General features: G+C 40.4%; 13 protein-coding genes and 1 long non-coding RNA gene across 22 annotated transcripts; 8 read left to right on the top strand and 6 right to left on the bottom strand.

Annotated features, from left to right (window-relative positions):
• The first annotated feature begins 7,516 nt into the window (after positions 1 to 7,516).
• Positions 7,517 to 8,813, top strand: LOC135943218 (probable maleylacetoacetate isomerase 2). The gene is made up of 5 exons (XM_065489676.1): positions 7,517 to 7,732; positions 7,790 to 7,938; positions 8,125 to 8,329; positions 8,385 to 8,487; positions 8,544 to 8,813. Exons 1-5 carry the CDS (start codon positions 7,519 to 7,521, stop codon positions 8,665 to 8,667), a joined length of 795 nt encoding a protein of 264 aa, XP_065345748.1. The 5' UTR covers positions 7,517 to 7,518; the 3' UTR covers positions 8,668 to 8,813.
• An 88-nt stretch (positions 8,814 to 8,901) lies between these two features.
• LOC135943220 (probable maleylacetoacetate isomerase 2) lies at positions 8,902 to 9,818 on the top strand. The gene is made up of 5 exons (XM_065489678.1): positions 8,902 to 8,994; positions 9,046 to 9,197; positions 9,254 to 9,461; positions 9,514 to 9,616; positions 9,670 to 9,818. Exons 1-5 carry the CDS (start codon positions 8,919 to 8,921, stop codon positions 9,794 to 9,796), a joined length of 666 nt encoding a protein of 221 aa, XP_065345750.1. The 5' UTR covers positions 8,902 to 8,918; the 3' UTR covers positions 9,797 to 9,818.
• Positions 9,819 to 9,992: 174 nt separating this feature from the next.
• LOC135943219 (probable maleylacetoacetate isomerase 2) lies at positions 9,993 to 11,245 on the top strand. The gene is made up of 5 exons (XM_065489677.1): positions 9,993 to 10,134; positions 10,191 to 10,342; positions 10,397 to 10,601; positions 10,665 to 10,767; positions 10,830 to 11,245. Exons 1-5 carry the CDS (start codon positions 10,071 to 10,073, stop codon positions 10,975 to 10,977), a joined length of 672 nt encoding a protein of 223 aa, XP_065345749.1. The 5' UTR covers positions 9,993 to 10,070; the 3' UTR covers positions 10,978 to 11,245.
• Positions 11,246 to 11,677: 432 nt separating this feature from the next.
• On the top strand, positions 11,678 to 20,536 carry Sf3b1 (splicing factor 3b subunit 1). Of its 2 annotated transcripts, XM_065489670.1 has the most exons (15): positions 11,678 to 11,816; positions 11,982 to 12,220; positions 13,842 to 13,986; positions 15,344 to 15,423; positions 15,485 to 15,640; positions 15,700 to 15,974; positions 16,099 to 17,027; positions 17,148 to 17,329; positions 17,819 to 18,247; positions 18,303 to 18,497; positions 18,553 to 18,756; positions 18,815 to 18,976; positions 19,039 to 19,494; positions 19,824 to 20,033; positions 20,087 to 20,536. In XM_065489670.1, the coding sequence occupies exons 1-15, from the start codon at positions 11,789 to 11,791 to the stop codon at positions 20,243 to 20,245; spliced, it is 3,849 nt and encodes a 1,282-aa protein (XP_065345742.1). In that variant the 5' UTR covers positions 11,678 to 11,788; the 3' UTR covers positions 20,246 to 20,536. The 2 variants fall into 2 exon arrangements, with proteins under 2 accessions (XP_065345742.1, XP_065345743.1); XM_065489671.1 differs by lacking the exons at positions 11,678 to 11,816; positions 11,982 to 12,220; positions 13,842 to 13,986 and adding an exon at positions 14,020 to 14,962.
• Positions 20,520 to 22,435, bottom strand: LOC135943215 (corepressor interacting with RBPJ 1). The gene is made up of 5 exons (XM_065489672.1): positions 22,243 to 22,435; positions 22,048 to 22,142; positions 21,838 to 21,987; positions 21,435 to 21,779; positions 20,520 to 20,991 (listed from the first exon to the last, which is right to left on the bottom strand). The coding sequence occupies exons 1-5, from the start codon at positions 22,312 to 22,314 to the stop codon at positions 20,610 to 20,612; spliced, it is 1,044 nt and encodes a 347-aa protein (XP_065345744.1). The 5' UTR covers positions 22,315 to 22,435; the 3' UTR covers positions 20,520 to 20,609.
• A 947-nt stretch (positions 22,436 to 23,382) lies between these two features.
• On the bottom strand, positions 23,383 to 24,283 carry LOC135943223 (uncharacterized). Its single transcript, XR_010575173.1, has 2 exons — positions 24,139 to 24,283; positions 23,383 to 24,083 (listed from the first exon to the last, which is right to left on the bottom strand). It is a non-coding gene; the product is annotated as an uncharacterized LOC135943223 (long non-coding RNA).
• A 3,685-nt stretch (positions 24,284 to 27,968) lies between these two features.
• Positions 27,969 to 31,502, top strand: LOC135943221 (uncharacterized). Of its 3 annotated transcripts, none has more exons than XM_065489679.1 (6): positions 27,969 to 28,128; positions 29,144 to 29,226; positions 29,736 to 29,931; positions 29,990 to 30,111; positions 30,896 to 31,022; positions 31,082 to 31,502. In XM_065489679.1, the coding sequence occupies exons 2-6, from the start codon at positions 29,152 to 29,154 to the stop codon at positions 31,222 to 31,224; spliced, it is 663 nt and encodes a 220-aa protein (XP_065345751.1). In that variant the 5' UTR covers positions 27,969 to 28,128; positions 29,144 to 29,151; the 3' UTR covers positions 31,225 to 31,502. The 3 variants fall into 3 exon arrangements, with proteins under 3 accessions (XP_065345751.1, XP_065345752.1, XP_065345753.1); XM_065489680.1 differs by having other exon boundaries at positions 27,975 to 28,133; XM_065489681.1 differs by having other exon boundaries at positions 27,975 to 28,127; positions 29,140 to 29,226.
• Positions 30,025 to 35,218, bottom strand: LOC135943216 (arginine-hydroxylase NDUFAF5, mitochondrial). Its single transcript, XM_065489673.1, has 2 exons — positions 34,755 to 35,218; positions 30,025 to 34,271 (listed from the first exon to the last, which is right to left on the bottom strand). The coding sequence occupies exons 1-2, from the start codon at positions 35,085 to 35,087 to the stop codon at positions 33,621 to 33,623; spliced, it is 984 nt and encodes a 327-aa protein (XP_065345745.1). The 5' UTR covers positions 35,088 to 35,218; the 3' UTR covers positions 30,025 to 33,620.
• A 21-nt stretch (positions 35,219 to 35,239) lies between these two features.
• On the top strand, positions 35,240 to 39,952 carry Gmer (GDP-L-fucose synthase-like protein). Its single transcript, XM_065489674.1, has 7 exons — positions 35,240 to 35,377; positions 35,439 to 35,620; positions 35,788 to 35,902; positions 35,982 to 36,110; positions 38,799 to 38,989; positions 39,367 to 39,518; positions 39,574 to 39,952. Exons 2-7 carry the CDS (start codon positions 35,490 to 35,492, stop codon positions 39,807 to 39,809), a joined length of 954 nt encoding a protein of 317 aa, XP_065345746.1. The 5' UTR covers positions 35,240 to 35,377; positions 35,439 to 35,489; the 3' UTR covers positions 39,810 to 39,952.
• Positions 39,953 to 40,075: 123 nt separating this feature from the next.
• LOC135943222 (rab-like protein 2A) lies at positions 40,076 to 44,537 on the top strand. The gene is made up of 3 exons (XM_065489682.1): positions 40,076 to 41,166; positions 43,032 to 43,220; positions 44,232 to 44,537. The coding sequence occupies exons 1-3, from the start codon at positions 40,834 to 40,836 to the stop codon at positions 44,322 to 44,324; spliced, it is 615 nt and encodes a 204-aa protein (XP_065345754.1). The 5' UTR covers positions 40,076 to 40,833; the 3' UTR covers positions 44,325 to 44,537.
• A 7,123-nt stretch (positions 44,538 to 51,660) lies between these two features.
• On the bottom strand, positions 51,661 to 73,451 carry LOC135941912 (terminal nucleotidyltransferase 5C). 2 transcript variants are annotated; one of them, XM_065487706.1, is made up of 4 exons: positions 73,290 to 73,451; positions 55,851 to 56,246; positions 54,621 to 54,848; positions 51,661 to 53,095 (listed from the first exon to the last, which is right to left on the bottom strand). In XM_065487706.1, the coding sequence occupies exons 1-4, from the start codon at positions 73,356 to 73,358 to the stop codon at positions 52,589 to 52,591; spliced, it is 1,200 nt and encodes a 399-aa protein (XP_065343778.1). In that variant the 5' UTR covers positions 73,359 to 73,451; the 3' UTR covers positions 51,661 to 52,588. The 2 variants fall into 2 exon arrangements, with proteins under 2 accessions (XP_065343778.1, XP_065343779.1); XM_065487707.1 differs by lacking the exon at positions 73,290 to 73,451 and adding an exon at positions 62,271 to 62,432.
• Positions 65,362 to 66,959, top strand: LOC135941913 (uncharacterized). Its single transcript, XM_065487708.1, has 3 exons — positions 65,362 to 65,726; positions 66,018 to 66,269; positions 66,616 to 66,959. The coding sequence occupies exons 1-3, from the start codon at positions 65,574 to 65,576 to the stop codon at positions 66,844 to 66,846; spliced, it is 636 nt and encodes a 211-aa protein (XP_065343780.1). The 5' UTR covers positions 65,362 to 65,573; the 3' UTR covers positions 66,847 to 66,959.
• Positions 73,452 to 83,187: 9,736 nt separating the features above from the next.
• On the bottom strand, positions 83,188 to 92,636 carry bou (boudin). Of its 2 annotated transcripts, XM_065491055.1 has the most exons (4): positions 92,365 to 92,636; positions 85,857 to 86,122; positions 85,677 to 85,784; positions 83,188 to 84,312 (listed from the first exon to the last, which is right to left on the bottom strand). In XM_065491055.1, exons 1-4 carry the CDS (start codon positions 92,426 to 92,428, stop codon positions 84,145 to 84,147), a joined length of 606 nt encoding a protein of 201 aa, XP_065347127.1. In that variant the 5' UTR covers positions 92,429 to 92,636; the 3' UTR covers positions 83,188 to 84,144. The 2 variants fall into 2 exon arrangements, with proteins under 2 accessions (XP_065347127.1, XP_065347128.1); XM_065491056.1 differs by lacking the exon at positions 85,677 to 85,784 and having other exon boundaries at positions 85,958 to 86,122; positions 92,365 to 92,602.
• A 1,412-nt stretch (positions 92,637 to 94,048) lies between these two features.
• On the bottom strand, positions 94,049 to 109,680 carry how (protein held out wings). Of its 4 annotated transcripts, none has more exons than XM_065491051.1 (9): positions 109,521 to 109,680; positions 105,844 to 105,977; positions 102,371 to 102,487; positions 100,273 to 100,413; positions 100,050 to 100,146; positions 99,548 to 99,616; positions 98,273 to 98,599; positions 97,112 to 97,228; positions 94,049 to 95,451 (listed from the first exon to the last, which is right to left on the bottom strand). In XM_065491051.1, the coding sequence occupies exons 1-8, from the start codon at positions 109,633 to 109,635 to the stop codon at positions 97,149 to 97,151; spliced, it is 1,080 nt and encodes a 359-aa protein (XP_065347123.1). In that variant the 5' UTR covers positions 109,636 to 109,680; the 3' UTR covers positions 94,049 to 95,451; positions 97,112 to 97,148. The 4 variants fall into 4 exon arrangements, with proteins under 4 accessions (XP_065347123.1, XP_065347122.1, XP_065347125.1 ...); XM_065491050.1 differs by having other exon boundaries at positions 100,050 to 100,149; XM_065491053.1 differs by lacking the exon at positions 99,548 to 99,616.
• Between the last annotated feature and the right edge of the window lie 16,265 nt (positions 109,681 to 125,945).

Genomic DNA, 125,945 nt, shown 5'->3' on the forward strand with positions numbered 1-125,945 from the left:
TCTAAAATAGAGCATTTTACTGGTACTATAGTTTCGTCTCCGTATAGTGCTGGGAGAAATTTTCTTGACCTAGTTTTTCTTTTATTTATTTTGTCCAGCTGTGAAAGCATGACAAATTTTGGCTGGTCGACTACAAAGATTAGACCTGCTCTTTGATTTATTTCGCACCCTTTGTGCATGCGTTTGCATTCCGCATAAGAATAACCCACGCATCACATATTACGGCCTTTAATCCGTGTCATTTTGACACAAGTTAGCTACACTTTTTTACCAGTCTTTTCAGGTCTGCGTGAGTTATTTTTAGGCTTCTTCCTCGAACTGCATTGAAAAATATCCATTGAGAAAAAAATGTTCTTTCTTGAAAAAGAAAAGTGGCGGCAGTTCATCATACCATTCATGGGGTTTGTCTTTATTCTCACTAACCGCTGCTCAGACAAGAATAGTGTCACGCACCCGCATAATTTTTAAGGAGCTCACAGTCTGGCGGGGTAGTAGACGCAGACAATTGATTCAAATATCCGAGGGTTTAATATAGTGCATTCTTCCGGAGCAAATTTTCTCCCTGGGAGTCCCGCTCCCGAAAAAATGTTTCCTGTTACCGGAATTTCCTGGTGCCCTTACCAAATATTTTTCCCGGGAATTCCCGCTCCCGAATCTTATTTCCCGATTTTTCCCGCTCCCGAATCTTATTTCCCGATTTTTCCCGCTCCCGATTTCCCGCCAAAAATTTAAAAATCGAAAGTAGACACCATGTGCGTTGATAACTTAAATCTTAGCTCGCATATTTACAAATACAAACTTACTAGGCTCTTTTATTTTTCTGTGTTAAAGTTGAAAATTATACTTTGGAATGATTTAAAAATTTACTGAGGCAATTTTTACTGGGCCACGTTAAATACTACGTTGCAAATAAAATTCAATTTTTGTAAAAATGCAGAGATTACTCAAACAAAACCTAAAAAATGCATTTTATATTGATCAAGAACTACTCTTTCGACTCTTTTCAGTTGCGAGAATCATCACACGTCAATGAAAGAAAATTCTGTAACATTTTTAGTAATATTGGATGACAGAAAAGAAATATTACAGCTTGTACTCCACAAATTGAAATTAGGACAGTTAATAAAGTTATCAAACCGTGAAAAATATCTAATATACAAAACATTCCTAACAATTTTTTTAATCATTCTATGAAAATTATAAGCTAGTTGTGAAATATGAATTTTGACTAGGTTACCGGGAATTCTCGCTCCCGGCAAAACTTTTCCGCTCCCGTCCCGACCGTGGTTCCCTTCTAAAAATTTGGCTCCTGGCGCCGGGAATTCCCGGGAGATTCCGGGAGTCCTGAGACATTCCCGTCCCGGCGAACGCACTAGTTTGTTTAATACTTGGACTCCACTTAAAATGAAAGTTAAGTATGCAATTAATGATTTGATTAATACTTTTCCGCATTTTTCTGGTCAATAATTGTTATTGTTTGAAATTATTTTCATTATTCGGCTATAGAAGAACGAACTGCCAACGATTTTGAAAGACTGCAACGCATCAAAATTTCCATCCCTTTGCAAGCAATTTTTGTGGTGCAATTTTTAAAGTGTTTGTGAATGTGATTTTAATCATTAACTATTCAACGGCACGTGACAACGTCGAATCAACTTTTTGTTTCGCGCGTTTCTGCAGATCCTGCTTGTCAATTTTTGCCTTTGTTCATGTGATTTAATCATTGTCTTTAATTGAACGTTATGTTATGAGTCATGAACAATAAACAACAATATATAAGTTACAAATTCAAGTTAAAAATCTAATAAATTTTATTATGAAACAAATACATACAGTTTCAAAAACATCTAATTTAAAAATGATATTTTATAAATAAGCGGGACCTGGTGAGCTCATAGACCACGGATGTGCTGAGCAGAGGCTACAAAAAACAAATATTTTTTTTACATTGACAAATATTTAATTTACGGGGTACGTGCTAAAGAAAAAATCTCGGCAAAATTGGAAAGCTGATGAAAATTTCAATTTAAAATATATCGTGGGAAAATTTTTATCTCAACAATTTCCCGTTTTAAAAATTGACACGTATTTACAAGCAACCCGCCAAAAATTGAAATGCCAACGTTAAGCTTCATTTTATGAAAACTCTCTTAGTCTGCTCTTAGAGAAAATACTCTGCTGCAATTAGCTTCTATGTTTCTGCACGTATTTTTCAGAGCATATTTATCTTTGAATATTATATTTAAAAAAAATCACAATCTTTCGCAAAAGTGCGAAAATTGAACATCGTTTAATTCATCTTGCCGGACATATTAACGGACAGATATCTAAAATGTAAAGGATTTATGTCAAGGGATGTAAGGCTACTTTTCAAGAAATACCAACCGTTTTAAATTGCTAAAAATATTGACTTCAAAATTTACGGAGATGCGGATCCAGGGAACCAATTTCACATTTTCATGTTTCCAAGATAATTTGTTTTTGCAACATTTAATCTTTCAGTATAATTAAACCATTCTAAAATCATACAAGCATGCAATTTTGGTATTTCGTAGCTTTCATTTTTTATTTTTACATTTTATATCCCTCTGTCCCCCCTGTCCGAGGACCGAGAAGGGCGTGCACTTTGCTAGCACGAATGCTGAAACCTGAGTCGCAATAACACCGCGAACGGCCGAAATTAAATTGTGTCCAAGTTCCTAGTTTCCCGAATATTTTAAATTGTATGTGATGTCAAATGTTGTGTAGATTTAATGAAGTATAGGCTGTATAGTGTGAGTGTTTACAGTAGTGGTAAATTTTACTAATATTTTACTCACGAGTTTCAGCGGGTCGTTCGCTATAACACTACAAATGCCTTATTTCTTCTAATGGGATTTTCTTGACTTTAAATTTTTGTAAAATATTATGACTTGAAATAAAAACGAATTGAATTGAACGGCGCGAACGGATAACATTCATAGTAGTTTAAAAGACAAAAAATATATTGAAGAGAAGCGATAAAAATGGAAGACTAGCGTGTGTGTTTCTTTCCCCTATTTAATTACGTGCCCATTTTCTCGTTCCAAAAATCACGCAATCTGCGAAACGTACCTACCCCCCAAGCTGCATGTAGCGGCGAAGGAAGCATTACATTAGCGGCAAATATTCCGCCACGCATGGCGCGAGCAGCGAGCGAAAAGTCGGCAGATGCTTTACGAACGCGGCAGCGGCAGCTGTCCTTTCAGACCGGCCGGCAATAAAAGTGTAACTGCGTTAATTAGCGGGGGTGCTGAGAAATAAATTTTATTTTCGTTTGTTTGTCCGACCAACTGGACAGCAAATTGAGCCGTCCGCCGCTTTATCTTGCGTCTCAACAATGCCTTTGTGCCGACTGACTATGAGAGAAGTAGCCGCATGCGTGCGCCAAACGCAGTAAAAATAACCGTGCGAGTGATACAGTACAAGAAAAGGTGAACAATAATAGTTCTATTGATGCTATTAGCGCCTACACACAAAGTCACACCCGCTGAGCGTGGATAATAAATTTGGTGTCATTTATTTCTACCGATTACTTACTAAGTTGTTTCCAGCCCATAAAATATTTTGTTAACTGCGCTGGTGAAAAACTAAAACTGTTTAACTCCAGCTGCATGCTCTGATTTTTCGTTGAGTTGATATAATATATAGTGTCACCAGTCACCACTATGGAAGGTTTCGCATGATCGTGAGAAAATTAGCATTATAGCTCTTTTTATATGACTGCTTCATGTAGTCAAGATAAAAAATAAGAGAATTGTTGACATCGTATGAGAATAAGCAGAAAGAAATTTAACGAAATATTTTTTAGACTATCGAACCATCTAGTAAGCACGAATCATGCCAATCGCATAGGCTGCGTTTTAACAAAAGAATATAATGATGTTCATTCAGTTTTATAAAGCACGTCATTTACCGATATAACATTATTCTATACATTAATTCGTATTTTATAATTAAACATTTGAATTTGTATTTACCCTAAATTATTTTCTCAATAAAGGATTTTATATTTAAAAAATGTTGAAAGGAAGTAGAATACAGATGTCAATTTGGACAAAATTGTCTTCACGCTTTTGCCTTTCATTTGTATTACAAACGCAAACGTTACAACATGCACAGCAGTTTAGGTCAGCCTAATAAAGATAATAAAAAGTGGTTTACACTTCCTCCCCTAACAATTTGTAGACAGATAGTGCAAGATTGGAATTGTATAAGGGGATGTAGACATCTATGCGACTTTATACAACATGCTTTGAGTTTTCCCGACTTTGCTTTTTTCAGTTGCATTTTTCCGGCTAACGTTGTAATTCTGCTTTACGTCCGTTGCCCTATTCTTGAGAAATTGAGTTACATAAGTTTAAAAAAAAAGAATTTTCGCCGCCTTAGGAAATAATTAAGGTGCATTCATTGTGGTGCACCAAGAAAGTCGAGCGAAAACTTTCATCAGCAAAAGATATATATATATATTACGTTACAATGTAAAAAAGAATGTCTACATTACAAAATATATCCATTTTGATAGAACGAAAATTACATATACCATGTTCGTAAGGAGTTGCGCCGTTTCCGGCTCCCAAAAGTACAAAATTAGTTTTTTCGTTCGCTGATGCAAGTCAAGATCTCATTCCATCAATTCAAAACGCATTCCTATATCTATCACAATTTAAATTTTAACAAAACGGATGTTTTAGATTCAAAAATCTCTAAGATCAAGGCCACTAATTATTTTGCCTATCTCAAAATCCGGCTTGAATTTACAAACATACTTCATCGTTTTTCAAGGCAATAAAATGTGCAAATTAAGTGGTAATTAACGATGCTCGAGTTGAAGGAACCTGAATTTGCATGTCTAAATTGCAGACGAGAGCGATACATTTCCATTTCGAACGGCCCGGCGCGCATAAACCTTGCCTTGCGTGTATTTGCCACTGATTTCAGAGCAGATTTTGTCAATTTCGCAGAAGCAGTTCCCAGCCTACCGACAGCCGCGCAAGTTTGTGTAATTCTCAAGACAGAAAAAAACGCTATTATTCCGACTTTGCCTTGCAAAAGAGAGACCGGCGTTTATGAAAAAGAGCCGGCGCATGAAGCAAAAAAAAGCGTTTCCGTTTCGCGTGCAAATAATTTAGGCAGCTCCCAAACGTTGCAGACGAAAATTTGAATTGAAAATAAAAAAAAAACATATCGGTTTTGTCACAGAGATAGCAGCGCAATCGCACGATGCGAACTATAATTGATAGTTTTCCAACTTTTTCTCCTTCTGTGCAGTGTTTCTCTCACGCCTCTAATTGTAATCGTTTTACAACCAGCACAATTACCCGCCGCCCTATGTAAAAGTCCGCGCAATCCGCATTACATGGGGCATGTACTTGATCGCTCCAGAGAGTCAAGAGCGAGTAAGTGCGAGAGAGAGAGAGAGAGAGAGAGAGAGAGAGAGAGAGAGAGAGAGAGAGCAAATAGTTATGTATTCGGCGGCCGGCCGAGGGAGATAAAATAAAATTTAAGAGGCCCGTTTGCCGGGCTGTAATTGCGGCGCGGATTTGAACTCAGCTCTGGGGGCCCATTATTTATGCGGGCCCAGCCCGGGGGACCCATTGGCTCGAGTGTTGCGCCCCTGTCATCGCACGCTAATTAATTGCCAGGCATTTGTCAGCCCCTCGCCCCCTGAGCTGACAACTCTTCTCCAACAAAAGCCGTGCCCCTTTTCCCCGTCTCCGCTTTAAATCGGCAACCGAGGGATGAAAGCGTTAAATACTCTTGCAAAGCACATCAAGATCGTCCGCAACTTCTACTTCGTAGTAATTTAATTGCATGAAGGAGCATTGCATATCAAAATGCTAATCGGCGCGTATTTTACAGCGCAACTTTCACCAAAAGAACAAATGATAATAATCAGAAGGTTTTATTTTTTCATTTTCCAGAACATAATTTTGCAATCATAATCAAATGCTTTTTTAAAAAATATTTCAATTATTGTTTTCGATTTATATAAATCAGAAAACCAGGAAAGCCATCTGAAATTAAATTAAATGCATTTTCTCTCTTTTGACGCAACCACACTAATGAATTCGTGGACTTAAAATACAATTTACTTACTAGAATTAGCGTAAATTTGTCTGTGTGTAATAAAATTAATGAAAAGTGCACTTACGCGCATGGAATAGCCAACACCAAGCCGAGCGTTGTTCCTTGAAAATGGCCTCTTGTTCATCATCATGGCGCGTACTTTTCGGCAAAAACTGCTGGAATACAATTATTGTTACAGTAGGCGCAGTTGAAGCTGCAATTATTTTGCTGGCGAACGCCGTAAGCGCCGACTAATTACCATCTCCGCTGGCCTTGCCATTACACGTAATTATGCTATATTTTTATATATACACGTATTTTTGATTTGCCGTTTGCTGTCTTGACGTAAGTTCGCTTCCAAAAAACCTATTCCAGCTTTAACATCTTTTATTACCCGGAATCCGGTAAGTTGGAGGTGGAGAGCGAAGTAAATATTTTTTAAATAAGGCAATGAGTGTTTTCTCATCATGCCACGTGCTAATTCGATAGAGGAGGTAAGGAAGTCTGTTTTACTCCTGATTACTTCTCTTTTATTTGCGAGAGAGCTATAAATCAACAAATTAGATTCATGTTTTGCATAATTTGACGCGGATTATATTTATTTTCTAAATATTTATCTCTAATTGAAACGGCTTAAAATTGTTGATCATCTGCTACATAGTGTCAACGTTAACAAAATGGTTGGCAAAAATTCGAGTATTGACAAGCGTGAGATTGTTTATCTGGTTTTTCTCTTTGATGAGTCTTTTCATAGAAGTGCGCCTGCCACTTTCCATAATATATATAATTCTACAAAAATAACTATTTAATCATATTACGATTTCAGACTTATATACTGTGTCAAATTTTAATCTGATCTATTTCACACACCAATTATTTTTCTTATCACGCACACGTCATTAAAATATATCATTAAGAGAAACATCTAGCTATTTTTTCCTTTTTGTATCGTCACTCCATGCAATGAATCATTTTTTAGTATTTTACACTTAATTGATTGGCAAACTAGCGAAGAATATATAAGGCAAATTTTATTAATCCAATTACCACATTAAATGGGTGAATAAAATAAAATTGATTTACTGCTTCTTGCCGCTCCAGTAATTATAACGCGACTTGGGTGGCAACCATAAATATTAATTAATCATGAGCAGCGATGGCACACAATTTTAGAATTTGCGTGTGTTTCTCGCGTAGGTCGGAGCGGAAACGCACGTCAAATTAATACATACTACACGACTGTGATATTTTGCTGAAAATTTTTAAAATAGACAATCCGCTCAACACTAATGTCGTGCTGGTTGCCTATCTTGTTCAACCAAAAGCGGCTTTACCCTTGCAATCTCGCTTCAGCTCGACAAAGCCAGACTGCCACTGCCAGAGACATCTAGAGATCAATTTTGTAAACTACCAGCGAGCGACAGCATAAACATGTCTCTGTGTGTGTCCTTGGGAGGATCGTCAGGAGCACCAGTCAGGTCACTTTGCCGGCTTGTGACGCAGTTCAGACACCTTTCAAAGGCGCAGCCTGAAAGTCGATTTCAGCCTCTTCTTTGTACTAGAAGAAACATGTCGAGCGTTCAAGTCACTAAGCCAGTCCTTTACTCGTACTGGAGGAGCTCGTGTTCGTGGAGGGTTCGCATTGGTAAAAATGAAAAAAATTTCAAATTAATACAATTTGCAAATAATCTCTTAATGTCAGCGTTGAACCTGAAAGAGATCGATTATGACATCAAGGCTGTCAGTTTAATAAAAAATGGAGGCGAGCAGCACACGGCAGAATTTCGTGAGATGAACCCCATGTCACAATTGCCGGCTTTTGTTGTTGATGGAAACACCTATACAGAATCTGTAAGAAATTAATCCATAATTTTACTAAGCACATATCGGATATTATTCAGGAAATAAAAATGTTTAAAAAAAACAATTAAAAAAAAGGAATGTCAAATTTCATTAAAAAAAATACTTTTCTAACTTTTTTTTAACTATAACCTTTTTATTTTTAGTTGAAATTTTTCATGATATATATTTTTCCAGCTTGCAATTTTAGAATACTTGGAAGCAACGCATCCTGACATTCCCCTACTGCCAGGAGACGTGCACAAGAGGACAAAGGTTCGTGAGCTTTGCCAAATGATAGCTTCTGGAATCCAGCCTTTGCAAAATCTAGCCGTTCTCATCCATGTAGGCGACGAGAAGAAAAAAGAGTGGGCTTGCCATTGGATCACTCGAGGATTTAATGGTAGGTTTTTTTTAATAATTCTTCAAATTTGTTTAAAAAAGATAATTGAATTCAGCTCTTGAGAAAACGCTTGAGACCACTGCTGGCAAATATTGCGTGGGGGATGAAATCACCATGGCAGACTGCTGTCTCGTGCCTCAACTCTACAATGCTCGCAGGTCTGTGATTACTTCTTTGAAATTAGCAACCCTTACTGATTTGGGATTTAATTTAGATTCCAATTGGACTTACAACCTTATCCAAACATCGTGCGCATTGATCAAGAGTTGGAGAACCATCCTGCGTTTAAAGCCGCTCACCCCAACAGCCAGCCTGACTGCCCCCCTGAAGCCAAGTGAATGACAGAGTGGTGAGAAAGGAAAATCAAATTATTTTTTATACAAGACAAGTGGTTGGGGTGGGTTGAGGTGGTGTGATAAAGTCTAATTTGTGATTATCAAAACTCATTTTTACTGTGCCAAAATAAAGTATAAGTTAATTTTAATCCGGGTTTTAATCAATATCCGAAATATTATGTAAAATTTATCGCGCCAGTAGGGCCATCTATAGAGTTAACTCACGTATCAAATTTAATCTGAATAAATCAGTAATGGCTGATCAAAACACAGAGTGTTTAGTTCTATACTCCAACTGGAGGAGCTCATCTGCGTGGAGAGTCAGAATTGGTATTTAACTTAAAATTAAACTTCAAATTTTTGTACAAATTTTAAACGCAGTGCTGAATGTGAAGAATATCCTTCATGATTTGAAAACCATCAGAATTGCTATTGATGATGGGGAACAGCTCTCAGCTTCATTCCTATCAGTTAATCCCATGGGACGAGTTCCTGCTTTGGAAATTGGATGCAATGATGTCATTATTGAGTCTGTAGGAGCCATCAATTGTGTATCTTCATCTACCTTTAACCCTTTTATTTACGTTAGCCTGCAATTATGGAATATTTGAATGAGAGATATCCGCTGCCACCTTTGCTTCCTGTAGACCTGATTGAAAGGGCGAAGGTCAGGTCAATATGCCAAATAATTATTAGCGACATTCAGCCTTTGCAAAACTCAACGTCAGTGCTAAGCAAAATCGAAGAAGAAAAAAGACAGGATTGGGCTAGGTTTTGGATAAACAAAGGATTTACAGGTTGGAAAGTAATTAATATTTTATTTCTTTCTAAAATTCACTTTTTTAACAGCTCTAGAAGTAGTTTTGCGGAAGTTTTCAGGGAGGTATTGTGTAGGGAACACTGTTACCCTTGCGGACTGCTGTCTTGCGCCTCAAGTGTTCAATGCAAAGAGGTGAGGAAACTCATCAAATTTAATTTCTTTTAAATGTACCACAATCATCATAGTTTCCACGTGGATCTGGGGCCTTTTCCTAAAATTCGTCAAATATCTCTTGAGCTGGAAAAAATCCCTGCATTCCAAAGAGCTCATCCATACCTTCAGCCTGATTGTCCCGAGGACTTAAAAGTATAAATTTGTCGAAACAAATAAACGACAATTCTGTTTGTAATATCACGTTATCTTGTTTTACTGATGAAGCATGCAAATCATATGCAAACTGGTTCGCGGTCAAGTGAGGCAGGTTGCATAAATAAGATATTACAGTATTGAGGGGCCATCTGCAGATCAAATTTCAAACTTTCTCAATAGATTCTGACCTTGGTTAAAGGTCAAACAAACAGGGCGTGAATTTTTTTGTCGCTGTGTGGCAGCTTTCTGACTAAATTAATATAAAATAAACAAAAAAATGTCCTCCAAGCCTCTGCTTTATTCAAACTGGAGAAGCTCTGCAACTTGGAGAGTTCGCACAGGTATTCAGAAGTCAATGAAATCATAAATATGATTATTTTCTGATCACTAAACACAGTGCTAAACCTGAAGGGCATCGAGTATGACCTGAAGCCGATTGACCTTTTCAAAAATGACATTCCTGAAAACTTGACTGAGGAATATCGAGCTATCAATCCGATGCAGTTTGTGCCTGCTCTTGTCATTGACGGGCATACGCTGATTGAGTCTGTGAGTGAACAAAAATTGGAATTGCCAGGCTTATAATAAAATTTCCCTTTTTAGCTGGCTATAATCGAGTATCTGGATGAGAAGTTTCCTCAGACTCCTTTGTTACCGAAAGATTTGTTTGCAAAGAGCCGCGTCAGGTCGATCTGCAGTTTGATAGCAGCCGGCATTCAGCCTCTCCAAAATATTGGCGTTCTGAAGCAAGTTGGGAGCGAGAGAAAGGTCGAGTGGGCCAGGCAGTGGATCAGCAAAGGCTTCAAAGGTGTGCCTGCCCTGATGATAATTTAAAAGTCTAGGATTTAATATACAATTTTATATAATTTAGCTGTTGAAAAATTGCTGGAATCAACATCTGGCAAATATTGCGTTGGAGACGAAATCACCATAGCTGACTGTTGCCTCCTTCCTCAAGTTTTCAACGCTAGAGGGTATAATTAAAAAATTTATCAAAATTTGTTAAATCCGTTAAATCAATATAATCTATTGACAGGTATGAAATCGATTTGAGCGTGTACCCAAATATCTCCAGAATCGAGAATGAATTGAAAAATCACCCAGCCTTTCTGGCAGCTCACCCGCACAACCAGCCTGATTGTCCATTGAAAGAAAATGAAAAGGGCAAGCCATTTTCGATTTAGGCTAAATAACCTTATGTGAAAGATAATCATCGATTAGGAGTTGATTGGAAAAGTAAAAAATTATGGTTAATTTTTAATTTTTTCAGATTGTGTTAAATAGAAAACAAATACATATACATTTTCACAAATATTACAGCATATATATGATCAGTTTTAAATTGTCGTTTTTAATAATGATATTTTTGCAAAAATGCAAATTTGTGTTTGCTTCTAATAAATAGCAAACAATGCTATATTTTTAAATGAGGCAACTATTTCAAGAAATAAATTTGATTTGTATAATTGAAATAATAACCGTCAATTTTCCGTCTGGTCAGACAAAAACAACAATGATAAAGTAATAACTATTATATTTCTTATTATTAAAATTATGAATTATGATATATTAGGTAGCCAATTTTATCTACAATGGAAATTTCAATTTATTTTAACAAATTACTTATTTCAATTTACTGGCACTGGCTGCACAATCTTTGAAAAATTATCATCAAGAGATTTTATTTCCTGCATGAACACAACTTAAAGATCTGATACATACACAATCATTAACATTAACATCATAAAACAAAAATATTGTATATTTGTGACTTGTGGTCATTTTATTTTAATTTTTATTATTTTAATTTATTTGTTATGTATCTCACGTATTGTTTGATATTTTTTGATAAAATTTAAAGGTTAAAAACATGAATAACACAAATTAAATTGCGTATCTTCAGGGGCCGCAAGGAAATTTCGCGCCATTGAAATTGGCATCCCTGCTGTATGGTTGGTATCAGCTGTGACTGTTTTGTGATTTAGTTGTTCCAAGATGGACGCTGTACCTCGAACTCATGAAGGTGAGTTTTATTTCCAAATTCGCTGATACTACAAGTTTTCTTCGCCTTTGTCATATTGGAATTCGCGTAGTAGTAATTGCTTTACAAATCTGACATAAAAAATTGTACAGATATCTTGAAATAACGAGTGAAAACAGCGACCTAAATTCGGTGTTTTGTTGGCAGACATCGAGGCCCAGATCAGAGAAATCCAGGCCCGGAAGAAGACTGCACCGGAGCCAGAACCGACTGAAGAGGCAGACAAAGTTGGTTTAGGACAGACTGGAGTTTTCGACAGGGACATTTATGGAGGGGGAAAATTTGAAGGCTACGAGACTTCCATTGCAGCCGACGATGATGCTGAGGAAGAGGAAGGCGGCGCTGACCTGCCAGCCCCTAAGAGGTCCACATACACAGCCCCAAAGGTTGTTATTTATTGTTATGATACTTTTTGAACTCCCCTTCAATTTATCTATGAGGAACAAACTGTCATCTTCATCGGTGTCCAATATAGTAATAATTTAAAAATTATTGTTGGTATAATCAATCATGATTAGATATACATACAGACACAAATATTAGCTGTTCGCACACATTTTGTATAGTGTAATTATGCAAAAAGTGAATGACACGCTAAGGTTCAAATGATTTTAGATTGAAGACATTGGAATCTACTCTAACTTATAATCTGACCCCAAAAGCAGTTTTTCTGCAAGTTTGTTATCTATATAATACTATAATATTCTAAAGGGTTGTAATGATAGATATGTATGTCAAACAATTTCTCATTTTTTGGAGGTATGCCCTTTTGCAGTGTAGGTGGCACTTTTATTTCCACATAGCCTAATGTTATTAAATTAGCGTGGACATCAGTAAAATTTTAATTTGCTCAGGTTTCCTTTCAGTATGAACTCGCATCCCTGTCATTAAATTCCATCATAACTTTGGGCGGAAGAGATCTGAGAGCACCAAACAAAAGTTTGGATTAAAATCATAGATATGATTGTTTTCTCTTGGCTTGGCAACAGCAACGAAATAAATAAAAGATTGTCAATTCTTTTTAACATGGCAAGACGCGTTTAATAAATATGCATGGGATGGCAGCAAAACATTTACATATAAGATTTTAATTTTTTATTTGGTCTGCACTTAACGTTTAGCATTTTGAAACATTTTGCCAGCGGTCATATCTACATATTCAGCTCCTACGGGTCGCAGCGTAGCTTTTCTATCTAACGAATCATATAAACCAGTATCAGGGTAGTGAGACGTGCTTGGCTGAGGTGGATGCTCTTCTCTGCGCGTGACTAAATCGATTTCTTTCATCTCTGGCTCTGCGGGAACCTTTTTACTTTGCACCATGATTTTCTTGTATTTTGCGAGTGCCCAGGTCATGAGAAAAATTATTTGGACCATGTTGACTGCGAAGATAAGCCACAGCAAGTAGCTGTCGCTGCTTGAGCAGTTGCACACCAGGATCTTTTGATTTTCTTGTGGACTTGTTGTAACTTTACCTGGAAAATTCATAATTTCATATTTATATTTCTCTAGATTCAATGCTTCATAATTCAAGCAATATTGAATTGAATTTTTTGTTCTAATTTTGTATTGACATTTGAGTATATTGGACATGAAATTTTCATCACGCTAAAATCGTTTTATATCTTTGTATTTGCTGAGCATTTACACAAAACAAATATATAACATTACAACTATCGTCCATTTTCACATTTTTAAAATTAGCAAAGGCGATGTTTTAAAAATCTATTGATGATACTTACTTCCGTGCGGTCCAAAATGTTGCGCATTTATTTGCACAAAAAGACAAGAGAGGATTATCGGAATCTTACAGTTGACTGGCCCCATGTTTTCTCACAACTAACAGTTCAACAGGAAATCTTGTTGGTTTACATCATTTAAGCTTCCTGTCTTGTCTTAGGACTTTCCCCTTTAACCACAGAAAATGACATGCACTGAATTTCCCAGCCTAAATTTGTAATGCTTGCTCTTTAGCATAGTTGACAATTTGCTTAATTTGAATTGCAGGCTCTCCTCAATGAAGGGACGGACAAAGATTATGATCCGTTCGCCGACCGACGTCGTCCCACGATCGCCGACAGGGAGGACGAATACAGGCAGAAGAGGCGCAAGTTGATGATCTCTCCTGAGCGAGCTGACCCTTTTGCAGAAGGTAGCCACTTTGTTTGCCGAAACTTGTTTAACTTTTAGCTGGAATGGGACGGGCCCAGAGGGGACTGACAGTTGAGTGATTGGGGCATACACCTTCCATTGTGCCAAGTTTTCTAGACACATTTTGGTTAAGCAACCAGGTATGGCAAAAGAACGGACAAAAGGACTAAGTATCCAAATCCAATGTTCAGTACTACATGAAAAACATGAAAAACGGCAAAATTACCAAAAATTGCTCCAGAATATAACCGATATTTGCTATGATTTTCGTAACAAACAACGTTGAAAAATAGCACATTTTTCCTAAGCCTTTAAGCTCAAGATATTTTATCTAAATTAATTTTTTAAAGTCAAACTTAATTTTCAATGGTCCTTTTATGTCAGGAAATGGAATAAAATTTTGGCCAACGTGGATAGATTTGTTTCCGTCCAATCTTTTGACCAAACCTTTTGGTAATTTGTCAGAAAAATTACGTTAAATATCTATTGTTTGGTAAGAACCGGACGAAGAAAAAAACCTTAAAGACAATTATCGCGTGAACCCTGTTTTGCAAACTTAAACAATCAATTGCACTGAAATATTACATTTTCCCCCTAAACAACTGACTGAATTTGAGCATCACTTGATTCTATCGTCTTTTGTAGGTTAATGCAATTTTTGACAGCAAGAAAGTCTTGGCTTGATGAACAATGAGACTAAAGAACCCAAGAATTAAATTTCAAAGCACAATTTGGTTGGTGTGTGTGGTTTGGAGGAGTGAGTGGAACAGATTCAGCCGAATACTAATGTCGTGTGCCTTTTTGAGGAGCTGCGTCGGAGGCGCGAAGGGCCTGAGGGTGGCCGGGGCACGGCGGCCCCCTCTCTTGAATGCGAGAGTGAATGTGCTGTTGTTGAGACACTGTCACTAATGCCCGTAGATAATTTCAGGTGTCTGATTATCAGTCTGGCCGGCTGAGCGCCCCTTGGGCTGCCGCACGTACGTATTCACTCCGAGCAGGGTTCTCCCAGGTTTTGCATCTAATTAGTGGATTTTTTCCAGAAAATTCATAGGACTTGCCATTTGAAAAAAACCCCACGAGAGTTTCAGGTCTTTTCTTGTAGCAGGGCTCTTCAATTTCTGTACACCCTTTTTTCTAATTTAACTAAATTGGGTCCCAGTTTAGTGGTGAATATTATGTGTAACAATGCTCATGCCTGGAAACTCACTCATTGGTTTTTTTCAACATAAACCTGGGCTAGATCCCTCTCCCTGGACTCAACGCCACCTCTGACTTTAAAAGCAAACTCATGAGTTTCTTTGCGCCTATCAAAGAAACTTTTCCGTGGAGCAATAATCTCATTAGGTTTTTGATTTCAGGTGGCAAAACCCCTGATGTCGGCTCAAGAACGTTCACTGAAATTATGCGAGAGCAGATGCTCCGTGGAGAAGAGTCTGAGGTAAGAATCAGTCGTGAAATTGCTAAGGCGGAATGTTCATTACTATGTTTATGATGTGCAGGTCCGTAAAAAGATTGCTGAGAAGGCAAAAGATGGGACTCTGAATGGAGACAAACCGAAAAAACGCGGCCGCTGGGATCAGACAGCTGAAACAGAGCCTGCAAAGAAAAAGGGAACAAGCACCACGCCTGGTCGCAGCTGGGAAGAAGATTCATCTGTAAATTGAATTAATTTATCGCGAGATTTGTTTGTTTCTATGAATTATTCATATTTCAGACCACCCCAGCTCACACAAGATGGGACGAAACCCCTGGACACGTTGGACAAACGCCAGGCGCCACCCCAGGACAGTCAACTCGCATGTGGGACGCGACCCCAGGCCACGTCACCCCTGGGCACGACAAGGTAGCTACGTCTGCGAGGAGAAATCGTTGGGATGAAACCCCTAAAACAGAGAGGGAAACTCCTGGTCACTCTGGCTGGTCTGAGACCCCCAGAATGGACAGAGTCGCGCCTGAAGACACTCCCTCTGCTTCCAAGAGACGCAGCAGGTAATTTAATTAAAGCACGGACCTCTCAAATTTAAATTATTAGATTAACTCTTTATTTTCTAAACTTAAATCAAGTTGAATAAAAAGCAACTCTTGTAACTTCTCTCAAACTTGATTCTTTCAGGTGGGATGAAACTCCCCTGGTTGCCCAGACCCCGCAAACTCCCTCGATGACCCCATCAATGACTCCCACCGCAACACCTGTGGGTACAAAGGCAATGGGTCTGGCCACCCCCACCCCAGGCCACCTGGTCACCATGACGCCAGAGCAACTGCAGGCCTTCCGCTGGGAAAGGGAGATCGACGAGAGGAACAGGCCACTCGCAGACGACGAGCTGGACTCGATGTTCCCTCCTGGTTATAAGGTTCTGCCGCCGCCAGCAGGCTACATCCCGATTCGCACTCCAGCACGTAAACTGACGGCCACCCCGACTCCGGTGGCCGCCCAAGGCACGCCTGCCGGTTTCTTCATGCAGAAGGAGGAGATCGGCCCCAGCAAGTACATGGAGAACCAGCCCAAGGATCTGCCATTCTTGAAGCCAGAAGACGCACAGTACTTTGACAAGTTGCTGCAGGACGTGGATGAAGACAGCTTGCCGTTGGAGGAGCAGAAGGAAATTAAGATCATGCGGCTGCTGCTCAAAATAAAGAACGGCACTCCGCCCATGAGGAAATCGGCCCTCAGGCAGATCACCGACAAGGCCAGGGAGTTTGGTGCAGGCCCGCTCTTCAACCAGATCCTGCCGCTGCTCATGTCCCCCACGCTGGAGGACCAGGAGCGGCATCTGCTTGTCAAGGTCATCGATCGCGTCCTTTATAAGCTGGACGACCTGGTGCGTCCCTACGTGCACAAGATTCTGGTCGTCATCGAGCCCTTGCTGATCGACGAGGACTACTACGCGCGCGTCGAAGGCAGAGAAATCATCTCTAACCTGGCAAAGGCTGCAGGCTTGGCTACCATGATCAGTACCATGAGGCCTGACATTGACAACATAGACGAGTATGTGCGAAACACCACCGCCAGGGCGTTTGCGGTCGTCGCTTCAGCGCTTGGTAAACACTCAGACTAGTTTATATTACAGCCAAATTTCATTTTGTTGAACAGTTGAAGTGAATATTTTCAGTGATTGAACTCGCTGATTATGTTACACGCGAAATGTGCTTTGTTAACAGGTATACCATCGCTGCTGCCTTTCCTCAAGGCTGTGTGCAGGAGCAAGAAGTCTTGGCAAGCTAGGCACACTGGTATCAAAATTGTCCAGCAGATTGCTATACTTATGGGCTGCGCAATTTTGCCTCATCTGAGGTCTCTCGTGGAAATCATTGAACATGGTCTTGTTGATGAACAACAAAAGGTTAGTTACTTGTTGCGTAGTTATTATTTATTCTTAATTAGTCTGTTTCATATGTTTTATTTTTGGTCAGCATTTGCACAGTAAAAAATAGCATTTCGTTTGATCAAAGAAGCTTTCGTTGGAAATTCAATTGGATTCGCGTTCTCAAGCGACATTAATTTAGTGTCCAGTTAGATTTTTATGATTGGGTTCTATCCTGAGCGTCTGATTTTCGCTTCAAGAATTTTTATGGTCATTCAGTCATCCTCCATTTGGAATGCGTTGAGCAGCACTCTATGATTTCGGGATTTTGTGTCAGCCTCCTTGGTGAATCCTTGATAGGGAGTATTGATAAACAGATAATAGCGGTTAAAAACAACAAGGATTATTTAGGGAGGTAGGGAAAAAACATAAATTGGTGAAATTTAGATTCATAGTTTTTCTCCAGATTTTTTTAATATATAATGTTATATTAAGTTCTAACATAGTTAACATTTTAATAAATCTCAGGTCAGGACCATCACCGCGTTGGCCATTGCAGCTTTGGCTGAAGCTGCAACTCCTTACGGCATTGAAAGCTTTGATTCTGTGCTCAAGCCCTTGTGGAAGGGTATAAGGACACACAGAGGCAAGGGTTTGGCCGCCTTCCTGAAGGCCATCGGCTATCTTATTCCCTTGATGGATGCTGAATACGCCAACTACTACACAAGGGAAGTGATGTTGATCCTGATCCGAGAGTTCCAGTCTCCCGACGAAGAAATGAAGAAAATCGTGCTGAAGGTGGTGAAGCAGTGTTGCGCCACCGACGGTGTGGAGGCCGCCTACATCAAGGAGGAGATCTTACCTCACTACTTCAAGCACTTCTGGAACCACCGAATGGCCCTGGATAGGAGGAACTACCGGCAGCTTGTGGACACGACTGTTGAAATGGCAAACAAGGTGAGTTCTTGTCCCCGCAAACTACTTTTTCGCATATTAAACCAATTTTTGGTAGGTTGGAGCAGCTGAAATGATTGGTCGTGTGGTTGACGACTTAAAAGATGAAAATGAGCAGTACCGTAAAATGGTGGTGGAAACCATCGAGAAAATCATCTCCAACTTAGGAGCCGCAGATGTGGACTCGAGACTCGAGGAGTTGCTCATTGACGGAGTGCTCTACGCTTTCCAGGAACAGACATCTGAGGATGCTGTAAGTCAATTGCGTTGTATTTTAGTTAATTGGCTCACGGGGAATGTTATTTTAGGTGATGTTGAATGGCTTTGGCACGATTGTCAACCAACTAGGCAAGCGGGTGAAGCCATATTTGCCACAAATTTGCGGTACCATTCTTTGGCGCTTGAACAACAAATCAGCCAAAGTGCGTCAGCAAGCTGCTGATCTTATTTCGAGGATTGCTGTCGTCATGAAGACCTGTTTAGAAGAAAAATTGATGGGTCATCTTGGCGTGGTAAGTTGACTTAAAATTCTTAAAAAAAGTTATGTTGATTAACTCTTAATCATCCCAGGTTTTGTATGAGTACTTGGGTGAAGAATACCCTGAGGTTTTGGGCTCGATTCTTGCTGCTTTGAAAGCGATCGTGAACGTCATTGGTATGACTAAAATGACACCACCGATCAAGGATCTGCTTCCTCGATTGACTCCAATTTTGAAGAACAGGCACGAAAAGGTGTGTAACAAAACATAAATTATGCTTGTTTTTTTATTAAATTCACTCATCTTGTAATTTAGGTGCAAGAAAATTGTATTGACTTGGTTGGGCGAATTGCCGATCGTGGTCCTGAATATGTTTCCGCCAGAGAATGGATGCGCATTTGCTTTGAGCTGCTTGAGCTGTTGAAAGCGCACAAAAAAGCCATCCGCCGCGCCACCGTCAACACCTTTGGCTACATTGCCAAGGCCATTGGTCCGCATGACGTGCTTGCCACTCTGCTGAACAACCTGAAGGTGCAGGAGCGTCAGAACCGTGTCTGCACAACAGTCGCGATCGCTATTGTGGCTGAGACCTGTTCGCCATTCACTGTGCTGCCAGCGCTGATGAACGAGTACCGAGTTCCAGAACTCAACGTCCAGAATGGCGTGCTGAAGTCGCTGTCCTTCTTGTTCGAGTACATTGGTGAAATGGGCAAGGACTACATCTACGCCGTGACCCCTCTTCTTGAAGATGCTCTTATGGACAGAGATTTGGTACATTAATTTTTTTTAACTGGCAAAAATTTGATAGTGAAATGTGGCAGAGTTAAAGCACTGAATTCAGCTTTTCTACAAAATATTGCTGATAAGCTCTGAGCCCTGCAAGCTTGCTGCATAGTGCATAGTACCGAAGTACATGATTTTTTATGCAATTGAATCACTTTTAAGTGACTCAAACTTTTACGACAGTCTAATATTTTGTACAGTCTCTCTTTTTAAGAAATAATTTGTTTCAATTTTACAAAGACACAGAATTCCTTTCTTATTTTTTTAGCTGGCGTGTTTTGTGCGGGTGTATTAATGTTGGGTCTTATTTTATGCAGGTTCATCGGCAAACTGCTTGCGCGGCAATCAAGCACGTCGCCCTGGGTGTTTATGGATTTGGCTGCGAAGACGCACTCATTCATTTGCTTAACTATGTGTGGCCCAATATTTTTGAAACGTCACCACATTTGGTACAAGCCTTCATGGATGCTGTTGAAGGAATGCGAGTGTCGCTTGGTCCCATCAAGATCTTGCAGTACACTTTGCAGGTAAGAATTTGAGTCCCTAAATTGTGGTGTGTTTTTCAATGTAATAATTTCAGGGACTGTTCCATCCTGCAAGGAAAGTCCGGGATGTGTACTGGAAGATCTACAACTCGCTCTACATTGGTGGACAAGATGCTCTTGTGGCTGGATACTCTCGGATTGCAAACGACCCAAAAAATCAGTACCAGCGCTATGAGCTAGATTATGTTCTCTAAGCCCTAGATTTTTTTTAACACCGCACTATTGTGGGTTTCATTTCACTAGATCAGAGCAGAGGTGTCTGTAACAGTTGATCAATTTGGCTGAATTAAACTAGATAGCTGTCAGTTGAAAGGGCCCAATGTTAAGACCTATTCATGCCCTTCAGTTCATCAATGCCTACGACCATGTGTTTAAGTTTGTTCATTGGCCAGCGAGACCTGAACACCATGCTTCTCTTTGTTTCAATCATCTGCATTTAAGCTTGGTTTTTGAATTATAATAAAGGAATAAAATTTTAAATCCAATCACTAGTTTAATTTTTTTATACACCTTAGCACTTTAAAATTATATTTATATGCACATTCATAGAGATATAATTCACTTCCTTCTCTTGCGGTCACGACGCTCATCTTCAGAACTGCAGCTGCGGCTCCTGTTCCTGAATCTCTTCATCTCGTAGCTCGACTCTCCACCACGCCTTTCGTCACGTCGTTCCCTATCACGCCTCCTGGGACTCCGCTCTTGTTCTTTAGGCTGGCGGTCCCTTCGTGGAGGACTGTGCCCCCTCTTCTGACTCCGGTCCTCCCTCCGTGGGCTCAACTTGCGTTCCTCTTCTCTGTGCCTCCTTTTGGGACTGTGGTCATCTCGGTCCCTCTTCCTCTTCTCGTCGCTCCGTCCCCTCTTTGGACTCTCTTCCTCTTCGCTCATTTTCTTTGATTTCTTCTTTTTCTTTTCCTTTCTCTCTAGCTTTTCCAGCTTCCTGTAATTCATACATTTTTTAAAATATGAAGTCAAGGGAAAGGTATGGTTTCTCAAGACGATATTTCAATTCAAAACAATCAGCCAAATGTTTTTTACTCGATGCAAGTTTAAAGTGTACACAGCGTGCTTTAAAAAAACAAAAGAAATTGAGCAAAAAATTACCCAAATTTTCAATGATCAGAATCATCCACTCTTAATTGTAATTGAAAAAATTAATTTGATTTTTACGTTAGTTTTAAGTGATGTCATTTAATATTATTCGGGCCCTTGTTCATTGTGATATAATTCTTCTTCATGGGAGAGAAGAATTATATCTTATCTATTGCAATTCTTCTTATCTATTGCAATAGCAGGCACCTCAAGCCATTTTTTATTTTACGAAAAATTTATTATATAATGAAAAAATATACGAAATAAAATGTTTCCTTCATTCAAACTTACTTAAGGAGCTTCTGTTTCTGCTTTTTTGTGAGGCTCTTGAAGAATTTAGCTTCTTCGTTTTCATCTTCATCCTCCGAATCAATTATATTTTCCGCTCTAACTGGCAAGTGAGTTTGTGCGGTGAGCGCGGCCCGTTTCATGGCCAAACCGTCGTCCCTCATGGCGGCCACCAGCCTGAGGGCGTCGCTCTCCTCCTTGTCGTCTGACCTATCCATCGCCTGGGCAAACAACGGACACTCTCTATCCGTGTTGATGTGACCCCATTTGTGGCACTTGATGCAGCGCACGTTGCGCACCTGAATGCCGAAAGGTTGGTCTTGGATTTCGGAGTTTCCTTTGCAATAGCTGTGAGAGTGAAATTTTTTAGAATCTAAATAAAAAACATTTCAGGTTAATGGCATACTCTTCTCGGGGCGCGTTGTATTTCCTTTGCCACTCGAATTTGTACTCAGGTTCGTCATCTTCCTTTTCACGTTCCTTTTTCGCACCTGGCGGCGGCTCGTACAAGAAGTTGACGCTCAGCTTATCTTTGCTTTCGACACTTAGCAACGCTCTATGATATGAAATTAGAATTGTTAATTAATTACGTCTAGATTTTGGGAATGAATCATACTTGTTGTTGTACAAATCCTGCTCCTTTTCGTACTGTTGTCGGAGCTCATCCTGCTTCTTCCTGTAGGCCTCTGCCTTCTGTTCGGCCATCCATACCTGCAAAAATGGATTAGATTGATTTCAAAAGCAGATCTCGTAATTGAATTGGCTGTGTTTTGAGTACATATTATGTCATGATAAGAACATCAAAACCTACCCGCTTCAGGTTGTCTCTGGAGGCAGGGTGGAAGAATTTCTTGCACATGTAATTATTGAACCCTTTCCCCATGATGCCCGATAAATTAACAGGCTAATATCGGAAAATGGAAACAAGATAATGAAATGAGAACTGGATTTCTGGCTTTGCACAGCTCAATTGGATTTCAGCTCGTGATGTCAACAAAAACATAAGGATCAAGGTCTTTAATCGGTTGTCGGTTATTTTTTTGCATTTTACCGAGGATTTCATACCGGTTTTCTGTCCTGTGGAAACAATAATCGGCAACGTACCGGTAATTGAATTTTTATATTAGCATCAACTTGGCGCCAAACATAAAACATTATGCATCATTGTGACGTGACTTTGAAAGAATTAAAGTTTGTAAGAACGAGAAAGAGAACCGAGAACTTTTCACTCATTCTCATTTCTCTTTGTCTGTTGTCGTCTCTTCTCTCTCGTCGTCATTTACTTTACTCATTTGTCAGACTCACTTACTCACACCCACACCCACATCTCAACATCACCATTACTCCTCATCTCATTCTGACAAACCTCATAATACATAATATATACCTACAGGGTAAGAGCTAAAGAGCCACTCACGATCGATCAGAGCTTAAGAGCGTCTTTTGCCCAGTGCAGGTCTCGCGTCAGTTCCTAAGCGTCTCAGATATACCTCAAAATTACCTTCTCAATTGTTCTTATTAGCAAATTTATGTTAGTGATTGTATACATATTTATGATACCGCCGCTGTCTAGCAAAGCCTGCTTTTTTCAACTTCTTTCTATTCTCAATTTTTAAAGTATTAGCTACATAATTATACGAATAGCTATATAGTCAATTATATTATTTTTCTGTTCTAGGTTAAGCTTCAGCCACTGCTGACCGATCTTACCGCCTTCTTTAAATCATCTCCTAATTCGGTCTCGCCTTTAACCCTCACACAATTAAAACGATGGGCTGCAGGATGCAGAATGGAGCACAAATTGGAGGCTCATCTTTGTTCAACCTGAAGCCGAAATTTGATTCGAGACCGACCAACAATGAAACTTTGCAAGGGTTGAAGTCCATCTCTAGGGGGAACCGTTTGCCCAGCAATCACCTTTCCCAACTGCCCTATGAGCAATTTAGATTCCTAGAATATTGCTGAATGTTCCTAGAACATTTTGGTTAAATTTATTTTTAATATTCAGTGAATAATATTTGACACGCTTTTTATCTTCGGTAATTATTTATGGAACATTTAAAGGTAATATTTATTTTTAATACTGAGCAATGTTTGGAAAATGTTATTTTAAGATTTCACCAATATTTCCGAGGTCATTTTAATAATATTTTGCGAATATTTTTTATGCTCTTTATATTGGGGCAATATTTTAAAATAATATTCGATGAATGTTTTTGCATAATGAGAGTGTATTTTCATAGTAATTTTCATAATTAAAAAGATATGCACATTATTTGTCTCGCCATTTTGGAGAGCAAACTAAACATTAATCAAGTTTAAATAACATTATAATACATATTATGGAAAAGTCACAGTTTTCGCCGCCGAGTTACAGTTTTCGCCACGCCTACTTTAACATGGAATTCTCATAAAAAATGGCGAGATTTGTAACCCGGCAGAAAATGTAACTTTTCCATATCTACAATTAAAAATTAATTAACGAAAACCGACGCGAATGGAATTCTTGCAGCGCTGATAAATTGCTGTCTTCTTTCAATCATTCTCCGCATCCACCAATTCAAGCGAATCTTCGACTAAAAATTAAACGATAAGCCACTTGCCACAAGTTTCCAATATTTCCGAGAATTCACCGGACGCCGGACCCAATGCCTAAAGAATTATTATTGCTAAACTCTGCGGTAAACTAAAAGTTGCCAGAACTTACGATTTACGATGAACGCGCGCTTCAGGCAGTAACGTACGTCACTCTCAATAACTAAAAAACTTGCCTTCAATTCGCAGTCAGATCTACTCACACCCTTTTTCGCCATGATTTTTTTAAATTCAAACAATCGAGTCGATCAACAACAATCGAGTCGATCAACAACAATCGAGTCGATCGATTCGAATGTTGATTGACTCGATTGTTTGAATTTAAAAAAATCATGGCGTCGATCGAAAACAATCGAGTCGATCGAAAACAATCGAGTCGATCGACAACAATCGACAACGCACCAAAAGTTTGAAAAGAATATAAAAATATCATTGTTGGCGTTCGCATTGTTTATTATTTTATTTTTAAGTTTTACCAATATTCAGAAATAGTATTATAAATATTGGCAATAGAAATATTAAACAAACATTGCCAAATATTTTTTTATATTATTGGCAATAGAAATAATAAACAAACATTTTTAAATATTTGTTAAATATTTCGTTTTTAATATTTAAAAAACATATTTCTTAATATTGTCATAGGACTGTAGTAATATTACAACAATATTACTAAAAATAATATCTTTAAATAACATTTGGAAAATGTTTTTAAATATTACCAAAAAAGAGCAATATTTAAAAAATTTTCATTGCTCATAGGGTGATGTATTACGCCACCGCTGAGGACTTAACTGAGAATGTCGGCTTCCACAATGACCTTTTCGACATTTGGCTCAACGCTCTGCCCACTGAGTGGCGTTCCATTCTTGATGATGAGAGGATGAACTGGTCCTACGACATGAAGAAGGTCGCCCAGAAGGCTGATGTGCTGCAGAAGTATGATGAGATGCAAGCAGCCAAGCGCAGCAGCGAAAACGATTCGATTCTGGAGAGACTTGGAAGAATGGAAAACTTACTTCGTGAGATGAAAGAAATGCTGGACAGCATGAATGCTGATATGAAAGGAAGCAAAGCTGTCAAGCAGCAACGCGGACGAAGCAAATCAAGACGCAGGCGTTCATCCTCAAGATGTAGAGGCTCTCCCTTTTTGTGTTACTATCATGACATGTGGGGCAAAGATGCAAGAAAGTGCATTCCTGGCTGCGTGTACTACTAATCAACCTTCAAATATTGCTCTGGCTCTGTTCATCCACCTACTCAACAAGGTATATTATATAGCGTCCTATTTCCATCTGATTGATGATTTGTTCCTGTTTGATGACTCAATAAATGTTGCTAATTTTTTCCTTAACTTAAAAAGTTCAAACTATTTGTAAAGATTTAAATTGTAAAATATAGCGAAAAATAAAATTTGTTTTACATAATTAAAATCACATATATTTCGATATTAAATTTCACACCTAACACGGTGCCAGGGTCTGGCAAAAGTGCGGAAAATTTTCAATTAGACCACTCGAATATTTACTCATGTTTGTCATCTTCCTTTTTCGCACTCTCGTTCCAGAAATGGTTCCAGATTCGTGTAAAAACGATAACACAACAGAAAGGCTCGTAATTTTATTTAGTGGTAAAATAATCCCATTTAGTGATTCTGTAGTTAACTTCAAATTAATTAAATAGCGATAATTGTATAGCAAGTAAGAAAGTTCAAGTAATTTATCTTTGATGAGACAGTTATGATTTCCACAAGGCCGGACTGACTGTGCTGGCACTCAAGGAATCTGAACAATTTGAAGAATACAAAATATGCGATGAATTTTGTCACATATTTTAAACTGTAGAGAAAAAGTTCCTCTCACAATCAGCCGTTGTCAGACACTGCACAATCATCTTAGCCCATGATAATATAATGTGTTCTGGAATAAAATTCACACTTGTATATAGTGGACTCAATTATCCTTCATCTCAGTCTACAACATAAGTATTTGCATAAATAAATCTCATTTCATGATGAATTAATTAAGAGCTGCGAACTTTGTTGAGCCGAATAAATATCTTTGCTATGAAGAAAATGTCTGGAGTTTTCAATATTCTAATTTTAATTTATGATTTCATTTGCTTTGACAGCATCTTAACAGTATATTAGTTTGAAGAGAAGGAGTCCCAGCATTAAATTTTTTAAACATATTTCACATTTTTTCAGAAAGCCGTTGCAGCGGTAAAGGGGACAATATTTTTGATAATGAAACTTAATATTCTATCATGTGAACAGTGCCGGACTGGAGCAAAAATTATACCAGGCGTTATAAAATTGCGGCTGCGGGGGCGTCCGACCCTTTAGGTTAAATGGAAGGAGAGCGCACCAGGGAACAGCCCGATACGCCCTTATGGCCAGTCTTCACAATTAAAGCTTTCGGAGTATTCCATACACGGTGGTGATCAAAACTTAAACATTTAAAATCACTCAAGTCAAATCCGCTGAAAAATCTGACCATAATACAAAAGGAATTGGTGGTTGGTGGTTAAATCTGATACAGAGGACGAATTTAAGTCGAAGAAGCCAAGGGAGCAGTCACCGGTTGAATTGTAACGACAAGACTTGCATTGCTCCTCCCAAGCTGTCCATGCATAATTTACTGGAATAAATAGGTATACGAGAGAACTTCCAAAAGCGGCGGTAAAGCTAAACGCGGCGAATGTTGACACAATCGGCGCGATCGGTATTAAGCATTTCACAAAAGTCGCGCAGGTAAGACGTGTTAAGGGAGAGGAAACGATCATTTGAATTTACTCTTTCAGCAATTTAAACGTTACCAAAAATCAAAATAAGTGAGTGGGGCATCGAAATGCCGGAACCAACGATTAACCAAAGTGAGCAGAATGTTCTCATAACCCAGTCCGATATATGGCTGAGCCCCTAATCTCGATCTAAGGATTGGGAATTACTGATTCATAACAAATTATCATAGTTTTGCGATAGAAATTAACAGCGGTCTAATAATATCGTGATGGAGCAATTGTAAGCACGGTGCCTGACTGTATAATTTTGTATAATATATTATATAATATGGTTGGTGTTGGTGGAGGCGCAGCAAAATGCAGTCGCCGCATTTTAAAAGTGGATGCAGCTATCGACACTGAATTTGGCCGTTTCGGCCACACAAAGCCGTTTTCTTTTGTCTGTGCCCTTTCTGGCAGCATGCACAGCTCTGCCCCAAAAATTGTAAGTTTAAATTTTTATGCCTGTTTTTTTGTTATTTGTTATAACAGTTTGCTCCTAATATTGTCACAAGAACAAACGATACAAGTACAAGCCCGTTTTTAAGTATTATCGCAGAAAATACAGAACATTACCGCCTGAAGTAAATATTGTTTCAAACGTAATTCATAAAATACAATATGGCTATTTGCAATTTCAAATGACAAATAAATGTAAAAACAAATTGGATCAGCGCAGAAATATAATGCCAAGTATTAAATCTTATCTTAAATTTGCCCTAATAAAAATAGTGTGAGAAAATTTTGGAATTCCAATTTTACCTACATCAAGAATTTATGGAATAAAGATAAGACATCGTGTAACATAATATAATTTTAAGATGTAATCAGAAAAATGTGTGATATCCTGATTGATTTGAAATTGATTTTTCCTTTTCAATCCATTGCAATATTCTTACAAATTTCGTTTATTGACTGTAACTTGAAAAATGGTAAGAGACTTTAACTATTGCAAATTTAAAATTGATGTTTCTCTACAGCAATGAGCCTAAATTTTCTCTTCTGGCAACGTTTGATTAAAATATTTAACATTGCTGTCGGCGTGAATGAAAACGGTTTGTGAAAAATATTACCTGAAAAAAATGCACCTGGCGCCAGCCTGGCTAAAAATTATTCGCGAGTTGAGGGGAAACGTCTGGCACGAGCGGGGTTTTTTGTTTCCACTCCGCTCACTCCACTCGCAGCACTCACACACAGAACGCTGAAGTTGTTAGGCGAGCTCACACTTTCGCGTATACGTGACCTTAGCTGTCAAGCGGTTGTATTCCTCCTCGACCGGCGAGAGGATCCTCTGACTGAAGAAGACACAACAACTCTTCAGGTACGGTATGTCCGATATTAGCATTTTTTTTTTAAATTCAAGCGTTTCCAAACGAAAATTCAAGTCAACAGTCTACAATTCGAAAAGTTAATCAGATCAGTCGCCCACAATCAAAGGAAAGGTCTTTGCACGCTAGCAGGATAATCATTTAACGGAGCACCGTTGTGTTAATTAATTTTTTCCAACTCCCGAGCCCCTGCTGACGAGGAATACTCATTTAATTTCCAGCAGTCGTCCGCGATATGCGTTTATTCACTTTTCCCAGAAAGAGCGATTGAGCAAAATCCAGTGCCCAAAAGCGGCGATCGCCTGGAGGTAGCGAAACGTAGACACGCCTCGGTCGGCTCATTTCGATGCTGCGAACAGTCACAATTAATACCAACGGACGGCGGTGCGCGCGTTTATTATGTTGTAGGAAAATTTGCACGCTCCGTGCACACCTTGCTTACAACCGGACGGATATTGGCGAAAGGGAATGCTAATGAATACCGATTCGCCGGAACTGGGTGCCTCCCTTTTCATTCAAATTGGCAAAAGATGCTCTGTTCCTGCTTCGAATTTTAAGCGGGCCTTTAATAAAGACGTGTTGGACGACACAAGTAATTGATTTGTCGCGTTGAAAATTCAGCATCGCGGGGGAAAACAAGAAATTCAAGAAGTTGGTTTTTGCTCTTGTGGGTTTCATGTTTGACATATGAAACTATCGCGTCAACCGCAGATTTGTGAGGGCAGATGGGTTCTGGCCGCGACTTGAACAACGAGCAGAATGAAGGATTGCAGTTGAAGCTCTCGCTTCCTTTCCATTCCTCGTTCGTTCCATACTCAAATTAAAAAGTTTTAGTCATTAATAATGATCAGTACGGGATTTATGATACTGGTTTAAAATTTACTTTTAAGGAAAGGTATCAGAGAATTTTAAACAGTTTTTTTTTATCAAAAATAGGATAAGTTTAAAAAAACACTCGATGAATAATTAGGTGATCTCTTCTTATTTTATTTATTTTTTTCATTGCAGCTGAAAACATGGTTTGCCTGCTGCCAAGACTGTGTGGAGTTAGGACCCACAAATGGGCTTTCATTATTTGCATCATCGATCTGGTAAGTTCAAAGTTAATCTTAATTATCTTATTACGTGATCAGCGTAAATAAATTTCTAACGCTATATCTTAAGAATTAGATACTTTAAAACTCATAAAATTCCGTAATAAAATATCAAATGATTTGAAATTTTTATCAATTTCACGAGCAGTCCTATTCCGATTCTGTATTGAGTTTTTCTCTTCAACACAAAATAATTTTAAAGAAAGGAGATTCTCAATGCTTTAACAATCTCTATACGGTACAATCTACGACGACGTCGACTCAATTATTTTGTTTCGTTCGTTTATGCAGTTTCATTTGTTGCCTTTGTTCATGATTCTTTTAAATTTTCAGTAATAATATATACATCTTATTGACTCTAATATTTTGTATCGTGAACAATAAACAACCATAGTATACTAAAGGTAACCTCCTAAAACAAAGTGAATTTAGACAAGTTTCCTAAATTAAATGGAAAAGCAATGAACCACTGATATTGATAGAAATTAATGATCTTTGTGTTACAGGCATTGCACATTTTATTGTTGACGATATGCGTCAAGTATATCGCTGCATTCGCGGAAGAGATGAAAAATAGTGAGGAAACAGTCTCTTTGAAGAGTAGCGGAGAACAGCAGCAGTCAAGTGAAAACGATTACGGAGACACAATCAGGTCAAATGGAACCTTGGAAAACTTGAGCGAGCGAGTGGTCGAGTTGTTAGGTTTGTCTGACGATTAACTTTCTTGAAATGCTCTTATATCGGTTTTGATTATTTCCAGAGTCATTGGGCGAATCTTGGGATTTGGGGGAGAAGTTTTTGTTTTATTTGGCGATCGTCGGAGCTGTGTATGAACTGTTTTGCATCCCATCGATTCTTTGTCTCGCCGCCGGACTTTGCTGTGTAAGTTTGAATTTAAATTTTCTGCAAGTTTTCAATAATTTTGTTGAAACCCCTTGATAAATACTATTTTGAAAATGATTTAAAACTATTTCAATTGTTCTTAACATATTGTAACTTCGAAATATTTTATTTCAATAGGTAAACGGGGTAAAATTTAAATATTCAAAGTACGATATTTTTTGTAGATTTTTAACAGTATTCTTCATTTCGCCTTTAGCATGTCACATTTAATTTATAACGCTGTGTTGGATTTATTGCCTATTGATGAAATTGACATGAAATTGTAAGGGGCAAAATAGCCCTGCAGACACCATAATAAAGATTATTTATTTGAAACTAAATTATTCTCACACGTACAGAAGAGTAATTTTTGTAATTTTGAGTGTGCTTAAGTAGTTTTAACACTTTAATTAAAATTCAGAATCAAAATAGAACGGCTTAGAATCAAGTCTGCTATGTTTGTTTAAAAATTTTCACGTCATATGTATATTGGAAAAATTTAAATTAATAACAATTTCAGCTATGGAAAAAAAGTGAAATGCTTGTGGTAAAATGTCTACAAAAATATCCTACCTTATGAAATTCAAATTTATTGCCATTTAGTCCCTCTCGAGCTAAAATAAATCTTTAGACTTTACCATAGGAAATTTCCTGTTTTTTAGAATAATTTCTTATGAATTTCTCTGAACAGCCAAAACTATTTCAGCTTATCACCTAAAACTTTGTTCCCCTGCAAGGAGAAATCCTTTTCAATAATATTTCTTTCAACAAATTAAAATTTCAGAGAACTGCGTATATGAGTGTGCCGTGGCTGGTGAAAACTGTGGTGGAGATCGGCGTGGTTATATTCCTGATTGTTTACGTTCAGGCGGAGGAGCCGATCGTCCTCGCCATACTGCTCGCCTATCTCGGTAAACTGAGTTTCCGCATTAACCGCGCTCGACACTACAAGTGACAATGGCTATTTTAGGACACGAGTTGCTGGGAGCCTTTTTGGTGCTCAGTGGCGTCAGCACCATGAATGGCTCTATGGACATGACAGAAGACATGAACGGGGAGCCTGCTGAGACTGAGTTGAAACTTCTAAGTGGAAGCCGCCACGAGCCAGTTTGAACCAAAACGCCGCAGAGACGCGACAAGTCATTCGCAATCGAAAATAATATACACGCGCATCTTCGTCAACAATCACGAATACTGCATCAAAGACTGTTTCGGAAAGTGTTCTGTGTCATTAATTTTAATTTAGAAAAATGTGCTGTCCTGATTGATGATGGAGTATATTTTTAATTAATTATTTGTTTTTGCGCGTATTGAGAAAAAATTAAAAAGAAATGTAGTAATTAAGTGTTACTCAGTTAATAAATCAATGGATTGATAGAATAAGATTATAATATTGATTGATTTCATTCGCTTAATCGAAAAAAAATACTTAAAAATTAAACTGATATTTAAACAAATCCCAGGATTGGACTGGAAAATTTTCTAATTGGTTGCACGGTCAAGAAGTTGAAATTTTAAATAAATTGTTCAGACTTTAGAGACAGCAAAAACATACAATCAAATGTAGCACTTTTCACAATTTAACTAAAATTTAATCTTCTTGACCATACAAGCAAATAGGAAAATTTATAGTTCCAACATTGGAATTTTACTCAATTTATTTATCATTCTTAATCGGCCCAGGCATTATTTCTTAACCTCCTACGCGATCGGGTACAATGGGTACATTTAGTTTCAATTTTGAATACACAAACACATTAAAAAACTAAGAAAGCGATTTGATTATCTGCAAGGAAATAAATTTTCTGTTTGATATGTATATCATTTGTAAAAAAAAACAATTTATCCAAAACTAAAAAAAATCCCTGCAGCTCATCGTCAGAAGTCCCCAGCGACGTAGTGCTATTTTTGACATTGGTCCCTTAGAGCAGCCAACCACATTGTCAATTAGAAATGGTGTGATTGGATTAAGGGACGGGGGCATCTGATCCTACTCTGTTGGCACCTCTTTCAAAACATTTCCCAGTGGTCCCACAACCCTGTTTCAGCTCATCTTTGCTGTGTTTACACTACCGTATACTACAAAGATAATTGATCGATCCAACATCAACATGGAAAAACCTAGACTGTGTGCTATTCTTGCTGCGTGTTTCGAAATTGTAAGTGGAGCAAGACCCTATATTTTATTTAATTGATTTGAGGCATTTAATCAATAATTTCAGTCCCTCCACCTCTGTCTTGCAACGAGAGATGTGGTTCAAAATTGCAGCAGCTTCTCTGCAAAATTTAATGAAAGCTTGGCTGATGGTCAAACCGAAAACTATACAGGTAAAAAAACTAGTTAATTCATTTTGGTAAAAAGAATAGACTTTTATTTTAGAATTGCTGACGGTCTTCTGGCAGCCCAGTAAAATTTTGTTTATGAATGAGCAGTCTTATGCAAGCATTCTCTGCGATTCGATTTCGATTCTGACCATGATAGCTCTCATCTGTGCATTGACAACCGTGAGTCGACTGCTTATATAGATTTTTTTTTTTAAATCTGCTTTAAAATTTAGGAATGTAAATGTCTAGCGTGGCCGTGGTGTTTTAAATCTTTTGCTGAGATCTCTGTGGGAATTTACTTTGCGGTCGCATTGTTCTCAACTTTTTTTAGTGCTCCTGGCGTCACCTACACCATGTTCATACTTGCAGGTAATTTTTAATTTGATGCGTGGCTTAATATTAAATTTGTATTAGTTTACAAAATCTTCATTATCTGCGCAATACTGGCTGGACTGATTCAAATTAAGAGGGGTAGAAGGAGGCAAACCAAGACACAAGATAATGAAGAAACATTAATATTGTAATTTTCAGAAGATATTAAACAGCTCACGAAGGAACTCTTTGGAATCAACGTTTCGTTTTTGGCAAAACCGATGAACTCGTGTAGTCTGATGGGAACCACGCACAGTGGTGGAAATTTGTCGATTTAACGATTTTCGCAATTTATAGGGATTTTAAAAATGGAACATGTACAATGTTAAAATTTATGGAAAAGTACAGGTCGAAAAAAAATTTCAGATTTCATTCTCAGCAACAGATTTTGTAGCTATGTGACCTGGCAATGAACTCATTGTCAGAAAGTTTGAAATCGTTTCAAATTTCCCAACAAGTCTTTTAACCTTCGGAGCTCCTTAACTTGCAAACTCTTTCGAATCAAATGTTTACCACTGGGATGTCTCTAAACTTGTTGGATACTACACAACTTCAGCAGTTTCGCCAAAAACTAAAACGTCGTATCCTTGCAGTTTCTTTGTCATTGTTACCAAAAATTCTCACAATTTGATAGTTTTGAAATTATGCAACCCTCTTGTTGCTTAAGCCGAGCAAAATGCCTACCTAAAAAAGAGGCAGGGGCGAGTACGCTTTTTATCATGTTTTAATTTCATAGGGTAAAAATTTCCTTGAAAATTGCGTAATTTGTAATAATCTAGATCATTTTATTTAAACAATTCACTGTCACTAAATCACTCTGTCCGGTCTTTCTTATGAATTTCTTTCACTATTTCGTCCAACCTGTAGAGGTCTTTGATGGACACCTCTCCAGAGCCGCGCTCCAAAGGTTTCGGCTGGCTGGGGTCGGGTTTCCAGCCCAAAAAGTAAATTACCTGGAAGGTGGCAGGTACACCTTTCTCATCACCGTACAATTCCTTGTAAATCGAAGCGGCCGCCAGGATGTTGTCCCTCGGCAAGTGGGCAACCCTGTTGATGGCCGCGTTGTTTTCTGCCATGCCCTGCAGGTCAATCATCAGCTCGATCATTGAAGGGTAGCCGATCTTGATCTCGTCTGTGTCCACGGTCTGCATGACGAAGCCGGCCCTGGTGAGGAGGGAGCCGACGTCGCGCACGTGCGCCATGGGGGAAACGTGCGGAGCGATGCCACCAGACCTCTCCAGGCTGGCCAGCTGAAGCGAGCAGCGCAGCTCGAACAGGGTGTCGCCACCGAAGAGACAGCCCAGGAAGGCACCGTCTGGCTTCAGGCACTTCATCACCCTCTCGAAGGTGCCGGGCAGGTCGTTCACCCAGTGTAGCGACAGGGAGCTGACCACTAGGTCCACGTCTTGGAACGGCAGCGGGCCTTCCTCGTCAATTACCAAACGCTCTACTTCAACGCCATCCTTTAAGACAAGAAAGATATAAATTAAAAAAACGGGTTCCCCAAAATAAATAGGGAAAAATATAGTAAATCAATTTTGAAGCATTTAATACGCAGAAAATTTTTTAAATGATTTTTAAATGACAAATGTTCATAAAAATTAGAATATTTTAATTGGGCTATTTTATTGGTTATTAATTAGCTGAGGGAGCATTAATTGCTCACAATGAAACACAGATTTAAGCGATGCAAAAGTCGCTCTAAAATTAAAACATCTAAAATTGATTTAATATTAAATAAATTTTATTTCCTGCACGAAATTATAAAAATGGAACATATATTGAACAAGACTTTATAAATAAGTATTTTCCCCCACTAACACTTATTTAAAACCAAATTTAAATCAATAAATGTTCTAACCAAGTCAGATTATTTTTTAATCTATCTTGTACTTCCTATAATTATGTAATAATAAACTGACGAAAAAAAGAAAAATTTTCCTCACCTCTGGGCCTTTGGCCTGCTTCAAAATTGACGGACTCATCTCGCACATGGTGAGTTTGGCGACGTTGTCCGCCGAAATGTGCTGGGACACGTAGCCCCGTCCGCAGCCCAGGTCGACGACGTGCTTGAACTGCCTCTTAATGTCGAAGACACGATCGGCTAGCCGGTAGCCGACCTCGTCTTTGACGTAGTCGAAGACTTCGACTTCAGGGTTGTTTGCGGCCCTCTCACGTTGCCGCAGCTTTGCAGAGCGGTCGAAAATGGTCATCGACGACATGACCCGCGACCCTGTCAGACGCAGGAGCGGCCACCGTGCGGCGGCCACCACGGCCATGATTATTAGTAAAATTCTAGCAAATTTACGGGCTTCTTGACCATGCCTGTGTTGGATTTTGTTTTGGTAATTTCAGCTGAATGGAAAAAAGCGCCTCCAGTAGGACTGTCTGAAACTAGAAAAGGGGGCGTGCCGTGCAGTCCCGGACTCAATTGGCCGTATCGTAAATAAAAAGGAGCCGTGCCGTATGATAAGGCTGTCGACAAAGCCGGCTGAGTGAGTTTGACGTGGACTGTAAGTTGGCAGTGAATGTGAACGAGGGGCGCGAATCGAACTAACGACGAGAGAGGGTAATTTATTTATTGGATTATAACACCACCGTTCTAAAGCATGGACATGTCCACCTTTCAGGCCCGCGTTTGGAGAAAATTCAAGAGCCGACAGACGAACGGTTCATTTAACATGGCCCAAAAAAGGGTGATGGTTACTGGAGGGTCCGGCCTCGTCGGACAGGCCATCCGGACGGTGGTTGAGGCGGATGCCAAGCCGGACGAGTCGTGGATTTTCCTCAGCAGCAAGGATGGGGATCTTAGGTGGATATTTTTTACAATATAAATTAAATTTGTTTAAATTGTTCTCTTTTTAATTTTATCAAGTTTAAAACTTGACAGAGAAAATTTTCTTTTGAATTATGATACAGCTCTTTAATTTACATGGTGCTTATTATTATTAAAGGAGATTATACTTAATAACTTTCCAGCGATGCTCAGCAAACGGAAGCGATTTTTGAAAAATACAAGCCTACTCATGTCATTCACCTCGCAGCGATGGTTGGCGGACTTTTTCACAACATGGCACACAACCTAGATTTTCTGGTAATTATCACAATCTGACGGCGTATGTCAGCGCTTGCTTGCGTTTTATTTAGCAAATAATAACTGTATGTGTTTGCAGCGAGTAAACTTGCAAATAAACGACAACGTTCTTCACAACAGCTACAAATTTAAAGTGCACAAGGTCGTGTCTTGCCTTTCGACCTGCATTTTCCCTGACAAGACTCCCTACCCAATCGATGAGACAATGGTAGCAAATCATTTTTAATTAAAAAATTAATAATAATAATAATACTTGAAACAGAGAATTGCAGCTTTGGGGAGCAGAATACGTAGGTTCAACGAATCTTCGAAGAGAAGGAGAGAAGAGAAGATGTTTAGGGAAAATAGAAAGCAGTTTTTCAGGAAACTAGAGGGGCAAAAGCAGGTGGAAGGAGAAATGCCATCGAAGGAAAGTTTGCAGGAATTCTGGGCAGGAATTTGGTCGGATCCAAAAGAGCATGATGAAGGTTCTTCGTGGATAGGAGATGTGAAGGGGAAATGTGAAGATTTGACACAGATGGAGAAGGTCGTTATTGGAGTAGATGATGTGTCAAGAGTAATCAAGAAATCTCACAACTGGAAGGCGCCTGGGCATGACGGTGTGCAGAATTTTTGGTGGAAGAAATTTCCTGCAACTCACAGAATTCTTCAGAGTAGATTTTCAGATTTCATTGATGACCCTGACAGCATTCCTCAATTTCTGACTCTAGGCAACACTTTCATGCTTTACAAGAGTGGGGAGTCCAATCAGGCGAAAAACTATAGGCCCATAACATGTCTTCCAACTTTGTACAAGTTCTTCACTTCTATTATTGCAGCGAAAATAGAAGCTCATGTTAGTGCTCTCAACATTGTTGCTCCAGAGCAAAATGGTTGTAGGAAAGGGTCCCGAGGTTGCAAGGAGCTTTTGGTGGTAGACTCTGCAGTTGCTTCCCAGGTCAAAAAAGACAAAAAAGACTTTTCAACTTGTTGGATAGATTACAAAAAGGCTTTCGATTCTGTTCCTCATTCTTGGCTTGTTGAGGTTCTTCGACTATATAAGGTAGATGGCGCTGTTATTACCCTTTTACAGACTTGTATGCAGAGTTGGAGAACGCAACTGATTGTAGGAAGAGGACCAAATGCTACAAGAACTGATGAGATCCAGATTCGACGAGGAATTTTTCAGGGGGATAGTCTTAGCCCTCTTTGGTTTATATTAGCGATGAATCCTCTGAGCATGCTGATCAACGATCTGAAGTGCGGTTATAAAATGTCTGAAGTGCCAGCAGGTCTAATATCTCACCAGTTATATTTAGATGATTTGAAGCTCTACGCAGGCAACAAAAGGCAGCTGAAGAAAATGTTGGAAGTGGTAGAAAAGTTTAGTGACACGATCAAAATGGAATTTGGTTTAGAGAAGTGCGCTGCTGTTCATGTTAAGAAAGGGAAAGTGGTTGAAGGAGCAGAAGTTTTAGAGTTGCTGAATGGAGAGGTCATTGATTCTTTGGAAGAAGGGGGTAGCTACAAGTATTTGGGTATGCAGCAGCTTTTGCAGATCAATAGCAGTGATGTCAGAAAGTTGGTGGAGAAGAGGGTATTGGCTAGAGTTCGAAAGGTCTGCAAGACATATTTGTCAGGGAGGAGCAAGATCGCAGCGATTAATTCATGGGTGATTCCAGTTGCTGTGTACAGTTTTGGAGTCTTGAAATGGTCAAAGTCTTCATTGCAGGCATTAGATAGGAAGATTCGAGTCACCTTAACCAAGTTTAGGCTTCATCATCCACGAAGTTCAATCCAGCGATTGTACATCCCGAGGAAAGAAGGAGGACGAGGTCTTCTATGTTTAGAGGTCATGTGTGCTAGGCAATGTGAACAGTTGAGGCACTATTTTGTGCAAAACAGGTCAGAGTTTGTCGAAGTGATTCAAGAAAAGAACTTGGCATTTGGTGCGCTTGATCTCGTCTCGGTGGATCCCGTTGAGTTTCCCCTGATGAGTTTGGAAGACAGGAAGCAGGAATGGCGAGGAAAGGAGTTGCATGGTCGTTTTCTTCGGGTGCTGGAATCTCAGAATGTAGACAAGGAATGGTCAACTGAGTGGCTTAGAACTTCGGGTATTTTTGGTGAGACTGAAGGTTTTATTCTTAGCATTCAAGATGAGGTGATTAGCACTCGAGGTTACCAGAGGCATGTCATGCGCCAGGATGTCTCTGATAGGTGTCGATTATGTAGGGTACAGAACGAATCGATTCAACATGTTTGCGGAGGATGCAGTGTCCTGGCTCCCAGGGAGTATCTTGAGCGGCATAACAATGTCGCGAAGGTGGTGCATCAAGCGCTCGCTAAAAGCCTCAAATTACAGGAGGAAGAGCAGCCCTATTACAGATGCAAGCCACCGCAGGTCATGGAAGCTGGAGGAGTGCGTCTTCTTTGGGACTCGGAGATGGTGACTGACCGAGCAGTCGAGGCCAACAGACCGGACATCGTCGTCATTGACCAACGGAAGAAAGAAGGCCTGATCATCGACATCGCCGTGCCTTTGGATGCCAATGTGGAGAGAACCGTCGTCGAAAAAAAGAGAAAGTATCAGCCGCTTGCAGTGGAGTTGAAGGAAATCTACAACCTGGGGAAAATCAACGTGGTTCCTGTTGTCATTTCTACAAATGGAGTTGTGCTCAAAGACTGGAAGAAGCTGATGGAGACATTGCCGCTGACAACAAACCACCTCAAGCTGATGCAGAAAGCTGCAGTACTTGGAACTGCCAACATCGTCAGGAAGACTCTCGCACTTTAATTTCCACACTGTTTGTTTGCTCGCCATTTCCCGGCTTGGCCTCTTCTTGTAGGCCCGCCGGGTTATGTGTATCACTGTTGAACCAGAATAAATCCAAGATAATAATGATTTTGGTGCATGCAGGTGCACAATGGGCCTCCTCACCCGTCAAACTTTGGCTACAGCCACGCTAAGCGCTTAATTGACGTCCAAAATCACGCTTACAATCAACAGTACGGCTGTATGTTCACCTCTGTCGTCCCCTGCAACGTTTTCGGGCCGCATGACAACTTCAGGCAAGGAGAGGCGCACGTTTTGCCTGCTTTGTTGGCAAGGTTGGTACAACAACAGTATTTTTTCAGAACATTTTGCCAAAGGTCGGAATTTTCCCAAATATTATAAGTTATCTAGGAAATCACACGTGCTGAAATGAAACGTCTTTTTGAAGAGTTTTAATTTTTATCAGAAAATGTTATAAAATCTTGCTTAATTTGGCAATTTCAATTTTTTTGTGTTAAACGAGAAGTGCGGTAGGAGTCAATTTCTTACACGGCGCTATTTCCTGAGATATGTTTGAGGAAACTATTTTCCAGAATTGCAAATTAATCAGCTGTTTGAATTTTCTAAGATTTTTCATAAGATAAAAAGCATACAAAATTTTGCTAACCTGTATTAACATAAATTATTCAAATCCCTTTGTGTTACGCGCCAGAATCCACAAAGCTGCAACGGAAGGCCAGCCCGCTGTGACCGTTTTGGGCACTGGAAAACCTCTTCGTCAGTTTATTTATTCTCTGGATTTGGCCAAACTAATGGTTTGGGCGTTGTGGAATTACGATTCAGTCGAGCCAATCATCCTCTCAGGTATGTCACATTAAATATAATCTTTGAATCAAATCTAATCTGAAGTATTAAACAGTTGACGAGAAAGATGAAGTGTCCATCGGAGAGGTGGCCCATGTGCTGGCCAAAGCGTGCGGCTACCAGGGCCGGCTTGAGTTTGACACTTCGCAGGCGGACGGCCAGTTTAAAAAGACGGCTAGCAACGCCAAACTGCGCTCCCTGCTGCCAGATTTTCAGTTTACGCCACTCGAGCAGGCGATAAAGGAGACGGCTCATTGGTACTCGCACAACTGGATGAGTGCCAGAAGGTAACGCGTGCACGTGTTTTCATCTTGAGCTGTTGGGTCTAGTTAAATAATTCGTGACATGGCTTAAATGGAATTTGTGTTATTTTAAATTGTTTATGAAATGTGTTCACCTTCGTGTGTGTGAAATAAAGCGTGAAATTATTTTAAGTGCAGCGCCTCATTTAACTAACTATACAACACAAACGTTACCTAAGAAAAAGGGAATCTTTCAAAACAGGTCAGAAATTATTCTATAATAATTTTTCTAAGCATTGCAATCCGAGGCACCAGAAAAATAATTAAAGAAACATGCACGCAAGTATTTTATTAAATTTAAAATTAGCCCTGCATGGAAATAAATTCTGGGTAGTCAGCTGTTGTGCAACTTGACGGCAGCCAGCACCAACTTACTGCACGCTTGTAAGCCACGGCGCGAGCCAGGAGCTGGAAGACATACTGCTTAAATTCCCCGGTATCTAAACCTTTTATGACGAATTCCTATATTTTCAGTAAAAAGAGTTGCAAATGAAGATAAATAAGTTTGAATTAACTCTGATATTTTGAAACAATTTTAAATGCAGTATATAGCAGCGGATGAAAATTTTAATTTAGTAAATTTTAAAATCATGATGAATGTATGTACAAACACCGTTTTTATGCTGGCATAGTTTGAAACAAATGATTTGGTTAATTTTTAATTAATTTTATTTCAGATATTATATCAATTTGTGTTAGACATATGTGCGTTTTCACCAGTCCCATCGATGCACCCTTTTGCAAGACCATCATGCCCTTTCATTTGTCAAGAGTTTAACCTTTTTTATATTTAATTAACTGCTAAAATTTCATTAAAACCAAAATACTCTTTCTCTCTTTCGGTCAATAGAACTTTGGTCTAGAACACCGTCAATAAAAGTGGAGCGGCTGGCAATAAACCCGACTAAAACAACTCCCCAGTCAACAAATGAGTAATAAAATATTCGGGTGTTTATTCAAATGCGCGGGTGGTGCCACCTGGGTGGTGGAATGCGCGACCGGGGGCGGCAAAAATGGACAGCTACAGCGCAGAGGAGGCCAACCTTTCGTACCTGGGACCGGACGAGGGGGTGGCAGGGGCGGAAATGGCCGTCAAGGTCATCTGCCTTGGGGACAGCGCGGTGGGCAAGTCCAAGTGCGTCGAGCGCTTCCTCATGGACGCGTTCCAGCCGCGCCAGCTGTCGACGTACGCGCTGACGCTGTACGAGCACCACACGGTGGTGCGCGGCACGCAAGTGCGCGTCGACTTTTGGGACACGGCCGGACAGGAGCAGTTCAACAACCTGCATCCGTCGTACTTTCACGCGGCCCACGCCTGCATCCTGCTCTTCGACGCCACCAGAAAGGTGAATGATCGCATTCGGCACCAAACACTCTGATCTTGTCTGCGGCCCCGCCACAAATCAGGTTTTCTCGCACACTTGAGTCGTGGACTCGCGTATTATGTAATATCGTCTGTCGAGGAGCACGCTGTTTTTTGCACACGATATTGTTTAAAAACTGATAATCCAGGTTCATGTTATTGTGTTACTTTTCAGGTCAGCAGGACAACTTTTTTTTATTTTCAATCAGATAGAATTACAAAATGAAATATTATACACACGTACACATTTTTAATATAATGGAAGTTTGTAAACCATCTCAACTGTTTAGTGGTCAAGGAAAATTGGGATTTTCTAGGTAAATATTAAATTTAGTTTTTATAGATTTTACAATAATTGCTACTCCCAAAGGAAAACAAATAAAGCATGGGTGGCTCACAGGGAATTAATTTTAAAGAAAAAATGTTACATGATTTGCAATAAATTCCCTTAAAACACTATTTTTTTGTTCCTTAATTTTTATTTCCTATTAGAAGAGCCATTCTATACAATCTATCTTTCATTTAGAAAGCACTTTATCCAAAAAAATTCTAGATTTTATTCAACCTATAATAAAAAATGAAAAATAATATTTAAAAAGTGGGCAAATGCCTTCTGCGCTGCCTAAAATGGTACAAACCAACAACACTCAGTCAGCTTTGGTCTGATCAAGAAATATAAATTAATATACCTATCAAAAACTATCAATATATTGATTTAAAACTGACCTAAAATTAATATATAAAACGATTATCAAGTTAAATCCCATTAGGACCTCCTTAACTCGCTAATGTTTCTAACATTATTGAAAACCAAAACCCCTGCATTCAAAAGATTCCTTGTAACAGATTTCACAAGAATTAAGTTTTAGCCCCTTTCCCAAACGATTACCGGAAATTTTTCCAATTCTTTTTTTTTTTAATTCCCTGCTAAGCAATTTTAGGATAAGAGTCTTTTAGTTTTAATTTTCCTCTGGTCTGCTCTATAATTTCTGTTTTTTTGCAATGCATAAATTTTCATGAATCCTCGATACTTTTAATTTCTTAAGGCAAATAAAAATCTAAAGCAGTCTGATATAACTTTTAAATCGGTTTATTTATGATACATAAAGTAATAAAGTGGTCATCATTCATTTAAATCAGTCTTTACGCTTAAAGGAAGCAAGAAAAAACATTGTCGCCGTTCCATTCAATAAAAATATTTCCCTAAAGGCATTTTCACTGCTGCCCGAAGATGGGTTAATGCGGTTAAGTTGTTACTTCAAGAGCTGCTCTTCTCCAAGTGTGACAATGAGGTATGCAATCCGCTCGACATGCACGTTGTGCGTGTTGTCGGACGTCACTTGCTGAGCTTTATACGTTGTGTGTCCCATAGCTGGCTGCATGGCTGTCAAGTTTAGTCGTTTGCCACTCACATTATGCGTCACGTGACTCAAGAGTGCTGCTGTTAAATTGCGTAATAGCATAGCATTAGCAACGAGTGCTTGCTCGCGTATTCGACTTTTTAACCAGATCTGACTCGCAAATTAATACTCAAAACCGTTATCTCTATGGAGGAAAATTTTGTCTTTAGTTGAGTGTTGTGCGAAGATAATACGCGGCGAGCTCTATTGTTTGATTAGGAAAAAATAATGACCCTCTTGGCGTTATCGATTTCACGCTATGCGCGCCGTGCGCTGCAGGAAATGAAGTTTTTGCTGATATTTACGAGTCTTTGACCTTTGCTTGTAATTAAAAGAAATGCAATGCGATGCAAAAATACATGATAAAGTTAAGTAAAGCTGCGATAAAAGCTAAAAATTCGCACCAGGATATCCTTAATCGTAGCAGAGTGATCTTGTTTCTTCGCAGGTGACGTACAAGAACCTGGCGCGGTGGCTGCAGGAGCTGCGCAAGTACCGCCCGCACATCCCTGTACTGGTCGGCGCCAACAAAATCGACGCCGACCTGGAGGTAACGCGTCGCTCGTTCGCCTTCCCGCAGCGCAATGGACTGCCGTTACACTTTGTGTCCGCTTCGGACGGAACCAACGTCGTCAAGGTGCGGCCCGTCATTGTGTTTGTGTTACGAAACTCGCTCATCCATAAATAAATAAATGCCTCCTTTCCATCTCGAATGCATTCAATTAGCATTCAACTCGGCTTGTAAACGTGTTTTGAGAACACGGTATCCATAAAAAACTGCATATCAGCGTTTATCGAACCGCTCGATTATGATAAAAATAATTAGTTTGTGGGAATTTATGAGCGAGCTAAGCCAACTTTGTGACTAATCTGAAGCACCGCATTATGAAATAAGCTGCTCGGTGATTGTAATAATAAAAAGTATAGTCTGATTAGCAGGGTAGTTCAAAAGTTTTTTCCAGTCAAAAATTTTAAAATAAGCTTGATTTTATGAAAACTTAAAGGAAAGTGTAAAACCTTTCTCAAAGCCATTACTTTTCTGCACGAGATTTTCCTTGGGCACATTTTTGTTGGAAAATTCTGGAAAAATCCCAAACGTTTCCAAAAGTATAAAAATCGCACATCATTCGATTCGATTATCGCTTCCAAAAATGTGAAGTTTGTTGAAATGCGACTTCTTTCAAGAAATTATGACAGTTTGAATTTTCATAAAAAATATATTGTCTTTTTACAGGAGCTTGGGTCTATCGAACCGTATAATATAACGTGAACTATATTTCTTTAGCAAATTGTCAGCTATCAAATAGCAGAAAAACACACCATGATTCTCGGATTCACTCTTCTTAAAATAATAATCAAATTAAAAAGAATCACTAAAAATCAAGAATTTTGTTGCGTTTAAGAGCTTCGAGAGCTATTTGGACAATTTTTGACTCCGCTTAAAAGTATCCTATTGCGAGATTTCTCATCATTTGGAATCATAAAGTAAATCAGTCACTCACAAAAAATAATCAATCGTCTAAATTTCCCAACCCCACCTGCTGATCAGCTACTCCGCCCTGACATTTAATAACGCGGAATTCCGCCTCTGCGCCTGCTCTTTTGTCAAGTCACATCCGCGATTATTCACGCCTTATAACTCTTTCAGCTGTTCCAAGACGCCATCGAGGCTGCGGTTGAGTACAAGCTGAACCCCACGGACGACGCCGACCGAATCCTGGACGAGCTGGACAGGCTGTGAGAGAGACTTCGATCGACGTCCAAGGCTGACTCGGGACCAATTAAATTCTAATTCACTCTTAAACCGGGCCAATTGAGAAGGAGAGATGTGTTCCACGCTGTGTTTTCAAAGCGCCCGCGCCTCTTAATTTCGCTGCATATTAGTCACGCAGGAGAAATCCGAATTTGTAATTTACACCGTGTAAGCTGAATAAATAAATTTAATCAAACCGCTCGAATCACGATCTGATTTTGTAGCCAAGGATGCGCTCTCGTTGCTCGCGCCACAACAGATTTTCCTCGTTTTGCTCAACGAGAGGAATGCACAGTACACGCTCCTTTGTCACTTTCATTTTCTAAAGGTGCCGTTGCAAACAGTTGGCAGAAGCCCGACTGCTGTTGATTTGTAACACTTGCTGGTGAATGAAAGAACCTTAGCGTCGCATTATTTGTTTATGCAAGGCTCGCATGCTTTCCAGCCGAGAGCGTGATGAAACTAAATTAATTCATGAATCAGACTGCTCAAAATCGAGGAGTGAGAGACGATTAAGTATTTCATAAGCGAACGCGTGCCAGGTATCAACAGTTTGAGACAAACAAAGATTTATTAATTTTCGAAAGAAACCTTCCAAACATAATTAGTAGTTTTCAAGCATGTCAAAGTCTAGATTTGGGGCAGATGTTTTTTGTGGCCACTAATTTTTCAAATTATTACATTTTCCAAAAATCTCGATCACTTGAGAAAGTTTAGATTTCAGCATGAGAAAAATACAGAAACTTATAAATTATCTTTCATAATTTAAGGTTTTTCTGCACAAGTGAGTCAAGCGACAAGGCTGGCTCCTGGCTGACCTACCACCTTCTCGCTTGCGCTGGCTGTAGCGCTGTTGTCTCGATCTTAGGCCAGCGCTACGTCAAGAGGTCAATCAGAGAACCAATCCCTTCTCTCATTGGTCGCCGGCGTTCTTCTGGCACTATTTGCTAGATTCAGATCACAGTCCGCTGAGGTTTTTACATTTTCAACGATTTTTAGCGCGTCGTATTGAATAATTAACCTAATTTAGCTGCTTTAACCTATTTCAACCCTCAGGAATCGATTGGCAATATCAAAAGTGAAATAACTCCATTACTACTACTTAAACTTTACTCATAATTTTAAGAATAGCTATTTGATCGATTGTTTTTTCTTTCAAATATCCGTAAATTGCAACAATTTTTTAACACTATATTACTTCAGATTTCGTCAGACTACAAAAATTCAATAAATTCCCCATGACCATCCTAAGAGATTGATTTTTAACGCCTTGAAAAAAATATTATTTGTTTGATCATATTTCCTATGAAAACAATATTGTTAAACTCCAAATAAATACTCAGATTGTGAATAAAAGCTGTTTCATTGAATACAAAAATATTCCCCACTTTTTCCGAACCATTTAAAACAAACCTTGAAATATAGCAAAAGGAGTGAAATAAAACACACGGGTTTTCCACAAAATGCTTAAATGTAATTTTGCAAATCAAAAGACAAAGAGCGAGGGAGTGTTGAGAGAAGGCCGTTTGCATCATTGCTCACTGGGAAGTCTAGCCGGTGCGGTCAACTCGGATAGCGTTGGACCTCTCCTCGTTCCATCCAGACAGCATTTGTGTGTTTCTTTCGGTCGGAGGCGGCTGCAGGGATAGCTGCCTTTTAAATTTTCGTTCCTATCACGGCTCGCCAAAAAAAGCCTGGAGGGGCTCACATAGTCGTCGAATGGCTGAAAATATAAACAACAGTAGGCTTGATTGTGTGTGCGAGTCTGAAAAAAAGCAGCTGCAGGTATAAATGTCTAGTTCGCCTTTTCGAGCGTGCTGAGAGCAAAGCGACCTTTAATCGGCCAGCGTGCATGGTTGGAAACTGCGGCGTCCTAGCAATGAATCCAATTATTTCGAAGGTCGCCTATCGACTTAATACACACCGGCCGTAATTACCGCCACTGCATCTCGCGGCGCGATTGTTTTATGGCGTTTCGGACGGGCTGCTGACTGAGAAAGAAACGGTTGCATAAGTCAAACGATAGAGCGCGGATGGGTTTTGTTTGGCTTTTTTTCGGGCGTCGCAGGTGCATGCACTGATGTAATTTATTTGCAGTGCTGCCCGCGTTTACTCGCTCGGTGAAGGGTGATCGGAATGCAGCCTTGAGAAGGCCGTTGCGGGCGTTCAAATCGCCGCTTTTATGCCTCAGTATTGTTGAAAAGCGAGCTAGCTAGCCGAGCACCCGGCGAGAAAAACAATCACTTTATAATTCTTGGGTGTGGACACACACATGGCCAGCGAAATGACTGCTGATTGTGACACATTTACGCTCACTCACACACAACATTATCGAGAGAAGTGGAGCTGCTTGTGCTGATCGATTCGAATTGCAAAACGCAGCCGGTCAGCGTTTATGCATGCGAGGCGTTTATCTCGGCCGCTTGGGAGGAGCAGCAAAAGAGAAAAATTAAATAATAAATCTTCATCTTCTTAAAAATTGTATAGCAAATATGTGTCTCTACAATTTCATCGGAACAAAATGCCTGATCATCATATTCAGGAACTAGGCAGATACAGCAAAAAATAGATTATTATTTGCAATCAAATCATGTGTTACGAGTTTCAAACAGAATATTGTTGACGGATAGTCTAATTTTGCAACAGCCAAAATTTCAAGAAAAAATTGTTACTGTGAAGACGTCAATTATATTGTTAAAGTTTAGTAATACGACACTGAGGCCATCTGGCCGTATTGATATCTGAATGATCTCTATGTTCTGGTAAGCATAATTTAATTGTTGAAAGAACCTTGTGTTTTCACGGTTTTCACAAAAAATATAAAGCCAAGATTGTGTTGGAACTGATTTAAACAATTGACCTGAAGGCCAATTACTCTCTTCCCTGAATTACGGTTGCGTATGAAACGTTTGGTTACAGTTTATTTTTAAAACGGGAGTCTATCGATCCAAAATTCCACTACTGCTTAATAATAAAAGGACAAAAAATACTAACTGCAAGTGTGATTGAAGATATTCAAGATGATGTTTTCAAACGATCTTAGTAGTCTACCATTGGTCATTTAGGTCATTGGGAAAAATTCCTAAATAAATATTTAACATTTTTGTCCGATATATCTATGTGGTCAATGTAAAAAAATTGGAAATTTTATCAGCTTTACGGTTCATTAGGATGTCGATGGTCATGTGGAAGTTCTTTTGGGAAGTGATACTCTTAGGTAAGAGAGAGAGAGAGAGAGAGAGAGAGATTTTTAATCCCTCGTCGGGAAGCTATTTTTTGCAATTAATTGCAGGATTTGATTTTAAAATTCATAAAAGTCATAATTGAAAAAATTCTGACAAGTATAGTGAAATAAAGCGTCACCTTTGAATAATAATATTTATGCAAAGTGGGCAAAGTGATTTCTTGTGAAACAAAACAAAATCCTTAAATGACTGATAAATTGTTGTGCAATTCCAAAATGTCCCTTCTCTCTACGTCTCGTCACAAATCCTCGTCTCTTATTTTGAATATTCACATTCCATTGAATAGTGAGCATAAGACCGTATTTACTTCAATTTTTAATTGATGATAAACCACTTTAAATGAAGCAAAACCCCCAGAATAAAACATATGCATGATTAATAATTCCGTGAACTGCACTTGTTGAAATAATAACAAACCGCGCACTTTCAAAGGTTGGCATACACATTAGGTCTTGTCCATTTCACCGCGCAAGGCCAGGTCTGTTGCGTGCAAGAAGCGAAGAAGAAATTACGATTTAAAATTTCAGGTCTTGAACGTGCAAGACCCGGTCTTGTTTATTTTCGGGTATTTCACTTACACTTACCACGGTTATCATTTCGTGATTTGTTGAGATAAATGTTTTATCACTTAGATTTATCTGATAATTTTTTAAAATACATATTGTGACTTTACCACTAGTCCCTTATGAAATGTGATAGATAAAAGCCCATATCTCAGACTCAAGCTGCTTCCTATAAAAAATCGAATATAGTGTTAGTTTGATTAATCTAAAACAGCATCGGTGAATCGGAGTCGTGAGTAGAAAAATGGCAGCTGTTTTTGTGATGGCAGATAGATGGCTAGAATGCAATTAAAAATGGTTCGCTCTGCGTGCCCTGAGGGAAGGCAGGAGGTCAGCGGGCGATCGGTTGTCCTATCCCGGATCCCAAACACAGTCGTCGGTGCACGCCGCAGCCTCGACATTTTATTGGACGTTGTTAATTTATGCGTGTCGTGTTAAATTGCGAGCCTGTTTCTTATATAATAATAATAATAATGGTAATACTGCGCGCCAAAGGTGGGGCGAAAAGAGAGCGAGAGTAAAACTGGCTCCGTGAAGGCCATAACGGAGCCGCCGGTGGTTGCTAACGGCCCAAATACACATACACACACACACACACTGCATCGCGCGCGGCGAACACACGCACACGCTCTCTTTACCCATTCACCGCGCTTGGCGGGTCCGAAAATCCACCCCGGCCGGTTTTTTTATTTTTTATTATTTTGTTTTCGTCTCGCCCGTTGCCAGGCCGGAATAAAAGAGAGAGGAGATCAAAAATGAGACGCAATTGCGAAATCACCGAGAGCGACCTGTGGCCAGGGCGTGGTCCAAGGTCATCCCTGGCCGCCAAGGCACCCTCTTCTTCGAGATGGAATCCGGCTCGGCTCGGCGGCCTCCTCGTTTTATAATGAACAATCACTCCAGCAACTACGCCGCGCGGTGAAAGCAAAAGCAGGACCGCGCCGCCGATGCGCGCAATTACGCCGAAATAAATAATCGGCGCACAGCCGCGAAGATCTGCCGCGGCCGCGGCGGCGGTGAGAGAAAGGAGTATAATGCGTTTCGTTGTTTTCTTGGTGTAATCAGGCCCTGGCAAATAAAATAACAACCCAAGCGGGGAAAAGTTGAAAAGGTTGTCGTTTAAATTCCTTTCTCTAATTGAATGTGTTTCATTGAGCTAAACATGGCTCTACACTCTCGCGGGTCATAAGAACATAATTTTCAAGCATGGATAAATTTGTCAATTCAGAATGAATTTTGGGCTATTTTATTGAATTTTTACGATTTAAGCACCGCAAAATGAAATCATAAAATCTTTGTGTGTTTTTTCAGATATAATAACAAATAAATAAATTCAAGCTTTGACCCAATTTTTAGAGAAAATTCAATTTAAAGCTTTATAAACGATTTTTTTAATTATCCTGTAATAATGTCCTTCCTTCAATTTTCTCAAACAAGAAAATATTTTCCGGGCTGGAATATAAATTTTTGGGCTGAATTTTTACGGAATCCACATCATAATAAATAATTTCAAACACTTTAAGGTAGTTTTTCAGGCTCATAGGGACTAAATTTGACGATTCGTGCCAATTGATGGTCCCGTGACGTTTGGAAGCTCGTCTAAAACTCAAACACGCACACTACATTATAGTAATTAAATCAATCGCGGCGGTTTCCTTGGACTCATAGCTGCATTGCAATACGATACCCGAAAAAAATCTGATGCAAAGAGGTTGACCTTAAAAAAAGATTATCTAGATGAACAATATCTTGTCGGTGCATGCACGGAAAAAGTATTTTATTTCGAGGTCAGGAACGTAAGCACAAATCTGCCGTTTTTCAATCGAATTGCAGACGTGCGAAGTGAAACAACCGTTTGTACCTGTTTGTGCGAATTCTGCTAAGAGCGGAGTGAGTTTACATTCCGTCCGGGTGATTTGCGAACGCGCGGCCCGAGATGATTAGTCTGTCTGTTTGCGCAAACCTTTATCGCGGCGGTGCGAGAGCGGGCGCGCGGTACGAGTGTTTGCAAACTCGATCACGACAACAAGTGCCAATTTGTGCAGCAGCCAATTTGCATGCACAGGTCGGCGGCGGCGGCGGCAATTTTGTAGGCTTTCCCGCGCTAATCGGTCTTATTGAAATGAAACAACACACGGCTCGCAGAAAGGGAAAAACCGCGAATGCGATATTATATAGGCGTGTGGAGTATGGATATCGTCTTCTCGCCGTTTCCTACTTTCATTTTTGCGTGATTTGAGCAGCAAGCGCGCGGCGCTAATTAATTGTCACGCTTGTGCGGTCAGTTGCATTTCCTCGTGTTGCCTCACGGAGGGCCAGCCGCCGCGTTTACCTTTGCATCACTCCGAAGCCGCGGCCGGCACTCAATGGGCCACATCAATGGATCGACGACTCCCTCTCGCAATCCATTGCGGAATGCACCACGCGGCATGCATCGATGAAATAATAGAGGAAAAGCCTGGGTGACGGTGACATGAAGTACATGCTGCCGCGCAGACGATGCAACCAACGCTCTCTGTGCTTATATAGCGATTGATCTACTCGCGCGTGCGGTGAGAGTGGAATATGGCTCTATTTATTTATGTACGAGCTCCTTTTGATTTGATGCCACATATCGTTAGACTTGGAAATATTATCCAAGCGTCATGAAATTCTGACTGAGGTTCAAAATGGAGGCTGCAAACCGGTCTAGAGAGTAGAGAGCACAATTAAACTGACTATCTTGGGCATAGAAATAAACTCTATCGTAAAAGTTAGTAAATAATAAAACCTCTCATTTGGAAAAAACCAGTACTTCTCAAAAAAGACAATCAGGAGGTTGGAAAAAAATTGCCAAATATTAATTGTTTATTCAATTTAGACGAAATTTGGTTATTAGAAATGTGAAATGAGCTATAATTCTGAAACAAATTAAAGGTTTCCATAAGGGATTTTATGCACCTTAAAATACACTTCTTCAAAAGAGCAAAATACTCCGCTTATTCTGATAAGTGATTAAATTTTCCTCTTTTTATGATACATTTTTTTAGAATATTTTCCTACTGACAAAAATGGAGCTGCAATATCTCTTAATCAAATAAGAAAATTGAGAGCAATTAACTTAAGCTATTAACGACTAGCGATTTTCCAGTCTAAATCTGACATAGGGACTTTTCTGGAGAGTCAAAATCGATACATTGATGAATTAAATTTGTTTCAACAAATATATTTTCATTAAAATTGATATATTATGACTTAATTTTAGCTTGCTCTTGGCTTTTGAAATATAAACCAAGTGTAATTACTAATTAGATCAAAAATTTCATCAAAACCTCATTCTCTCTCATTTTAAAAACGACTATTGTGAGTCATTTACAGAAATCAGCTCGTAAGTTCATTAGCTTAATATTCTAAGTTCCTGCAATTTACCTTGTGAAGAAATTTAATCGAGAGCAGCTCAGAAGCATGTATACTTAATTTTCATGTGTTCTAGCTTAATGCGAATGTTTGGTTTGATTGAATGAAAGCGAATTGTAATTTGATCTGTATGCTGTAGTTTATTGATATTTGATGACACAGACAGCAGCGCATCGTTAGCGATTAATATGGTTAAATGTGTGTTGAATTATTTAAATGGTATATGCACATGTGTTCTTGTGTGGTAAATACGGTCGACCGTCCCATGCGAGTCTGAGAGACGACTAAGTAAGAAAGATGCAACAGGGCAGCACAAAACTCGCGCGCGCGCACGTACATATGTATTTACACAGTCGGATCTTCAAATTTGTGCAGGGAACGGCATTCCAAAAAATCGGGTAATTTTTTTGTAGATTTTTTAAAAATTTATATATTTATTTTTTTGTATTTTTCTTCGTTTCACGAACTGTTGCAATAAGCAACCCCCTAAATCGGAAAAAGTGTGCAACCGGCATAGCACACACTTCAATATGAAATACGAAACATTTATAAAATAAATATGATCGAATCTCTGTCGACGACACCGCCTCGTGCCTTCGTCGTTTGTCAAATGCCGTTCCCCGCCGAGAAGGAGTGCAAGAGCGCAATTAGAGCTAGAGTGCAGCTTAAACCTACGATAGAGACACTGACGCACACACTGACGGACGAACGACGCGCACGACGATCGAGAGCGAAGAGACAGCGGGCGGCGCTGCGTTGTACTTGGAGGAGCCAGCGGAGATCGGTGTTGTGCTGTAAATGCAGTCCTTGTGCCGGTCACAGCCTTTTTAGGGGAATGTATTTTTGTTTCATTCATATAATTATAATATATATATATATATCTCTATACATCGCGTGTAATATAGAATTCTCGGTCTGCACGGAGAGACAGAAAAAAACCTTGTTCGAATCGTCCATGAATTTTGTTATCGCACAATTTTCAGAGTGACATCTTCAGCTCAGCGGCAGCAATGGCGCGCCGAGTTCAGCTGAGGATGCGGATGCGCACTCAGGACGTATGCCACGGTTGGTAGTAGATGACGGGCGGCGCCATCACCTGGCGGGCCAGCTCCTCGATCAGCGCCAGCGTCTGGCGCCTTTCGTGGCCCATCAGGCAGACGGTCGACTCGTTGACGACGCTGTACAGCTGCTGCAGGTAGATGTACTGGTCGATGCCGCTGGCAATGTGGTTGTTCAGGTAGGCCTCCAGCTTGCTCCGCTGGCTCACCACGTCTGAGAAGTCGATGAAGAAGCGCGAGCACATGTACCGCTGCAGCGTCTTGATCTGCTGTGGCCGCTCCGGCTGGTAGTTCCTCGTCAGCAGGTGGCAGTACTTGAGCAGACCGCCGCCGCGGATCTCCTCAGGGTGTCGTGTCGCGATCAGCTTCTTGTGCAAGTGGTGCAGCGCCTCCTGGATGTCGCCGTACACGGACTCGCCCACCACGGTCGGGTAGAAGTTATCTGACATCGCCAGGTCGCTGCACTTGTAGAACAGCAACAGCGAGTCCAACACCACCTGCGGGCAAAACGTCAACACAAGCCGTTAAATTCGAGTTCAGCATTTTGTGGAATAAAAAATAAACGATAGGGCGTTTCCAGGAGATATTCGACAACAAGAATTGGCAAGTCTACTCCATTTGTCTGATTATAATTGATTATCTCGGGAACTCAGTGAGCCAGAAAACGAGCTTTAATGAAGCCTGGTTGATTCAACAAATGCTCGAGCTTTCACGGACTGTGAAAACTAAACTATCAAGACGACGGTTTCAAAAAAATTTATTATCATTTGCCCGAGATATTTTACCCCTGAATTTGAGACGCAAATTGACTAGTTTTTCCGAGCTTCCAATCTTCATGCAATTTGAATAACAAAATCGCTCAAAAACAGATTGAAGCCGTGCAAATTGGCTAAATATCCGTTCAAAAGTGCAACTCTATGTCTTATGCGCGAACGTTTTTCCAAAATTGAAACTTTCAGCAGCCCAAAAATATTTTTTGCCTTTTCTAGTCATAAAAGTACTAAAAAAACTCGGTATCTTAACATTTTGTGTGAAAAGAGGAGTTTGATTTTATTGCAAATTTCTTGACTCCAATTTGCTAATTTTAATCTTTTTGGGGTAAAAATAGAAACGCGTCTCGTTTTTTGTAAACGAAAGCACCTAAGTTTTTTTATTAAATATATAATTTAATTTTTGTTGATGAAATGAATTAATTTTTAAAAGAAATCAAAAGGAATGAAAAATACTTATCAGTGTTAAAAGAACTGAGATCATAAAAAGTTTTTCGCTTTCTTAGAACTTTTCCTTTTATTGAAGAGAAATTAAGGGGAAATTAATATCTTTAAGAAAATAAAACGGTTAAAAATCGGTAACTTTTAAAATAAATGAATGGCACATAAGGCTACAAGTACGTGTGAATCATGCACTAAAACGGATTGTTTTGGCCTGACTTTAAAAAATGCGTCTGAATTTATCAGCCCTTGGGATTGTATGTCACAATGCATTGCGCTTTATTCGGACGTGAGGTGAAAGAAAGGCAAGCGTTTTACAATTCAGTTGAAATTTTGAGGTTTATGAGTTAATTGCCAATATGAGCGAGCGATAAACAGAATCGTAAAAAGTGCCGAGAGCAATGGAGTGATTACGACATTTATCAAGATTAAGTAATTGAGAAAGTTGCTCTTACGTGCAACTACCTTGCACCGCGAGAGATCAGATAAAAGTGATTTGCGCTAATCATAGGTGCGATCGGCAAAAAACAAGAAGATTACGCAAGGTCGGCTAATCGAGCGATCATCGAAAATCCCAGCTCATGACGCGGGCAGAGGGAGAAAAACGTAACTATGAATTCATTATCAGCAGCCAATAACAAATACCTGAGAAGAAAGTGGGACGTTTGTTCGCCGTACAGATTGGCTTTGAAGGTCGCGTTGTTACATATTCACGCGTTTACCCGTTCTCTCCGAATAAAATGCGAGCGTGCTTTGGATATTGTATAAAAGCGGCAGCTGGAGATGAAAAAAAAGTAATAAAAAGACAAACCTGGAACGAGTCGACGGAGAATTCAAACTGCCTGCGCATCGAGTCGACGAATTTGAGCTCGACGTTGCTGCCGTGTCCAAGAGAGATTAGGGACCAGCGATCGCCTGCTTCGTTAACCTTGACCATTTTGCCGACGTAGGCCTCCTTCAGGGAGCAGGTGGAAATACGCTTGCGGCTAACGCCGTCGGGCAGAAGCTCCAGCAGCGAAGCCAGAACGGCCTGCTTCACCTGAGAACACATCACAGAACAAGGATTACAAAAATGTAAAGTGCAATTTACGTGCGAAAGATTTTCTCAGGGTATTAAGGAGGAAGAATAACGAATTGATCAAGAAATCCCTTTCCCCAATAAAGATCGGAAACGATTAAGTGTTTTTATTTCTATCGGTGGCTTTGGACAAATATAGACTTCTGGTTTAGTCTTGCTGTTACGAATTTTAGGCACCAAAATTATATTATTTGTGCGCAAATCTTGGCAAAATAAACTTATATGTACAGCATAAGGCTGCGTGTTTGATTTTTTTTAACTTTTTTTCTAGTACGTGTTGCGAACTATTGGATTTCAACTTACAATTAGTTATGGAATTTCAAGCCAACGTCAAGATCAAACAGTATTTAGGAATTACTTAACCGGAATATTTTCAATTTTGACGGATTCTTGATATCAAAATGTAATTTATTCTTTCATCTTTTTTATCACAAAGTTAGGAATAAAATTAATTTTGAGCGAAATAAAAAAGTAACTGCTCACAATGAAACACAAGAAGTGTTTCTCGAGTGTTGCAAAAATTGCTCTACAATTCAAATATCAATTAAAATTCAAACTTCTGTCGGAAGTTACTGGCAATCGCCGCTGCCACAGCGATAAAGACCCTTTAATACGACCATTGTGTATATTGATATGAAAAAAGTCGATTTTTTTAAATTTAGAATTATGGAAGTGATTTTTTTAATATTTTTGGTTTCAGGATACTTGGTAACATTTATACTGAATAATCTCTGAACCGATAAAAGCTATTTTACTATGCAACGACCATACGAACTTTTATTAAACTGTCCAAAACATATAAAAATCAACTTTATAACTAGGAAAATCGTGAAATAGGCAGTCGACTTATTTTCACCTTAAAATATCTACAGAAATCTGCTTCATTTAATAAATAATTCGAAAATTAAAATTTCCTAATCATAAAATCAAGCCATGAGAATTGAGGCGTGTTTGGGAACTGACCTTTTCGAACTGGCGAGCGGACGGCAGGTCAACTGCGAAGATCAGGTCGAGGTCGTTGTAGGTCTGGGCATCGTGCGCGAGCACGTGCGACGCAGCGCCGCCGTTGAGGCGGATGTCCCTGACGCGTACGTCGTCGGCTTCGAGTTTGGCGCGCACGACGCTGACGAGATCGCGCAGGCGCACCTCAAGCGTCGGAAAGTTACCGCGGCCGTGCACTTGCACCACCTGCTGCATGACGGTGTCGAGACGCCGCACCTGTTCGAAGCTCAGCACTGCCAGACGTTGTTGCTTGTCGTCCTCGTCGACCAGGGCGATGCATGGCGGGTCCTCAGAGGTCAGCGACGACGAAGACGAGCAGCCAGAGTCACTCGATTCGTAGCTCATCGCCTCGCAGCTCTGCAAACAACGGAACAGCCAGGGTTAGTCGCTGCGAATGAGTAGCGCGAGGCGCGATTCGTGCTGAGCGTCTGAACGCTTCGAATTTTGAACCAACAATTCCAAAATGCGACAATGACCGGAGGAAATTGTTTTGAGAAAAATTTTAGCGTGTCCTTTGTTTGTGTTCAAGTATGTAACAAAGGATAAGCAATTACATATTGAAATTAACTTCAATTTGTTGACTGCAAAAACGTTTGATTGGTAATCTCTCACGGTTTGTTAAAAAATTTTCGCTTGAGTTCGATTCCTCTAGCCGCGATCTATTCAATGGTGTGCGAATTATGAGGTAAATTTTCCTTCTTGCGAAATCAATCGTGATATTACAATAAGGTGACAGTGCTCGCCGCTTGATTAGCATGCAATTTTGGGACCAATTTTTCAGAAATTCTAACGGAAACTTGGAAATTTTTAATTGTGTCTCGATCTTTAGAGAATATTTAAGGTAAAGAGAAATAATAGTTTTTAGCGAATCCCATGACAAATTTCAAATCCATCCCCTGCCTACTTCATAAATATATCTCGAGCCGGTCGTGAAGCGATTTAATGCCAATTATCTTAAAAATTTGGACAGCTCTTTTGCTTTCGATTAATAAAATCTTTTAAAGTGGAATGATACTGGGCAACAATTAAAAATTATTTAAATTGTTGGATGCCTTAAACAATTGACCGATAAACAATTTGTTCAACAATTTGCAATAATAAAAAAATGACTTTCCTGAAATAAAAATTTAAATTTTGCCAATTTTCTCCAAAATTTACAGTGCTCGAACATATTTTCTTGGCATATTCCGATTCCTCTCGTCGAGATCTGTTCAACGGTGTATGCCACTTATTGGGGAAACCCTTGGTTTTGAAATTAAATCGGATTTCAAGTAAGGAGACAGCTATTGCCATTTGAAAAGCCAATTTTCTCAAAAAATTACAGCGCTCCTTAGGTCAATTAAGGTTTTTACTAAATCCTAAGAGACGAGTTTATGCAATGGCAACAAGCGTTTTCCAGGCTTTTGCAGTATCATTCCTCTTTAAATTCATCTAATGATGAAAGGGTAACGATTTATCAAACCATGAGTATCCCTTCTCTTAAAAAGACTAGACGCTGCTTTATATCCAACTATTATTAATTCTTGAAATATCTTTGGGTTTAACCGTTGACTCCAAAATGCATCGAAACGTTCTTGAAAATGCGAAACATGTATGTAAGCAAAGATTTGTTCCATTTATTTTCAAAACAATCCTACTGCAAAAATGTCAACAATGCTAGCCAAGCGTGGCAACAATGTTCCGGTTCTTCGTGAAGCGTCTTTTACTTAATCGTTCATCGGAATAGTACTCGACATTGAATTGTTTGAGAAATGCTGAATTCTAGCAATAATCTCTTTATAGCACTCTGCAACAAGTTATTAAGATTTATGTAATCAGAGCTGTTTAGCTGCTGGCGGCAATCAAACAATTATCAACAAGGTTGGCTTTGAAGAACGGTGCTTGGATTTATATACAATGTAATCCGTGCGGCCGGCCAGTTAAAAATGAATGAACCAAAATTTTAGATAGACTAGACGAAGAAATCGATAGTGCCTTACAATAGTGAACCACCTTGAACTTTTCTTTCCCATCAGCAGGGTCTCACGGTCATGTCACTACAGATATGTTTGTATTCTCATATTCTCCCCGCTATTCATGGCCAAGATTGATTAAAATAGAAAATAGTGTTCGTGCATATTCTCGAGATTAAAGAGACCTTTGCGTATTTACCGCGAGAGCTTGATGGTATCGCAGAAATATAGCAAAATGCACACAAATTACACCGCAATTGACCCAATATTCCATAACACTTTAAGAGGCGTCACGGAATAACTCGATTCAACGACTAATTACGTGATTCAGACATCACGCGCTCTGCGGCAGTAAAATCTGTGCGATTTTGGCAGATAAATCTGTAAGAAATCGTGATTGCCGCCATAAAGTGTTGAAAACACATCGCAGACAATTACCGGCGACACATTATTCCTACGTGCGTTGAAACAGTGCGCGCCGCGCGCGCGCATAACGAACAAAAATGAGTAATCAAGCAGTTCACTCACTATTCCAGGTTATCACGAATTTGCTCAATGGCGCGCGCGAACGGACAATAAACGGGCGGGCGATAACCGCGTAATATGCGTGCGTTCGCGACCCAGCCTTTATTCTAGTCGTTGCGAGTGAAAGAGATAATAGGCGTGCGCGAGGGGTCAATTTGTGTGCGCTACGCCGAGAAAGAATGGCACACACACACACACTCACTCTCAGATTTCTATTTGCTTCATGGCATTGACCTTCTTACGTCACTTAATTTGGCAACACGATTCCATTACACAAATCGCACTCTAAACTCTCGCCGTGCTCACTCGCGCGCTCGCACACTCACACTTGATGGAGTGAGAGTGTATTTTGGTCAGAAAGCAGGTTCGACTCGCGCGCTTTGGCTCACCGAACGGTAACAACGGGAGCAATTATTATTATTACCATCATCGCCGCTGCTGCTAAATCGCGGACCAGCGCTTTTCGCAAGGGCATGGACTAGCTAGACACGTTGACTACAGAGATGATTAAATTTTATTCTTGGCAGTCCTGGCATCAACATCATTTTCACTATTGTAATCTAAATAGTTTCAACTACATCAATTCTAATGAAATTGTATTATTTATGTGATGCAAGTTAGTCAGTATGTAATGATCCTCTTTAAGTTGAACCTTGAAACCTCAGAAATAGATAAACAGAGGGAGAGAAAGAATAAACCTTTTTGTTAATTACAATGATTTGAAAAGAAATTTTAAAATAACTAATGTAAAAATCAGATTCAAAATTTGACCTCGAAAAATTAAAATATTTTGCTAAATAGAAAGCTTCAAAAGATTATTTTTAAATAGTTTTAAATAAACTATGACAATAGGATTTTATTGAATAAACACTAGGCTATGGCAGCAATATTTTTAAATATAACGTATTATGTTACATCAAAAAATCTCAAGAGATAAAATGAGGAATCTCCCAAGAATGTATGGGCAGCAGTCAAATGTAATTAAAAACGTAACGTGCATCAAATAATAATTTCATATTTACAACAAGCTCAATTAAATCAAATAGGTTAAAAAATATGCCTTTTTCGGATTTAATTTGATAAAACAGATAGTTGGAAATTCGATTGCAAGCAATTACCCCTGAGCTATTTTCTAAATTAATAAATTATGGGTTTATTATAAGAAGGCTATTGCAAAACCTAAGCTCTGTGTCAAGGAGATCATTAAAAAAATAAGAAAAATCGAAGCTATATAAACATAAAAAATCCGTTTATTATCTGGAGCAAACCAGATTTTTAGTCAATTCTTTTGATCAAAATTGATTTATTTGTAAAAAAAAATTGAAAAATGTGTTTTTCAAGCCGTGTCATTTTTCCTTCTTTGCTCTAAATTATTCCTACACTTTTTAAATTCGTTTGATTTCCTGAATATCGCGTTATTTGCATTCGCTGTAAAAATACTCTACATTTTTATATTTGTATTAACACAGCAGGGAAGTGATAATAATGTTCGTACTACTTTTAAAACTTCCTGATCAATTATCAACCGTTTAACGATCTGTTTTTTCTCCTTAAAATAAAAATAAAACCTCAATACAATGAGCACTGGCTGTTGCGAGTGTCGGAGCTACAAAAGATTGCGTTTATCTGCCCCGTGACGAAGTGCTGCTGATCCGATGCTCATTCACTTGAATGCAGCCATCAAGATTTGATGTATTTCAGCAATGCATTGTTGAGACACAAATCAAGGAAAGAGCAGCATGCCGAACACTGTTGCTTGTGCAACCAGCTCGAAAAACACGCTCCGCTAAAAATAAATCGCGAGGATGTGTAGCATAAACCAACTCGGACGAGGAACAAAAAATAAAATTAAACACCGCGCCGCGTGTGTCTGTGTGTGCGATGGCGCCATGGCAGTTAAAACATCGGGGGTTTCTTTAACCTTTCCATTTGAGCAATGCTAACGAGATGCGTCGTTTCGCGGCAGACGAGTCCGAGCTGACAAAAAATTAACAGTCCTGCTTCCGTCCTTGCCTTTTGGGACATGCCCGGGAGCTGGAGACGAATTTTAACCTTTTCCTATGTACTGACATAAGCAGCAATTAAAATATGCTAATCCCTTTGGGAACACCATCACCTTGTCGAAACCCTATTTGGAAAAGGGAACAGCGCGGCACTTTTGACGTTTGTCACTATATTTCGTCCGGTTTTGTCATTTATTTTATTTTCCTGTTGTGCGCGTCCCGCGGGGCGGTGATCCCAGTCAGTTTTTGAACGCAAGCCTATTGTTTCGATGTCACCCACGTCACTTTAATGCCGACCATCGCGTCCGCCCTGCCATGGTGCAATTCTTTCCACCGCATTTCCACTCTTCCGCAGTCATTTTCCACGCTGGCGAACGGCTGAAAATTGGGCATTGTGTGCACGCTGAATTGTGCTCTGTCGCGGACAGTGAACCGAAATGCGCGAATTTGCGCGTCATCTCAATTTAATTTTGCACGAGTCAGCGCTTAGGCAGAGCATTTAAATGCTTTGTCCTTCGTCTGCTTCTGCCAAAGTGAGATTGGAAAAAATATGCCTTCTGAATAATTTATTGGGTGGACGAGAATAGCATCAACTCGGAGAGGCAATCGAAAGGAGTTTCACTGGGCAGAAATGACGTTTGCTTGTATTCTTAATGTGTAAAAAAGTAGTGTTTTGATTACTATTCGAGGAAAATGTATTGAATTTTTTGTTCTCCTAGATATATGGACCTTTGTTTCGATTATTTTATAGCATTTTTGTGGAATCTAGCAAACAACTCACTTTTACAATGTGCAACAATCAAATCAGGACCGAGTAACAACAAGATTACAGTTTTTACCTGATTTTTAAGATAAAATAAACTGTTTGACAAAGATTTTTTCGCTCCATTTTCTCAAAAATTTAAAAAGCATTTTGTAATATTATGTAACAATTAATTGCACCTATTTCTCAATTTGTCATATAATTCTAGTTTAATTTGCAAAATGAATATTATTTAATTTCAATATTCGATAAAAAAAAATCTTAAATTTCTCGTTCGAATATATGAGTTTCACATTTTGAAGGTTGTGCGTGGAATTTGTTTCCTTTCTATAACAAAAGTGTCATTTTTCCCATTCCAGCAGTGCCAGAGTAATTTTCGCTTAGAGTAAACTAGCCTGTGATCGGGTTAGAATATCTGCAGCATCCCAAGGAAAAAGAAAAACAGAATTTAACTCGGCGGTAACGTAACCACTGCTACTGTGCAATTGTCGAGAGTTTAGCATAACAGGGCTTGCGAAGCCGCGTGTGATTCTGTTAATTAGCAGCGAGGAAACTTCTCGCCGCACCTCTAAAATTAATTTTCCAGGAAGAGCACTCGAGTTTCAGATTCTTAATTAAAAATCGTGCGGCGCGTATTTATTCACGGTGGCTTAAGCTCGGGCGAAAACAAAGCAGCGGTGGCGCAGACCCGAACCGAAGAGTGCCTTTTCGCTGGCTGGCTGGCTGGCGCGGCGTCAATCAAGATTGCAGCATCTCTTGCGCATGTTCTAGATGCCACTGGAGCTTTCTCGTTCGTATTAGAGCATCAACAAAGTCCTCCCGCTGGAGCGTGGCTCTGACTAGATCGCATTTTTTGGCCCAAACTTAATTACCCTCGGCTCGCGAGAGATAAAAGAGGCGAAAGAAAAGAGCAGACCGTCCTTCTATCGCTATACTGTTATTAAATAAATAAACAAGCACGCCACACGGCCGGGGCCTGCGGAAAATCAATACGCCGAAATTGCGTGGTGTTTGCGCCTGGCGCATTCCGGGCCACACCACACGGTGCTCAAAGTGTTGCCGAACCGAAAATAACGTCGCGAAAACAATATAATTATCGGCCAGCGGTGTGCGTGTATTTCGGCAAAGCGTGACTCACTTTCGGCGTCAGGCGGTCCAGCTTGGCGGCTTGTCGGGGAGTCCTGGTGACGGCTTGTCGAGACAGTAGGTAAGGTCAGGACCTGACAGGGTACTGAGAGCAGTGTAGGCAGGTGAGAGCGAGCGAACGAGTGGTCGGTGTGAAGCACTCGGCGCAACTGACAACAGGCAGGCAGGCAGGCCAGTGAAAGGCTGACGCTGCGGCTCTGACGTCAAACGGACTGCGTGGGCGGCCTCGCCAGCGCCGAGTGCCTGGATCCGCCCACGCACCCTTTGACCTTTCCACCCCATTCAGCCCGGCCAAACCCCCCGGGCCCCCGAACGCTCTAGCCCGCCGCAATTTTTCGGCACGCGGCACGCGGGGCCAAACGAATTTAAGGGGGGTTTAATTGTTGATTGTTCTGCGGCTCCTGCGACCAAGTTGTAGCAAACAAGTGGTTTCTATTTTCAGCCCGGCGGTTACAACGACGTGCTCTGCTCCTGGAGAACGTAGTGTTTTTGTTGACGCCCCGCCTCTGTTTTTCCTCTTTATTCGTATCTGCAGCTTTAATTGACTTGTGCTCCAGGAGTATTTTGAGTGTTTGTGGAAATAACACCACCCACTAACACTATTGATTTGTAGTAGAATAACTCTGCACAAACTTGACAAAGTACTTGAAACTACATTGCATTTGCATATATATGTACCCCAGTTAACTTGCAGAGACAATTCCGTGGAAAGTTTTGATAAAACATTAAAACTTACGAGAGCGGTTTATCAAGAATGTGCACTTTTAATCTCTTTATGTAACAAAATTAAATCGTGGTACGTTGATTAATTTGATATATGAGCAAAATTCCCCAGTTTGTCCAGATAGGTAAAATTCATATTGAAATATCAAATTCGTTTCACATGATTTCCCTATTGACATCAAAATATGATAACTATAGTCAATAGGACTGCACGATTAGTTGTATATCTATTTTTGAATAGGTCTACAAAGTAAGAGTAATTACATGAGCACGGGTTATAGAATTCCCAGATAAAAGCTCATCTAACAAAAATCAACTAATTTGCATTCAACCAACCAACTTCTCCCAAATAAAAATAATTTGAAATTTGAAGTAAAATTACGTTTGGTATCTTTAGATTTTCGTTACTCGTGACCTTCTTTGCTTTAAAATAAACTTTCAAAGGAATTAAAATACGTTTGAATTTTTATTAAAATCTAAGTCAAAATTTTGCCACAAAGTAAACAAAAACTCAAGCGGAAACACCGACGACTTTGAATGCCTTAAAAGTTACCCAGCTATAAAAAGTGAAACATTGTTAGCAAATTGTTTATTTTTTTTAGTTCTGAAGGCAACAAGTGGAAACAAATTATCACACATTCAAGCTGGCATCAAAAGCTAAAATTTGTGCTAAGCAGTTTGAAAGCGTAAAACTGTCTGAATCGTTTAAAAAAGAAGAGAAAATTAACATAATTCGTGTATGATTAATAAAAATGACACGTTTATTCTGAACTGTGGATAATTATTTCCCTATAGTTACCAAATTACTGCAGTAAGTTTTTCCTTGTTTACGCACGTACCAATGAAGTTCAGTTGAATTTAATAAGGGCAAGGAAAATTGCGAAAAATATTTAAGTAAACTGCTCCTTCTCGTGAAAATACTTATCAATAATTAGCAGAAGAAATGTATGTCATTGGATCCACTTTTCAAAACAACTATTTTGGTCTGGATGATAATCACGATAAAAATTACAAATAATCGCATGAAATTCCTAGTGAATGCGGTAATCAAGATATATTATAATGGTAATTGACCAACAAACTTGCCATTGAGGTTGTTGTTCCCAACCATTGAGAAGATCAATAATAATGTTTGCCCCCTTCGACGCTTTAGTACATATTTTTCCTTTTCCGCGAGTTACTTTACAACACGAGCAAAAACCCTTTCATGAATGAGCCGACTGCGTTTGCAGACGTGCCAAGTGGTGCTAATCGGAAAGTGCGTTGAAAGTGTTAAGGAACCGCGTCGACGTGCGTTCAGCATACTATTACACAGTGGTTGCGGTGCCGAGGACAGACGCGGGCGGTTGGGCGGCGGGGGCTGTCGACGGGGGTGAAACTGCGTCGTGGCGCCGCTCTCTCACAATACACACACACTGCGGCTGGCTACAAGCAAGCGCCGCGTGGGTGTATACGGAGCACAGATAGAGAGAGAGATTCATTCACCCACCGGCCGATCGATAAATCCGGAGCTGCATGGCGGAGAGAGAAAATTCGAGAAAAGCGCCCAACACAACACGATACTGACCTCGGTAAAACGGTGTTTGCGGCGGATTCTGCCCTGAAAAGCGTGCTTTTGACGTTTGCTACTAGCTTGTCACATATAAAAATGCCGCTCAGGAAGCAACTGGAAAATATAGCATTTACAATGGCATTTGTCCAGATTTGCACTCTTGATAGAACAATTCTGTGTGCACATATTTTCTCTGATTTACAGCCCATAAATGATGGTTCAATTGTTGAGTGTCATAATGATGATATTGTTCAAATGAAGCTAAAATTTTATTTAATCTATAAAATAAAGACTGGTCCAGTTTCATTTTATTTTTAGTTTTAATAAATAGCAAAATAAATCTCTAGACACAAGTGAAAATATTCAAAGATTGTACTGTCAGTATTAAAACAATTTAAAAAATAATAAAATTCTAGAAGATATCTTATTATTTGTAATCCCGTAAATATCGTCAGTCCGTTTGAAAGATTATGTTCCTTAGTCTAATCCTACAAAAGATTTTTATCTTTAACCTGTTTAGATTAAATTGTTGCCACCTGGCAAAATTTTCGAGCCGGGTGGAAATTGCTGCAATCTATGCAAGTGCGCCACTTGTTGCTCCCCGCGATAAAAATTTAAAACCTGATTCCAGTGTAACGCAAGTTAATAAAATGCCAATAACTGTTAAAAACTACCTGGAAAACTTTTCCAGTGATCACGTGAATGCATAGTAACTCGAAACATTGCAAAACCGAACAGCGTCAGAATAAAATGGCATCTATCCTGACGTGATAGTTGAAAAACGTAAAATAGCAATGCTCCTCGCTTGCTGTTCCCACGGACGAAAAATCCACAGCGTTATTTTCCACTTCCCAGGGCATTGACAATAAACTTACGAGCCCATTATCACTCGTCGGCCGAGCGCTCGAAACGTGGAAATTTGCTGAACGCTTTTCCGGTGTGGAGGCAGTGGGGACGGTGGGGGCGGCGCTCAGCTGCTCTCCTATCTGTCGAGTGACACAGTGTCAGTTTCGGGACGTCATGAGCCAGTTGGTGACTTTTTTGTGGATCTGCGGTCTGTACATCGGGCTGAGCTATGTGATGGCAAAACTCGTGTCAGCTTATGACCCAAGGCGGCCATCCGTCGGCCAACTGGATCCTTTGGAGGACGATCCTTTGTCCCGAAAGGAAAGGGTACGTGACAGCTCAAAATTGCTCCACAAACACCGCGGCTTCCGGCAATTTTCTTTTGAAAATTTTCCCAAATTGCGTCGTTCGTTTTTCAGCCAGTACACGAGTTCCGCTTTGTATCAGCTTCATCAATCCAGATTTATTGCTTTAACCGCGAGTGAACTTTTGACTATGTGAGCACTGAAAAGCCTGCCACTTGTCAATTGCTTGTACTTTTATCAAAAGTTGATAACTGTGAAGGCCACGGCGTATTATGCCACGCAAAAGATTAAATAATTATCTTTTTTTTTGCAGCACGTCGAGACAAAATGGTGCAGGGGCTTAAGCGACCCGGCGTCTGGTCCAGCGCCGGTGGTCGTCGGCCCGAAAGAAAACACCTGGCTGCAGCAGGCATTGCAGCACGCCACCGGAGTGCGCTTTGCCGCGTCACAGCAGGCCACGCACCTCGATCGCTACTCAAAATCCGTGCTGCTGTTGCAGCCTCCGGAGCTCACGAATTTGGCAGATTGGAATCGCCTTTTCATGACCTGGACCCGCGATTTCAAGGTTGGCCCAAGAGCATTCATTGTCTAATCAATAATAACACAAGTCTGTTGGTAGTCGATCAACGGGTTTTCAGAGTGACGTCAAATTTTTAGCTTGATGAAAATAGAGGAGGTTGACCGAAACTGAAAAACGCATATTGTTAAAATAATGATTTTTGCTCAAGTGCTGTCTCACACTTTGACAAAGAGGTTATTTTTATCCCTTGTCCTTTTTTTCCTGACAACAATCCTGGCCCTTGCATAATTTTTTGATCTTTATCAACTCCAGCTATCTGGATCCAAAATATCCCAACCCAAATTTCCATGTTTTCGCAATAAATTGAAGATGATCATCTTTTGGTTCGCAGGGACCGATTTTGGCTGTGTTTGAGTCAAAAGTGGCTGCCGAACCGAAAGGCGAGCTGCTCAGGGTGCTGCGCTTTTTGGGACAAGATACGACTGGCGTCAAATGCGCTTTGAGAAGTTTGGCGGCGCCTGACGCTGCTGACGTGAACGCTAGTCTGCAGAGTAGCGAGGTCAAAGACGCCTGGCTCAAACTATTGAACGCCCTCAACGAAACTAGTCCTCAGCTGCTGTGACCAAGGTGTTCGTTCGTTCCTCCATTCTTTGTTTGCGTGTTCGAAAGTCTGATTAAATAAATTATTGACAGTGTTAACAATGCCTTTTCATGATTTGCGGTGATAAATAGCAGCGATGAAATCGCGATGTAGTGACATAACGGTTGCATAATTGTTTCCACTTTCTTTCTCCGGCACTGCTTGCCGGCGTGTCTTTGCGCACGTTGGCCAATCAGCCGTGAAGAGATTTTTATTACATTTATCTGGTTCGTGCGATTGCTAACGCTACCGCTTCTGATCTCTGTGAATATTGAAATGTTTATCGCTGGCTAGCATTGCGAGCCGCGGCGCCCTTTTGTTGGCCACTTGTGTGCGCATAAATAATAATTACTCCGTATTGTAGTAGTGTGTGTTCCGCTGGCTGATCTCGTGTTATGCAAATGCACGCGGAATACGGGCACGCGGCTGCACTTATGGGAGTTCAAATGAACTATTTAATTATCAGAATTAACCACACTACCGTATAAAAATTATTTGCTCTGTCAAAACACACATACACAAAGGTCCTCCGAGACTCACAAAAGAACCGAGCGAAAATTGTGGTCGTAAACGAGGACCAGACAAACCGGGCTCGGCGGTGGCGGCGGCAAAAGTACTCACCATTAGATCGATTGCTCTGCGGCTCGCAAAAGCGAGAGGCAAACAAACGAAATGAATAAGTAAAGGACGCTGAGAGAGAAAAGTAGACGCGTTCTGTTTATTTATTTGCCTGCTCTCGCATCAGAAAGGGAATAATACGAACGCCGCGAGAGCGTGTAATGCGTTCAGCAAGCTGAGAGGCGGCGGCCAATCCTTGCTCGCCTGCCTGCGTGTTGTACTATGTACACCGACCGAACGACCGACTACGAGAGAGTACATAATAATACACTCGCACACAACATATAAGCCTTGCTTGCCTGCCTGCCTGCCGAGCGCAAAAAACCAAGGACAGCTAGGAGCTCCATTTTTAAGAAGCCCTACACGTACTTTGTTTTCTCTCTAATATACTACAATCGCAGCGGTACTCAGGTTCTCTTGCAGCTCTTGACCACTGACATAAACATTAGCTTGAAAATCGTCTTCCTCCTTTCTCTGCTGACTGTATATCGGTGCCAATAAAAAGCGAATGCACCCAATTTCGATTCGAATCCCTGATTTCCGTCGCGATTACACGGGATCGGCGAAAGAACCAATTTTTTGGCATTTGTCACTTTTTACGACTCTCTGGCAGTAAAATATTTTTTGTACCATATCGACACGACCGCAGCGTGCTGAGGAATTCGTTACAGGATTTTAGAAATAATTTTTTAAAGACCATATATCCTATAAGGAGAGGCTAGACAGATTATTTGGTAACCAAAACTTTTTCGTGTTCTTGACTGTTAATTTGATTGTAAGATAAAGCCTGCATTTATTTGTATCGAAAGAAAAATAATAAATACCCTCGCAAACAAATTGAAAAAAATCAACGACTCCAAAAATTTCAGTTTATTGTGGAAGTTAAAGTGTTTCAATCAAAATTAGTTTCACTCATATTGTTAACAGCATAAACTGTTCTCATAGTGGAGCTTTTTTTCTCCGCATTTTGGCAGTAAAGTCTAGAAATCCTAATTCATGATGTTATCAGAAAAAGTCTTCAAACGAAAAATAAATCAAGTAGTACACGTAATCTTTTTTGCTAAGTGGTCTGGTCAACTTTTCGATCTCCACCAATAAAATGCTCCAAGGACGCCCGGTAGATAATTCGAGAGTTGTAATAAAACAATGTCGATCAAAATCCACCCATAAAAAAGTGCAAGCTGCATGCAATTACTGCGTTAACACGGAATTTGGGTCTGATAATGAGATTACCGCGCGACAAGTGACTCTTTTGATGCAAACAAAGCGCTCTTTATCATGCAATTTGCTCGTCAAAGGGCGGAGGAATGAGAGCATCGGCGGCTGAGGTGACGCTCAAGTGGCTTTTTGGCCGCAGTTGAAGCGAGCGGGCTGATAATTGGAGGCAGGCGCGGCTCCAAGACGCTAATTAATTGATTGATCGTCGTCAACCCCCCCGGCACCGGTGGTTTGTTTGAGATAATCAGTGCGTGCGTTGTCATTGCGTGTGGAGGGACATTCTATCTCTGCGGAAGATTGCGATACTACCTGCGTGCTCTTTTCATAACAAAACCAGAGAAATTGCCGAGCCTGGCAATCACACAAAATTCCGCTAATTCCTGCGATCGCTTTTACAAAGACACTTGGCAACTGTTTGTTCAATTCGCGAAGGCACAATTTGCGCAAGTGCCGCTGCATTCTTGCGACAGTGCATGCTCGATAAATAAAGCAATTCAGATTTTGTCGACGACTTCAAATGCCGCTGAGCTTTGCCCACACTAGTTCTCTGCTCTGCCTGAAAAGTAATTCTGTTCTAGTAACAAGTCGGCCAAGAGTACATCAATTGAAAAAGCTGCGCCGGCAGATATTTTTCAGCGACGTCACTCTCGCGCACTGCATTGCTCAAGATTAATAAACTCTCCGCGATAAAAGCTTAAATCGGGTTGAAAGCCGATGCTTCATATGTGGGGCTGTTAATTTTATACTATCGACTATTGTTTTGAGCTTCCAATCATGCACTTTGAGTTATTCGAAACAATCTTAAAATCGTCTAAATCGGCTAAAAACCCTTGTATTCGTTGGTTCGTAAGAAAAATGTTCTAAATTACAAAATATCAGGCCCAATTTTTCAATCTAATTTTGTTTGATCTATTTTCAAGAAAAATTTTTTACGTATGAAAAGAGCAGGTCTCATTGAAAATTTTCAAAACCTATTTAACGGAAATTTTGCTTGTGCGAAGAAGTATTTCAATTGAGTCAGTTGTATATTTTTTATTAAAGATTTAAAAATATATATATATTGTTCAAAATAAAAACATTAGAGATGGGTTAAAAAATTAATGATATAATATACGCAATTATTTTAAGGCTTTACACTCTTTGAAGAGTTTGAAAATTGGAATGAAAAATATGTTCTAATTGGTTGAATAACCTGTTTACCTCCATAATAATATTTTTATTTTTATAGGACGTGAAGTAAACTGTTCAAGCGAACACCTTTTACAAAAATTGGTGAAAAATATATAAGCCATTAAAATCTGACTGTGACCTAAAAAACCGTCTAACACTAACTTTTTTTGTCTAAGAACAGCCCTATAAAGATACGATTTTCCAAGTAAAATCACAAATATTACTAAAAAAAGGAACCAATCAATACGCATTTTGTCATACGAGGCCGAGAGAAATTGATACAGATCACGATAAGCTGATAATTTGGCAAGATTTGCACGATATTCCAAATTAACAATGTTATCAGCCCTTCAAGGAGAACAACAAAGTCGCACGCGGTTTCTAGAAACTTCGAAAAAGCGCATACACGTTCGGCATATGCATGAAATGTTTGCTTAATCTCATAGAGAAGGAAGTCGTTCAAAACTATGTGCCTTCGCGCAGCTGGGCTGACATACAAATGGTCGAAGGTGCTAAAGAGCGCAAATTCGATTTTGCAAGTCGGAGTGGAGGCTATAAACGGCAGGCAGCAACCGTAATTGAGCAGGTTCAACACATTGTTTTGTAGCGAGAGCAGTGACGTAAGCAGAGCTTGCATCTCGCCGGTTAAAAGCAGTACAGTACACTCATACAAGAATCGAAATGGATGGATAAATTAATGCACGTCCGTGGCGAAATTGTAAACAAATGAGAGATTATAAAGGCGGTTTTGTTATTAGTCTGGAGCTGCATTTCGAAACAATTCATTCCTCGTTACGGATTTCGACCTGCATTAAAATCTGACTGTATTTTGTGTTATAGAAAGGTGATGTTTCATAATGGCGCGAAGAGTGAAAAACGTACTTATCAAGAATGTTTTTTAAAAAAAAAATAAAAAGTCAGTTAAAATTTTCATCAAAATTGTACTGGAATTTTTTGGCCAAAATACAGAAACAAAGAATTTTTAAAGCGGGCATTTCTGCGTCTCAGATTGTTACTTGGTAAAATCTGACTGTTCGTCCTTGAGAAAGAAAAGTGACATCCTCAGCTGCCAGAAAAAGGCACAACATATTTGCCTCCTCAGGCGGAAAGAAGCTCGAAATGCGTGTCATTCCGGCATTTTTCTGATGCCTGCCTCCTTCGTCTGGGACAAAAGAAAAATTTATTTGTCCAATCAAGAAGACCGTGCAATAAGCGCGTTTTTTCTTCTCATGAACCACGGATTTGCGCCGAAATTGTGACCTTTGAACCGACCCTGCTTGGGGTTATCAGCGAGAAAGGCGAAGCTTGGTCTGCGGCCACAACTAACTCGATTTTAATTTCGTTCTCGGGCGCGTATTTTTAGTCGGCGGCCGGTGCGGCTGCCAATTGGCCGACGGCGCCGCCTTCACAATACATTTCGCTTCGAAGCGGCGGCGGCGTCTTCCGCTAATTTCGGTCCACGCTCATTGTCGCGCCGGCAACGTGTGCGTGAACAAAGTGGCGATCTCGTGCCACAGCATTATTGCCACACACTCTTGACACACCAGGCCAGCCAGAATCGAAAGGAGAGAAATTGAAATTCACAATGCCACGACGCCCATTCAGTTGGTGCTGCGGCTGCATCGTGTGCAAGGCTTCGCCGAAGATGTCGGCGGGAATTCGTGCACTTAACAAGCAAGGACGGATTCACTCACATGCTACATCCTTTTTTTGGTTTCGAAAATCGCTTCGTCTGGAAACACGATTAATTTTCACTTGAGCTAAAGTTGCAAATTGAAAGAGCAAAGTTAACTTTGATTTCAGTCTTCAGCCTAGGGAATTTAGCAAAAGCAAATATTATTTTGTCTAAAGAAACATTTTTTTAAAAAGAAATGTAAAAAAATCTTCTGTTTAAATATTTTTCCCTTAAATTACTGCAGAGAATAGTAAATGAGTCCAGATATTTCCAGTATCCAAAAAATTTACTCTAGCTACCAGTCAAACAATATCAAATATTTGAATTGTAATTCTACCAGAATGACAAAATTTATAGGAATTTATGCTCCGGCTTGAATGCCAGGGATTTTCTCCGCATTACATAAATAAATGAGATTTAGTTTTATGTGCTTTTCATTGCCTGTTATCTTTATTATCGAAATTTTAGATTGCCCCAGCGCACGGTGGAAATTCAGAGATTGCAGCAAATGTGTCAACGTCACAAATGTTAAATTGCTATCCATCATCGAAATGAAAAGTACCACGCAAACGAGAAAGAGAGAGCGGTAAATTGTCATTTGAATTTCAAACCAAAATCGAAAAAGCTATGGGATCAACAGGAAACGACACAGAGAGTTGCATCAAAACAGCGATGTTTTATTCCCTGTCAGCGCGAAATAATATTTTCGATTTTCGATGTTTTTCTTCGGCATAAAACCGAGATAGCCGCATGCACCTATCATTGTCTGGTTTCGAAACGGCCGCAAATTCCGAAAGCACGGAGACAAGGGCACACGCGTTTTTATTTGCGTTTAATTAATACCCACACGAGACGCTGCAATTCTTACCGTGGCGGCCATAAATATTTTGACAGGCGTCTTTGCATCGCATGCCGCGCGCCCGCCTATGGGCGTCCGCCGCCGTCTTCTGCCTATTTCACGCTGAAAACACTTTCGCTCCTCGCAAATAACCGCTTCAATGCCGTTTGCTGCTTCATTTTCTGTATTGTGCAGCATTGATATGTTGCGGCCACGTAATTGCTAAATTGCCCTACGCTCGCGGGCGCTTGAAAGTGTTAGCACTTTTTGTGCGTTTGGCGGCCGACAACCGCAAAGCAGCGATTTTCGTTTACATGCATTCCCAATTTTGGCATTGTAGCAGTGGGTACGCTTTCAAAACATTAAATTTCAGCAATTTGTCTCGTACATATAATTTGCAAGTTTGCCCAAAAACGCTTCCGAGAGCCCCAGACCGAGATTAGATTTTTATATTGCTGTGCTCATCAAGCGCAACGAGAGAGTAAAGAGATAAAGCTTAATTAACATCAATTAAACGTGTGTGCGTTTGCGGAATTTTGGCAGGTGTGACGGTGACAGTCGAGTGTCAAATCTGACACGGTTTCATTTTCTTGAAATCGTTTTTCAGCAACAGGGGCAGATAAAGTTAATTTCCATTGAAGAAAAAAATTAAATTAAACAAGAAAATTATCGGTTATCGGCTGTAACTGTAAAACCGTGAAAGTTTGGAAACGTTATCTCTAATTCTAACATTCGAATCATTATCCAGAACTGTTTCTAATTCAAAATTCAGGCAGCAAAATCCAGAAATTTGAATTTTCAAACAATACATAGTCCGAAAAACCGCGTAAAATTGGCAAAATTCTTAAATTTTTTAAATAAAACCGTGCAATCTAAAGAGAAATTAACAGAGGGTAAATTTCCTACCTGGGAGCTTTGCTTCAGGGTGTCGAGGGGTGCGAGGAAGGGCGCCTGGGTGACGATCAGGGTGGACATGGCGATGGCCCTGCTGCTGCGGCCGAGTCTGCGGTGCTTTCTGTCAGAGCTGCGGCAGCGCAAGCGGCGACGACCGTGGCGCCCTCTGCCGAGAGCCGAGCTGCGGGAGCCTGCGCCCTTCACTTGAGGGGTTTTGCTCACTCCTCTGATCTCGTTAGCTGCACAGAAATAGACGCTCGCTGGCCGAGCCTCAACCTACGTAGGCAGGTAGCACAAAACTCCTGGAAGCCGCCGAACATGCAAACACGGCCTAATCGCGAAGAAACGTGCTCACTGACCGACCGCCCGACCGACCGCGGCCCCCGCTGCCCCCCTAACGCCCGCCGCCGCCACTGATTGTTGGTTGCTTTTTGTTTATCTATTTGGCCGCGAGTGTGTGTGTGTGCATTAATCGCACGCACGCTATAATTCTATCAGGTTTCTACTACGCGTCATTTTCGGAGTTTTGTATTATTTGGGTTGGGATTTTAAGACTCTTTTGTCTTTTTATAAGCGTATACGTCTGCCTTATTTTCATTTTAACACCAGTTGGGCAGTAATTATACGGTTTAAAGACTCTTGGGCCACTCTTAAAATTGTGTAAAACCACCTAAACCGTTTAAATCGCTCTCAAATCTTAAAGCCTGGAATTCGCTTAAAATTGATCCCATTTAAGTGTATTATCTGCCTATGGTAGAAAAATTCCAAATTTCTACGGATGATTTTTGATAAATTTTTGTTGTATGTGGCACCTTTAAATTTTAAACATTTTTGGAAATTGTTTTAAACCACTTAGTCACTTCTAGTTTTCAATCCAAAGTTAACTAAAAAATTTATTGATTTTACGACCATACCTCTCATTTATTTTTTGTCATGCATTTCCATTTTACAGGAAAAATGAATATTTATTTCTTATCAAAAATAATTTGATTTATAGCTGAATAATTGATTTAAGAGACAATTTAACAAAAATATAACTGTCTTTGCTGAGCAACATTTCAGTTTTTGGGTTGTACAGAATTCGAGCAAAAAGGTTTATTTATATTTTCTAAATATCCCGATTTTTCAGACTATAGATATATTCCATTTAATTTCAAACTTAATTTCAAATGAACCCCAATTTTTCAGACAAAAATCATAAAATAAAATGAAATTAATTTAAACATGATTTTTATCCAAAAATTGGTTTAAACCCCGTCTAAATAGGCTCCAAAAAGCTGTCTAAAAATCCCAACCCTAATAACAATCTTTGCCGGTCTCATGCGAAAAATAATTGGCCTAGGTCCGTCACTGCGTTAATTACACGCGATTCTGCGGATTTTTAGGTGTGTTTGGCGGAATGAGCATGACTTTCCTCCTTCCGTCTTAAAAAAATGATTATTTTGAATTTTTTGCCGCGCTGTGCGCTCTATTGAGTAAATATATATCAATTGTTTCCCTCTGACGTCAGACTGCTGAAACCTTTGATTTGAAAGTCTTCTTTTTTGCCCCGTCCGAGAACTGCCGCTTGCGAGAGAAAGAAGAAAGGGAATGGATGAATGGGCCAGCTGATGCATGTCAGCTTCTTATCAGATGAGAATCACATCGCACCTTTGCTTGAATTATTTAATTCATTCATTGGCTTGCATCATAGACGGATCGTGACTTTAGAAAGGGAAGCGAGCGCTCTTTCCCTTAAAAAATTATTTTCTATTGAGGGCTCTCTTTTGTCATCCAATTGCAATAAAATTAGTTTTCTGGGAAAACGAGAACAATAATTAATTTAGTTACATGATATCAAGAAATTTCAATGATATTAATGTTTTTAAAATTATATTCATTGCAGACTTTACTTTCAAAGTTGAGTACATTTCTGGAAAATGCTTATTAAGTAAAATCGAGGAACAGATAAAAATTAATTCAATTTATACCAGTTTCCCAAGTGTATTGGAATTTCAAACATCGAGCTTTCTTCTAGAGATCATTATAATCCTTTTACGCATATTTCACCTTTGAATAAATTACCACATATAGTCGAGGTAAAAAATTGTTGTTTCAAGTTGAAAGGCCAATTTTTAATGTTAATAATGAGATTTGAAAAGCGTTCCATATAGACGTTTGCCTTGAGATATACAATGAGCAACTAAATAAATGCATACGTTACGTGAAAATAATTAAGACCAAACTGACGTAACTGTAAATAGGCGAAAACCACGTTTAATGTTGATGCACGCTCATCTCAGCACTTTCAAAATCATGCAAATATATCCTTGCTGTGAGCATAAATTTAAATACGTTAGAAACATTATATACACCTGCATTTTACGACACAAAAACTAGTTTTCTAAAAATGAGATCAGTAGGAATGGTGATAAAATTACAGGCCTAACACGAATTTGATTGACTCGATCAATGAACCGTGTTTTATGCACCGCATCAAGAGCAACAATGAAAATGATCCTGCTGAGGCTTATGCCATTTGAATGAGTAATCCGTTCAGTATTATTTCCGATCTGTATATACACTCTTATTATTTAGCTCGAAGTTGGTTTCGTCACATGACGTGCAGAGCGTGCTGCGGTTAAGTTTGATTATTTAATATTTAAATAATATATGAATTCGTTTATCCGTCTACATAGAACACTACACATGCAAAAAACTAGTTGAGAAATTTTTGTGTTTTTAAATTTATGTTATATTTCATTGCATGTTGAGCAACTCAAGTCACATAGCGTATTTTGGCTATCTCGAATTCAAACATTTTTGTTCCTTTCAATATGCCTGATTTTTTCGACTTTAACCTTTGGCCTACAGAGTTGGTCAGCATGCACCGACATTCAGCTCACTTATTTCATTATCTCTATTATATTCATTCCAATTTAACTTGCTTTAGTTAAATGATTTGAATAATTTAATTTTATTATTATGTGCATATATTGATAATGTTTAAACACGACTCAAAGCGCATGCAGGCTCTCCGTTTATATGATAAAATTCACCCCTGTTAAATGGGAAATTTGTGTCACCTGCATTTCATTAAAATCCGATACCCTTTCCAACGAAGTTCCCACGTAGTAGAATATTTTTTACGAACAAAAATTTTTATTGAAGCTTAAATCAAGTTAAAACTTTTATATCCTTCCATTCACGGATTTATTTTAATTTCCAATAACAATTTGATTCAAATACGGTGACGGTGCAACTGGAAGCGCGCGTTTATTAAATCCCATTCTCAGGGGAATCGATCAAGTCGTTAGTGCACACGCCCTAAATGCGAAGCGAAGTAAAAGTAAATACAAGCGCTCAAACTCCAGCAGCCTGAATGCCACTTGCAGGATCGAGGCAGGATTATTTTTTGTTCCACAACGAGAGATTGAGAGGTGCCGGGGCTGTGTGTGAGCGAGTGCCGCTTGCATGTTTGACATTCTTTTTCTCCTAGTCGCGTTCGAGGCCACAAAATGACGAACCAGTAAGCAAGTAGTGTACTCTCTGTACAAATAATAATAATTAATTGCGACCGGCCTCAGCAAATGTCAAAATAATTTCAACTCGACGAGAACGCGCCAATTGCTAATTAACAACCAGTTTTCTTTTTTTATCCAGCTTGGACTGGGGAGAAAAAACCTGAAAGTGAAATGAAATGATACTCGCGAGCCACTGTAATTATTTCGATTCGGCGAAGGTGAACCTCTTGAGTAAAATTATCGGAAGAAGCGCCGCTCTTCTTGGGCCAGTTTTTATTCAGGAAGTCGTCTGGTGCAAAATATTTCTCGAGCTGCCGACCGAAAAGTAAAAATGCCGGCAAATAAATGCACGAGCCTTGCAAAATCAAAAGAGATAAATTTCTATGCAAGCATGCTGCGTCACAGAACTCGGTCACCACGAGCCACTAGTTGTTGCGTCAGCGGACAAAAAGTGGCCGAGTGTACGGAGTAACTACCCGCTGTTTTTATTTTCCGCTCATCCCACACACTTTCATTATTTGCCATGCTGTTTCAAATCTTATCAGCCCCCAGCGATACGGATGAACACATTTGACACAATACACGCGAACAGCGCTAATTAAGCCGACTGGCGGAGAAATTGATGAGGAAGGCGTGCGATTGGCTTTTGATAAACGACCGCTTCGACTGATTCCATCGCGAAATTTAATCATTTTTGGGCCAGGGACGCGTTTGGTTTTTTATTGCTTCTACTATGCGCTGTATACCTGTTTGACAAGGGACATGTTCAAATGATAAGTGGCATGTTCAATAAATTATTCCAATAACACTCAGACCGCCGTGCAATTGGGACGGGTGACAATTTTTATTAGCTTCTTTCAGTTTCTGTTTTAATTACAGTTCTCGATCGTCATGAAAAAAATTACGAGACCAAAATTAAAGTGGACTGATGCAGGAAATCAATTTAAAATGATTGGCACTGTTGGTGGTAGGTAGAATTGATCAGTAGAATAGTTTCAACTACAGAGCAATAATTATTTTCACTCAACTTCGTTAAAATTTGGTTTGTAACATTTTTCAAAGAAACATATCGATCGGTGGGTCATTTTTGACGGTTTGGAAAAGTAATAAAATTTATCCACAAGGGTCAGCTCCGGGCAGACATCAAAGACAAAAGTAAATACGATTTTTCCGTGTTTCCCGTATCAGTCCTTTTTTAAACAGTGTACAATGGTAAAAAAACAACATTGCAAAAGCTGCTAAAACGTGTATAAATTGCCGCCTAATTGGGAAAAGCTGACCAAACTAGTATTTTTCTTTAGAAATAATAACGCACCTACAAAAGCCTAAATGTCACAGGTTTTCTAGAACAAAGCTATTAATTCTATCCAACGCGTCAATTTTTCAAGAATATGAAGCATTTTGAACATTAGTTAAATATGCAACATAAAGAATGTCCCAACAATTTTTTGTCAAAAGAGAAAAATTAGTTAACAGCCGCGTCAAGTACATAAAATTATTAAAATATACTGATGCTTCCCATGAAAACCTAAATTGGTCTGTTGAATGTGTTGAAGCCAGACGTACCTTGAAATATTTAATTTAATAAACCAGACAAAAATTACAACGGTAGTTTAAAAGAACCCCGCCCATCTCTCAGGCACCTTTCCTGTCGAAGATGACATGGAAGGGTCAGGCGTCAAAATGACCCGCATAGGGGCTGATAAAGAAATTATTGGTGTTCAGGGAAACGGCGTATTCTACGTCTCTTTCGCGTCTAATCTAATCTGGGACACGACGACGACTTTTTCTCTCTGTGCGTTGGTGCGGCCGCAGGCCAGGCGACTTTTCCCCCGCTGACAAGGTCACAGTTTAGGGCGAGCCGCGCTGCTTTGGCTCTCTCTCTCTCTCTGCGCTGTGCGTTCTTGCAGCCACGCACTCACAAAATTCAACAGGTCGGCCTCACGAGGGCTGCTGGGTCGCCATGGCAACCCCAAAACGGGGTCAGCCGCCACCCCGCTTTGCCCCTGGGTCCTTTCGCCGCTCCCCCGGCACCTGTTGCCAAACTCCCGTTCGCACGTCCCTATTTCGGGTGCGCGGCAGTGAACTCGCCTTGCTCTCGCACGGACCAACCCTCGTCCCCCGTGTCACGTGTCGTGCTCCACTTTCGCTTCCCTCGGTGCGTTTTCGGCGCCTGGTGTGCCGGCCGGATAATGCGCCTGCCACACCATGGGCCGACGGCTTAATTAGATTATTTACTTAATGGCGCATGTTCCGTAAAGAGCATTACGCGGACACAATGATAATTGTTGAAGCTTTGCAGACGGTAAAACTTTTGTTGCTCATAAAAATGAAAAATGGATATCCGACAAATTTACCCGCGTCACATAAAAAGGCCTCAATGATATGGCTTTATCTCTGAAGCCGCTGCTTCCAAGGGAGTCAACCTTTTTAATATTTGTCTTTGCACTATAAAATACTCACTTTTTTCACGTACACCACTTTATAAACAGCTTTATTTTATAACTTGATTGCTCACCTCGGCTATTCATTTTTTTTATAAAAATAAAACTCATAAAATATATTTAAGAATTGGATTTATTTCTGTTGCTTTGAATAAATTGTGGAGATATGAAATTACACTTTCTCGTGTTGGGGGCAACAGTTGTTTTTTCAGCTTGTAGAATAAAAGACCGCGAACAAAAATTGCAACTGCAGAAACCTACAAAGAGCTTTGCTGGCCGTGAAAAACAATTGACTTTAACTTTATGTTACTTGAGTATGCACTCCACAAGAGGACATGAGGCAAATTCCGGGAAGCACGTCACTCACTTTCAAATTGTTAAAATCTCTCTTACAAAAACTACAAAAGCCACAAATTTTCTCCACTTATAAAAACAACATATTTAAAAAAAACAACACACAATCAAGATCTGTGAATTAAATAAAGATGATTTTTTACTGTTGTTTACACAAAAATTACTAAAATTAAATTTAAATGTCAAAAATACTTTCCACCTTTTAAAAACTAATCAAAATAGGATGGCAATGATACATTTGAGATGCGCAATTCATGATTTTAAAGTATCATTCGTAAAGCTTTATTTTTCTTCTAAAAGTCCACATCTCTGCTACAATTAACATTTCGCTGTTAAAAATCAGTGCCCTCTTTAGATTTAAATGATAATTTATTAGGAGCTGTATTTTGCAATTTTCTTGATTGACTTAGAGTTGAAATTAAGGCATCTTGTATTACTGAATTTAATTTTTAAAAGAACAAAAAACCTTTATAGAGAACAAAACATATTGAGGTGCAATTCTTTTATTAATTTTTATGTGATTTCATAGACAAATTTAGATATGCTATTTTACTGTTCCTAATACACATGTCAAAATCACCGCCCCGAATTAAAATTTTGCTGTTAAATCTACTTACCCAATTAATATTTACATATTAATATATAGCTGAATTACAGAAAGTTAAACCCGGAGATGTACTACGTATATGATGGTATCAAAGCGTATATGAATTGTTCTTAAAATATGATGATTAAGCATTGCGCAAGATAAAAAAACGAAACGCGCATTCATTCTAGAAAATTGAATCTTTTTTATGAATAAGAGAACAATATACTGATTAAAAAATCAGATCGAAATCTAATCTTCATTTTTGGTACACCAAAACGTCTTGATTCGTCGTTTCTGCTCCACGCCTGAGTGAAAACATACTTCTCCATTGTAAAATAATGCGAAACCTGATATGCTTTCGAGTGAAGATTATGTTCTCCTCTTGAAAACAATATTTTTATCAATTCCAAAGTCACTTTGCGGTTAAGCTCACCAAATAAACAAGCGAAAACCGATATCTCGATCGTTATCAATCGTGTCCAGCAATTTCACTTTTTCTGTCTCAACATACAGAACAGAGTGTAAAACACGAGCAGGCATCATGCATTTTATGTAACAGCTAATCGCATAAATAACCTAAGGCATTTTGCATTAGATAAACATTGTCAAGTGTTGAATCATCTGATAATTAAATAAAAGCTGCATTCTCTCCGTCAGACCGATCTTTTAATGCACTTTCCTCATTCGATCTTGTGCTCCCTGATTAATTGTTAAATAATTTATGAAAAAAAATAAATCTTGTGCAAACATCCTGCTCGAAAGCTATTTCAATTAGTCGTCATTACTATTACCTCGCGTGTCCCTGACGTAATTGAAGTGCAACAAATTGAACGGCATCCTGTCGCTTGGCAATCTTGTGTTTACGATCACGGTAGCGTATGTCAAGCAGAAAAATATTTACGGTTTTATTATTTGTGACTCGGCTGCCTTTAAATTTTAATTCAGAAAACTTGTGCATTGCATATATTGTCTCTAGGAGTTTGAAATAAACGGGGGTCTTCAGATTTGGACGAAATTTTCTTGGGGAGTTGCCCTAGCAGTCCTATGTCACATCCTAAAATATTCGGCAAAAATAATTAAAATTGCATATTGGATCAAAGTTTCCGTTTTTTTATATTTAGCCGTAATCTTGAGAAATGGAATGAAGAAAAGCAAATAAACGGGAGCAGAATGTGGTCAACAGAGTGGCAATGCAAATTTAACGGTGTCAAAAATCCAGGTGAAACAAAAAGTGAGCAAGACCAAGGTTGCAATGAGATATATACACTGCTCCCGCTGTGAAAGAAACAAAAATTTTTCGGCTGACGTACTTGCGAGCGAGTTTGTTTAAAAACCGTAGGAATTGCGATTTGCTCTCGAAATGCGAGACTATACATGTTCTCGCGGGGAGTGACTTTTTTAATCGACGACCTTGACGACCCTATCGAGAAATGAGAAAGAGAGGAATAAAGCAAAGAGCAGTGCGCGCCGCGGCCTCCGCCCAGTGCCGCAATAGCCTGGCAACAACTCCTCCTGTCCCACGGGCCGCTCATGGCCCCGGGGCCCAGCATGCAAATCGATCCCAATCGAGCACTTTTGTGTCTTTCGCAACCGCGTCGATCCTTCGTTTTTGTCTCGGTGTGACGCAACAAGTGTAGCTTGTCGCAGGGCAAAAAGAGGGTTTTTAATTACTGATTGGCGTTATTTTTTTAATTGGCCTGCTGCTCTCTGTGCACTCACATTGCTAATTGCATTTCATGCTCGAGCAGCGAATTAGGCAACCACTTGAGATTCGCTGATTTTGTTATTTATTCATGGGTGGGGCCGCCGTCTGAGCACAAGAAAATTGCCGAGAAGCAAAAAATGTAAGGCTCTCTCAACGCACTAATTCACTTTTGAAAAACTAAAATTGCGTGCCCTGATAAAAGGTCTCGTGGCATTTTACAGCCCGGCAGCGCATGTGGGCAGTTTTGATCAGAGAAAAGCCGGTCCCCCCTCCACGAAAATCAATTTTTAACTGCGCAATTCACGTTCGCTCGAATTTCGAGCATTTTTGCACAAGAATATCAGCTTGCTGCTAAGCTTGATAATAATAATGATTGTCAAGCCCAGGGTTATTTTTACTGTCTCCACGCATATTTCGCCTTATACTTGTGTAGAAATCCAGGTGCCGCGCGGCTTTTATTTTTTACGACTCCCTCTTTCCACTCGGCGCACCTGGATGAGATTATTCAACGCTTCGTAGCAGTGGAAAAATCTGCATGTGAACAGATTTAGATTGTAAATTGATACACAGTGCTGTGACTCAACAACTTGCAAATGAATGTGTTTGCATTCATCATCAACAATGTCAGGAATTTTTTACTCATATTAAAACCTCTCATTCAAGTTTAAAGCAGAGATTTGGGCTGATGATCAAGTAAACTAAATTAAGATTCACACAGCGTCTGGAAATTCGTAATTCTCTCACAATTAAAGTAAAGTTTTACAAGAGGGTTCTAAGGATGCTTTTTCGTGTAGCTTGTTTTGACGTAAACCTGTCAGTGGCTGAAATTTTAGGTTTCAAAATTTTCAGGAATTTGAAAATTGATTTCAAAATAAAAGTTTTGTTCACTTTAAGTGAATTTTGGTTTTATAAAAAACACCAAATATGATTTGTTTTTAGAGCAATTGATTTTTCAGAGCTATACATATTTTAAATTTAAATTGATGATGATGAATTTGAAATTTCATAAATGGAGCAATCCAATCTGTCAATCTACTTAGAAATTTTTGAGCAATCATACTCGCGTCGTTGAAAAGTGCTCAAATTCAATAAATTCAACACAGATCAAAACTTTCAATTAACATCCATATATATTCTTTGAGTTTAAGCTAAGTCAACTTAAACTCCCTCTCATATGGAAGTATCATACTTTTAAATAGTTTAACTCTCCGAATTGTCGAGCTAAAACGATTATTTCTTGTTTTTTATTATTTCTTCATATCGTCTTTGATTTATTTCATTCTAAAACCAGGGGTTAGAGGAAAAGAAACATAAATTTATCAAAAAACGTCATTATTACTCTTCGTTGTGGCACAGGTCAAAATACAAATGTCTACTTTCGTTCTCTGTTCATAATTGGAAGTACACTTTTAGTCACATTCTCAGCTTGTGTAATTTATTACTTTAAAGATGCGCTCGCTCTACAGGTTATCAGCAGGCATAACAAGCAGGCCGCTTGACAAGCAAAACAGCTTAATTATAATATCATACGCGTCTATATATATGTAGTTGTTGTTGCTCGCGAGTGGAATCAAGCGTGCCCCATTTCGGCATGCGGGCTGCGAAACGGGGACAGCAGTTTATGCAGCCAGCGCGGCACTCTGACGATGCGGGTTGCCGCTCAGGCCGTACAGGGCGCGCCATCTGTCCGCCACTCGCACCAACACTGCCAGCCGATCGCACAAATTCACACCCTCTGACATCGAGACTCTAAAGTTACAAAACCTGGCGACCGGGAAACGACTTTGACGCGGCAATTGAGATTCGGTAAACCGTGATTTAAAAATTTTCAAGACAGCCAACAGGGTCTACCACCGTCTTTTTACAATGTTGGGCTCTATTTCGTTATAATTTCCTGCTGTACTAAAAACTCCATTTGATTTACAATTCAAAAAGGGAATGTGTTAGTTTAATCCTGGTTTAAATAAAAATCAACATTATTTTGTTTCAAAACCTATCTCGGTTTTAAGCAAATAAATTTAAAATTTTATAACGCACGGTTACATTAAATTTTCAAAAGAAGATGATGATGTAAAGGGTTGGTGGTTCGTGGCTTGTAATTGTAAAAATTACAAAAATATATTTTCAAATTCGCTCTTTGAGGAATTTTCATACTGCGTCGTTTCCATCAGTTTGTCACGTTTTGCGACGTAGAGTCTTAGATGAGAGGGTGAAGTCTTTTTTTAAAATGACAGCTAGTGGTGCCACACGATGGCAGCCAGCAGCGACAGGACTAAAAGCAGTGGCGCCAGGACCACCGTTCTGGAGGCAGGGTTGCAGCCGTCGCCGCTGCAGGTGTAGACGCACGAGCGGTACTCCATGTCGTCGCCTGGCTGACGCACGAAGTTGCAGTAGTTGCCCAGGTCGAGTGCTGAGCAGAATCTCTTCGTGCCGTAACCGCCTGAAAATTCAATTTCAATTTTTAGAAAATGCAATGAATTGTGAAAAAATAATTTTGGCGTTTTGAAGGAGAAACCAAGACCACAGGCAACAAATTGATTAGCTGGGATAGTTAATTTTTTTGCTTGAAATTGAATATTATGAACGCATTCAACTATGAAACCAAAATTTTACAAGTAAAAGGATTAAGTATCTTATTTTTGCAGGTTATCTATAACTTCAAACTCACGAAGGAGCAGATTTTGATTTTCAGCCTTGTTTCCCACATGAACTCTATGCTATTAATTTAAAAGAAATCATTGCAAGATGTTAAATATGAATATTAATTGAAGATAAATTTTAACAAGATTCTAATGTAATTTAATTGAAATATAAAAAATATTCTGAGAAGAATAAAATAACAAAATTAAGTGCGAGATTTCGGCCAAGCCCAGATCTCATCAGTTAAATTGTTCTCTTTGAATACATTTTTTATATTATTATTATTTTAATATCTTGTTAAAATTTATCGTTCCGTCTAGAGATTTCTTTGTAGGAAAATTTGTAATTTACAAACTAATAAAACGCTATATTGAAATTTTAAAATGTGTTAAAATTTTGCAACTAGTGCATTGATAAATTTTGCAAGTAATTTTACTCGCTATAAAATTGATCAAAAAGAAGAAAAAGCACAAAGGAAGCATGCATAGAGGGCAAAAAGTGGCGTCTGTGGCAACCAGTCGGTCGGGTGGCCGGTTATGGGGCTATTGACTATAGACAAGTGAGACTCAAGAGAATCGAGTAGGGAACAGGACAAGTGGGTTAATGTGCAAGCAAGCAGGCTCGAGTGCAAGAATGAGCAGATCAAAGACAGAAAACAAACGGGTTCAAAGCAAGCCACAAAGCCCCGGCCGACGCTGCTGGCGCCGAAAACCACTTAGACAATCACGTTCGCTCTCAAGATGCACCGATTAAAAATGCATGACGAGCAGCAGCAGGAAAGCCACAAGAAAAATGTCTTGATTCAGTTTACGCTCCTTAACTTATTAATGGGATTAATTTTTGTCTTGTCGGATGTGTGTGCTAAATTTCAATTATGAAACTCTAAATTGTCCCCAGTTCAATACTTCTGGGCTATTTTCAAATTACAAAATAATATGTTTCTAAATTTAATCTTTTGCCTCACGTAATTTTTTGGTAAAGAATATAATTTTCTATTTGAGCTTTTACTCTATGATTTAAATAAAAATGTGGCTTACTATTTTACTAGTCATAAATTGTAACACAACTAAAGCAACATTTTAATCAAATAAAATGATAAAAGCATAACAATGTATCAACTTAGAGGTAAAACGAAACAAATTTTACGTCTTTATATGAGCTAACCAAATGAACCGACGGTCTTGACACAATAGCTCGCTTCGAAAACGTTGCAGGCGGTTGGAAGGAAAAGTGCAGAGCAGTTAGGCGTTGCACACTGCACGCATTTGATATCTGTCCAGACAGAGAAGAGCGAGAAAAGCGTGTTAGTGGAAAAAAATGCACCCAAAAGCCGTGAAACTGTACATTAATGAAAGCAGCACAGCCGTCTAACGTGAGTTTCCTGCAAGTTGTTAGTAGTGTGAGAGTGAAAAAGAGATAAAGCGGTAAATATAAGGTTTGGCTGCCTTCGAATCGTCCGGTCTGCTTGATGCAGTAGCTGGCTCCGTGCACTTGGTCACAAGGCTTGACCGGAGGCAAAAAGCCATCAGGATCTCCGTCGACGTTGAACAACTCGTTACACGTGTACGGGTCTTCGTGGTCCGTGCTGCTGCACTGGTAGCAGTTGATCACTTCAAAATAATTAAGAACAGTTAGAAATATAATGAGAGCTGACGAAACTTTTAGTCTAGGGATAAACCTATGATTACATTTAAATTACTTGAAGGAGACAAGGGACACAAAATTTTCATCGGAGTTATTTTTTATTTGGAATTTACACAAATACATCGAACTTAGTATTTATTGAAGAATGGTCTCTATTTTTGTGAATCATAAACAAACGTTTTATATTTTTGCCAAATAGTTGATTGGTTTTATAATGTTTATGGCGCAAAAAGACGGTATTTCCCCAAGATCAATTAGAATTGACCATTATGTCAAAAAGTAGCACATAACCGACTTTCCTCTATATGTGAGAAAATAATTTGACTATAAAATCGATCGATAATAATTTCAGGCTAAAATCCCAACAAAAAAGGAAACGCTAGAAAAAATTTGTCACGCAAAACTTCATTATGCACCTTTCCGCATTTAGAAAATTTCCTATTTCCTCAATTGAGACGGTTTTTACACTACAAGGGGGTTATATATGGTTTAAATGCCTTAAAATTTCATGTTTCTTGTTTATTTGATCATCCCGCGACGTTTGGAAGTTCAGAAAAAACAGTAGAACGTCTAAAATTCACAGCCTATAACAGGACAACCCTAACAGAATATTTTACTGGTTGATACATTTAAAAAAAAACTACAATTATCTTTTAATATGTATATTCCATATTCCCGTTATTATAAAATGTGTTGTTACACTGTTCCAGTTCAATTAACTGCTGAGCGCTGAGTCACTTTTTTATTTGTCAGTTTCTTAAATTATCTGTGTTAAATTTTAATTTTTTTCTAACTGTTGTCATAGAAACATTGCACTACATAATTACAAGCTAAATTTGGAGCGAGTCGGCTCTCAAAGATCGTTTAAAAAGCGCAACAATTTGCTGCGACCGACGTCGGCAGAGAATCAGCAGCGTAGGCAACTTTCATTCACGCGCGAGTCGTGCGAGTTGCATATTCGGCGCTTTTCAAGGGGCTCGCCCGTGAATAAGCTTTTGCCTGTTTTGAGGGGTGCGACGCGAGCGGGCGGGTTGGCGAAACTGTCAAACAGCCGTCGTCGTCGTCGTCGCCACCGCTGCTGCTGTTCGAAATTAATTAAGGCTGCTCAATAATGAGCAGTAAATGCGGACGTCATCACTCATTTAGATTAATTGATTGAGCAGCTGACGACCTGCTTTCAGCTCCGTATAATCGACCACATTGGGTGATTTCACCCTCGGTAAATGCCTTGTCGACAGTTTAGAACAATTATTTAATTTAGCTCTGCTGCAGAGTTTTCTATGTTTCATCTTGCTTGGAAATTTAGCATTTTCTTTCAATAGAGATAAAGAGATAATTTCAAAAGTTAAATTGAAGCCTTGAAGGCAATGTTCCAATTTGATTTATCATGGAATGATGCACGCCTGATGTTGAAATTGTGCAATACAATCAAGTGGTACCATTCTTATTAGTCTCTTTGCATGATTTATTTAAATTTTTAATTCTCAGCTCTGCACTTATGGTTATGTTACTTGTGGTTCGTTAGATCTAGATTCGAGACAGTTATTTTAAAAAATTGTATGCGTCTGGACTAGACTACACCTCCGTAATTGAAAAATCAAAATTTTAAGAAATTTAAAACTGCCATAATATTTTGAAAAAGGGTAAATTTTAATAAACCTTTACATTTTTGGAATCTACTCGGTGAGTCAAATCAAATGACGTGGGAATTTCACATTTTCGCAACAGTTCGTGATATCTCCAAAATTTTCTAAAGCATTGTTAGGTATGGACTAATCCCTCTTGTATACATATGTATTTGAATAGCATATTACTGCCGTACATTGTACATGCAACGCAACACCAATTCCGACCCATCAATCAACTGGCTCGTTCAATTACGTGCAATGACATCAGCACATTACAAGCGGATTGTCTTTGATTTGCGGCAGCGTTATTAGCCAACGCAATCATTGTGATCACAATGAAGCCGAATTAATTATTCCGATCGAATCGAATCGAAGTGGCAGTGGCAGTGGCAAGCGCATGGAGTGCCCGATTTCCCTTTCAATGATATCGTTGCAGCGCGCACGTGCCTCGTGACGTAATGACAACAGCGCGAAAAAATCAACAAGCGTCGTGCAATTTTTCAAGAGCCATCCATCGATGGGCGCAATTAGAAGAGAAAGAGGCAGCTATCGAAAATCGATCAGCCGCGATTAAGGGCAGGAAATTGCGAGAGCGCTAACTCTGCCTCCAAGATATTTTTTCGCCCTCCCTCCCCCCAGCACCCCCGTCCCCACCCCGCCCTAGCAGGCGGCGAAAGGTTCGCGGTTTGTGTATGAAGCGCACTTATTTTGTAACCGCAAGCGCCGGTAAAGTTTCTGCTCCGGGGCTGAGTGCCGGAGAGGTTTCCTCTCGAGTGGAAATTTGCTCTGCCCCTTCTATTTTTTTTCCTAAGTTGAGGTGACTTTTCCGCTTTAAAAAATTGCAGCCGCAACTGAGCTGTGTCAAGTGTTCTTCATTTCAGGAGAAAAAATTACTGACCTGAAAATCTGTTTGCGGTTCTTTTGTTGGTGTTTTTTTCTCAAGTCGGCGGCTCATGACTTCCAAAGGGAATATTTGCAGCGAGAATTGTTCTTAAATGCAGTTAGGATAGATGAATAATGCAATTTAGAACGCGTAGTTGCTGACGATTTAATCAACGAATGCGGTTGAACAGTTGGAGTTAACGATCCGCGGACAGATTTAGCGGGCGTTCGTGACTAGAAATAGAGCTTTATATAATAGCCTTTATGGCATCCATCAATGGTAATATCATGTTGGACTGTAACCTTTAAAGCAATCTCTGATTTTCATAATATAGCTACAAAATGTCAAGCTATTATCATGATGTTGAATGTTTAAAAAATACTTGAACAAAAACAATTATTATCATTAATATCATTCTGCATTGCTATGTTTGCATAGCACGGAATTTTGAAATAAATTTTTTGAAATTTTATTCAGTGGAAGCCAGATGCGCGATAAAATTGGTTTTCACTGCGCAGATCCAAGATGGCGTCTGAATGTGGGAAACAAAAAGCTCTCTTTGGATTCCCGTACGAGTGTCAAGAGTTTGTTTTTACGATCCAAAAGAAACAAATAATACAAGTAATTCAAATTATGTCACAATATTGACCACAACTTGGTCGCGCATTTTCACGTGACCATTTTTTCGCGCCATGCTCCACCGGATGCCATATCTGCGCGTCGCACGAATCTGAACCCCGCTGATTTAATTCATGTTGCTCATTGTTTTGGCTTCCGATAAGATCGTATTTTTTGCTCCAAACAAGACACCATAGAGTATGTTAAAATCTTTTAAATGCTACAAATCCTTAATTTTGTGAAAACAATGGCACTAGAATTGCTTTTTAAAAAAATAACATTTTCGTTCGCTCTTTATGATACGTGTTTGGGAAAATTGTGGAAATCCCTGCAAAAAAAATGATATGCAATATACATTGTTTTTACAGGAAAAATACGGTTCCTCAAACACAATTCGAACAGTGAGTGTTTTTAGCACCATTTCCTCCGTCGCAATTAACTGCTAAATAGGTAGAGTATGGCGACGAAAAAATGAAATAAATTTAATCAAGGCGCTTTCTGAAAGAAGTCACGGAATTTGAACAAAGTCAGCAGGCATTTTGCTAATTATTCCTTTTAATCAAAGTTGGTTTCATTAGCGTGGCACGGTCCCTTTCTACCGCGCAGCAGGGGAAAAAGCTTTTTCGCCTAACAGCAAGCAACGCCGGCAGCAGCTTTTTTAGCCCTTTTCTCTCAAAGGACTGGTGCTGCAAAATTTAATACTGGCAAAAGCCCCCTGTGCCTGCCTCGCGCGCGTATGAAGAGGCTCGAACAATGGCGCCCATTGTTTCGCAATTCATCTCAAATTCCTTGCAGTAATTCCCTTTAGATGAGCCGCCCCACGCGCTTTCGGCACAACTTTTGTCGCAAATGAAGAGCGGAAGGAACGCACAGCCAAGAGAGAGCTGTTTGCGGTCAGATAAATGCTCTATAATGCACTCTAAACACGCGCCAACCGACCCGTCTAACTGAGAGTAGAGAGCAAAGGGGGTTCACACACTCGCACCTCCGACTGTCGATTATAATCCTTTGTTCCTGTCTGTCGAGTGCAACAATCACGAGGGCTGCTCTTTTGCACGCACATCGTGTAAATTGATCCGGCTCTTTTCCGCTCGGCCCCTCTGCGCCAAAGTTGACATCAGCACATTTATTTTTAAGCAGGACGAACGACACAGCCAAATGCGATTTCTATTTTCAAGCCTTTGTTCCACAATCGAAAAAGAGCTCGGAATATATGCTTCACACCATGGACAGAGTTGCGTGCAAGTGTTTGCTCCGATCTTAACAAAGAGAAATACGAGATCATCAAATTTTAAAAACAGTTTCGTACAAACTATTCGGTGGAATGGCTGGGACTGTAGACGTTTTATAGCAGTTTTGGGTGGTTATAGACCGTTTTAATAGTCTTATTGCGTGATTTGAAAAGGATTTTTTTAACCTCTGCTCAGCACGTCCCTTGGGCTATGAACTCACCGGGTCCCAAAAACACCGCTTAGCGGATAACATGGGGCCCGAGTGGCCGCAGAGGTGCTTGGGCCCAATGTGGCCATCTTTTTGCCTCCTTGCATTGTTGAAACGCCAGACATTTGTCCCTTAAGCCGCTGGAAAGGTGCGAAAACCAGCAAGTGGCGAGTCGGCGCCGGTGCACCTCTCAGACCGTTGCACTATTTGAGCATTTCGAGTCGCTTAACTAACCACCTGTGAGGAAATTTATTCAGTTGTGAAGATATATTATTTCTATATTAGAAGTCAAGTGTAAAAGCCGTCAGAAAAAGATGTTCATTGTGCAGCGTGTGCTCAAGTAACACCCGAGGTGGAGATTGGACTGTTGCGGGGAGCAAAGAGCGCAGGATGGAAAATAGACACCAACGCGACAGAAAGCGAAGAACGCGGTTCTGGTGTCAGCATAAGGAGAGCGTTATTTTCCGTCTGACAAATAATTACTTCCGATTCAAAAAAAATGATGAATTGTAAATTTATTTTCTGTGTGTTTACTAATTGAATGCTTCATTATTTTATATTTTTGTTAATTTCGCCAGTATTGAAGGCTCCTCTTCTGCTCTTTGGAGATAAAAATTACAGCAGGAAATCATTCGCATTATTTAATTCACTGCGTAGGCTAAAGGGTGTCCGGCTGAGTCGGCAAGATTGTAGACGAGTAAATATAGTGCGAGTCAACAAACGCCGCGGAGCGCTTCCTTGCTCACGCCTAAAGAAGAAAATAACAATATTAATATCAGTGAAAATTACCCCACGTGATTTCTTATCGTGTTTCTTGATGCTCTGTGTGTCAGGTAGCCCCGAGAATGAGGAAGCAGACACGATTGATTTCCTTTGACTCCCTTTACATACTTATATTCGATATCCACGCTTTTATTGTTTAGAAGCTTAAGTGATTCAAAAGAGCACTCCTCGTTTCTTATCAGAGCGATGTTTGCTTTTTAGAGACAGCAGTTTTTCTTAGGCCTCTTGCAGCGAAGCAATTAAGAAAAATTCATTAAAAGCAAAGGGGAAGCAGCTTTTCCGAGTCGGCCTCTAGCTAATGACCTGCAGGGATGGGAAAATGCTATCTCATATGCCTGCCGCGTTTCACGCACAAATCCCTCTAATTAGGACACGGAAATTTAAATGCGCACTGTGTGTATAGAATATGTTCCCACCAACGCACCAAAAATTTCGCCAAGTTAATTTTAATTTCTATCATTCCCATGACTCATGACAAAGGACAAAATGCGTCACGTTTCATGGAGGTTCCCGCACAATTACCAGCCCCATGCTGCTCGAGTGACCTTTGCTGACCCCACTCGACGACGACGACGACGCGGGTTAAAATCGAGACAAAATTTCACGCCGGCCGAATCACCGCCGCGGCGTGACGTCACACTTTCTGGTGTACTCCATAGATTCCGCGGACGCGCCAAAACATAGGCCACCGTGGCCACCTTTTCAGGTCCAATAGTCGACCTTCGGAGGCACCTTTCTATTAAAACCCCCGAAAGAGACCATTCTTATCACAGAAACGAACGAAACTACAAAATATTTCATCCGAGGAGAAAACAAAGGTGTGGTCGCCCTGAGTCAGGTCGGCGCGGCATCTCACCTGCGGATGTCGGGCGTGCGGCGAGCACCAAGGCTGCGGTCAGAAGCACCATCGAGGGGCCCATGGTGATGGCAGGGGGTGAGAGGGTGTTCGTCGGCGCTGGTTGCCTACCTGCAGGCACTGCACTGCTGCTGCTACTTCCCTTCTGCGGATGGAGAATGAAGACTGCTGAGCGAACGGCACCGCGACGGACACAGCGTTGCTAGGAGACGGCGCCGCCACACGGGTGCGCCACCTGCGCGCGACCCTCCTCGCGCCGCCGATAGTTCTTATCCGCGCCGCCAGGTACCATGCTAATGAAAATCGAATTTTTCGCATTTATTATTTTTGCAGCTTTCTCTTTTATTTATAGAATGTAATAATGTTGCAATTTTTTTGTAGCGTGAGCTTTAACGATAAACCGCGTTCCTACTTATTCTACTTTTAACGCAAGTCTCCATTCATGGTCATGTGTAAAAAATTTGCAGAGGCGATTATTATTGTTTCAATTTTTGAATAGTAACTTTTACTATTGATTTTTAACATATTATTGGCTTTTCATTGTTTTTAGTGTAAATATGTTAATAATTTTTTTGTGATTTTGTATTGCATGTATTGTATAGATGAATAAATAAATATATAAATAATAAAAAATTTCCTCAGAGAAGTAAACAATTTTAAATTTAATTCATAATGGGATTTTTCATGAATGGTTACAATTTTTAAATTTTACAAGCAATTACATGGCATTCGAGATTTTTGGAAACGTTAGCTGAGGGAGACACGAAATGAAGATATTTAAGAAATTGAATTCATTGTCAGTGCCACGTACTAAGATGATCGTGCAACAATTTTCGACTTTCAAATCAACTCCTTATTATTGAAAAAAGAATTGAAAATCACTAGCAATCGCAGATTATTCAACTTGGACATCTGTTCGAATTAGTTCTAAGCGGAGTTAATGAATTCTTATTGTTGCTTATTTAATTTTCAAACCCTTCATTGTCCGCTGTCGCAACACGCTGTGTTCGTTCTCGTGAAATAAGCGCATGATTTACATATTATGAAAGAAGGCCATTGGAAAAGCTTTTCACACTCGACTTAATGGTCTCTGAATCAGGTGTGTTTATTGTCTGGTCATGGAGAGGAACGTGCTAATCCGCCTCTTTCGCGATGTATGGCACAGCAGCAGCAGATCCCAAGCGTCGCACGATGTTCGTGAAAAGAAAAGGAAAACGCTGCTGCACTTGCTCGCTTGTCGCCGACGAGTCTCTTGAAATATTAATTCGACGTGATGTCATCCGCACGAAAAGTGCTCGTGAGAGATTGAAGCTAGCTGCGCACAGAAGAGAAGACGATGACGGCGACAGCCTTCCGACTGATTTGCAAAACTTTTGTTTGACTTGGTATCGATTCAGCCCCAAGAGATGGGTGCTCAAACAATAACTCCCTTGTGTGAGCAGAATCTGCTCCTCCGAAAGGGGACCGGCTCCGCAATCAGAAAGTTTTGCATGCTCCAGCAGTCGCTTTTATTCAAAAGTTCTCTGAAGCTAAGAGTTACTTGACGCTAATTGATGCTAAGCCGATTTGTGGGCTCGTTTATTATTGATTAAGAGCCGGATTAGAATAATGTATATATACAAAACCAGTCCAAGTTCCAAGTGGAGCAGCGAGTTAGAAATTAGTGGAATGTAAACACAGTGGGTTGTAAAAATTAAGATAAAGCCTTTATTTATGCAAGACGTGAGACGAGATATTAACTAATATATATATTATTTTTGCTGTTTGTTTTTATAATTATTGCCAACATAGATATAATTATTTAATCAATAATTAATTGATTATTAGAGTTTGAACGCGCATTTTATCTTGGTTGAGTTGTGTTTGTAAATATATAAATATCAAAATACGCCAGCCAGGCCGCTCGTGCTCGCGACATTAATTGCACCCAGTGAATATTAAACCCCCTTTGTTGTTCTCACGAACGTCTAACTCTATGAATTAACAACAATGTATTATTATCCTTTATAGCAGATACAAATAATTAACTCACAGGGCGAATATGACATATATTCAACACAAATCTTGAGATTTTTCATCTCCAAATCATTAATAGAAACTGTTGCTATTCAAATAAAATATTGCTTTTCCTAAAAACTTGTGCACACAAACAAAGTCTTGTTTCTAAACAAAGCACATGATTTTTGTACAGCTAAGGCACATGGTATAATAATCTCGTTCCTTTGATAATTTCTGGTGTGACAGATCAGTACGACTGCCGATTGCAAAATAATAATTAAATTAAGTGAACAATCAACACTGTATCTCGAGACAAAAAAACATTAACACGTCGGTGGCTGTGTCGACATTCAATCATTACTATTTTATTGATTCACTTAACTCAAAATGCACTTTTCTATCGGGAGGCGAAAATCGACGGGCGAGCACGAACTTAAAAAATTATGTACAGGCAGGCAGGCGGGGCTGTAAGTACTTAGGACTAGTCCCACGGGACGGTTTGGCACTCACTGGATTAAGTACCGTGGCGCGTATGTAAAGCACGGCGCAACACGGCGCCGGCACCAGTGTTCGATCTAAATACTCGCTTAATACTTTGATTTGAGGCACCTTTCGGGCGGCGGCGAACCAACAGTGAGATTCCTTCCGGGTAGAGAGGCAATCGGTTAATTTTGACATTTTTTTTTTATCGACCGGCTCAAACGCTTGCGTCTCTATCCTGTTCCTTTGAGGGTGGGGCCGCCGCCTCCAGATCTAATATTTATTGCACTTGCGCCCTGACGAGGCACTGGGATAATTTTTTTCTTTATTAATTGCTTTTTTGTGTAACAATCATCCTTTGTGTCTCTTATATTCTTCTTCAATTATAGCGATAATATTGTGGAAAAAAATTAAACATTCGTATATGTATATACAGATAGCACTGCAGGAGGCAAAGAGCGAGAGACAGGTGCTCGTTGCTCTGAGAATTGAGTTTGGATTAGAGGTGGTGAGAAGCCAGACCTGGTGTCGACCGCGCTAGTAGCAGAGCCGTGCGATTATCTGAACACAGGGTTGTAGTAGTTGTTAAGAAGGTCTTGGTTAGCAGTTCTGGCCACAGACAGGGGCGTGTGTGTGGTACGTACGTGGTTGGTTCATTGGTTAACAGAAAAAAGAGAGAAAAACAGCATGTTAGTCATCGTCATCATAAGAAACAACATCAATTCATTTTTGATTAGTTCGCCACTCGCGCGCCTCGCAGCACCAGTTTCCAATTTTTATTTTACAGACACGCACTCGCACAGCGAAGAAAAGCAAACGAAGCACCCCGCCCGCGTTTCGGATCAAAATCCAACAAGCAGCGCGGCCCAAGGTTTCCAAAGCTGTGCGTGTGGTGGTTAGCTCGTCATGACAAATAACTGGTTACGAAAAGAAAGATAGGCGCTATGTATACGCAAGTGGTGAACCATCATTTCAGCAAGCGGTGGAGCGGAGAAATCCCGAATCGCGCGATTCGGGAGTTCTCGACTGACCACCTGCAAAATAATGTAAAAGTAAATCTAAACCATAACCAAACTATTTCTGATTAAAAATGCAAGGAGCTGACTAATTGTGGCGTGACTGACACCGTGGTTAGTGATATTATTATGAGAGAGGAGCAGAGATGGAATCAATATATTTGTAATTAATCCACTAATTGCGATTAATAGTAATTAAACGTACGAAAATCCAAAATTACATGTAAAAAGATTACTGAAGTTAATTTGCCTCCTGCGTGTGTGGTATCAAGCGTATTAATTTTTAAGACGTGAGGTCATCTGCAACGAGAGTGAGATAGAGAGAAAAAATGCACAAAGTCGACCAGATATTTTTTGCTTAAAATAAGAAAACTGCTTTGCTTTTATTCTCGGAATAATCATATATATAGAGGCATATATAATTGTATGTATAATTCATGTGTATATATTCATAATGTATAATAATCATAATCGTGTTCAATCGTAATCAATAATAAATCATCAAAGTCGTAATAAAATATGTACACAGGCGCCAGTCAGCATCAACAAAAATACAAAATAATAAAATCGCAATAATAGACGAAATAGAAAAACTCTTGGACAGAGGCAGAGAGAAAATAAATAATAAATCAAAGTCGGTCATCATGACACTCACACACTTGATCCCTATTTTTACGAATAAATTAAAAACAAAGTTTGCGCTCCTTGTCACGCCCAGCACCCCATTTCACCCACAGGCGCCCCCGCCTTCGTCAGCTGCCTGGGGTAGGAGCTGCGGGGGGCGCCCGGGGGGCACCCGGCAAGCAAGAAGGACTCGGCTTGTTCTCTCATCGGGACACCGGCTGGGCCACGTTACGTTTTTTTCGGGGCTCGCTCCGAATCCCCTATATATCGCCCTAAATTTAAGTTAATTCGTCAGGGAGGCCATCTCATGGCGCAATTCTTTCACCAGTTTCTAGCTTTGCAAACTACAAATCATCACATGGGCCGACGCCTTCCGGGGGGCGTTGGCAAAAAAATAACGTTTGACCAAAGGCTACAACCAAAATCTACCGAGTTAAAAAGTTAAAAAATAAAATTTAAGTATATAAATATATAAAAGGGTGGCGTGTCCAGCCGATTTTCGACCCGGGGGGGACTAGAGTGGTTGCGTCTTGAACGAGACACGGGGTGGCACTGTGCGCGAATCCTGCTTGCTCGCGGGCGGCCAGAGTGTAGAGAGTATAGAGAGAGCATCAAAATGTGGGACTGACCTGCGGCATCAAAGCCTCAAAGACAAGCACACAAAGCTCAAGACATAGCTCCTGCTCTTTGATAGGGATGCTCGCGCAACTGACCCAAATGTCTGCGCTGCTTAGCCGCGGCGGCACCTAGGGTCACAAATCACAATGATCACTGCAAATATGGCACTCGCGGCCCCGGGCGGCCGCCAAGGGGCCGCTCGATGAACGCGCTCGCTCGGACCGGCGCCTCAACAACAACAACAACAACACAGGAGGGCGCTTGGGGGAAGACACTACTTTCTTTCTTTCGTATCTGTGTCTGTATGTGTATGTGGCACTCGTGCTGGGTCAACTCTCACAAAACTAAAGCTGCCTATGTATGCGTGTAGGGGCCAGGGTTCGCTCAAAATAAATTTAGCAGTTTTTTCGCAATGTCCCGAATTTTTATTTAAAAAAATGGCGCTCAAAATAAGGCGTGAAGAATTTTATATTCAAGAGTTTAGAAAAATGCGCGAACCCTGGTGGGGATGCTGCTTCGCGGGACCAGCCTGGCGTTGCCTCCGATTCCACTCGGAGACAATACCTCCGGACCGGGGCCACGCTTTGAATGGGCAGTGTAGACTTTCCGTTTCCTTTCGAGATTCAATAATAATAATAAAAAAATGCAAACACGCACTCACTCACTCCCACGGCTAGATCGTATCTATCAATTATTTATAGGAAATTTAGCACATAGCTGACAACAGTACTACTTTACAATACTTTTTTAAGAGAGAAATTAAAGAGTTCAATGAGGGAGGTGTAATGAGAATTCGCGAATTTAAAATAGAATGAACACTGCAAAAAAGGAACACAATGGCCGGGGCGACTCGGATTTCCCTCCCTCAGAGCGCGAGAGAGCAGCGGTGGATGAATGATTACTAAACAAAATCAGGTCAGGCGCACTGGTCCGGCCCCGGGGCCCGCTTGGCCCCTCATTCTTGAGAGCGGACTCGGCCTGACAACTATTAAGTCCTGAGAATGGGAGTCCACTCGTTCAGTCTGGCGTGTGTGTGTATGATTTTGATTGGCTCGCTAAATGCAAGTAGTGTTGTAGTAGTTATATAGTAAAATAATAAAAGGGACAGATTGATCGATTCATTCGGGAATGGTCTCAGTCACGATGCGTGTGTCAGCGCGCGAACAACCCACCAGCTGCGTGCTCGGCCGTGTACTCGGTAAGCAGGGGCGACGTGAGGCTGGCAGCGTAGTTGGCGTAGTCAGTGTACGGCGTGTAGATGAGCCCGTCGGCCGGCGACATGAGCGGCGGCGGCGCCCCCTGCCCGCCGTTCAGCAGGTGCGTGGCCGCAGCCGACGTCGGCACCTGCATGCGCGGTGACAGGATAAGCGGCGCCCCCAAAGGTGTCGGGGGCGTGCGCAGCGCCGGCGCCGTCATCCCGGCCGCGCTCGTCGCCAGACCCATCCTCTGCGACTCGGCTGCCGCCACGATCGCCAGGCACCGCCATTCGTCCTCGGACACTGCAAAAATGCAAAGGTTAGAATCGCAGGTAACAAAGATCAATGGAGGGAATGCGGTTTCCTCTTGCCCCAACTTGAGACTGCCAGGGTTGCAAAAACGTCCGCTCTCTTTAAAATAAATGACATTTTAATCACCAAAATGAGCATGTAACCCTCAAGCTTGACTCAAGCTTCAGACTGAAGGTAAAAAGGGAACATTTATAAAAGTAAAAAAGTGGTTTAAATTCTAGAAGTCTAGGAGATCACAATTTATATCATTTTAGCTTTAAAAAAATCCACTTGATCCAGTAAAGACTAGAGAAACGGAATGAAATTGCAACCCTGAAAACAGTACAGATTTTTCCCATAGCTCAAACAGGTGTTGCTGTGTTCGGTTTTTTGCACAGTTCAGCCTAGTTTAGTTACGTTACGAGCTTGTGCTTACAGAAGCAAAATCAACCAAAAGGCAAAAAAAACTTAAGTGGTTTTAAGAACAGGATGGAAATCATCCTTTAAAAATCTGTGGAGTTTGAGGCCGCTTACATTTGTAAGTTTTGGTCTTGGATTCGATTCTGCTATGTTCATTTTCTTCAGGCATGAAATTATTTTACTTTTGCTGGTAAAGATGAGCTTAAAATTATTTTTTGCAATCTTCACGACGGATGAAAGTTTAGCAAAGCAACAAGATTGGAATTGAGATTCAGAGCGGCGGAGAGTTGACAGATCAGAATACTACCGCGAATTGCATATGAACCTGCAAAAAACCGTACAGCCTAGTTGAACAGGGCTCACCACAGGCAAATGGAACCCACTATTTAATCAGACGTTTAAAATTGTCTGGCATTTTGTTTTGTATATATACAAAGCAATGGTTATTAGTTTTCCTTTTCTTATTTTAATAAGCAGACGGAATACGGGGATTCATAACATCATTTTAGTAACCCTCAAAATTTAAGAAAAATTAATCACCATATAAATTTTGTCTGGGAGAGTGCTCTAGAGATTCAAAATTTGTTTGACCATCCCTGATGAAATATACTGGAATCAAAATTATTACATAATATGAAATATATGGAATTGCTGGGTTAATTCCAGAAAGCTTTTGTTATTCAGAGTTTGATAACCTGTGGCGAATCCTGTTAAACCCCTGCTTGCTTTTGTATTAGGGTTGTTATTCGTCACGACTGAGTTATGAAAGAATGAATGTGTTTAGTACAAATTAACCGGAAAAGAATCACACAGTAATGCAAATGCGCAAACGACAGTGCCGCGTTTGGACATGAGAGCCGCGCCTGTCACAGCGCACGAAATAATAATGATTTTAATTATGTGCGTCAGAAGGCGTCTTAAAAAATAAATAGTGTCGTAATCTCGGCTGCTTGGGCACGTATTCTCGCTGCAGCGGAAGGAAAGCGCGGTTGATAAATAACAACGCGCGCGGTGGTGGCGACGGCTACGTTTAGAATTTTACCTCCTGTGGTTGACTTGATGCTCGAGTCTCTGTATGTGCCATTGATGATGGCCAGTTCCATGAGCTGCCTTTTCTTCAACTCGTCCTCGCCATCAGCCTGCTCAAAAATTAACTCAGTTCAAAACAAGTTCTGGGAAAAGCGGGGTGCATGAGAAAATAATTAAAAAATTGCGATTTGCAATTGGTCCAAAGGAGAGGCTGGAGGTTAATTATTGATAGTTACCGGGATGAGCAGTCTCTTGACCTCATCGACCGCCCTCTGCAACTTGAGCTTGGCCCTGTTCTCCGTGTCCTCGACTGTGATCAGCACGTGCAGCTCGTCGTTCAGGTGTTCCCAGTTGGGTTTTCCCCTATTTTGTTCCTCCTGCAAAGCGCCATTTCAGTTTCGTGTAGAGTTCGTTCGCACGAGAGTGAGAAAAAAAGGGGGGTCGCGTTAGTTGGTTGTTAGGCGACAGGGTGATTAGTATTCGGCACAGGCACACTCACCACGCCACATCCTCGTCAGCGTCAAAACAAAAAGCACAATCATGGTTATTTTTGGCAATCTCTGCCTCTCTAGCCAATTATAAGCCACTCATTGTTGCCTGGTGCGCTTAGCTTGGCGCTCGAGATCTCGCACAGCCCTCGCACTGACCCCATTCTGCCCGAGTCGACGATTAATGCTAGCGCCTCCTGGTCAACCGGCTCTCTTTGTTTCCAATCCGCGCATCAACCGAGCCGAGAATGGGAAAACGTGTGCGTACACGGTCGTGAGAAACAAAGGCCACTTGTGTTCAGATGTGACAAAGAATTGCGGTTACGACACGAGAGTAGAATATAATAATTTTAAATTCACAAATTGGCTCTACTTGATGCGTTAGTTTTTATACAAATAAATTAAATTCCTCGTTTTAAAATATGAAGTCGCTGACAGCGCGAGGAACGAGAAAAACAGAAAAACAGCCGCTTTACAGTTTGGAACGTGGGAAATTACGGAAATTACACTCATAGCTGGCAATTCATAGACTAGTCCGCGAATAGTAGATTCATTTCATAAATTCAATGTCTTAAGTTTTAATACAATTTCCTGTGTATTCATTTTTCACCATTTCCTGTTTTCCAATAATTATAAAAGTTTTTTGAAAAAATTAAATAAAAGTATCTTGCAATTTTCAAAAATAGATCGCTTCTAAAACAGTTTGCACAACTCCCGTGGTAAACATTATTGTTTTTGATATGATATCAACCTCGTATTGATTGTGGTTGAGGGAAATCTTAAAAGGTAGCGGTGTTGGAAGCATTTTTATCTCTTCCGTGCTCTTGATGATTGGCGTTGGTAAAAGTTAAACTTGGGTGCAAGAGAAAGAATACAAAAACGTGTGAGATGCATCAGCCCCAATTAAGAGCCATTAATTAGGCGGGGCAATAAAAGTCAATTGGTGTCACTCAATTACAACTGTCCAATAAATAATATCGTTTTATTTACACCGAGCGAGTCGAGGACATAACAGGGCAATTTATTATTGAGTAGAAAAGAGCAGCCGCCGTTGCTGCTGCTGCAGGACGATAAAGAAAAAGGAAAGCGTCCGACACTTTTAATCGCGTTTTTTTGCAACCCGACTGAACTTCACCCAACGCGAATGAAAGTTGTCGGATGTACGTAACTCGCGCAGTTTGGTGCGCTGGGACTTTTTCTGTCGGCAACACAATGTGTGTGTATTCAGCCGTGTGTGTAATATAAAATGATTTAAACATCTCCCACGAGAGCCAGTTTTGAAAAGGTGCTAACTGAGCGAAATTCCCACGACGGACCGCGTAGTTTACGCGAATTATACTATTTACTTTTGTATTTAAGAGAGGACGAAATTGAGTTCTAAACTTTAAGAGTCACTCTTAGCAATATAGCGAGCGGATTTCGCCCCGAGAGTTTGGCAGAATCATTACGATCGCGCGAAAGACAATATGACGCCAAAACTATTTTGAGAGATGATGGTTTTACAGCGGCTCTGCCTTGAGAAAACATTTGCATGCGAATAAGCGAGATGTGTTGGGCGCGGAATTCGTTCTGCGGACAGACAAACGAACGAACAAAACGGCTTTCGAAAGTGCGCGTAGAAAGTAAAGCCGCGAGAACACGGTCGCGGCGGCAACATATTTATGAAACTTGAGTTATGACCGAAAATGCGCGTATGCAAATCAAGCGATTTTCGTGATTGGACGGCCGTCGGGCCTCTTTATCTTACAGCCAACACAATGGCCGAGCGTCTTGATAACAATTCACCGCGCACCAGGCAATTTGCTCGTGGTTAGTTGTTGTTAAATTTCGAAAAGTGCTTGCTTACCTTCTTCTTATCTCGCATGGACCCCCGTCCGCGGACCATGATTTTGCATCCTGTCTCTTGCTCTAGCTGTTTGGCCGTCATGCCCCTCGGGCCCAAGATGCGGCCCACGAAGTTGAACTGCAAGTCAAGAGAGAGAATTTATGAACGTCCATCATTATTACAACGTCGTGCACTAAATTGTAAATCTAAATAGACGTAAACCCGGAGCGCACACACATGGCCGAGAGTTTTAAATTAGATTGCTCTGCTCTCTCAAAGCCCATATGGGTCGAGAGCGTCGCCGGGAGGGAGTGGAGTTTTATGGGCTTGGTGTTGTTGCTCTTCAAAAGAGGCTCAATGCAAGAAAAGGGGTTTAGAACGTCTCAATTGTTGAGAAATGCGGAAAACCACCTGGCATTTCCTTCTAGTCGGTGATGGGTCTAGAAAGACTGGCAAAAAATAATCATGGCGTTAGTTGGCTTTATCGCGCCGCGACACAGTTTACACCTTCCAAGTTTGATAAACTGCAGTGTCAAAACAAAGCCGACGACGGGGAATCCACTCCTTATTCGGTTGTGCCTAATCTATCTTTTTCAAAGAATACGCTGCTAATAAAGACCTTTTGTGTAGCATCTGAGAAACACGTTCGTTCGTTTCGTTCGAGGAAATTCCGAGCAGGCGAAAGGGCCCGTTTGTTCGTTTCCAAAGCGCGCAGGTCGCGCCGATTGTGCGTGAAATTGAATTTTCATCGCAGCCTAGATAGAGACTGCAGCGGCGACGGCAGGTATGCAAGAGCCGACCTCGCGGGCAAGCCAGGCCAGGCCAGGCCACAGGACCAACGAGAGCGGATTCCACTCTCAAGAGAGAAGAGATTCTCAAAGTCAGTCGGCAGCGGCGGCGGTGGCGGCACGCCCATGCTGGCTGGTGATTTAATGGCTGGGTGCATGTAAATTTATGGGAGAGCACATGAGCTCATCTCGTTCGAATTCTCGCCGGCGCTTCGAATGTACACGTATTATTACGTATATCCTCCCACGGACACTCCACCCCAGAGCACAAGGGCTCGTTCTGTTAGCTTCTTGCTTGCCTGCCTGCCTGCCGCGATCTTGCCACGCACGCCCACCAGATTGATCCATTCGTAATTCATAATTCATCATCCGTCGGCAGTTTAGGCAGCGACTTTAGTGCTCTTCGCGCACACATATGTCTTCCGACAGAGAGTCTTTGCTCTCGACGGCGACGCCAGGAGAGCCTGTGTGCGTTTTTTGTCATCTGTTTAAACAAAACCAGTCCCGGGGGTGGTGGAATTTGTTGAATGTGTTTCGGCTCGCACTCTAGACTGAGGATGAGTTTCGTTCCTCCACGGGAGAGTCAAAAATGTACATGAGAATAATAGGATTCCCTGTTGTGCTCGTCGCACTGGAGCTCTGGGAATGTTATTTGAGGGCAAGTTTTTTTCTATATAGAGGGAGAGGAATCTGAACAGACTCAGCTTGAAACTCGTGACGGCGTGGATTCAAAGAAAAATAAAATCTGGTAGAAAACTGCAAATAAGCGAAGGCAAATTTCTACTGTCCATTTTAGATAGGACTAACTCCTCTCAAAATATTGCTTTCATGCAAACAAATATGAACAAGCTGATTCCAAAGGTCCCTGATCGAGCTGAATGTATCTGTCAAATTGTGGCAACACAATATACACATATTTCGGATCGAAAGCAAATTTATTTGGTTGGCAACTGTTACTACAATTTCGGACCAAAAATTAACACGTCATCTAGTCATTTTGCTGCGGTAAATAGTTCTCTGGTAGAGCTTCAAATTTTTGTACTTTCTAAAATTTCACGACCTTTTGTAATTTCAAAATTCTCCCTCCTACTTCAATTAGACGCTATTCGTATATTCACACAAGGCTCGCCTTCCTAGAACCAAGCAGTAAACCACCGGCAATCACTACGATGTGCGTGAAGCAAAAACTTTCTGCATTGCTGAGGAATTACATCAGCTAATGAAGGCAATAATTACGCAGTTGCAGTTTCAAACAAAAATATAGCTCAATCTGAATAATGCGGGATCAATCTGGAACTAAGTGGCCGGGGTCAACTGCAAGCCAAACAAATTGAGAGCCACGGCAATACTTCAAGTGGACGATTGACCCTTTTCGAGCTAAAAGCCGACCACGTCAGCCATCTTTCCGCAGAAAAATTGAATGCGTGCGGCACACACGCCACCGCAACACACATATAAAAACGTCTGCTGCTGCTGTATGGCCGTAATTGATAAGCCATGTGTGTGCGCTAGCTAGTGCGCGCGTATACAAAAAAGGACACCATGGGTAGACGAGATTGGGACGGCCGGGCGACGTCGAAGTCGGCGAGACCGGCTCTCGGAAACTGTACTTCCAACTTATTCCCGGCCGCGTGCGAATTTTTTGTATCAATTTACGCGTTCCCACAAAAGCAGTGGAGTAAGTTGAACGAGCGGGACGCGCATACTGAACACTGGCTCAGGTGAAGCAACAGGTGTTTGCTTTCTCAATATTTGCTCTGCACCCGCCGATATTGATATACAAGCTGTTCAGCCAATTTATCTTTTTCGTGTCAGATCTCAAACAAATATGAATTGGTCGGTTTAATTGTGTAGAGATTATACAAGGCAATTGAGTAGTTTAATCCCCGATTTTTGCCAGATTGATGTTTAAAACAAAAGCGAATTGTTAGCTATTTTTTTAGGATTTTAATTAAATAAGAAAAATAAAAAAAAATTTCCATGATTCTATGGCCAATGATGAATTAATTCTAAAAATTGCGTGAAGAGATGATAATACAAAAATTGGTCGTGATTGGTTTGAATTAATTATTTAAATACCGGCCGTACAATCTTGGAAACATTATTTCTTATTCCCTCTAGAAATTTAATACCTAATTTAACATCTTACAAATTTTTAATCTTTAATCCATGAATTCCCAATAATTAACAATTGATAAAATGACCGAAATAAGCAAAATTTTGATTAAAATTGCTCAAACCTTTGTCAGTATTTATAATTTGGACGGTTTAAACCTCTATTTTCATTTAATCATAAGCTCCATTTTTCCTGGTTGAGATTTTTTAGGGAATTCAGCATGTTTAAAAAAGAATTATTATTCACGGATTTGGTTGAAATTGCACCAATTACGCTGGGTCGCGACATTTATCCCGTTGACGGCTGGAATTCCACGTATCCCATCCTTATTATTTTGACGAAATTTGCGAAATTCTCGGGGCCAACCTCGTCTCCAATTAGCCCGTGTGTGCATCGGCCATTTTCATTTTCCTGCTGCCATCACGAAACATTTTACTCAAGTATGTACTTTAAAATCTTGCGCGTCTCTCTCGGCTTTGTGTTGCGCAATTCACGATGCCCGTGCACAGATTTTACCAGCAAGATAATAAATCCCGACGCGGGAGCGAAGAGCACACAAATAAGAGAATAAAGGGGCAGGTGAAACTCACGTCTGGATGCTCTTTGACGGGCACATAGACCTTTTCTGTGAGGGTGGTCGAGGGCCCTGTCGCCTCTGGAAGCACCAAGGGTTCCTTTTTGATGCCATTTATCTGGAAGAGGTTACTTCGCACCTTGGAAATTTCTGTAAGCAAACGAGAGAGCACAAAATCAATCAGTTTGTAGCCATGATTGATTGCAATAGGGATTTGGAGGTCCCCGGACCTGGACTGGACCCGAGGGGAGCAGGTTTTCCCGCTCACACAAATAAAGTGTACGCGCGGTCGTGCAGTGCAGATGAGAATTATTAGTCATCGTTACATTTCAATAGCTTCCTGATGAATTGGCAGAAATTCACAAACGCCTTAATCAGCCATTAGCATCATCATCGGCACTATTCTAGACGCGTTCGAGATTATATTTTTTGCCGATTTTTCTAAGACGGAAAGGGAACAAATATTCGTAACGAAGGTCGCTGAGTCACGCCGAAAAACGCAGGTATATCCTTTTTTAAGGAAAGAGCTTCATTGAAGACGAGAACCCTTTCCCTTATCATCAGAACAATCAAAAGCATTGCTGGACGGGTCGGAACAGAGCTCTTTAAAAACATTACGACTTGCTCGTGATCAAAATCGGGCTGGTATCAACAAATAATCTGACAGGTTGAATTAAGCGCAAAATTCGAGCCTCAATTGGCGAGCAATAAAGTCGATTCGCGCGTGACGTAAGCAAGCTGGATGCTGTGTGGCTGTGTCTGCTTTTCTATTCAAATGAAGCAGAGAAAGGCCGAAAAAGTCAACAATGAATCGCGTTCGGAGCGGTGCAGGCAAGGCAGGTCTCGAGTGTCAGTAGTGGGTCTATTTATTTTCTTTTTCACCTGCTGGAATGTTTTTATTCAAAGGGGGAGGTATAGGTGGGTTCACGGCGGCCTGCGTGGGGTGGCCGCAGCAAAGTGGAACAGCGTTGCCGCATCTCAAGCAGCTCGCGGCTGCTCTCCGTGGGAGCCCCGTCCAAGGCCATGCACATTACTTAGGACCAAAACACGCCGCCGCCGCGCTCATCGGGAGAAAAAGAAAAGGCAGGCAGCGGAGCAGCGGCAGGGCCGAGCACAGCCAACAGGCCCGCATTTTCCGCCAACACCACCGCACACAACTCGCTCCCTTTGCTTGGTTATCACAATAATAATCGAGCTGACAACGCTGACCGCGCCATGAAATGAAGGAAAAAAATATTGTACGACTTTCGTCCAACTCCAACTGACTCTAAAACCTGAGCACGCCGAGCAGTCGAAAGAAAGAAGGACTCTTTTACAGTGCGATCCTCTTGTTTCTCTCTCGCAGAGCGGCTCGCGGCGCATACCTTAGCGCCAAAATGGTATTCCGGCGGCTCCCAGTTTTAACATAAGCGCGAGTCGAGAGTTTTGGCTTTGCTTTTGCAAGAAAATAAGAAGAAAAAATCTTCAGAGAGTTAAAATGGATTCCTAATTCAGCGAATTGTTAATTTTCTCATATTATTGGCTATTCTTTTACCCTCCGTGGAATTTTTAAAGGGAACCGCGATTTTATTGGTTCACCACCCTTGAGAAAGTTTATGGTAGTAATAATGTAATGGGCTCTACACCACACCAGTTTTGAATTTTTAAAATGAAAATATTATAAGGATTCGCTTTTCAAAATTATCAATACGCTAAATAATAATAACAAATCAATAGATGAAATAATGAGGAGTTTTTAAATAATGACAGTACAATCTTGGAAAAAGTTATTTTAAAATCTCGAGTTTACTAGTGCTCCAGTCTTTAATAAAAAAATTCCACAGATAAAATAGGAATTTCATCTTAATTTTTAAATCGAAAATTAACGCAAAAATCTCCGAACCGATTAAATTTAAATGCGAAAGAGTTGCGAACAGTCTGCAGTATATAATGCGACGAACGTTCGGCTCCTATTGCCACCCAAACCATTTTAATTTCAGAAATTGTTTCTATAAAAATGGTAGATTAAAGCACACCCTATCCCTTTCAACAAGCCGCTGAACAGTAACGCAATTATGATGACTGAACAAATAACAATAACTGTTGGTGCCTTACGACATTATGACGTAAAATTATTAAGCGTATTATTTATTTTATAATTATTATGATATTTCCCGTTGATTTGTTTTCGGGTTGCAACCGCGTGGCCAACAAAAGTTGGCGAAAATTTACGGGACTTGAAAACAAACCCCGTTGGCTATTCTCTCGCAAGGTCGTAAATAGCGTAAAAGCGGGCCGCTGGCAACCTTATCAATTCTGAAAATGCAGAGGAGAAATCGGCGTGGGCACTGCAATAATTAATCTTTGGCCGTTGCAAAGCAAACACGAGCCGGTCGGCCGGCCATTAAAGCGCAGAATAAACCGAACCGTGTAAACAAACAGCTGCTCAAGATGCGACTGAGATTTTTAATCTTGGCCGCGAGAGGCGATTAAGTCCCGAAATAAGGCTGACGTTGGTGCGAGACTCTCGAGAATGCGCCCACTCGCGAGAATTTTATTGTTTGCTCATTTGCATGCAGCGTTGCCCAACGACGCCCGCCCGACGATGGGCCGAATTCGGCAGGGACAGTGTGCCGATGCAGATGCCGAGCGAGCGCGAATCGGGGCCGTCTGAATTGTATTATTATACACTCTGCCAACCGGGATTGCGAGAAACGGGACTCTTGCTGCTCCGCGGCTCTCGGCTCGCGCTATGTTCACGCGTGATTTCTTTCCGGAGATGGGAGTGACTGATTGAACAGGTCAAGACATCTGGTCCGATTTTGCCGCTTTTTCAGCCTAGCCCGCGCGCAGAGACGCGTTTCTCACCCCCTAGAGCGTGGGTGCGATGGAAAGCGAGCGCTGGACGAAAAAATCCGCGCCGAAAACGACTGAATTCACGCTCATTAGCGCAATATCGCCCTGTTGCCACACTTTACGCTGTAAATTCCTCGGTTATTTCGACTCGACAATGTTGACGTGTGTATGAATGCATTTTGCAGATTAAGAAACGCCGCGGGCACTCAAAAGCCTAGAACGAAAACAAAGCAGCACGTCACTTGTTTTGAAGCCGCTCGCGGATCAGGTGTTCGATTAGAAGGCCCGCAATTCGAGCAGTGGCACGTCAAGAATTTGAGTTCAAACCAGGAAGTGGTGGCTTTCGAGTGCAATTCGCCAGAGTGCGCATTAATTTCGAGACGCAACAGCTGGCGTCGAGAGTTTCAACAAGTGACACGTTCATCAACATTCATAAAGAATCGGAGGGTGGCGCAAGGGGGTGAAATCTCGGCACACGGAACACATAAATTCACCCCACGGGTTTAGCCCAATTTCGGGTGCACTGACGACGACACTGAATTTTCGGCACAGAGCGGGGGCGGCTCGGAGGCGGCACCTGCGATTTATCGGAGGCGAAGCTGCACGGCGGCGTGAGCTCGATTTCTCCGGCCGACCCACTTGCAGACGGAAGGGGCGGGGTTCGTTCGGCGAACAGCCGACCGGTCCGGGGCCCAGTTTTGGGCTCGGGGCCGCCTCCGGGGGCGGCGGTGTGCGGAAAATGCCGAGGTCGGATCGCACGGAGACGTCAACAGGCGGCCGATCGGCTGCGGAGTGCCGGTCGGAATCGTGATTTCTGGGCTGGCGGCGGCCCGGGGGCCGTGGGGGCGGCACACTCACCCTCGTCGAGAAGCCGCTCGACGTGGAGGAATACGTTTGGGAAGGCGGCAATCTGTTTCTTGTCTTTGAGCAGCTGTGCCAGGTAGTCGGCGATGCTCTGTGTCGAGTCGCTCATGGTGACTGGTCGACTCAACAGCCTTACGGCCTCAGCGCAGCCAGCCCAGGGGAAGCCCCCTCTTCAAGACGCGCGGGAGGGGAGCCTAGTTGCTTGAGACACCGCCGCTTCCGCCAGCGCCACCCGACTGCTTTCTGCCCTTTTTAGGCGCTCCTTTCCGCGACCTGGCGGCCGCCCCGTGGCCGCCCACGGCGTCCGCAGGTGGAGGCTGCGCCGGGGGCGGCGGGGGCCGCCCTTGCACGCCTCCGCGCCCGGCCCGTGCGCCGATTTTTGGTCGTTTCTCGCCCACTTCGTGTCACTTCTTCCAAATCTCCGCAGCCCATTGAAATATAATTAATTATTATTTCGAACAGCACAATAATTGTTAACGCCAATTTCGTAAGAATTACGCCACAGCTGCTTTGGATTCCCATGCCGGGGCCAATTTACTTTTCACGGTTTTTAATTTTCACACGGGACAGGTATTAATTTAACATAGCGTGGAGCACACACGCGCTATCACCGGAATTAATCAGAGATTGATGCACGTGATAGTGGAATTTTAACGCAGGGATTGCCGAATGCTATTTATTTAAATGAAATTCCATTCTCTTTCAGGAATAATATCTTTATTCATCTTATTACTCCAACAACACAGTGAAAACAGAACAAAATATTTTTGAATCAAACTTATGTGTAGGGTTTGGATTTTAGACGGGGGCTTATTACCACAAAAGAGTTGGAAAAGAGGACGACGAAAGAGACTTTTATTCCAAGATTTTACGGCCAGTATCGAAAAAATTTAAAGAAAAATAGAGAGAGAATAATATCAAAATTGATCATGTAATGGTTTTTATTCCAATTATTCGGTGCCGGCCTAGTTTTAATATTCTTTTATTGGTAAATATGGAAATATATCATGGTTTGCAGCTCCAGATAAGAGCTTGAAAGTTATATTCAGATAGTTTCAATGGCTAATTTCCATTAATTTAAACAAAACTAAAATAATTTGGAGAAAAATTATAAAGTTGGAAGAGGATATTTTCCATTTTATTGTACGGTGTTTGGCTAGGATATCAATAAAAATTGAATTAGATTCAGATTTTTCTCCACATAAGCTATGCCCCGTTTCACAAGCAATCTATAGGTCGACACCTTTCTACATTGTTCAACAGTATTAATATGGTCTTGCTTGAAAATTGCCTCTTATAACAGTACAAATTTATTGATTCGACTGTTTAACCTGGCATTAAAGTAATACACGCGTTTACAATACAAAAACTGTATTTTCACCCCTGATTTTACATTGATAAAACAATAAATAAATTGATGAAAATGTTCTAAACTTTATTCAAAACATTTTTCTCTTATATATTTTAAAGTACTTCAAAACAACTTCTGAAATCTTAAAAACGAATTTTCAATAGTATAATTAGATGAAGCTTTGAAAGAGTTGGGGTGGTTAGATGGGTTTTTTTGGTGGCTCAAAAATCTTAAAATTGCGTGATGCGTGTTCATTTGGCTATCTAAAATTTAATCAGGCGTGCAGAAAAAAAATCCTGGATCAATTCACATGACTTTTTGTTTTAAAGTAATCAACATGAGACTTTTTAGCGTCTGCGAATGATTCGCTGAACTTTCGCGACCCATAAAAAAGTGATTTACACGTTTACAGGGCTAACCACAGATTTGCAACGTCTAAATACGCTATCCCGTTTCACAGCAGTCACCTTTCTTTTCGTTAAACGCGAATTTTCTCGATTGGCTGGCAAGTTTTCCAAGTTACTTTAACTTCGCTCATCACTTTTTGCCAATCCTACCACAGCAACAACAACAGATCACATTTCAATCCGCGCTCTCCTCCGCGTGTCGGCAAGTTTGTTTTCCTGTCGTCGCGTGCATTCGCAGCCAGAGAGTAAATTATAATTAGCCGCGGCGTACGAGATATGCTTACATGGCTCCCTCGCCCATTTAAAAACTCAATTAAGCCCGAAATGGCGCATCAAGCGAGTAGCAACGTTTTATTGCCTATTTCGGTTTGTTATTTCTGCGATTCCATAAAAGCTCTGCACTTATTCATCTCGTCGCGCGTTTTATTCCTGAGTAATTGCGGCGCCAATAATATGATAACAGGGAGCTCTCATTTGCGCGTCTCATCCGTGTCAGTCATAAACGCGCTCTGCGAAACTCGTTTTCCGCCTTTTCGCGCAAGCCGATTGCGCAAACTTGCAAATGAGCGAGGCGTCCGTTGTGCATAAAGCCTCTTTATTTAACAACCAATCGCACATTCAATTTCAATATTTATTTTCTCAGCATGGCGAGAGAGTGTGCATGGATGTGGACACATACACTTGAACTGCTCGCGAGAGCCAGCTCCCTCCGGAATAAAACGCACCTGACAACCTTTATTTCATTTTGCTGCATTGTGTTTTTACGTGGGAGGATACATATATATACATTTCCTACACGTATTACTAAAGGAGTATATATAACATTGGAGTGTGTTTGTGAGTGTGTGTGTGTGTAAAAAGCACCGAAGAAGAAATGAAATGGCAGCCAAGTCTCCGTGCTGCTCTTCTCTTTTATCTTATTATTCGAGGAATCAGCGCCGCGCCGTGCGATCGCCACTACTGGACACGTACCTTATATATAAAGTACTTGCAAATGTACATACCGTTGGCCGCGGTTGCTGCATGCATGTACACTTACGTAAAAATATCCTACTCCCTCTGTTCTCGAGCGCCGAGAGTTTATTTGAATGTGCGCACACACTATATGCTCGTTATTAATGTGTAAAGTCGGTGCTGCATATTTATACGTGCGCAGAGAGTTGAATGCTCACACTTCGCAGCATTTTGCATTTAAGCTGCTCTTAGACGTGCTTCCACCGTGCAGCACTACTCGTACAACAAAGTTTGCTTTGAAGAGCTGCGCCCGCGAGATGAGTAATGTTTTCGGCTTGCACAAGCTCCAATCTCGAGAGCGCTTCTGTTTGATTTATTTCACTTGCCTGGCGAAACTGTAAACTAAATAGCAAATTGTTTGCTCGTAATTTTGTCACGACGCCAAATTATAGACAAGATGCCAAATTGTTAATTGATTTAATAAAAGCAGGTGTCGTAGAATTTCTAATTAATTGCGGTGTTTCGATAAGAGTCGATTGGCGCTAATTCTAGTGAATTGGAAGGTGCCAAGGAGTTGTTTTTGTGCCTGAAATCAAATCACAATCACCCAGAATGACGCTCTGCTGCACCATATAATTTTAGCAAAATTGCTTAATCTAGATGAAGCAGGTGCAAGTCAGGGGTGGGAAAATATCCCAGCGCTGCAGTGAGAAAATCTCACCCCGCCATATGTCACTATTTTCTCACCCCTGACTTGCAGTGAAAAATAAAGATTTAAACATTCCTTAGGACTGGAACTAAAATTTTAACAAAAATATTTATTTTGAGTCTTTGGTGATTCATGGCCAATATTTTCTTGGGTGAGAGGAACCCTCACATATGTGCCGGAAAATTGAGAACAGGGAGCAATGAACGGAAAACAGGAAGGGATGAACAAACAGTTTTTTAAGAATGGCCTTTTTATGTACAATTTAGTCCATCCTCGGTCACAGATGGGAAAAGAAATTGCGTACCAAAGATTTTTGTCCAAAATGTACTAATAAAAATCTATTTAATGGTATGGAGAAAAAGCTGGAAAGCATCTAAATATTGAATAATAACCATGTGTCAAGTTTCAATGGTTGGCCGCACGTTTGTCCGCGCATTGCGCGTTGTGGGCGTCACAAATTAATGCGAAATGAGGATGGAAGGATGGAGAATGAAAGTTTCGGTATTGCGCGTTCTCGCGTTTGGGTTGTTATATAATATAGCAATATAAAATCAGCTACAGCTCATGATACACTCTATACCCAACCAGGAAATTGGAACAGAAAAATAAAGCGAGTGCTTTCCAGAAATATCTGGCATTTGATTTTAACTCTAAACATAATTAAATACGTTGCTGTTAGTTGCCAATATATAGGGGCAACCAGGATATTACTTAAATCAGTATAGAAATTTTGTTTTTTTGTAATGGGGGAAACAACCTAAAATTTTTAGCATGGAAATGATATCACTTTATTCTTCATGAATTATGCTTGACGGAATAAAAACTAACTGTGTTATCTTCGCATACAACAAGTACCTCAAACTGAACAGTGTCTTGAAAAAAATTACGTAACAAAAATTTATTGATTGTGTTTATACCTTCTAGGAGACTCAATTTACCAAATTAAAATTGATAAAAATCTACAAGAAAAAAATATAGTACCTAATGATTTTTTAGAACCTTTGCTTAGGCTTAGCACATTCCATAGGCTATGAGGAGCTCACTGGGTCTGAATAACACCGTTGAGAGGATAACATGGGGCCCGAGTGGCCACAGAGGAGTTTGAGAACAATGTGGCTATCTTTTCGCCTCCCCACACCGAGGTCTTTAATTGAAACGTGCCAGACATTAAATGTCAAACAAATTCTGTCCCTAAGCCGCTGGAAAGGTGTGAAAACCAGCAGGTGATAAATCGATGATGCGCCTGTCAGTAGCCCGTTGAACTATTTGAGCATTTCGATTCACATATTTAATTAAAATTAATTTTTACCTGAACATCCCATTGTACAATATTTTAGCCAACTCCCTGAAAAGAAATTATTAATTAGTTCTTTCACGCCAAGTTTCATCTTAAAAAATGTTCAAAACAGCGTCAATTGTTCAATTTAAAGAATTCTGCTCGCGTGTGAGAGCAAATTGGCTGGCCCAATTAAAGAAAGAGCCACACAAATAATTAAATGAAGAGGAACGCCGCCGCTTTGATTAGTGCTGGGTTTGTTGTGTAGCATTGTGTGTTGGCTCATCCCCGAGAGCTAGAGCAACAAATTGCGCGAGGCGCGAAAAGTGATACTTTGAATGTACCCTCGTTAATCAAAAGGGCTGCACAGCACAGATATATATGTATATTCCAAGAGGAGATTCGGCGCGAATCACGATGTTAGTCGCCGCGCAAGCCTGCTCCTACCCGAAAGTTTATATTTGCACACTCTCTATCAAAAGTGGTGCCAAGACTGGCTCCTTAAAAATAACGGAATACAATTTTGTATAGCGTCAACTTCCTGTCCAAGACGGCTCCGTTTGTTATTGGACATGGCACTCTGCGGCGCTGGGGCCGAAAAAATCTGCACGAAACCCTGTTCGCTTCTCGCACTACCGCTCTCGCGCGCGATATTATCCAAGCAAAAAGCTCTGTTGCATGCCGAAATAGCGAGCGTGTTCCTGTCTAATTGCCTTGTCATTTACAAGCGGGTCGCGAGAAGTGCGAGAGAGTGTATTCATTCGAGGGGGATAAATCTCCCACGCGCCGCACGACCGAATTTAGTCCTAGGGATACGCCAACAGCACATTAAACAGATTTACACATCAATTAACGAAATGCACCTGCTGCATATTTACCTTCGTTTGAAGAATTATTTTCCGAATTCTGGTTCGTTTACACTTCCCGTGTTTATACGAAATCTAAATAAATCATTTCCTGTTTTTTTAGGAATATATTAACTTTTGATTTTGGGAAAAACTGACATGCTTGTTTAAAATTTTCAGGAACACACATCTTGTCATGTCCCCTGAAACTTGAATTAACAAATGACGAAATTTAGACTAAAAATAACTAAATTTATTAAAACTATCATCAAGCCAGATTTTTGTTGGTGAATTTTAGATGTGAAACATAAGACTCATATCAGTCCTAGAAACATTTTCATCAATTCGCCGAAATTGACAATTAATGGCGGATGATATTCCTGGTTCATTTTATGATTATTGCAATGTTTCTATCCTTTTATTAAAATTAAATCGTGGTGCTCAGTGGATCCTTAATCAATTACGATTTGAAAAATAAAATGTTAAATATATTAAAATTATGGCAAAATAATTCCCAAAATATAAATAATGGCTCAGAGCCAAGAGAGAAGTGTCTACCAGCCCTTGGCAAAAATATCAATTTTGGATTATTTTAAATGCCAAAAATAAATTCGAATAAATGGGAACTATGCTATGCCCTATTTGTGGATTTTTTCTAATTTCCTATTGCGTTAAACGCAAATGTTTCTGGGGATTTTAAATGTATTTTAGGATGGTATAAATTGACAAAAACTCTGCATCGGCCAAGAGTTAGAAAAAAGAAATCAAATGATTCGCAATGATCATTCAGCAATTTAAATTACTGCACGCAAGCAATGTTGAATCGACTGCGTCCAGCTGATATCGCATGCTTTTGCTTCTCAGAATTTCACACGCACGGAGCATGCCTCGCTTGCACTTCACACGCTAAATACAAATTACAAAAGCAAAAATAGAAGTTGGGGCTGGAAAAATAGAAGTCCTATGGTGCGGGACCCCCACACATTGTTACAACATTTAGCAAGAGTACTAATTTGGAATAAAATTATACCTGGCAAAAGATGACTTAAAATTTAAAATTGCTTCACAAATAAAGGGTGGATTTAAAAATTGGAAAAGATGTAGTAAGCACCTGGGTAGTTAAAAAAGTGGAGACACTTAATTTATGCGTGCCTATTTCTGTAGGATTTCTACGTGTCACCACCAGGCAAGAAATCAAACGAGCGGGGTGCTTTAGCCGCGCTCTCGAAATAAGGGGCCATAATTCTCTCGGCCACCATATGAGCGTCATCTCTGCTTTTCTCACTCTAATGAGAGGAGCCGCTTCCTCCCTGGCACCGACTTTTCTTCGTCTTTGGAAGCAGCCTCGTTTTGAATTTCACGTGTGTGTGTGCGCGCCGGGGTGTTCTCCTGGCGCTATTTTGGAGCCAAGATCCTTCATTCTGGCCAGCTGCTATTCTCGGCTCACACTGCAGCCAGTGCAAGAGAGACACCCCCTGCGCTTTCCTGTCTTTGAATAAATCCCGTGCGGTACTTCCCTAATCACTTGGCGCACCCGACGAAATAACGCGATGCCAAGAATATAGTTCAGATGTTGTGGCTTTTCGCTTGTTTTGCTTTGCCAACGCTAGAAATATTTTCGAGCAAATTTGCAAGTCACAGCAGAGTGCAGCAGAGAGTTTCATGAGGTTGGAATGCAATGTATAGTATGTGCATCTCAAATTGACCAATTTGTGTATGCGTTTCAGACACTCGAGTATTATTTCTATGAGCCACTCAGGAATTAGGCATTAACTTTCAACAACGCAGCACTAGACGCTGTTGTATAATTGGTAGGGTAGGGTTGTGAATTTTAGCTGGTTTTTCGGCAAAATGGTAGAATATTTTTAGACTCTCTTTCGGAGAAAATTTAGACGGTTCCTTGGTTGATTTAAAACATCACTTGCAGCATGATTCATACGTGCTAAAAGCGTTTTTAAATAGAAAAACCTGAGTTTTGAACCATTTTTCAAAGAGGTTTAATTAAATAATTCTTTCGCTAAAGGTTAAAAGATTTTCAGTCCAAAATATAGATAAGAATGTATGGCAAATATAATTTTTTGTATTTAAGAAAAATTGCTAGTGTTTTTCTTAAAATGTTTCTATCAAAGATAAAAATAAGCTCCCTTGTATGAATTATGCTAATGAAAATTGCATTAAAATGAATTGATGATATACATGGAAAAATATTGTTTAACTCAAAATGTTTGTCTTTTTAACAAACCAAAAATTCGCGTCATTTCATGGACCTAGACGGTTTTGGTTATTTTAAGTTTGTTTCAAATGGCTGATTCTTATTCATTTGATAGTTCAGTGATGAATGAAATCTCAGAAAAATAATAGCCGATCGTCTAAAATTCCCAACCCTTTGTGTAGGTATAAATGTTCAACAACGTGGCATAAGAAGCTGTTTTATTAATTGGGCAGTCGCAGTTGCCGATGGCAAAACAGCGTCCGGCCGTCTGCAAACCAGCACAGCAGCAGCTCCTTGCCTCTTTGAGCTACCGCCAACTCCACGTTATGAATGGGAGCTTGAAATCAAAGAAGCAGAACTCACCTGATTATTAAGCGATTATTACGTAAGGCCGTAAGCATGCTTACTAACCTTCACAAAAGATTAAAGACCTGCATGAGAGAACGTATTATTGTTCAATGAACGCAATCATTGCAAACCAAGTTCTGTAATAATGATTTTTGCCACGCCATTTTCCCCCTCTCGTCCATGCATGCATTTTATCGCTCCTCTCAAGTGCGACTGACTGATAAGCCTGGGGAGCAGCGAACCAATCAATCGCCGGATCAATCTGTCATCGCTCAATCATCCAATTCGAGAGTTATGGGTCGCCAGCAGGACGCAGACGTGCGAGCCCGCGCTTGTTTTTTCGTGCCAAACGGCCCGGTTGATGGCCAAAAGTCATCCACCAGTCACCAAAATGACTCAACAAGCAGCCTTAATTCCGAACGAGAGAAAAGTCAAGCGACGAGCCGCCGCCGCCGCCGCGAAGCGTTCTCAACCCCTAGCTGAGTCACGTTACGCAGACTCGTGCGGCTGCAACGCGCCACCGAAATAGACGCACGCCATCGCACTCAAACTCTCGGACACGCCGACTATACGAGAAGAACCGTCATCAAGAATTTCTCGCCTTGGTTTTCCCGAATAATTTATCGCTTTAAACGGATGAGCTTCTTTTGTTTGCACTTTCTAATTAAATTGTTTTACTTTGAGAAGGCGGTTGAAAAGAAATTCAGTTTCTTCTTGGGTTTTGTTCAAGTATTTTGAATTTATTGACCTTTAAACTCCAATTAAAAATCGTTAAAATCGTACTTGCTTGGCCTTACGCAGGTGTTTTTTATTAGAGAGATTAAAACATTTATTTTTATAAAGGACAGATTTTGTCCTGGTTCGTCTGTTTTTTTCTGAGTTTCCAATCGTTGCTTGACCATCTAATGAGCTCTAATAATGAAATTTGAAACCGTCTAAATCTTCCAAAACCATCAATTTCGGCTTAAAAGTACGTGATTAAAAAATATTCGGGTTCTTTGCTGAAATCAGGTAAATATTTCCACGAGAGATTTGCAATTTTTTAACTGTTTGTTGAGCCCCATTTCGATTGTTTTGTTAGGGTTCTATAGATGTGTCAAAATAACTAAGATTTCCGGAAAATTTGAAGCCGATTTCCCGAAAAAAGAGGGTTAAATATATAGGGTAACCAGCCTCTTTTAGCTTACAAAATTGATTGCGAGTTCTATTGAACGTAAACGTCAAGCTTCATGCCAAAAGATGCTTTTTTAGACGGCCAGAAACTTGTATATTTGCACAGATTCATTTGGAATATTAATCAAAATTGGAGTAATTTTTTTAGTTTAGCGAGTTTATCATTAAAATTTAAACGCCTCGAAAACCGCCAGTTTATTTTTTATTTTCAAATAAAGAATTAAATGTTGTCCATTGCATGTAACATGCCTAGATGTTTTCATTATGTTGCGCAATTTGACTCTTTAAGAGCTATCAGGGTTATCAGGTTCGAGATTTTGGGCACATCAGAACGTTACTTTGTCGCAGCATTTCCTTTTTTCCTCAAAATATAGTATAAAATTTTCTCGGAAACCCCCTTAAAATTGACAACTCTAGTTGCGAGATCACTTTTTATTCATGTTAAATAATTTGAAACTCATAAATAGAAACCATAAAAACAAATCAAACTGAAAAGAGCAGTGGTTCTGCTCCAATTAATTCGAAGCAGAAAGTGAGTGAGGTAGATAGAAAACGGCGTCAGCGCCAATTTTAAAGTTCACGCAGACTCAAGTTCGAGATGACTCAATGGTTGCAAAGAGCAGAACGTGGGATGCGCTGTACTGCGCACCCGACATGTTTGCCAAAAGAAAATTCTGCAGTATAAAAATTAACGGAGCCGCGAGTCTTTTCTGCTGTTTCTCCGCACGCGGCTTGCTAGTTGCGTTGCCATTGTCCGCACACCGAAATTTGTCCGTTGTCGTGAAGAGAGATTTCCCAACGCCTTCCGCCTTCTAGTTTCCAAAAATGGAAGACCTGAATGAAACGACCTGACGTAAGGTGCTTTAAATTCCCATCCAACGCCGCTCACAGGAATACAGATGCGCTAGCTCGCTCGCTGGCTGCTTCTCATTATTTTCTCCATGCCGGGCCGCTGCAATTCCACGTAAAAGAGACGTGTCTCATATATGCTTAAATCTCAATTTATTTAAACTCGCAGCAGTAGCAGCAGGTTGACGCGAATCTTCGCCTTTCAATCAAGAGAAATCTTTTGGAGGATAAATCTTGTCTCTCGGGATAATTACAAATCCTTATTTGAAGCTGGCCGCGCGTAGTGTGCAGCTCGAATTGAACTTTCTCAAACGTAGTAACAACTGTAATCTAGAAAGAGGTCAGCGCACGAAGAGGATTTGCTTGTAAATCGTGCATAGGAAGTGAGATATGGGATCAAAACGCTGGCTTGCATCGGAGACGAGGGAGTTTGTTTGGCGTTCTCAGGCCGCGGCGTCGGCTCAAAAATAGCCGCAAATGAGAAATAAATTCGGTCCGCGCAATGAGAAGCGACCAACCGCCGGCTCAGAGAATCCCAAGTTGCAACACACGCTTATTTCTCGAGAAAAGGGTTTTGGCCCGGCTCCAAGTCACGTCAGGCGAGAGATTTTATTTTCGGCCGGTGGGGCGGGGGCACCTGTCGACCCATACATCAGCGGGGCCCCCAGGGCCCTTTTTCCTAGTGGAAAAACCATGCCCAAAACTTCCCTTCACTGCGTTTACCCCTTTGGCCTGCTGACTCACGTGTATACATTGGCACCGGAGAGTTGTGACTCAGGTTTTTCGCTTTAAGCAACTCCTTTTTTTAATTCGGTTTGGCGACGAGGAATTTTTGATGACAAAAAACACGGTGAGTCGTCGTAAAAAGCATCTGCTGCGCCTGCTTTTTTTCACAGTTCCGCCGCCGCGTGCGGGGACGAAGCGAGGATGAGGCCAATGGGGTTGTATTATTTTTAAATATACTACCGAACTTGATGAGAGAAGGGCGACTTAATTTTTTTAACCTTTTTCAACAAGATAGAATAAATATTTTATACTCTAGGAAAATACATTGAAGCCTGAACATTTTTCTGAGCATTTAACTGCAGGTGGACAGTTGCCAAAAAGACCGTCCGATTCTGAAAATTAAACAAAAAATACCCGCCCTTTTCTACACTGTTTTTGATATAGATAAAAGGGATCCAGTTTGTTTGTAGCTAACCTGTATTTAACGAAATAAAAAATTAAAAAAAAACTACAGAGAATATTTTAAACTAATTTTGGTTTAGATTTTGCATATATTTTTTCAACCAATCAACCTCGAGAAATGGCGGTTACAGATACAAATTATTTTTCCCAGAGCTTTCTTTAGGAAATTAAAATTACTTTTTAAAATTTTCGAACAATGGCCCAAACCATTAATGTTCGTGTCTAGGCCTAGAAACGGAACAAAAATTTATACTGCTTGCAATGTAAAGATATTTTCCCTTCTGAACTGCACTTTTTCATGTCATAAATATTTAAAATAAAAAATATAATATACTATTTAAACTATTATCGTCTGGAAAAAACTGATCATTTCTAGCTGTGTTTTTCCCGGAAAACTGGCTGAGGATGGAAAAGTTTTTAAACCTTGCTTTAAAGCGTTTTAAAACACTCTAAAAAACGTTTTTTTTTAAGGGAAGATATTATTTGTAAATTAAATATCCTGATGTTCTATCTAATATTTTTTAGATTTTTCCAAAATAATTTTAAAAATTTTTCAGTGAATTACAAAATAACATGGCAAAGCTTGGAATGCGAAAAGAAGCAAGCGGTGTGTGTATGTGTCATGATTTTCAGAGCTGCGACAGAGGTCAAGTCGCGCGAAGAGTCGAATCGAAAATAAAAAGTCTCAAATTATGCGGCAGGAGCAACAACATTTTACCCATCGGTATGTCGAGGGGAACTTGCGCCATCGTCGTTTTTATAGGCCGAAAATTTTAATCAGCCGTTTAATGAGAGCTAGCGAAAAGAGGCCCGAAGCGGCGCACACGAGAATAAATGTATTCAGCCTGCGAGCGCGTTTGACATCCTTTAGAGCAGGATTTTTGCTAGATTTCTCCTCAAAGTCTGGCCAAACGTCGTAAAATTGCAGCCTCCAGAACAATGGAGCGATTTCAGACTCCACATTTTTTAATTCACGTCAGTCGCATCTCTCTAAATACCGCGGAAGGAAGAGATGAACAAAAAACGTTGCGCTGGAGTGTGTAAATTTGGCATCCAAAGAGAGACGCGCGTGAAATCACATGACTCATGACTGACTCGTACACACACGGCGCATAATTAATATTCGTAACGACGTTTTACAAGCGCTTTCCTCGATCTCAGTGTCAAAACAGAAGTGACGGACGCAGCCGTAATCCGTCGCTGGCAAGAGAAAAAATATTCAAAGCGCCGACGGGTGGCGGAATATCGAGTTCGGCGAATTTTCCATCTCAAAAAGCCGCGAGTGTAAGGCACCGCGGCTCACTCTCCATACGCGCGCGCGCGCCTATAAATATGGGTGTGCATATAAACGTGTACACATGGTCTGGATGTTTGTAACGGAACCGTCCTGAGTGCAGGCTGGGGGCCCTCGCCTTTATATTTATCCCGCACACAGACTGCCTTCTTCTCTGCCGCGGCGCTGCTTCGTTTTTTGTGCCATTACTTCCACTCGCGGCCTGCTTGCTTGCTCTCTGTGTGGAGATTCGGCTCCAGAAATAGCTGTCGGTGGCTGCTGTGCGCGCGGCCTTCTGCACTTTAAACCGACTTCTTCTTGCCGTCTTTTCGCTCAAATATTATACACACAAGCACGGCTTGCTTGGACGGTGTGTGTGTGAGTGAGTGCCAAGGAAAGAAGAAGGCTCGTGCCACTGTGTGCCGGCGGATGAAAGCCACCCGCCCCCTGACTTTAATCACGCGAAAATTAAGCACGCAGTCACTCAACGGTGCAGCTTTTGGATCAAGATTAAAATTAAACCGCTCTTTCAGCCTGGATAGCATCAATTTTACCAGTTTAAAATGAAATAAACTGCTGTGTAAAACTGACCTGACTTTAATTCCAGCCTAGGAGGGTTTAATTTGGGGGGGGGGGGGATCGGGAAGCGAAGCTGAAATTCAGGATATCCAATTTTTTATCGTTTGTCGGCTGCAACCCTGACAAAAAAATTAATTTTGTCAAGCCTATGGCCTTTTAAAATTGACATCTTTGGCTGGATATATAAGTCGAGTTTTTGTTATCAAAATAATTAAAATTATAACCCAATTTTGTGATTTTTAATTTCCAGCACAATGACCTGAAAAACACAATGAAATAAAGTCGTCTATACAGACAGGTGAAAAACTCTGTTGTGCAACGTAACTTGCTTGTCAGGAAAATTGAGACAAGTTTTTCTCCCAAAAGTGAATTCTGCGGACAATGAATAGATGAGATACTCGGAAATCTGGCTAAGCCTTGAAATTATGCCACCCACTAGGGAGAAATTTGGCACTCTTCCTGTTTTTTGCTCGCTGCGTGCGTCTTTGAGTGCATGAAATTCACGTCCGGATGAATTTGTTATTTGAAAAATTGTTACCACTGCGGATGATCGATGTATACATGCAGCAAGACAGACGAACTACTCGTTGAGCTCTGGGTGGCTTCAGGGTGGCTGAAACTTTGTGCGCTCCTTAAGTTATGAAGCTATATATATCCAAAAGTTACCACAGCAAACACAGAAGTAGTCTGCTGAGGAAGCATTTACTAAGAAACTTTTATGGACTCGTTTTTTGACAGAACATAAATATTGTTTCAAATGCATATTTGAAAGTTTCCTCGTCTTTTTCATTCTGAACGTGTCTAGTTAAAATTTTTTTTGAACAGAAACATCCTGAAAATGTATGTTAAATAGGAAAATAAAGTTGCTAAATATAGAATAAATAAGACCTTTTGTAAAAAATGTAGATTTTGTGGCGAACGGTGTGAAAAGTATTTTGAAATGTTCAATAAAAATAATTAATTTAAGAGAAGCAGCAGAGTTTTAAAAATTGATATAAACTAATTGTAGGCATAGCGTTGCACGCGTTTAATAAATAAATTCATTCATAATTAGAATAATAAATTTTTCTAAGATGTTTTAATGTTGAATAATAAACAAATTATTGCAGAAGGAATTCATAGTCTCTTAAATTTCCATTTGGAGATGACAGAGTTGAAAAAGGTCAATCAATTTAAAAGAAACGTGTTATATTGCCACGAGGTAATTTCATATTTCCAAAATCTTAAATTTTCCTAACTTACCAGGGCACTACAGGTTTTTGAAAAACGCCACTTGCATCAATTTCTATTATCTCGACAAATGAGACAAACTAAACGCCATTTGAAAGCTAATTAAGTGGGCAACAATCGATCATAGGTCAAAAGTCAAGGTCAATATGCATTTAGATATTTTATTTTATTTTACATCTTAAGAAATATGCTTCCAGTCTAGTTTTTATTCCATTCCATAAACTTCTCTTTAAAATTTGAAATTTCATTTCATTTCAACATCCTTGAATATATTAAGAGCCTCATAAATGTCAACTTTATAACAAAAGAACTTAGGGTTGTGCTCTGTGAATTTCTGGAATGGCCTCAAATGAAAAAGACTTTATGTAGGCCTGACCAAAATAAATATAATAAAAGGCACCAATCAAAAATTTTATTTCTTGGATTGGTCTTTTTATGAGCTTTAAAAAATAACGAGGTGCCTTCAAAGCTTTGGTGTGCACAATAAACATAATTCATCTCACTCCTCTGACGAACAGCAGATATATCAACAACCTTGCAAAACCCTCAGCAGGCCTGCTAACAACATCAACACGACCGCTCCCTAAAAAAGCAATCACTCGGACGCTTATGATAATTACCAGGGTGCCTGGCTTGATCTTCCTCTCCGGCGCAATACATCCAATTTAATTACACGCCTCCGCAGCACGCCGACTGTATTTTTTGTATAATTATTTTAAATTTGTGTTCGAGCGTGTCGACCGCTGATTAATTCCCATTCGAGTCGTAATTACACGTCGCAGCCGATTCGATATTTCACCTTTTGACTCAAAATGGGGGCCCCCAATTTACCGAATCGGACGAGCCTTCGGGACCACTTAAGCTGCTCTTTTTGTGCTAATCAGCCAGCGTATGTGTAGTTGGCCGGGGTCCAGGGGTTCCTGTGGGTCACACCGACGCGTCCGTGCCAAAATCCAACCCTTCATTAGCCGCCGCAGCCACTTGCTGCAAGTCAGAACCGATTGGCTTTGTTGGCCCCCACAGTAAACAATGCTTTGACACTGACAGAGACGAGCTTTGACAGCCGAATCTTTTCGCCTCAAATAGCTGCCAATTTATTCCAATGCTCCTGATCTTGAACAAAAGACAATGCTAATAAATACACAACAGACGGAACGGACGCCTCGTCTCGGTTCTCAGCGTGCAGCAAAGGTTTCTCTCACTCTCGCAGCGGATGGAAAACATAACATTGTGAGGGGCATTTGAAAGTGACGATAGATCCATAGTTGGAATGTTTGCTGGAAGATCTGCTAGTGGAAGTGAAAGCGCTTTTTAATTCCAGCACAGTTTTGTGTAAAAATATTTTTCAAGCCGATTGACACTAGACAAGAGAGTCAAGTTTCTGACTTCGACTGTAGTATAAGCCAAATGACGAAAAGAAGGATGGATTTTACGGAATCATGGTAGAATAGAAAATATGAGTTAATTTTAAAAAAATAATATCTAAGTATAAAAATAAAAAGTTATCTCTAGCATGTTTTTTTGATTTTATTTTCATTCTTTTAAGTTACATATATATTTTGGATTTGGCACCATCCTTATTGCTAGCCCAAAAATGCCAAAACAGACCAGAAGCCGCCTCCTCCGCAAAGATCCAATCGATTTCCAACTTGGTTTCAATTAGTTCACACGCCATCCAATTTCTCCAGCATTTAGCGCCTATTAGTTAGACTCATTCCACCCGTAATGAGATAATCCAGCGCGGCCAAATCATTGTAATTAGCAGCGTGGCGCGGAATGCGCGGTAATTGAAGGTTTCGCGTTTGTACTTCTGCAGCAGCAGCCGCGAGCCAGGACCCCATTTTTTATTTCTCCCTATAGTGCCGTCTAATCAGCGGTCAGCGCTTTGATAATTAATTAAGAGATGCACCGCGTGCGCCATATGGGACGAATTAATTAGTTTTTCTATAATTATACACGCCGATGCGGGCAGTAAAATTAGTGAGGGGGCTACTCGCTGACCTCTTCCTCTAATCAGACTTAACC

The sequence above is a fragment of the Cloeon dipterum genome, chromosome 4 (assembly GCF_949628265.1).
Source record: "Cloeon dipterum chromosome 4, ieCloDipt1.1, whole genome shotgun sequence".
NCBI classification, from domain to species: Eukaryota; Metazoa; Arthropoda; class Insecta; order Ephemeroptera; family Baetidae; genus Cloeon; species Cloeon dipterum.

What these genes read in the sequence shown, in the direction of transcription:
- bou (XM_065491055.1), bottom strand. Translation starts at nt 92,428, where the DNA reads ATGGGCCCCTCGATGGTGCTTCTGACCGCAGCCTTGGTGCTCGCCGCA. An exon ending in GCTGTGCTGCTTTCATTAAT is followed by an intron (nt 85,785 to 85,856) that starts GTACAGTTTCAC and finishes CTGTCTGGACAG; the next exon opens with ATATCAAATGCGTGCAGTGT. An exon ending in CAAGACCGTCGGTTCATTTG is followed by an intron (nt 84,313 to 85,676) that starts GTTAGCTCATAT and finishes TTGAATTTTCAG; the next exon opens with GCGGTTACGGCACGAAGAGA.
- LOC135943218 (XM_065489676.1), top strand. Translation starts at nt 7,519, where the DNA reads ATGTCTCTGTGTGTGTCCTTGGGAGGATCGTCAGGAGCACCAGTCAGG. An exon ending in GATCACTCGAGGATTTAATG is followed by an intron (nt 8,330 to 8,384) that starts GTAGGTTTTTTT and finishes AATTGAATTCAG; the next exon opens with CTCTTGAGAAAACGCTTGAG. An exon ending in CAACTCTACAATGCTCGCAG is followed by an intron (nt 8,488 to 8,543) that starts GTCTGTGATTAC and finishes GATTTAATTTAG; the next exon opens with ATTCCAATTGGACTTACAAC.
- LOC135943220 (XM_065489678.1), top strand. Translation starts at nt 8,919, where the DNA reads ATGGCTGATCAAAACACAGAGTGTTTAGTTCTATACTCCAACTGGAGG. An exon ending in GATAAACAAAGGATTTACAG is followed by an intron (nt 9,462 to 9,513) that starts GTTGGAAAGTAA and finishes CTTTTTTAACAG; the next exon opens with CTCTAGAAGTAGTTTTGCGG. An exon ending in CAAGTGTTCAATGCAAAGAG is followed by an intron (nt 9,617 to 9,669) that starts GTGAGGAAACTC and finishes CAATCATCATAG; the next exon opens with TTTCCACGTGGATCTGGGGC.
- LOC135941913 (XM_065487708.1), top strand. Translation starts at nt 65,574, where the DNA reads ATGAGCCAGTTGGTGACTTTTTTGTGGATCTGCGGTCTGTACATCGGG. An exon ending in CTTTGTCCCGAAAGGAAAGG is followed by an intron (nt 65,727 to 66,017) that starts GTACGTGACAGC and finishes TTTTTTTTGCAG; the next exon opens with CACGTCGAGACAAAATGGTG. An exon ending in CCTGGACCCGCGATTTCAAG is followed by an intron (nt 66,270 to 66,615) that starts GTTGGCCCAAGA and finishes TTTGGTTCGCAG; the next exon opens with GGACCGATTTTGGCTGTGTT.
- Gmer (XM_065489674.1), top strand. Translation starts at nt 35,490, where the DNA reads ATGGCCCAAAAAAGGGTGATGGTTACTGGAGGGTCCGGCCTCGTCGGA. An exon ending in AGCAAGGATGGGGATCTTAG is followed by an intron (nt 35,621 to 35,787) that starts GTGGATATTTTT and finishes ATAACTTTCCAG; the next exon opens with CGATGCTCAGCAAACGGAAG. An exon ending in CGAGCCAATCATCCTCTCAG is followed by an intron (nt 39,519 to 39,573) that starts GTATGTCACATT and finishes AGTATTAAACAG; the next exon opens with TTGACGAGAAAGATGAAGTG.
- how (XM_065491050.1), bottom strand. Translation starts at nt 109,635, where the DNA reads ATGAGCGACTCGACACAGAGCATCGCCGACTACCTGGCACAGCTGCTC. An exon ending in CCATGCGAGATAAGAAGAAG is followed by an intron (nt 100,414 to 102,370) that starts GTAAGCAAGCAC and finishes GGCGCTTTGCAG; the next exon opens with GAGGAACAAAATAGGGGAAA. An exon ending in CACGGCCGAGCACGCAGCTG is followed by an intron (nt 97,229 to 98,272) that starts GTGGGTTGTTCG and finishes TTGTGACCCTAG; the next exon opens with GTGCCGCCGCGGCTAAGCAG.
- LOC135943216 (XM_065489673.1), bottom strand. Translation starts at nt 35,087, where the DNA reads ATGGCCGTGGTGGCCGCCGCACGGTGGCCGCTCCTGCGTCTGACAGGG. An exon ending in AGCAGGCCAAAGGCCCAGAG is followed by an intron (nt 34,272 to 34,754) that starts GTGAGGAAAATT and finishes CTTGTCTTAAAG; the next exon opens with GATGGCGTTGAAGTAGAGCG.
- LOC135943221 (XM_065489679.1), top strand. Translation starts at nt 29,152, where the DNA reads ATGGTTTGCCTGCTGCCAAGACTGTGTGGAGTTAGGACCCACAAATGG. An exon ending in GCGAGTGGTCGAGTTGTTAG is followed by an intron (nt 29,932 to 29,989) that starts GTTTGTCTGACG and finishes GATTATTTCCAG; the next exon opens with AGTCATTGGGCGAATCTTGG. An exon ending in CATACTGCTCGCCTATCTCG is followed by an intron (nt 31,023 to 31,081) that starts GTAAACTGAGTT and finishes TGGCTATTTTAG; the next exon opens with GACACGAGTTGCTGGGAGCC.
- LOC135943222 (XM_065489682.1), top strand. Translation starts at nt 40,834, where the DNA reads ATGGACAGCTACAGCGCAGAGGAGGCCAACCTTTCGTACCTGGGACCG. An exon ending in TCTTCGACGCCACCAGAAAG is followed by an intron (nt 41,167 to 43,031) that starts GTGAATGATCGC and finishes GTTTCTTCGCAG; the next exon opens with GTGACGTACAAGAACCTGGC. An exon ending in ACGGAACCAACGTCGTCAAG is followed by an intron (nt 43,221 to 44,231) that starts GTGCGGCCCGTC and finishes TAACTCTTTCAG; the next exon opens with CTGTTCCAAGACGCCATCGA.
- LOC135941912 (XM_065487706.1), bottom strand. Translation starts at nt 73,358, where the DNA reads ATGTCCACCCTGATCGTCACCCAGGCGCCCTTCCTCGCACCCCTCGAC. An exon ending in CCCTGAAGCAAAGCTCCCAG is followed by an intron (nt 56,247 to 73,289) that starts GTAGGAAATTTA and finishes CGTTGTTTGCAG; the next exon opens with AGCTGCGAGGCGATGAGCTA. An exon ending in TCTCCGTCGACTCGTTCCAG is followed by an intron (nt 53,096 to 54,620) that starts GTTTGTCTTTTT and finishes TTTTGCCCGCAG; the next exon opens with GTGGTGTTGGACTCGCTGTT.
- Sf3b1 (XM_065489670.1), top strand. Translation starts at nt 11,789, where the DNA reads ATGGACGCTGTACCTCGAACTCATGAAG. An exon ending in CCACATACACAGCCCCAAAG is followed by an intron (nt 12,221 to 13,841) that starts GTTGTTATTTAT and finishes TTTGAATTGCAG; the next exon opens with GCTCTCCTCAATGAAGGGAC. An exon ending in GGTCGTCGCTTCAGCGCTTG is followed by an intron (nt 17,028 to 17,147) that starts GTAAACACTCAG and finishes CTTTGTTAACAG; the next exon opens with GTATACCATCGCTGCTGCCT.
- LOC135943219 (XM_065489677.1), top strand. Translation starts at nt 10,071, where the DNA reads ATGTCCTCCAAGCCTCTGCTTTATTCAAACTGGAGAAGCTCTGCAACT. An exon ending in GGCATACGCTGATTGAGTCT is followed by an intron (nt 10,343 to 10,396) that starts GTGAGTGAACAA and finishes TTCCCTTTTTAG; the next exon opens with CTGGCTATAATCGAGTATCT. An exon ending in GATCAGCAAAGGCTTCAAAG is followed by an intron (nt 10,602 to 10,664) that starts GTGTGCCTGCCC and finishes TATATAATTTAG; the next exon opens with CTGTTGAAAAATTGCTGGAA.
- LOC135943215 (XM_065489672.1), bottom strand. Translation starts at nt 22,314, where the DNA reads ATGGGGAAAGGGTTCAATAATTACATGTGCAAGAAATTCTTCCACCCT. An exon ending in CAGGATTTGTACAACAACAA is followed by an intron (nt 21,988 to 22,047) that starts GTATGATTCATT and finishes TTCATATCATAG; the next exon opens with AGCGTTGCTAAGTGTCGAAA. An exon ending in TACAACGCGCCCCGAGAAGA is followed by an intron (nt 21,780 to 21,837) that starts GTATGCCATTAA and finishes TCACTCTCACAG; the next exon opens with CTATTGCAAAGGAAACTCCG.